This window comes from Rhinolophus ferrumequinum, chromosome 27 (assembly GCF_004115265.2).
Source record: "Rhinolophus ferrumequinum isolate MPI-CBG mRhiFer1 chromosome 27, mRhiFer1_v1.p, whole genome shotgun sequence".
Lineage (NCBI taxonomy): Eukaryota > Metazoa > Chordata > Mammalia > Chiroptera > Rhinolophidae > Rhinolophus > Rhinolophus ferrumequinum.
Window position 1 is genome coordinate 10,831,137 of NC_046310.1, and position 144,179 is coordinate 10,975,315.

Genomic DNA, 144,179 nt, shown 5'->3' on the forward strand with positions numbered 1-144,179 from the left:
CGGCCTGGAACCAAACTCACAGTATCTGTGAGGTATGGCTGTATAGTGTAGGAGAGTCAATATAGAATGGTGATTATGCGAACAGGCACTGAAAGCCAGCTGTCTAGATTTGAATTCCAGCTATGTTACTTAGTTGTGTGATCCTGGGAAAATTACTCTACACGCTTCAGTCTCCTTTCCTGTAAAATAGGAATATTCATACTACCTACCTCACCTCACACGGTCGTTTTGGCATGTTATGTCTTCACTTCATGGCGTTTGAAGATTAAACGAATTATTCCAGGTAAAGAGCTGGGGACAGTGCTTGGCGAAAGGCTGACATTGATGGAGTGCTTACTACTTGCCACTTGTCTTCTCACTTTGCGGTATCACTTTCCATGTAAAATTTCCTTTTCCTTTTCTTGAAAATCTGTCTTTTAATTTACGTGAGCCAAATCTTCTAGATGTTGTGTGTTATGAGTACGAAGACCGTTCCCAAGAGGTAAAACTTACAATGAAAAGGTAATAATGGTGAACTACGATCACCTGGACAACTAAATAGAGCAGAATAGGAGTGAAACGTAACAGTTAGAGGGAATCTGAAAAATAACTAGGTTGATTTCTAATACTGGTATGAACTTTGTGCTCGCTAAAACAGTGCCATTAGCCCCGTGTGGTTGTTGACTTGACAAGTTACTATTCCAAATCAAGGTGTGCTGTATATGTAAAATACACAACAAATTTCGAAGAGTTACTATAAAGAGCAAATGCAAAATATTTATAATTTTATAGTAATTACATGTTGAAATGATAATATCTTGGATATAGTGGGTTAAATAAAAATACACATTTTTTTTAAAAGGCGGGGCGCTCTGATGGAAATCGGAATCTCATCCTGCAGCAACAGCTGGCCACATCTTGCCCCGCCCCTCGGAGCCAGCCCCGCCCTGCGGCGGCTTCAGCAGTGACCCGGAGCTGGCAATACTGTCGCGGACTCGGGGAAAGCTGTGCTTCCCGCCCCTTCCGTGTCCCGCGCGCATGCGCACTCCTGCACGGCTTTCAGGGGTGTTTTTTGAGGTCCCTGTTACTGAGATCCCGGGCGGGAGCCGAGGATCCGGCTGTCACGGGGAGGCTGGGGTTGGCCCTCCATGCGTTGGGGGCTGTGTCCTCGCGGGCCGGGGCCAGCGGCCCTGGCTGTGGCCCGGAATTTGTGGGGGCCGCTCCGCCTCCCCTGTGGTCCGGGGTGGCGTGGGATGACGAGGGGGCTTTTGGTGCGCTCGATCACCGGGGCCAGTAACCAGCCGCAGAACTCGAGTAATGGCAGGTATCGGGACACAGTGCTGCTGCCCCAGACCAGCTTCCCCATGAAACTGCTGGGCCGCCAGCAGCCCGACATGGAGGTGGAGATCCAGCAGGTACGGGCCCCGCCTGTGCGCCGCGCGGGGACTCGGCGGAGAAACCGGCGCGCCCCGGAGTGGGGTGGGACTGGGCCACGGCCTCCAGGCTCCTTTGGACGGGGGATTTGTGACCTGATCAGTGGAAACCATCTGCTTCCCTCAAGTATTATTGACTAAAAGCTTAAACTTGTAAGTCCCTAAAGGGTAGCAGGTTCCAGAACAGAATATTAAAGGGGAAACAAGCGATGCTCAGATAGCAGCACGTATTAAATGTAAGTCCCATGTTTAGCTCAGACAAAAGAGGTCGAATGTGGAGGCTGTAAAAAGTAAAGTAACATGTACACATATAAATAAAAATTCGATTATGAGGACAAGTGCACGCTTACCTGTGTGGTATTGGTAGGTCTCTAGTTGGCATGATGACTTGTTTGCAGGATAAAGCAGCGGTCCTTCCTTTCTCTGAGTGCTCTTCCTAAACGATGCGTCTGTCTCCTGTATTAGACAACTTTCTAAGTGCAGAGATGCACTTGTTAGTTTCTTTAATTCTAGAGTCTTTAAAATCCCTGATATTAAGGATGTATCGGTTAAGCAACTATGTTAGCTTAAATGTTCAGATAGTCCTCAGAGTTCTACATTCAAACCTGTTTTGGCCATCTAATTTTTTAAAGTACCTTAAAATTTCTTTTTTTTTTATCCAGTACCTCTGTATGCCAGGAACTGACAGTTTCAAATGTTTACTCTTTCGTCTTCATACCAAATGGATGTTAACATTTTTTAAAAAAAATAAGGAAGCAGGCCCATTAGGGCAAAGTGACTTGGGCAAAGTCATAAAGCAGTTGAAGGAAGTGGGGTAGGATTGCGCTGAGTGTAGTTCCAGATTTAGAGGGTAGCCAGGGTTTAGATCAAAGGAAAGCAAGAATTAGACATGAGTGGCTGGGGGTTGGTTGTCTCTGGGTCCTTCTGCGTGGCAGGACTGAGGGGTTGGGGGTGGGGAGTGCTGAAGAGACTGCCCAAGAATTTAATGGTACCAAACCTTTGTAGGGTCACTGTTTTAAGGAGCTTAGACTTCAGTCTGAAGTCCATGGGTAAGCTGTTTATTGAAAGGCTTTGAAAGAAGAGTGGCATTTTGGATGGGCATTTTGGAAACCTCACCATTTGTATTTTAGAGTTGAATATGTTGGAATGAGATAAGAAATAAGTGCTGCCTGTTATTTATGGTAAGATTGAGCAGTATATATTTATATGATATTCAGACATTATTGTCCTTTTAAAACAGAAATGTGGATTTTCAGAACTTTATTCCTGGCAAAGAGAAAGAAAAGTTAAGACAGAATTTTGTCTTCATGATGGACCTCCGTATGCAAATGGTGACCCTCATGTTGGACATGCTTTAAATAAGGTAATTAATTATAATGAAGTTTATAAAACCTGAGGGGAAAAAAACCTTTATTTAAAATCACTTTATGAAAGTGTATTCTAATACTATGACAACTATATAAATTTGTATTAATACATAAAACTGGAATGTCTTCATAGAAAGCAGCAATAAACCATGTTAGTACTGCGTGAAAAATAGCGTCGCTGGTATTTTCTTTGAGCTTATTGTTATTTTACATTAGTAAATATTTTATTCAATAAATAATTACTGAGCACCTACTATGTATGTGCCAGGTGTTGTTCTAGACTCTGGTAATAGCAGCAAATGAAATAAGGTAAGCTTTGTCCTTTTGGAGCTTATGTTCTAGTCATGGAAGACGTCCATAAGATAAAATATATACTAGATACTTGCTATACCCTGAATATTTTTTTCTTCTCCCAAATTCAGATGTTGAAACCTAATCCTTAATGTGATGCTATTTGGAGGTGGGGTCTTTGGGAGGTGATTAGGTCATCAGTGGGATTAGTGCCCTTACCAAAGAGACCCCAGAAAGCTCCCTTGTGAGCTCCCTTATGCCACATGAGGTCCTAGCAAGAAGGTGATGGACTGTGAACCTGAAAGCGGGCCTCACCAGATGCCGAATTTGCTGGTGCCTTGATTTTGGACTCCACAGACTCCAGAACAGTGAGAAATGAATTTCTGTTGTTTAATCCACCCAGTTTATGCTGTTCTGTTACAGCAGCCCAAACTGACTAAGACAATAGTGGAGGAAAATAAAAACAGGGAAGAACAGTCGGGAGGGTCAGGTGGGCAATTTGTGATTTTATTAACTTGGTCTAGGATGTCTCCCTCACTGAAAAGCTGGCATTTGTGTCAAGTCCTCAAAGAAGCCAGGGATGGAGCTGCTGGGGCTCCCGGGGGGAAAGAATAGCCAAGTGCCAAGACCAGGAGGTGAGCGTTTTCCTGGTGTGTTTGAGGAAGCCAGTGTGACTGGTCTGAAAAGTAAAGGAAGGGGAGAGTCCCATCAACAGTGCACGAGGGTTCCCTTCTCCACATCCTCACCAACACTTGTTATTTCTTGTCTTTTTGATGATAGCCATTCTGACGGTGTGAGTTGATAGCTCGTTGTAGTTTTGATTTGCATTTCCCTAATTGTAGGTGATATTGAGCATCTTTGTATGTCTTTGTTGGCCATTTGTATGTCTTTGGGGAAAAATGTCTGTTCAAGGCCTTAGCCAATGTTTTAATTGGATTATTTGCTTTTTCTTTTTTGCTGTTGAGTTGTAGGAGTTCTTTATATTTTTTTCGATATTAACTCCTCATCAGATAGATGGTTTACAAATATTTTTTTCCCATTTGGTAGGTTGCCTTTTCATTTTGTTGTTTTCTTTTGCTGTGAAGAGGACAGATAGGATCTCTGATTTCAAAGAGTTTATATTTTATTGGTAAAGAACTAATAATAAATAATTTTCACATAGGATTAAGTGGGAAGGAGGTTATTTATAAATTGATTGAATTCAATGATATCCCTAATGTGAAGTGTACAGATCTTTTTTTTTCAAAGCTTTTTTTTTTTTTTTTTAAAGATTTTATTGGGGAAGGGGAACAGGACTCTATTGGGGAACAGTGTGTATTTCCGGGACTTTTCCCAGTCAAGTTGTTCTTTCAGTCTTATTTGTGGAGGGCGCAGCTCAGCTCCAGGTCCAGTCGCCGTTGTTAGTTGCAGGGAGCACAGCCGACCATCCCTTGCGGGAGTCAAACTGGCAACCTTGTGATTGAGAGGACGCGCTCCAACCAACTGAGCCATCCAGGAGCTCAGCGGCAGCTCATTGACTTCATTCTCCTTGCGGAGGGCACAGCTCGCTGGCCCAGGCAGGAATCGAACCGGGGACCTCGGTGTTAGGAGCCCGGTGCTCCAACCACCTGAGCCACTGGGTCGGCCCAAGTGTACAGATCTTAGACATATAACTAGATGAATTTTTATGTCATGCGAGTATCACCCAGCTCGCAAGGCTCCCTCCTGTCCTTTGGAAAGAAGTTTGAAAATTAGAGTTTTAAGTAGGGGAAGGGGTGGAAGGAATGTGTAATATCTTTTCTACTTTTGATAGATGTGGAAAGGAGGAAATAATTTTCTGGACTACTACAGTGTTTTCTTTTGGGAAGAAGGAAATTGAGCTTGGAATCAAACCTATCCTTTGCCTTTGGTCTTCCATTTTATAATGGTAATATGTTCTTAAATCAGGCTCTCCTCCCTTCTAGTACCTAAAATGAACTAAGAAAGGTAAATCAGTTATAGATACGTAGTATAGCTAGAAGAGGCCTACTGTTCTATAAGAGTTTTGGTAATGACAGAAAATAACTACGCTCTTCAGTAGTCTGAGTGCATTATAAATTCTGCATTGATTCTATAATATTTCTTAGCTAAATGTAAATAATATTGAATTACTTACATTAATGATTTTCATAAGAGTAAAGCAACTTTGTAATTGACTCTGGTTTTTAGAAGGTAAAAATTATTTCTTAAAGAGGTGGTATGAGCTGCTTATTTGCATATTCCAACTTTAGAAACAAAGTAGTAATTTGGGGCATAATGTTTTTCACTTTGAAGTCTTTTGTTCTTTGATTTATTTTGCGGGGGTTAATGGCATTTTAAAACTTCAAATATCTGTTATTCCTATAGTTATGTAGAACTTGAATTAAGAGACTTAGTAGGTTACTTTCTTTAAAATTGGGCTGTCCCAATTTTTAAAAATGATATGGAGAAGATAATATAAATTGCTGGATACATGCTTTATGTATGCATTTTCTTTGCAGATTTTGAAAGATATAGCCAATCGATACCATATGATGAGAGGTTCCAAAATACATTTTATGCCCGGCTGGGATTGTCATGGGTTACCCATTGAAATAAAAGTATTATCAGAACTCGGTGGAAAAGCTCAGAATCTTTCAGCTGTGGAAATTAGAGAGAAAGGTAAGTAATCTCTGTTTCTGTTTTAAAATGATATTTGTAAACACTGGTGCCTTGGAAAAGTCAGTGCTTTATTCAAGATACCTTCTGTGGTATTTTGTTGTTGTTATAATGTGATCTGTTGGAAGCCACGATATGTCACAAAAAATTCAGATTTTGTTTTGACCTTCGTGAGAACTTATGTTTAGAGATTGAAGGAAAGATTTGTAAGCATTTCCAAGTACATTTTTCAGTTATGTAGTCTTCATATTTTGTGGAATTATTATTTTTGTCAGTGTTTTTACTTTCCTGGCTAAGGCTGTTGACCTATTTCAGGTGATAAAAACAAAAGTACATTTTAAAATGCAAATATATTTTAAGTTAATCTATTTGATTCTTTAGTAGATTGTGTCAGGGAGGAATCTTCTATTCTTATATATTAAACTATTGTTTGGATATGATCATGAAGATTTTTTAACTTCTTTATGAAACATCTTATTATTGGCTTTGACTGGAGGTACTGATTAATTTTTTAGTGTATAATGAAATAATTACTCTATTCTTAAATTAAAAAATAATGAAGAATAATTTTTGTAGTTTATTTGTTCTAAGTGTAAGTTCATTGTATAAAGCCTGGAAAATACAGAAGATAGTAACAAATATATTAGCTTTTGAAATTCTAGTTAATTTTAGAATTTGAACACCTTTCAAAATAATTTTCCTGTTAAATAAATTTTATGGTCTAAATTGTGTACAATACCTGCATTTAGAGAGATACATGCTAATTCATGTTTGAGAATTTGAATTTATTGGTTTTCAAAAATATTCTTTCTTCATTTTTTTCCTTTTTTTTTCTTTTTTTAGCTAGATCATTTGCGAAAGCAGCAATTGAGAAACAAAGATCAGCTTTTATTCGTTGGGGAATAATGGCAGATTGGAATAATTGCTACTATACATTTGATGGAAAGTATGAGGCCCAACAGTTGAGAATTTTCTACCAAATGTATGATAAGGTAATGAAGTACTTTTTTCTTCAAGTGTATTAAATTGTAAGGCAGAAAATTCAAGCTTTCATCTAATCAATCTCTTTGTCTTTTTATAGGGCTTGATTTATCGATCTTACAAACCTGTGTTTTGGTCTCCGTCATCGAGGTATTTATGTGTTTTTGATAAAGGAGAAATTTTTTGTAAGCTTTCCAGATACTTATGTCTAATGTTTTTAAACCTTAGGACTGCATTGGCTGAAGCAGAACTTGAGTATAATCCTGAGCATGTCAGTCGCTCAATATATGTAAAATTCCCTCTCTTGAAATCTTCTCCTAAGTTGGCATCTCTTCTAGGTATAATTTATTCATTGCTTTGGTTTATTAAAGTTAGGGAATTGTAACACTTGCTAACATATTTAAAATTTTATTTTCACAGATGGTTCATCTCCTGTTAGTGTTTTAGTCTGGACCACACAGCCTTGGACAATTCCAGCCAATCAGGCTGTTTGTTATATGCCAGATGCAAAGTAAGTGTATTATTGCATTTTTTCATTTTATCGACAAATAGGATTAATTCCATTAGCATTATTTTGAATTTATTTCATGATTATCCTCTTAAAAGTTAGTGAGTTATAATTATGTTCATATAGATTTTATTAAGCTTTAGATGATTCCGTTTAAGACCTTGTTTCTACCTTTTTTGGAAAACAAAACAGAAATGTAAGGGATGCAGTCCTTGGAAAATAGCACTTTTTTGATTTTGAAGTTAGCATTGAAAATGTTTTACATCATTTTAGAAAAACTATCTGTGGCTTTTCTTTTTTCATTGCTAGTAATTTTCTCCTAAAATTCTATTTTAGATATGCTGTTGTGAAATGTTCCGAATCTGGAGACCTCTACATCCTGGCTGCAGATAAAGTAACGTCTGTTGCTTCTACATTGAAAACATCATTTGAGGTTATTTCAACATTTACAGGTGAAAATTTATAGATATTCTGACCTTCACAGTCATCAAAATATTGGGCTCATTTGAGTTCAGTAGTTTGCTGAACATTGCTCATTCTGAATCAGAACAGATGTGGCTTCTGCCTTTCTGGAACCTATTTTATGTTGATTGCAGTGAAGGAGATCATATATTAAACATGATAGGAGTATAGAAAAATATGAACATTGACAAAGGCACAAAAGATAAAAAAATCTTTCTGGCAAATATCCAATGTAAAATTGGACAAATGGCCTTTGTATAGTGTAGAATGTACAAATATACTTGAAAATATTTATTTATCCAAATAGCTGTTCTTAAAGGACTGCCGTATGAAAGGATTCTTAATTGTGGTTTTCTTTCCCCACAGGTGCAGATTTGGAAAATGGTACTTGTGCTCATCCTTTAATGCCTGATAAAATCTCTCCTCTTTTACCTGCAAATCACGTGACCATGACCAAAGGAACAGGACTGGTTCACACAGCCCCGGCTCATGGCATGGAAGACTACAGTGTAGCTTCGCAGCACAACCTGCCCACGGTACCCTTTCTCTTTCTAATCATTGCTTTTGTAGAATTCAAGTGATAAATCTAACATCTTTATGTTTTGATAATAAATTATTTTTGTCATAATTGTGAAATGCTTAGGTTCGTGCAATATACTAAAGCCTCGTTAATTCATACTAATTGAGAAAGATTTCCTAGAATTAACAAAATTATCAGCCCAAAGTTAACACTGAAGAATATTTGTTAAATGGGGGCAGTTTTTTTCTTTCAAGTATTAAATCACATAGACAATTGCTTTTAGTCCCTGAAGACTGGCAAGTGGATTTTACTAGTTTTACTCGTTGAAAAGTATAGTTATTTTTTTAAAAACCAAAACAGTCCTCTCTAAATTTATTTTAGACACATCAATGACTTAGCAAGTTTTTCCATTTAGTTACAGGTCTTAGTCACCACAATGTATGTATGTTGTCATAGATCTGTACCTTAAAAGACACCCAATTAAAGATGGTTTTAATATAGTTTACTTTTTGTTTTTAGACTTCAGGTACATGCTTTAATAAGACATTTTTGCCTTTGGTGATTTAAATGTATAAATTTACAAATTCCTTTTAACTGAAAAGATGTACCTACCCACATTTTCCGTGTCGTGGAAGACTAGTCTAAACGGAGATGTTTTATATATATATATTGTTTGGCCAGATATTGTCATAAGACAAAATGTCTTGATACTTTAATGGTTCAAAATGACACTTTGTAGGATTGTTTGGTGGATGAACATGGGGTTTTCACAGCGGTGGCGGGTCCTGACCTTCACAATAAGGCAGTCCTTGAAGAGGGAACAGATGTGGGTAAGTGTTGTCTATGTCGCTGCCATGAATATATTTTTTCTGAAAAGCAGTCAGCAGTAACCTTTACTAGCTATTCTCCCATCTTATACTTTCAACAGAAACAATAAGCTAAAATTATATTTTATTTTGCCACATGTTTGAAATAGAGTTTGGGACCCTTTCATCTTTTGCTTTGAAGTTGCTCCGTTTAAGCAGATCAGGGCATTCAGCTGGGAGTGATGTTGTTCAGAGCTAGAGATAATCATCACCAGTATAGGTTTGCTGGAGGCTAAACTCAGCCTGGGGCTAGAAGGTGACTGTGAATCAGACACTCCTGAGCCTTTTGTAACCCTTGTCAATCACGGACCCACATGACCTGGTTTACTATGACGATCTTCAGTCTTTAGTTGTCTTTCTGCCTTTCTGTGAATACGGATCCAGGGACCAGGTGCTGTGAAAACCTTTCTTTGCCCACACTGAAGACTAAGGCTAGTGGTGGATTAGTTTCCCAAGGCCACTAAAACAAATTACCGTGAATTTGTGGCTGGAAACAACAGTTCTGGAGGCTGGAAGTCTGGATTGGTGTGGGCAGGGCCATGCTCCCCCTGAGAGCTCTGGGAAGAATCTTTCCTGCCTCTTCCAAGCTTCGGGTGGTTCCTGGGAACCCTTGGTTTCTAAACCATTCCCTGGTTTACAGCTGTGCGGCTCCAGTCGCTGCCTCCATTGTCACAGGTCCTTCTTTGCTCGTGTGTCCCTGTGTCCTCTCCTCTTCTTAGAAGGACACCGGTCATTGGATTTAGGACCCACTGTAATCCAGTGTGACCTCATCTTAAATATATCTACAAAGACCCTATTTCCAAATAAGGTCACATTCTCATGTACTAGGGGTTAGGACTTGAACATACCTTATTTCTGAGACCAAATTCAACCCACTATATCTGGTTCCTTCTGGAATACCTGGAGACCATTTTAAGAGTGATGGTATGAAAGATTATGACTCGATTTCGAATGTAGAATTCTAACTATATCCTGTTCATCTCCGAAGTGAAGAGCCGTGGGAGTGGCATAATTTGGATTCCGACTAAGGTTTTACAGTCCCTGCATTTCTTGCCAGGAGATTCCCAGGTTAATGTCTTTGATACCTACTCGGTGGCTACTCTTACTGACTGCACCAGATGGAGTACACTCCCCGGGAGGTTAGAGAGTTCCTAGGATTTTCGTAGTACTTTTTAATTATGTCTAATGTAAATTGTTATGGATTTTTTTTTTAAAAAAGTTATAAAGATGCTTCAGGCCGCAAAGACTTTGTTGAAAGAGGAAAACGTGGTACACAGCTATCCCTATGACTGGAGGACTAAGAAACCAGTGGTGATTCGTGCCAGCAAGCAGTGGTTTATCAATATCACGGATCTTAAGTCTACAGCCAAGGTATAAAAGACATCCTACTACAAGCTTTGGGTTTTCATGTCCTCAGTGGGGAAGGGTTGCATATGAGCTTGAGGTGGGTTTAGGGAATAGAAAAGGTTGCTCGTAAAATAGTAGAATTTTAGATCTGGAAGGAACTTGGATTTCCATTCCTTCATTTATACACATGCGGAAAATGAGGCTTCCAGGGGTTCAGGGACTTGCCCAAATTTCCTGCCTAGTGTAGTGGGAGTACAGAATTAGGACAGGACCGAGTTTGGCAAGTTGTTTAACCCCCTCAGAATGTGTTGCCTCATCTGTGTAAGGGTGGTAATAATGCTTACCTCACGGAGTAAGTGAATGCAAGTTTCCAGAACAGTAGTCTGGCACATAAGCATTCAAACAACGCTTTTAAAACCCTTGGCTTCCTTAAGATTGACATTGCAATCCATTTGAAAATTGTTGCATTGTGTTAATGAACACTTTATAACTGGTGTTCTGAATATTAATATTTGAGCTCTTTCATTCAGTATGTGTGCGTATTAGTGTGTGTATCTCACAAACAACTTGATTCTGTTGAATGAAAGAGCTCAAATAAATATTTAGTAACCAGGCTGAATATACAGACATTTTGCTTTATAGCTTGCATCTAACATATTACCATATTTTGTAATATGTTCATTTGTTGCCCTGGCAGTGTGGGGCCCTTGCCAAAGCTATACGTAGCAATTTACCTTTTCTGTATTCCTGTGGAGTGGACAGCTGTGATACGGACTGGTGTTTGTGTTTTGCATTCCAGTGAAGCCTGTTTTACTTATTGGTAAATGTTAAAATTTGTAACTTCCAGCTCTGCAAAGATGGCTTCAGAATATCCAAGTCTGATGTAGTATGGTGAAGCCAAATATTTTTTTAATGTCTTTATATACTATTTTCAGTTGCTCTTTGCAGAAATAGAATAGTGATGTACTTCCATATTTCTATCACCCAACTTCAACAATAATCAATTTCTGGACAATTTTGGTTTTATCTACACCCCTCCTACCATTCTTTTTTTACTCCCTACCCATTTGATTATTTGGAAGCAAATTTCAGGCATTATTTCTCCCGTAAATACGTCAGTATATATTACTGAAAAATAAAGACTCTAAAACATAATTCCAATGCCATTATCACCACCTTAAAAACTAATCATTCTTCCTTAACAAAATCAAATACCCATCAGTATTCCCATTTTTTAGATTGCAGATGTTGCCATTCTGCCAGTAGGTGGTGCTACAAATGGTTTTGGGGGCCGGGTGGGTTCTGGTAGTTCAGGTAAGTGAGGAAACTAAACATGAAACTAAAAATATAAAAATGCTCTTACTAATGGACAGAAAGATTTAAAAAAAAAAATGAAGTTAGCATACTTTGGCCTTTTTTGAGATTTTTACCAAACATTTTTGCTATATATTGTATCTTTTGGTAACTGACAAATGAACTGAAATCAAATGCTAGTAGTTTACAGCTTGTGGGGTGGAGGGAGGGAGGGTTCTTGAGAGATGGTACATAAATAGCAGGTAACTTATTCTGAGAAAGTGTTTTTTATGTTTTAAACCATTCTATGTAAAATTGGGTTATACTGTAATCCTTATTTTTCAACCAATGACAGTAGCTTATTTTTTTAAGCATTTTTATAACAAATGTTGAAGTCAAGTTTGAATTGATTTTTAACTGTAGTTCAATGAAGTATAATATTTCTACCAACTTGTTATTACCAGTTTTGATCTAGGGTGCTTGGAAATTGGTATAAAATCTTTTGTCACATCCTCTAAAGGTGATGATGCCTGCTCTTGATGTTATTTCTTAGGTCCTTTGTGGCCGTTTTAACTTTGCTCTGGAATCTAGTTTTTTAAGATTTTTTTGTGTGGGGGAGGTGGTCGGGAGGATATGTGAATAAGAATAAACATCTGAAATAAAGAACTGTACTAGGGTACATAGTGACAGTTCTAGAAAATTTGTTCTGCTTTCTCTCACTGGACTTGATTTGTGAATCAATTGCAGGAATTGTTAAAAAAAGTGAAATTTATTCCTGGATCAGCCCTGAATGCCATGGTTGAAATGATGGACAGGCGGCCATATTGGTGTATATCAAGGCAAAGAGTTTGGGGTGTTCCAATTCCTGTGTTTCATCATAAGACAAAAGATGAATTCTTGATCAACAGGTAGAACTCTTTCTAAAATTTTTCAACATTTTAAAGCAAGTTGTATAGTCTTTAAAAATCGAAAAATAGTGGACTTTTGAGAACTGATATGTTACATAAAACATTCTAAAATGATCTTTTGCAGGAGGGAATAAAAATGTAAATTTCTAAAAGATCCTTTCATATGATTGAAATTTTGACAACTATGTTTTTTTGGTATTGATACTTAGAAGCAAAGGCTCTGACTTTTTTTTTTTTTAATGGGAATTCATTGTTCCTGTGTGCCTAGCATTTTGCCCGATAAGGTATCAGGAATCCAAAAATAAATAGTATTTAGTGGGGGAATCCCAGTGTGTAATTTTTCTTTAGGAATTAGAGTCACTCTCTTAACTCTGAGTCTACTATCTGTCCCTTTCAGTAGAAATGGCATTATGTCATTGTTTAGATGGTTTAGAATTTAAGAGACTATAATATATTTAAATGTATAAAGTTACATTTATTGCAGTGGTGATTACATTCCCAACTTTTTTTTCCTTTTTTTTTTTTTAATTTGCAAAGATAATACATGGACATAGTTAACAGTTCAGAGTAGAAAAGCTTATACTGTGAAAAGAAAATTTTTTTCCCAATGCAGACACGAGTTCCTTTGAAGCAGTGAACAAACTGATGTGGTCACCACTGTTCTTAATGAGGTGGTAGTCTAGCTTGTTTATCTTCTAGTAAATTCGGGAGGGTTTCGGTATTGTTGCTGTTACTAACAGATGTGGAAATGGAAATATTAATCACTCCTCTTCGGAATACATCCTAGGCTTTCATTTTGTTTCAGTAATTTTGTTTTAATTTGGTTAATGGAATTTTTACTAAATTATGCTTTAACCTGAGTAAAGAGTTTGAGCACATTTTGCTAAGTGTTTTCACATTTTATTAGTTGAGGATCCAGGAAGGGTTTTGAGGGCATGGAGACCATCTAGTCATGGGGACTTCAAGAAACTGAAGATGTAGAGTTGAATGTCCCTACCTCGGGTTTCTTATCTTTTTTTTTTTTAAAGTTTCTACTTTTTGTTGTCAACAGTATCAGTATTTCTTTAGGTGGTCCTTTTATGAGAACATGTATTTAGAATTTTTTTAAATGTTTGATTAAAATGGATAGTTTTGTTTTGTTTTGTTTTGTTTTAATCACTTATAGCCTCATATTAGGTAGTACTTAGTATCATTTGTGTGGAAGTTCCTTTTCAATTTGAAATACGGTTTGCATCACTATTGGGCTGTGTCACTACTTTTCTGGTGATCTGACCCTTTCTGGCAGCTTGGCTCAAAAGGAAAACAAGAAGCTATACCTTGGGCAAATACTGAACCATAAAACAGCTCATTTGCTTCATTCCCAGAGGATGTGGTATTTGAGTAGAGCCTTGCGATTAGGTAATTGGGGGCAGTACTGGGATCAGCAGGAGAGAAAACCTGGAGGGGGAAGCATAACGTGTATAGGAACATAATGAGCTGTAGGGCATATGAGCGGAATTTCAGAAAGATAAACATTAAGAAAGATTGTTTCGGGCAAACTGTAGTGAGACTTGAATACTGACTTAAGGAATTTACATTTTTAAGTTGGCATGAGGAATAAGAGTATGTTTTAGGAAAAGAAACTAGATTCTAGGGACCAGGAAGTCATTGTAAGGCTATTTCAATTTTATTACAATTTGGAGCCAAGACGCTTTGGCCTAAGTATTGGTGCTTTTTTTTTTTTCATTGAACACTTGATCAGATATAAACTGCTAATATCTTGATACCTGTATTAAGAATTAAAGTTGAGAGAAATACACAAGTATTGTTTAAAATTCCACACTGGAGAGTTTTCTTTAAAGCAATGTCTTTTGTAGGCCACTGTCACTGTTTCTCATTCTTTTCAGTATTAAGAGAACAAGTTTTTTAGGGAATTTCCTTGAATTGATTGAGGTAGACCATATGTGTATATATTAGTAAGTAGAGCAAACAGGTTCATTTGATCATTATTTAATCATGACAGCAAAGTGGTACATAGGTTGATTGATTTACTTAAGCTAGACGAAATAAATGTGAGCTTTATTAGAAAAACACAAGCAGATATTCATTAGGTATCATTTATGTTTTATTAGTAGTTAATACATAGTTGTGTTACAGATTCTTGTGTTGCTTGCATGGTGTTTGTTAGTTTCTGATTTTGAAGAAGCAGAGATATACAGAATATTGGCCTATAGAAATGACAGACACAGTTAGCCATATTGTCTGTCAATTCATAGGTCATTCTCCTGTACACCATTTGTTAGTTCCCAACTTGGCCCCATACGCAGAGGGTAGAGGACTCCAGTTTGGTAGGTGACAGTGTTAATAAGTAAGGGAACGTTACTTACAAGATTTGTCTGAGGCGGTCACCAGATGAGTAGATCTCTGCACCTGCCTGCCAGAATCTTAAAGTGTATAATAGAGGCCTTCAGTCACATGTACCATCCAGAGGGTCTCAACACCTTACTGTCTCAAGGCTGTGACATTGGGCCGTTTCTAGCAGAGGGAAAGCAAGCAGAACACACATTCCAAGGACAAGGCAGTGGGTGAAGAACTTTCAATTGCCTGGGTCCAGTTCAAGGGTCACATCCTATGACCTCCAACACCATTTCTTAATGTTGACTAATCTCCTTCCATTGTTGGGTATTTTATGTGACAAAACACTTGATTTAAGAAAATGGATGTTAATTCATCATTACGTGTCACACTTTTGAAGATAGCACGACAGGTTATCTTTTTTCCTTACTTACATGAGAATCAAGTGATCCTGTTTTTCCATCTTTGGATATGCTTTTCTGTTGCAGCGAGTTGGTGACCATCAAAAGTAACAACATCTCCACTGGAAATTGGTACACAGTCCACATGGAGTTGCTGTTACACTTGATAATTCCATTAAGTATGTTAAGAGTCCTTCAGCTTTTCTTGATGAAAGTCTATAGATCTCTTAAGTACACTTCATTCTTAGAAGAAATCTTCATTTATTTCATGTTCGAAATACTTTTAGAGACTGGCATATTTGAAACACTAATGTTTAATTTTGATTTGAATTAATGTTCTCATTGACACTTTATATTCATATTTGTATTTTTCTCAAGAAATAATTCCATTTCTGTCTTTAACATCATTGATCATTTTCGGAATCTGTAATCTAATGCCATTATAATTTAGGTGGAAATCTATTCCTGGTTAATAAAGACAAAATAAATACTTTTTAGCATAAAAAAGATAAAATATAGAACCACTTGCTGTCTAGGAAGGAAAAGAAGTTGTTAGGTAAACTTCTTTCATTTCAGATTACTGTAATTAATTTGACAATATTAATACAATAGTTAGCATGCACTTAGGGAACTTGGCTCCTGATTTCTGGGTATTATGAGAAGTTTACTAGAAACAGGCAAGAAATTTCCAGTTTAACTTGAGGGTACGCTATAGCTATCTCAGTTTTTTGCTCCGATTAATAACTAATGACCTTTTGGTGAAAAAAATTTATAGTGTTCATTAAATAAAGTTTCTTCAAAATCATTTCCTGTCGCCTTTAAAACATAAATATGGCATTAAATTAAAAATAGTAATTAAAAATAGTGTCCTCCTCAAATTTCATTCTGTTCTAGTATTAAATTTAGTAAATAAATTTAGTAAATAAATATGAAACATATAGCCTCTTACCTCCTTCTTATTCCAGTAACTTGCAGAAGAAAAGTTGTCTTACAATCCTGAATGTTTTTGCTTTTATAGAGACAAAACACAGAGCAGCAGTTTCTTCGTTACCTAGTAATCCCAATGCTGCTTAATTTCCAGTAGCCGCTAAATAAGCCTTCAGCCCAGCTGATGTCAAAGTCCAAAATGATTGGTTGGTGCTGTAGTTGCTCATATTACCTAGTGAATTTTCACTGATTGAAACATAGGGGCACGTAGTGCATGAGTTTAGATAAGGCTCTTGCGTAAAGTACAAAGTTTTACGATGGACTTATTGCTTTATGAAATACAGCATTAAAATGGAAGCATATAGATTATGTAGTGATAAGTGGTTTCACCCACTTAATCAACAGTAATTTACACTGATCTTTAGGTTATAAGTTAACTGTATTAAGTATAGGATATTATTAACAAAATAAAGGCAGAAAATTCTTAAAGTTCCCAAGATAGATGTTGACTTCTTTCTTTTAGTTTTTTCTGAAAAATATTTAATATCACTAAGAAATGCCTACAAAATTGCTTTGAAAAATTTTAAAGTGTGATCTCAGTTTTGTTATAAAAAATTGTACTTCTAAATATTTATCCTAGGGAAATAAAAGAACTAATGTCTCGTACAAAGGTATATATGGAAAGATATCTAATACAGTGTTTATAAAGGAAAAAGGATATGAAAGAGAAGAAATAATTTAAGTCAATTTTGAAAGAATGAATTGACAGCCATTAAAATGGTAGCTCAGTTCTTAATGGTTGCCTCGTTCCGGTGTATGAAAATCAAGTAAATGTAGCCCCATCCGATATTTGCCTGTTTCTAGGCAAATATTATAGCACTGCTGCAGTGCTATAATGAGTAACTTTTGAGTACTTGTGCAGCCTTTACTTGTATTTTTTTCCAACTGAGTACTTGTGCAGCCTTTACTTGTATTTTTTTCCAAATTATCTTTTCAGATTTTGAATATTAAATTTATCCTTATTTGGAATCCAGGAAACCTCAAGAGTTTGTAGGTCGTGTGTGTTTATTTTTATTGCAAGTTTTATTTTTAAAGCTCTGTTTTTAAATTTTTCATCTCAAAACTTAAGTAACATACTTGTCTAAGATCTCAAAATAGTACTGAGAAAATGTAGCCATTAAAAGTTGAATTTTGGTTTGTCAAGAAGAGGTGGTTGGCCAAACTTGGTGGGGAAGTTGCATTGGAATCTTTCTTTGTTGTTTGGTAGTTTTAGTTATAGACTCAGTAAGATACTTGAGTATAGTTCAGTAATACTTAAAATATAATACTAAACCTTCATAGAATTATCTACTACCATGTTTCCCCGAAAATAAGACCTAACCGGAAAATAAGCCCTAGCATGATTTTTCAGGATGACATCCCCTGAACATAAGCCCTAATGCATCTTTTGGAGCAAAAATTAATATAAGACCTGGTCTTATTTTCGGGGAAACACGGTATTTAGGGATATAAAAAGTAACTGTCATTAGAATTGAATTTGGCATTCTAAAATGGATTACATGTAAATACATCTAGTTGTAAGTTACTGACCAAAAAACATCAGCACTTTTTCTTTTTATAAGTATAAAATTTTTCTCGTAGACTTTTTCCTCACAGCTTTTCCGAGTGTTCCTAGAAACTGAAGCTCAGAAACATAATACGACATATTCCTGTCAGTATCCAACAGGGGCAGGTAGACTCCGGTTTTTGTACTTGGTGCTTGTTCTGTCAGCAGTAATCTGAGATTCCCTGGTGCCCGCCTTCATCTCGGGGTCACGGTTTCATTAAGCTTGGGCAATAAGTCTTTTTGCCTTTGCTTAGGAAATCCAAGAGACGAGGAGTACGAAGTTCCCGGTTAGAGAGGCTGAATGGAGAAGTAAAAACAGCTTTGAACCATGATTTAGGAGACACAATCTCAAGGCCTGCATTTAATTGTGTTACTTGCTTAAGCTCATGATTGTTAAGGAATCTGGAAGCACAAGACAGTTTGTCAAGAGCTTCTGTGAATCCAGTTAGAGTGCTTGTAAAGTACTTTGAAAAGTGTAAAGTGTGGTGTATACATAAATGCTTTCATTTTGAGTAATAGTAAAATTAGTCCTAATATTTCTACCTTATTTTCTAAATTAATATGAAATTTGAACCATTTGCGTTTACTTTTGTATTATTTTTTTATCTGATTATTTCTAACACATTTTAGACTGTTTTGCTATTTTATTTTACTGTCTACCTAAAATTGCAATCTAATGATAATATTGTAAAAATAAAAAGGCAAAATGGCACTCATTTTTAGAACCCTTCTTTTTGAGGAAAATTTCATACTTAATATGAATAGCCTGTCTACTGTAATTGTGTGTGTATAAATGTACTTTGCTAGTATTTTTCTCTTTTTTGGTCCTTTTAGTGTAATAGCATTAGGTCTAGGGTAGGAGGATTAGATTTATTCAGATTTTCTATTATAGTATATTCATATTTTCTTAACTGATAAAGTGTTCTGTGCAAACTGCATAAAATGGTAATAAGTAACGAAATAGTCATATAAATAGCTAGTTGTTGCACAAAGTTTTATGGTCTCATTACGAGTTTATCTTTACTGTTAAAGTCCATCTAAAATGTGTGATTGTATTAGAAATATGGACTTATGCCCATTTTAACATTCTTATTATTTATAATTTCTTCAAAATAGGTGCTGGTAGCATTATATTTTTCAATCTATACATCATAGTATACAAGTTTAGTGATATTTTGCTATGGTAAGGTATTTCAAATTTCAATGTGTAGAGCATATTTAATTTATAATACCCATGTGATTTTTGCTTCCCACAAGTTTTTTTAATAAACACTTCAGTTTATCTGTGAATTATCAGACCCAGAGAGGTTAAATGATTTGCCCTACACAGTCGTGATTAATAAGCAGATCCAGATTGAGAATTTAAAGCTTTTTCCTATGCATTACTCTTTCCATTTTCATCGACTCATGGACCTAAAGTTATTAATGGAGTGGTAGAAAGAAGGATAATACAAATTTGGTTTTAGTATCGTGTTTCCCCGAAAATAGGACCTACCCCGAAAATAAACCCCCGTTAAGATCGTCAGCCAGATGGATGCATTTAGTACGTTATGACGATGTTCCAGGAGAAGATGACATGATTGTATTTGAATAAATGTAGATTGTTGTACATGAAAAAATAAGACATCCCCTGAAAATACGCCCTAATGCATATTTTGGAGCAAAAATTAATATAAGACCTGGTCTTATTTTCGGGGAAATAACGGTATAAGACCCAGTCTTATTTTCGGGGAAACATGGTATTTTAACTAATTTAAATATTAACAAAAGTATGTGTTTTGGAAATTGGTTAACAAAATTAACTGTCAAAAATTTAGCTGACTTCAGAGAATGTTTGAATAATGCTTACATAAGTCTTAGTAATGGGTGCCAGACATTGTTCTAGGCATTATATATATAAGCTTGATTAACATCTGTAATAGCTCGCTTAATGATACGGTTATTTGCATTTTACAAACCCGGGTACGGAAATGTTAAGTGCTTTGCCCAGGGTCACACAGCTAGAAAGTGATAGAGCCAGGAATTAAACCAAATTAATTAAACCAAAGCCGTCTGGCTCTAGGGACCATGCGTTTGACCATTATATCAACTGACTCAATTGAGAACAACTAGAGGAAGTTGTAATGTCAATAAAGCTGTGGTAATAAATTAAAAGTACGCTGTTCCTGTGAGAAAATTGAGTATAAATTTCCCCGTGGGTGTAATTTTCAAATAATTTATAACTGTTATTTTCCCAATGATACGGTCAATTGATACACATTTATTGACTTTCTGTTGTGTTAGGCCATGAGCTAAGTTTTACATGAATCATCTCATTTAGTGTGCAGTCGTTCTAAGGGAAACATCTAGGATCACTAAAATGTAAGTTCCATTAGGGCAGGAATCTTGTCTCCAGGGCCGAGAAGAGTGTCCAAGACGTTGGAGGTGCTTAGTAAATATTTTTGAACAAATGAACTGGACAATAACCGAGACTTAGAGAAGAATGTAGAGCTTGTGCGTGGTCATGTATATATAAAAAGTGGCAGTCAGGCTGTAAGCCTGGGTATCTGTTGTCAAAGGCTGGGTCCCACTGTGGCTTTGCTCTTGGGCAGATGGATGTGGACTCAATCCTGTAAGCAGGGATGGGGACACTGGAAGATTTTGAGAGGGAATTGGTGTGATAAAAGCAGTTTTGGGAATGTACTTCTCTCAGACTTGTGTTTTCAAATTAAAGAGATGCGCGTTGGGGACAAGTCAAACCATTGGTGTCAGTCTGGGATGGAAACAGTGAAGTTGGACTAATAAGTGTTAGTGAGAACAAGAGCCAGTTTCGGAGGTGGTACTGTCAGATTGTGCTGGTTTAATTTGGGCAGAAATTGGAGGTGTGACGTAATTAGGAGGTTTTGAATATAGGTACCTGAATAGAAAATAGATTGCTAGAAATAGGGAAATCAGTAACTGAAACAGGGATGTCAGGAGAAGTCATTTTTCTTCTTTTAAGGGATACGTAAGATTTATTTCATTTTTGAGATATACTGATACTATTTATATTGAATCACAGACGATAGCAGCAGCCAAGTAAGCAAGTAATTGAAGATACCACTAAAGTTTGGGGGGGAAGATAGGGAAAAATATCCTGCAGAAAGGAAAAAATATTACTGTTTTTAAAATGTTTGGTGGTAATCACAATGCTTAATTGAACAATTCTGCTTGCCCTCCCCCCCCACACAAAATAGCCAAACCGTCGAGCATATTATTAAACTAGTGGAACAACATGGCAGTGATATCTGGTGGACTCTTCCCCCTGAGCAACTCCTTCCAAAAGAAGTCTTATCTCAGGTCAGTTTCTACTTGTATTTAACAGCCTTTGTGTGCATTGTATGACCTAATAATGACAGATGGGATTCTTGGGAGTTAAAGTAACTACATTATCATGTACAGCTAATGAGTTTTTTCACCATACATGAGCACCAGTGCACTTTGAGAGCAGACTCTTTTGTTTAGCTAGAGAAGCTTGGTAGTTAATGTAGCAGTGGAGTGTGAGGGTTATTTGTTCTCATTGAGGGACAAAATTTTAACTGACTTGGTTGACTAAGTAGGTACAGTTGTGACTCTGAGAGAACAGTGCATACTAACTAACATGGGTACGTCAGGACTTGGTGGTGGGATCTGAATTAGAGTTAACCGACCATATTATACACCAAAAAATCCACACTGGAAGATAATTTTAAGAAAATAAACAGTTTATGTTTACACTAAGAAATGTGTAATGAAACATAAAGTGGCCACAGTCATGTCTGCATGTAAATGAGTCCATCGTACTTAATTGTGAAATATTTTTACATGTTTTACAATTTACCTTAAAATGTGAATTTAATGGTTGTAAGTATTTCATTTCCTCAAGACTTTTTTGGGTATTTATTGTGTACATCTCACATAATTAAAATGCTTTTACATGGTCTTACTAGGTCGGTGGTCCTGACGCCTTGGAGTACGTGCCTGGTCAGGATATTTTGGATATCTGGTTTGATAGTGGAACTTCCTGGTCTCACATTCTTCCAGGTAATTTTAAATAATAGTTTATTTACCAGTTAAGCAGTTTTGGAAATACATGACGTTACTTAGAAAAAAACCTATACTCAAAAAAAAAAAAATTTTTTTTTTTTTTTTTTGCTTTATTTGGAAGACCTCCTGCTCTAATGTAAATGGACCTTTGCAGATCATTTAGTCCAATGATTTCTAAACTTTTGTTTTTCCAAATGAAATTTTATATAGAACCACAATACGTTAGATAAAAGTGGGACTGTTCTCCCTCCTCTTAACCTCCTTGGCCCCCCTGGCAACCTCAAGGCACCCAGTTCTGTAAAACAAAGTTTGGAATCACTGAACTAATTTGACCCCCAGCATTTTTCAGAAGAGGGAATGAGATTGAATTAAAATAGATGATGGCAAAATAGGTGATGGTCACATAATTTAGTGTCAGACCAGAACTCAGGTACCCTGATTTTCAGTTCTCCTTCTTCTACACTTCATTGCCTTTTCACAGCCCCTTCCCCGCCCGGTACAAGACAACTGACTAATATTATACTTACTCATCAGGTAAGTGTTTGCCTCATTGGCTAAGGGAAAGGAGAGATTCAGCAGGAACTAGAAGGGAGTAGTAGGAGAAGGCACATGCGAGGATGTGATTAGATGCTTGAGAAGAAGTGTCACTGAGGATACTAACTGAAAAGTCAGAAGTAAAATGAAGAGTGTGGCTGGTCCTCACCGAGGGTAGAGACAGGGATGAGGTGGCAGGGAAGTGAGGATGGATCAGACAGTTCCTTGCACTGCGACTGAGGGCCGACTTTGGCCCAACAGATCCCGTTTGCTCTCTGGAGCAAGAGAATGTGGGGAAAACAGATTGTCTCTGCATCTGGCCAGTGTTAAAGGGATTGAAAGGGCCTGTCCTCACGTTCCCTTGAGCTATACTTCTGGTTCTAGGCCTTACGATTGAGAGGACAGCAATATGGTTCCTAGTAGGTAAATATTCCTTTATTTGGGCTTTTTCAGCTTAGAAAATTTGAAAAGCAAAATGCGTGTAAATTCGTTTCCTTTGCATGACAGCTAAAAATGTACATAATGCATAATGCCCAAATATGTTACATATTAACAAAATTTTTACAATTTTTTATGTAATCATTTTTTGAAATACTTCATAAGTTTTGTATTTAAGAGAAAATGTTGAGTTTACTTTGTTTTCCTAAATTATATTGAAAATGTGGGCAAATAACACTACATAAGATACTGAAGGTAGTTTATGTAGTGTTATAAACAGGAAGAAGAGTTACCTACGACCACCTTTATGGGGCAGCATCCTGAATCTCAAGAGGATACCGTATGTGAAATAGTGCTTGTGCAGTATATTTCAGAGTTCAATCACTGCTCCGGCCTTGGTGAGAACTGCTGCTAGTAGCATTGTTGCTTTTTAAGTGCAGCAGTGCAAGTTATACTTGGAGCCATGGACTGGATTAAGCTGCACGGAAAGTGTCTATAAAACTGATCTGTGCCGCTGTCCATGGTACCGGTAGAGTTTAGTCTACTCACTCTATTTCTAGTTTGTGATATTCTTAACCAAATATTTGACTGTGATAGAAATAATTTATTAAATACAATTTGGTGGTAAAAATGTACCTGATTAGTAAATCATTTTTTCTTCCTGGTCATATTTAGGTAACTAATTCAAAGAAAGAAAATGTGTTTAATTTAAACATGTATGTTGCATACATAGGAGGCTGCCAGAACATAAACTACCGTTATTGGTAATACATAAACCCAATTTTAGACTGTAGTTTTGACTGTTTCATGCATACTCTTCATCAAACCGTTGTTTTCCTATTTTAATTAAATTTCTGTAATTTTTAATACTTTTTGAGGTACTGATCAAAGAGCAGACTTGTACTTGGAAGGAAAAGACCAGCTTGGCGGTTGGTTTCACTCATCGTTATTAACAAGTGTGGCAGCGAGGAAAAAAGCGCCTTTTAAGTAAGTATTACGTAACAAGTCAGCACACTTGGAGTACTTGGAGTACTTGTTGTACTTCTGCTGGGTACCAGTCAGTGTGTGAAGCCTTGTGCTGACTGGTATATACAGAGGGTGCCAAAAAAATGTATATACATTTTAAGAAAGGAAAAAACTATTAAAATTGTAATACTCAGTATATACTGATAACAAGATGAACACAAGTCATGTGTATACATGTTTTTGGCACGCCCCCATAAGGTAAAACACCACCTTCAATTAGCTTAGTCTCCAGTCTCATGAGAGAAATGAGTTTGAAGTAGAAAAAGGAGAAAATACAGACAAGTTTTGTCACTGATACAGATCACAACTCCTTGAAGGAGTAAAATCAGCATGACTGGAGGGGTGAGAGCCTGTGGAGAACCAGGTGGTGAAATGTGGTTAAGACTCGACACAGAGGGACCACAGAAGGAGGTTCTAGGTTGGCTGAAGGCAGCCTGAGCTCAGTTGTCCTCACTGGAATGTCCGTAGTGGTTAATGACTGAACATTCCTTCAGTGAATTTTATAAATTAGGGATTCTTATTTAGGTACAGAAATTGCTTTTCCTTGTATTTTTTAAAGGTTCTAGTGAGAAAGAGCCTTAAAGAGCTTAAGATTTTTGCAATCTTACAATGAAAACCCATTTCAGAACAATTTAAATGTTTGTCTCTTGTATAGCATGCTTTTATAAGCCAATAGAACAGCAGATACATTTTTCTCTTGACTTGTCTTTTCGAAGGTAACGTTGAGGTGATAATCTGCTCTTTTCAAGGCATACTTTTTCCTGGTTAGTTTTAATGATCAAAATCAGTGCATAATGCTCAGGAAATACTTGCTTAGTAAAGGTAAACATCAAAAATTTCCCTGTGCATAAGTACGTAGCTTACTATTTAATATGCATGATAAATTAGCTGCCGAGAATTAGACTTTGAAGAAAAGCTTTCATACGTAATCTGTCAAATATCCTATTTTTGTGTCAAAATAAGATACTCTTTTTAAGCTGTAAGTCATCTCCAAAAAAATCATTATGATTGTGTTTATTATTCTAATAGCCGATTTATCTTCTTAGGACAGTGGTGGTTCATGGATTTACCCTTGGAGAAAAGGGAGAAAAGATGTCCAAGTCTCTTGGGAACGTCATTGATCCTGACGTTGTCATCAACGGAGGACAAGTAGGTGGTTCTCTAATAAAATCTTTATTTCTGTTTTAAGGCTCTTAAGTTGGCAGCTAAAAATACGCTTCATGTAGTTCCTTTCATGTAAAACATCTTTGTACAAATAGCAGATGCATTACCATGTTTTAAAACTAGACTCTCAAATAATACATGACTTTAATGAAAAAGGGAAGGGCTGGATGGTGGCCCTTTTGACTCATTTCAGGTCTGAATCTTCAGTTGGGTCCTGAATCATTCTACCCCTTTTGTAACTGTCTGAGCTTTAAAAGTTTGGAAACTGTAATGTTCCAGTTAAAAGGAAATGGTATAAGAAAAAAATGAGATTGCAACTTCTAAATGCATGTTTCATTATTCTTGGAAATTACACACCACTATGAACATCAAATGTGGGGTTGCTGATCATTTGGTTTATTTTGCAGTTTTTAGAAAAGAAATCACTTGTCTCTTACTTTACTCCTTTGGCTTTTTACTGCCCTCCTAATGCCCAGCAACCATTTCTTTGTTTAGAGAGTTGCTAAGGAATACTGAAAGGGAAAAACAGCCCCTCCTATTCCGCTCCCCCATCACGGGGACGTCAGGGCGCTGCTGTGTCTGACCACCGGCTCTGATAGGTAGATGGACACTCATGTGACCAGGGAGGAGACTGGTGTTAGCATCTGCGCAGTGACCAGATTGGAGAGACCACTCTTCTTTTATTCCTAGCGTTGTTTTTTAGACACAGTTTGGTTTCTGAGATCATAGCCCTTCATTACAGTGCAGGTATTCAGTATTTATGCTCATATTGTGCACACACATTTCTCAGTAGGAAATTGGTTCACCTGCTGGAACTGAAAGCCATTTGTATGTTTATATTTTTTTTCCCTCAATGGAAAGGATCAAAGCACAGAGCCTCCTTACGGTGCCGATGTCCTTCGCTGGTGGGTGGCCGAGTCCAATGTTTTCACTGAAGTGACAATTAGTCCCTCTGTCCTTAGCGCTGCCAGAGATGATATCAGCAAGGTCAGAGCCATCGTTCTTCCTATTTCTCAATGAAAAGTTTATTATGTCATTGTTTCAGGCAAGGGCACATTTTGTTGGCAATGCAAAACTGAATGAAAATGAGTTCTACATATGTTGTGAGCATTTAAAAACATCCTCTATTACTTGTTTAAAAAATTAGTAATACTAATAATTTTATATACTGTCTTTTTATATTTTATTAAAATATATAGCCAATATATCTTTCGTTTTAGCTGTGAGGCTGGTGAACACATTTTAACCTTCCCATATGAAGAGATAAGGCCACTGAAAGGTGACTTGCCCTAGGTTATAAAGAAATAGAATGAAAATTCAGTCTTTATGTGTAAAGTCCAGTGATTGTTTCTATAACTGGACTGTTATAGAAACAGTCCAGAATGAGAGTTTGTTTTCTGTTTTTTTCTTTGCATTTGTAGTCTTACTTAGGAATGTTTAAAAAGTATTCCAAAAAGAAAAAAGTATTCCATTAAGAAAGTAACATGAGTTGGATAAAACTTACAGAGAAATACTTTTTCAGTAAGAACTGAAGGCACATCAATTTCTTTGACTGCATTTTTTCCCCCCCCAATAGCTTAGGAATACACTCCGCTTTCTTTTGGGAAACGTGGCTGGTTTCAACCCAGAGACAGATGCCATCCCTGTTAACAATATGTACGTCATAGACCAGTACATGCTACACCTACTGCACGACTTGGAAAACAAGGTCAGTGTGAATTAATGAGCTTTTGGAAAATGGAAATATCAGCACTGTTGTAGGTTGAAATTGGAGTTGCATGTAAATGGACCAAACCTTGCTAGAAATTGTAACTATAGCACTGAAAGAAGTTAGACTTGATAAATTCCACATATTCCTAGGTTGACTGACCTTAGGTATAAGTCTTAGGACTTCTTTCCTAGTTTCTCAGAAAACTAGAGAAGTACCTCGTGGGAACGATAGGCCCAGACTTCTCCTCAAACCATGTTTTTCTCTCAAGATCAGCTTTGTTTCTCCGACAGAATGGAATAAAGTAGAATTGTACTTGACCTGCAGATGTACCCCTGAAAGCATAGAAATAAGAGTATTCCTGTGTGTGTCCTAAGTTATTTTCTCATTTACATATGAACACAACTTTGTGTTTTCTCAAAAACTGGCAATGTGGTTGCTTCCACGTCCCCTGTCAGAGGCATGTGTACAGTTTTTCGCCCAAGTTTACTTTTCAGGCATAAATGAAGAAACATTGGTAACCTCTTCATTGTCTTGAAGTGCTGTGATTTCATCATTGAAAACCTGACCCTTTCCTTTGATGAGGGTTGTTTTCAAGTTTCCAGAGTTGAATGTACTTTTCTGAGGGTAGTCAAATTTGTGATCCAGGATGTTTGGGGACCCCCAAGAGCTCTTATCACCTGTTTTGTATTTGTCCACCTTTGAAACATACTTTCAAAAGGAACATACTTTGTTTACAATAACTTGGATTTCCATTTGCTTACCCAGCTTCCAACTGTTTTTGGCTTTGTTTCCTAGATTACCGATTCATATAAACAGTACGATTTTGGAAAAGTTGTTCGGCTATTACGAGCCTTTTACACCAGAGAACTTTCTAACTTTTATTTCAGCATAATCAAAGATAGGTATGTATGACTGAATACTGAAATACTTAACAAGTATTTCTTGTGTGTCTTCTCTGCTTGGCAAGTGGTGAGCAAGCTGGGCAGCATGGCGCAGTTAAGAAGATTCTAGAGCCAGGCCTGATTATGAATTTTCGTTCTGCCACTTACTGTTTATCTGTAAAGTGGTGATGTTAATTTAACATCATCTCATAATGTGGTTACGAGAATGAAGAGCAATAAGTAATGTGCGTAATGCTGCGTTTTATAAAGTAAGTGCTCAAGAAGTAATAGCTAATGTGAGTTAATGCACACAGTACTTCTTTTCAGGAGTTTGGAAGTCTTAAGGGGCACAGAGACAGCCTTGTAGGGGTGGGAAGTCACATTGTAAATACCACCAACCAACTTATCAGTTGTCTTTAATGCACTAGTCTAGACTCTGGCTATTTTCTGAAAAACGGAATTGGACATTACTACGTAGCTGAGAGTTTTTTGAGGGCTATCTGGAAGGAGTAAAGTATAATAGAGGATGTTATTAAAAATTGTGGTAGAATATCTTATTCTTTAATTAGATTAGATCCACAGACTAGCCACTGTAAGAATACGCTCAGCGTTGAAACAGCGCCTGTCTTGGCAGTCAGAGTATACAAAGTGTTGTCAACTGCTGAATTTGTTCTTGTTCAGGCTTTATTGTGAAAATGCACATGATCCTAAGCGACGCTCTTGTCAGACTGCGTTGGCTGAAATTTTGGATGTAATAGTTCGTTCTTTTGCTCCCATTCTTCCTCACTTGGCTGAAGAGGTATTCCAGCACATACCTTATATTAAAGGTAAGGAACACTTGATTTGTTCTCTGCATGAGAAAGGCCCCTGTTGAGCGTGCAACTTCTAGTTGTATCTGTTAGGGGCACTTACTCATCCACAATGATTTACGGCATGATGTGTCTTAGTCACGTCGTAATTTCTGCACATACTTGTACAAGAGTAGGATGAACTGCCGAATGGCTTTCAAGCCACCTTGAAATGTTTTCTGAAATGTATTAGCAGCTTGACTATATTGAGCAATCACTTTTTCTTAAATATTTTTGTAAAGTCAGAAATACATTGTTTTATTAAAACAAAGTATCATGTCTTTTAGTAATTACTTTTATAATAGTCCCCCCCCGCCCCGCCCAATTGTATTGAGCTTATAGAAAATCAGAAACTGTAGAAAAGTCACTTACCTCACTACCCAAAGACAGCTGTTAATATTGGGACATTTCTGTTTTATTTTCTTCATCTTTTTTTTCTTTGAGCTCTTACTGTATATTTTATCCTTTCTTTAAATAACAAAATTATTTCCACATGTTCACGTAAATGTCTGGTACGTATTTAGATGGCTTCACATTTCATCCCACGATTACCTTAACTAGTAATTCTCATTTCCCATGAATAGTAACTATTTAATGGTTAGAGGTTTAGAACCTCTGTCAATTCGTGTTTGTTTTTTAAGAACCCAAGAGTGTCTTTCGTACTGGGTGGATTAATACAAGTTCGATCTGGAAGAAGCCTGGGCTGGAGGAAGCCGTGGAGAGCGCCTGCACCATGAGAGATGCGTTCCTGGGGAGCATCCCTGGCAAAAACGCAGCCGAGTACCAAGTTACCATTGTCATCGAGCCTGGGCTGCTCTTTGAGATAATAGAGGTAGGCCTTTGTTTGGACCTTTTGCAATCGTGTTAATATCCTAGTTTCACCTGAAATTGTTTTTTTTCAAAAATCTTTGTATAAATAAGATTTTTTTTTTATTAAAGAATTAGGAATTAGGATTTATATCTTCTAATCCTGATACATCTCTGATTCATTGCTTCCTTTTCCTTCTCTTACAAGACATTTACTCTGTTGCTACGTTACAAGCTGAGACAGGGTAGGTAGAATAGTTTTATTTGAAATGTACGGCAGTTTAGAATATACAAAAATGGGCAGTCTCGTGTTAAGGGTCTGGTTGGCTCAGCATTTCGTCTACCTGGACTAGATCCAAACAAGTCAAAGAAAGATCTGGAAAAAATTCATTTGCTCCAGCAGATATGCTCATATCTCAAAGCAGTCATCTATTTTTATTTCCCAAGGGTTGTCAGAAGTTTCTTCTTGGGATTCTTAGGAGTTGATTGGCCCGACTGGCTTAGAGCTTAATGTATTGACTCAAGATTTTTCTCTAGTTGTAATGCTTCAGAGAACTGGCAATGAATATATTTGACAGTTTTACTGATACCGTAGTTTTCTAAAAAATGGCCATCTCCTTTGGTTGGTAAGCTCAATTAAAATTTTTAATATTGTTACTGATCAAGATTTGAGGCTTGAAATAGCAAGTATATTTGAATTGTTAATCTGGTAACAGAATTTCGATGATACATTCACATTTTAAAATGTATGGCTGGGAAGTTCTGACTCCATTTTATGAGGAAACGAGCATCGAAGCTGTGACCTGGCTCAAGCCCCACAGCCAGTGCTGTACATGTCATGTTTCCTTTGACTTCATTAGCTCTGAGTAATAAGCTGAAAAGAATACAGCTCATTTAGATCATTTATACTGGGAAAAAACTTTGAATGTGAATACATTTTCTTAGGAATTACAGAGGTAGCTGTCAGATGGAGTCCTGGTTCTGTCAACTACTAATTGCATTTGTTAAAACGAAATTAATCTCTTGGAATCTCCTGTTTTCTCAGGAGCTTTTTGAAAAAAGGAATGTCTGTATTACATAGTTCACAAACTCATTTTGAAAATTACAGTGAAAAATGTCAAAGTGCTTATCGAACAGCTGCTTCAGTGTCTTCTGGAGTTCTGAGCGGTTTTCAGATAGCCGTCATTGGTCTACGTGGCCAAAAGCAGGTCCTTGTGTCGTGGGCATCTCAACCCTCCAATGTAGGAAGCATGATACTAGGAGCAAGTGAGGGCTTTGACAGGCCTGGGCTGCAGCTGCAGCTCCACACTTACTGGATGAGAAAGTTGGGCAAGTTGCCCTCTCTGAGCCCGTTTCCTCACTTGTAAATGGGAATAATTACCACCTTGTAGGTGTTTTGTGAGGATTGGAAATAATGAGCGTTTGGCATCTAGCAAAGTGAAGTGCCAGCATAGAGTGTATTCTCCATCAAGTTTTCAGTTAAAAACCTTTCATACTATTAAGAACTGATGTATTTTCGTAGTATTAGCATCAGGAGGTCATAGTACCAAGGGGTTTCTCACTAAACACAAGAATTTACTGTCAGTAACCTCAGTTTATGGTAAAAATGTAACTTAGTAACTTGCACATGCTTCCTCTCAGATGCTACAGACGGAGGAGACGTCCAGCACCTCTCAGTTGAATGAATTAATGATGGCTTCCCAGACAACCTTACTATCGCAGGAACCGCTCGAGATGGCTGCAGATGTGACTGAGCTGAAAGGGACATTCCTAATCAATTTAGAAGGTCAGGAGAGGAACAAGTGGCAGCTGGAGAACTGAATGATGACTGTAGGTCATCTCCAACTTCCCCGGGGACCACATGTATTCTAAAGGCCGATACACACTTGGAATAAATACACCTTTCCGTGGAAACGAAGTAAACAGTGGCCAAGTTTAAAAAGTGTCCTACCCGCTGGTGTGGGGAACAGAGGGCTGGGGTAGAAGAGGGAGTTTTCCTTCCTGTCCCGTGAATAAGTAGTAAAGATTCTGGCTTACCTGGCTTTTCAAATGTTAATGTACATTCTTTGGGCAACAAATAGACAGTAATTTACTTTCTTTACTATGTGTTATCAGTCTGAGCTCTGAAAGGATCAACAGGGCAGAAAGTTGTTTCCTTTTGTCCAGACCAAAAAGTCTTAAGTGCAATTGTCACTATAATTTGGCTCTTTTTAAAATTCTTAAGTATGTAGCTGGAAAGAGTGTACTTTATCAGAACTATACCTGGATGAAGCGCTAGAAGGTCTGCTCTGCCCGAGCTAGGTACAAAACTGAGTGACTTGGGGGGAAATCAGCTAACCTCTCAGGGCCTCAGGTTCCTCAGCTTTTCCTCCCTTGTCAAGTTGTGTGATTCCGTTGTCTTGGCTACTCACGCAATGTGACAAGCTTTACCAAGGCAGGAAGGAGAAAGCTTGAAAAAGGAGCACCTGCAAAACCAATGAAGATACAGTGATATGATTGATACTCCTCGTGTGTTTTTCTTGCACAGGTGGTGATATTCGTGAAGAGTCTTCTTATAAAGTACTGGTCATGCCAACTACCAAAGAAAAATGCCCTCGTTGTTGGAAGTACACGGCTGAGTCCTCAGACACACTCTGCCCCCGATGCACGGAAGTTGTTGATGGAAAATAGGACCTGTCTGCTGTTGACAGCTGTCCGAGCGAGACGCCCGACAGTACTGATGAGCTTAGATGGATGGTTTACAATGTTGGAAAGAAATCCACGGTTTAGGTAATGAGTGGAAGAGGAAATGCTGCAGGATGAGAGTCAGAGTGAGAATTCTAAGATTTTCCTGTAACTAGCTACAGAATAATGTGCACATGTACATGCCCATATGCAGAGGGGTTGATACATCCGTGACGGAGGCATTCAGAACAGACACTGAATGTGCTTGCCTTCCAATGTGGCTGAGCAGAAAATGTTTTATATTTTATACATCTGTTTGACTCAGTATTTAAGTTCTGTAACGTCTAAAAATAAAGGCATTCTAGAAAATGATTGAGTGATGTTGGTGTAGAAGTTAAGAATATCAAGTGAAAAAAATGGTTTTGATTGGGAATGGCAGGGGTGTGTTTCCTTTGAGAGATTAAAAGAGTAATTTCGTTCTGCCTTACTAGCAAACACCAACCTTTTTGGAATAGCTAGTTTGGCTGCATTACAAAGAAAAACATCACCAAATCTGTTATTCTCATATGATAGGGGGAAAAAATCTTAATAGTATGTACTTAATAATTTAGGAATGTTAAGGAAACAACATGAAAGCTGAAAATTTATTTCACTATTATACATCAGTTCACAACAATGAACAGACACAGAAATCAGCAGTATATACAGAATTTCACTACTTACAGTACATTACACAAGATAAATAGAGCATTTTACAAACAACTCAGTGTTGTGTTAAAATCATTCTAAAGATGACTGATTCAATTCAGCGGAAAACTGTCAGGGTGAGAGAGGGCTTTCCCTGTTGCCATCGAGTACTTCAAAAATACTTTTCTCTTAAGAATTAAATGAATTGCAGCCACTTCTAAGTGAACATTATATTCCCTGTACACTTAGTATTATTAAATCTGGGTTTTCTGTGATTTTAAATTGCAGTTAATCGTGTTTTTTGTTTTTTGTTTTTTTTAAGAAACCAATTTAAATATAACAATGTTTACTTTGACCTTAGATGAATTTCTGCTGGTGGAGGGTCTTGCCTTCCATCTGTGAAAAACTCACCACCTGAAGTGCAGTCAGTGAAGCACAATACAACGTCTGCCTTCCTGAACACAGCTATGTATTCTCTTCTATCAGATTTATTTTAAAAGCCCTGGATGAAACAGTAAAATACTTAACTGCTTTTCTTAATCATACAACTCAGAATCCAATTTTAAAATTCTGAATGGTAAATTTTAGGATTACAAAGCTAACTAGAGACGCAATGATTTATTAGGGGGATCTATGTGCCATTATTTCAGCTTATTAATATACTCAGCAATGCCCACATTTGATTGTGTTCTACCAGAATAAGTTTAACCAGTTTTATTATCTCAAATGCTAAGTAGGTACCCCTCCCTCCAAAGTGATAATGGAATCAAAGTGAAGGTTTAATCTTTAGAAATGCTGTAATTCCAAGTTTTCTTTGACCAGCCTCCAAAATTCATAACTATCTTCCAAATATTTAGAAAAACCACAGGAAGAACTAATCCTTCATAATACATATAGCCAGTACCTATAAAGCTAGAGCTATTTATGAGAACTCATGGATGTGTCTGGATGGGGCAGTGGAGATCCAAGCAGAGGCCGAGAGGCTGGACTGGCTAAGGTCCTTTCACACTGTACACAGCGTGGGTCTCCATCAGGCTTACAGGCCCCTCATGGCAAACACTCAAGACAGCCTAACAACTTCTTTCTCAAGATTTAATTTAGATTAAACAGGAAGTTCTTATTAGAATGTGATCTTTTAGTTAGAAAGAATCGACATTGGGATACCCTCACACATCAGACATTTTTTTCTTTATGTCCCTAAAGGCCATATTCAACTTTGTACAGTTGCTAGAGTTGGCTTCTTTCAAGGAAGGAAACGAACTTCTGTATCACAATGAGTTACTATGAATAACAACTGTGATCCATGACTGATATCAGTAATTGCACTGTATGGCTACATTCCAAAGATATACCACGGTAAATACTTGGTATTTGTAGAGCTCAAAGCACTTGTTAGAGTTTTGGTTAATTTGGTTTTAATCAAAGGATTATTCAGCACTTGGACTGCTCTAGGCACTGTCGGGTACCCAGCTGTGAGGTAGGTTTGCTAAAGCTGTCATATCACTGAGCATTTTCTGTCCTGTTCCTAAGAACAGATAACATTCCCGAGTCCCAGACGCAGGCATTTCTGAACACTTATAGGAAAAATAAAGTTGGACTTAATCTTTTAGCATCTTTGCCCTTTTTAAACATAAGTTTTACAAGATAATACATTTTTACAATGACCTGATGTGGACAGGACTTTGAATCTTGGCAAAAGGCAGATCTTACCTTGTATTGTAATTAATTTTGTTGCGTTGCTCGCATCTGATTCTCAATTTTGGCAAGTACAGCAGATACTTTGGTACTTGACACGGGTTCTCTCTAATGTCCCTTCTGATGACTATGACGATCTCGAACCCTTATTCCTGCAAGGTCACGTCCTCTGGTGGCAGCAGCACAACCTCTGGTAAAGGAACCTGTCCTCATCCGGAAGTCCAGGTGACAGTCCAGCGTGGATTAAGCATGAGAACAAAAGCATGTCCTAACGTTGATTACAGGACAGTGGGCTGTTTCTCTATGTTATGGATGGGGGCTGTCCACGGACACGTGGAGATGTGCTTACAACAATCACATTTTGAGTATGAAATATAGAATCTTATAATAACATGATCTGTAAGTTATAACCAATTTTAAATAGCAAAATTGAACAATAAACTACTTAAGTGCTTGAGTTAGAAATAAACAGTGAAACATCTGTATTAGTAATTAATAGTATAATTGATATTTCTTTATATTTTACCTTCAGTTTTACCCAAAGGAGTGGAATTTAGCCCGCATTGTACTTTTTTAAAGTAATAATATATTTTTATTTATTTTATAAAAGAAAAAAAGACAAACTCCCTCCATAAAATTCCAGCTCTTACTATGTAAAATAGCCATGCACTAATTCATGTTATAGTCACACAAATTTAGACTGTTTTCAGTGGATAAGGGTCATAAAGAAGGAAGAGATATGGCTTCCACAGCTTCGATGAGGTGTAAGGCTAAACTATACTGCCCGTGGTTTTCTGGTAAAAGCTCAATTACTTTATTTACTAGGTTAGCTGTTGTGGCAATTGGCACTTCTGTGTTTTGAAGATCCTGGGGGTCCTGCAAATGGGACACAAAAATAACCCATCAGTTATACATACAACTAAACTGTTACTAATTTAAGAGTTGTCAGAGTAGTTACTTCCCAATAAAAATGTTTTTCTTCAGAACTAAGTCAATTAAACGTATAATTACAGTTTTCTCCTCAACTATTATTAAATACACACTTAAGACCACACCCCATGACCTGATTTATCTCACTCGACTGGACTCACCATCGCTTTCAGCCAAGTGCAGAGTGTGGGTGGAAGTCTGGCAAGCAGCTCCATTCCTTCTTTCGTCTGGGTGTGGAAGAGTGCGTGAGCCAGCCTCTGCCCCGTGAGCACCAGCAGCTGGCTGGCAAGGACCTCTTTGTCATGGACCTGGAGCAGGGCCTGAGGAGGTGAACACGGACCTGACCTAAGAGCCTGACCTGCCCTAGGCCAGGCGCTGCCAGGGACGAGTCCGTCCAGTTCCTGCGCATCTGTGGCCATGGCTACAGCTGACCCTTGAACTACAGCTGACCCTTGAACAATACGGATTTGAACTGCGTGGTTCCTCTTACACGGGGATTTTTTTCCAAAAAGACTGTTAGTGTCTTTGCTCTTATGGTTTTCTTTTCCCCAGATTACTGTACTATACGAATACAGTATAAAACACATAGAGCATCAAATGTGTTAACTGCTTGTCGCTGTTAGTGGTAAGACTTCCAGCCAACAGTGGCTATTACGAGTTAAGTTTTGGGGGAGTCAGGTTATATGTGGGCTTTCAACTGCATGGGGGTCAGCTCCTCCCGCCCCCGTGTTGTTCAAGGGTCAACTGTACAACCAAAATATAGTCCAAATCAAACTCCCCATTTAAAACCCAAATTTCTGCCATCACCTCATTTTCCAATTCAGTATGTCTACGAGTCATTTTCAAGCTTTTGGAAAAGAAAAGGAATTATATGAAATCACTGTACAACTGCTTAAAACCCTCTGATGGCTTCAGATTACGCTGTGAGTAACCACGGGCTACGAGACCTACGATCTCCTCACCTCCTACTTCTTCACTCCTCGCTCACTGTGTATCGTCTTTTCCTGGACCTCGCCAAGCTAGTCCCCGCCTTTGGTTCCCCCCGCTTTCTGAGTGGCTGGTTGCTGCTTATCCTTGGGGGCCTGGTTCAAATGTCACGTCAGACCAACCCACTGTAGTCGTTCTTGTTTATTTACACATTCCCATTTATTTTCTTCACAACATTTGACTCAATACAAAATGTAGCTTGCTTTTCGGCTCCTACCAGTAGATTGTTAATTCCCTGCGGGAAGGAGGGAAGGAGGGAAGGAAGGAGGGAAGGAGAGAGGGAAGGAGGGTGGGAGGCAGAGAAGGAGCCTTGTCTGTTTTCACTGGTACACGCCTCTGCACAGAACAGGCCTGGCACATGGTAGGACTTCACCAAACATTAACCAGAAACGGAATTTGATTAGTTTTATATTGTAATATTCTGTTCTATTTTTGCGCGTAGATGTTCTAACAAAAGGAAAAGCAAAAGCTTTATTGGAGACTTGGCTGATTCTTTACTCCCACCATTCGTTCTATAACTCGAGCCCAAGTTACCTTCCTAAGGCGATTATTACCTCCTCTCCTAAGTGGTCGACGCCATAGTTGTAGAGTTCCGCCACGTAATGCCTTCTGACAGTATCTTCACTAACTTGAAGGTGATGGGCCAAGTCCACGGCTAGAACTGGCCAATCCTGGTCTTTCCCAAAAGGAGTGGTCGGTGCCTTTTCTGAGGAATCCTTGTCTTTTGCGACTGGATGTTGGGCCTGGACGGCTGCACTAACAACTTTCAGTAAGAACTGGAGAAAGAAATACAGCAACATCTTATTCATTTGTTTCCTTAAAAAAATCGAAATCAAAGTAATTGTTGGCTTTTCTGTCCATTACAGTGGCTTTTCCATTAAAATTGCTGAATTATCAAAAAAGAACACACGATTTAAGGGAACCTAGTAGCTCTCAAGAATACTTTTAAAGTGGTCATCCTTTAAAGGCCAGCGAGATTTTTTCCTTTACTATCTTTTCCGAGAAACAAAAACAAAATCCAAAAACTAAATTACCTGTTGTCGTATAGAAATAAAGTTTGGATCCATTTCCCCACTAGGTAGTAACTGAATTGAAGTTAGGTCTTTGAAAAAGGCATTTTTCCCCTAAAGAGAAAGAAGAGAACAAGAAAACTGATGAGTGGATTATTATAAAGAGGGAGAATGTAAAAATGAAGTCATTTAATTAACTCATGGTTGATTTGTTTCTCCTTGAACAATAACATCTTAGAATTTTATTCAATTAATTTTTGTAACCACTACCTACTATGCGGTAGGCGGCCTTTCAGCTGGTCCCCACTAATCCCCTCCCCTGGAGTGGGGGCTAGTGACTCACTGCTGGCAAAGAGAAGTAGGCAGAGGTGATTGCATGTCACTTGCAAAATCAGGTTACAAACGCACTGTGGCTACTCGCTCGCTCTGAGGGAAGCCAGCTGCCACGCAGTGAGCTGCCATGTGGAAATGAAACCCTGTTCCGTCAGCTTGGAAGTGGGTCCCCGATCCCCAGCCCCGCTGAGCCCTGAGATGAGACTGCAGTCCTGGCTGCAGACTCAACAGAGACTCTGAGCCAGATATACCCAGATAAGGGGGACCCAGATTTTTGACCCACAAAAATGATAATAAATGTCTGTTGTTTTCAGCCACTCAGTTTTGGGATAATTTGTTATGCAATAGTAGTAACTAATATATAAGCGTGTACTCTGAATCCTGTTAAAAACACTTGTTTGAGAATAGATGTGTGTTTGAAGAGCCAAAATCCAGTATCTGAAAACAGGGTTTAAGTTCCTTGGAAGGAAATGTAAAACAGAGCAGAAGCACGGGTCTCTGCGTTAGAAGCCGCAGGCTCCTGGCCACACTTCCCACCAGGAACGGCAGCAGAGAACCCCACAGTGAAAACCTATCTATACAAGTCACAAATGCACTGAACAGCCTCTACTGATCTGCGTCCTGCCCAGCCCTCAGCTCCACGACGGCTCTGACATCCTCTGAGGCACTTACCTTACTGTCAAACAGGGACAGTGGCTTCACAGCCTTGAGAGAAAACCGCATAACTGCGTACAGGATGGAGCACAGCACGGAGTGGTGCTCTACCAGCGGGTAGTGGATGTGTCTCTGTTCAAGGGCCAGTTCCGCTATGGAGACTGGCCCCTCGACAGTGAGCCACGCATCCTCGGTGTCCAGGACGGGCGCCTGCATCTCATCCCTGCTGACGTCTGCCTGAGTGTTTGAGAATGGAGACATCACAGCTTGCAAATATCTTCATCAGCGGCAAGCAGCCAAGTGCAAACCCGTCTTTCTCCCAAATTATAAAAAAAAACCCCGAAGAGCTGGTTCTAGTAAGAAACATCACTACTTTTAGGCTTGTGTTAAAACTTTAAAATGAACACATGAAAATTTTTCTTTAGTCTTTAAAAGTCCAACGATTTTCGAAATATTAAATATCTCAGACAGTTTTGAATGAAAATACACCTCTTTTACCTCCATTAAAGTCTGAAGGAGATCCAAGCAGGAGCCAAGGAAAGAGGTCATGGCCGTGTCGCTCATCCCCACATCCTGTTTTTAAAAAGGAACATAATTAGCTCCTGCAGCCAAACTGCTCTAGTTACTATCAGAAAAATAAACAGTACACAACACTCTATTCAACTGACTTTCCACATGGGACCGGCAAGAATTAGAAAGCCAAGGCATTAGTGCATTTTAATTCCTTTATAGATTTAACTAATTTTAAGCTTGGGCTATAAAGAAAAATGGCACTACTATCAACTTTTTAAAATGAGCATTTTGGGTGTATTGTAAAGACACGGTGTCATTAGTCACCATAGATGGTGGCAGTCATGCTCACTGTCCAAGAATTCAGACAGGCATCTGATGGCCAAATAATCATGGTATCTGGTAAGATACACGCGAGAGGCCATGTGAGAAGTTGTAAGAAAACAGCCTGGTCTGGTTTTGGAGCATCTTTTAGAGACACAGCTGAATTCTGTGAACCAAACGTGAACCCCCAAGCCTGTGAACTAAATACCAGACACACCGTGGGCAACAGAGCATTCCTGCTGACTCCCTTCAAGGGCCTGCCCAGGGGCCACTGATTCATACACAATCTCTTTTAAACCAACAACCAACGAATTCCTCCTCACATCCCTAAGTAATTCAGAGAGTGTGTGTGTGGACACACACACATATATGAACTGTAGTCACGGAGACACTCAAGCACATACCAGAATTCAACAAGGGGGATTTTTCGAGACTAAGGCCTGTAACAGCTAGATTTGTATGTCCCAGTATTTCTTAAGATATTTGTAATAAGAATATTCCTAAGTTTTGAGCAAAATATAGCACTATTAATCCCTGGCTTCACATATAAGTACCCGTGTCTGGGGACTGGAATGTTATTTAAGACTATTTGTACAACGGTTATTACACAAAGGTAGATCAGATTGACTGCTCCTGAATCCACTTCAATTTCATGTCGGACGTATTTCTAATTGGAAGTAGTGAAAATAAGCAGCGGTGGCAGCAGGTTACCCTCCTGTCCACAGTCCAAAGTTGAAGACATCTTGCGAAAATCTAGTGTAAATATGCTGACAATCTGGGAAGGTCAATAAAATTGGCGGAGTTCATGAGCGGTTCCTGAAGACAGCATTCTCCTTCCATTTTTCTTATCTCCTGATATGTCATCACAACAGTAAAAGTCAAAGTTCACCCCTACGGATAATGAGATCCTATTGAAAATGCAGGATTAACAATTACATATCTAATCACAGGCGACTAACTTACCCTTCGGCATAACCTATCCTTTGGCGATTTTCCAACCTAAGACAAAAAGGACACAAAATGCTGTATTTATTTAATTAAATAAAAAGGCATTGCTATGGTATAGGAAGCAAAAAGTTACCAAATTTTAAAAATATAAATGCAGCTATCAATAAATGTGGCAACTTTTTATCAATTAAATGTTGGTTCCACTCATGCATGTAACATAATGCAATTAATTTTGTGGTGGAACATAAAAAAAGTATTATGAAAAATGTATCACACCGGGCTCACATATAATCCTTTTCAAAAATAAGTATTTTTGAACTAAGTAAGAAAACACTCTAAAAATCTGGTTCTTACTTTGTATGATCAAATAACTGTTGCCTTAAGACCCAGAACCAAGGCTATGAACAAAAAGCAGGTAAGAATTTTGCTTGTTGATAAAGACACACAGAACAATCTAAAGCAGACTGAAGTTCTGTTTCTAGTTCAGAAAATCAGTTGATTTCCTTGATTCTCTGGTACTTAGTAAGATGGTACTCTATACGTGACACAGGGCAGTAAGTGGCAGACAGAAGTTCTGCCCTTCAGGAACTTTATAAGAATTCACAGGAGACAGTGACAATGGAAGAGGGAACCCCAGTACCAAGGACCCACTGCCTCATTACCTCTTGTTGAGATGACAGCCATGGCCTTGGAACAAGCAAGCTCAGCCCCCACCAATTCCAACATATTTCACCCAGTTGCCAGAATCTTCTAAGATGCAAATCTGAATGCATCATTTTACTGCTTAAGGCTGCCCCAATGTCTTCGCGATAACAGCTCCATTTACTGAGCCCTTACCCCACGTGCCAGGCGCCATGCTAAGCAGCTGACACACATTACTGGAAAACCCCAAACCCACAGCCTACATAGGATGCTCTTCACGCTCCGCTTCCCGCTCCTCCCTCCAGCCTGTGCTCCACCCGTGAAGCTACTGCAGCTCTGAGTCCGACACACTGTCTCCAGGACACTGCTGGAAGACGTGTTCTCTCACCCACTTCTCGCTGGTTCATACCTGCTCCTCCTCCAAAATTCAGCTCAGAGGCGTCCTGTGTCATGACTTACTTCCTCTTCTGAGTCCCCAAAGCGCCCTATCATCTACCCACCCATTCTTTAGACTGTGGTCTTTATCCCTGCAGCCACAGAACCGAGCACAGTCCTTGGCCAAGAAGAGACACTTACTGAATATTCATCGAGTGAATGATCAGGACTCTGCTTCCTAGTTCAGGACAGTTTAAACCCAAGTTATGAGCTTGATGTACACTGTACACAGTAACTCCACACAGAAAAGGCTTTGCATTATTATTGCCTCAAAACAGGGTCGTCGGAGGGGAAGTAAAACAGAACAGTATCATCAAGGCCAACGGACTGAGTTTTAAGAGAGCAGCACATACATGGGCAAGAAAGACGAGCACAAAGGACAGGACAGATTTAACTGGAAAAAATATGCCAATAATGCCCAAAAAAGCATTTTCAGAGGAGCTGTGGCCTAAAGTGGGTCTGAATTCCAGTGCTGTTCGTGGCTTAGGAATGTCTGTCACTACATTTAAAAGAACATGTTGTCATTGCAGTGCTGATTCTTCTGCCATCCACTTCACTGAAGCCAGATTAAGTCACATTCCCGACTGGCCTGTGAAGCATACTGAGCGGCCTGGCCGCTCAAAGCCACGGACTACTGTCCAGTGCACTGGCAGCCTCCACTCCCATCAGCTGTTACGTGCTTACATGTTATGTTTGTTCCCAGATCTACTTATGCTGGTTGTACATATGGAAAGTATGCAATTTAATTCAGTAACTGATGAAATGTGAATGAGGAAAAAGAAGGAGTCATTCATATGAATACTACATCAGTGCTTTAACAAGATTTATGGAGGGGAGTAGCTACCTCCTAGGGCTACTGGATTAGATGTAGGAAACAACTATAAAAATTAGGGGTATAGTTATAAAAATCTGAAGATTTTACACTCGGAATGCATCACGACTTTAAAGATACAGGATCTAGAATTCAGACAATGCATTATGGGTGAGGTTTAGGCAGGAAAACCTAAGTAAAACTTCAACTGACTCCTTCCAAAGAAAACACCTCGGCCTTACATGCAAAGACGGGTGAGTAAGTGTACACTGGCACGTTGTAATTTAAACCCAAGTGCTTGAATCAACCCCAGACCTCGCCTCTTGGGTTAGGAGGCTTTTGCTATGGTTCCCTTTTGGGGGTTTGGGGCTCTGGTTCCAGTCATCGAAATGCCAGCGCTGGGAAGTACAGTTCACTGAGCAAGACTGAAAGGCAGCACCAAATAAAAGTCAATCTAATGAGGCCCCGTGTGAATAATCTTTCTAGGACCCACCAAGGGGACCAAATACACAAGAAGTCAGGACATGGAGTTGAATTCTCTTACCTTATCCATCAAGTATGTAGCGGCAGAAAACCTCTTCACCAAGAACGTATTCCACATCATCAGTGCGATGCCTAGAGAGCAAATAGAAGGACGTGGAAAACAGGCTTCCATGTTTTTCCTTCCGTCAGACACAAATGACCGTCTTCATGAAGCTTATAAAGCTACATGGGCTACTGATTTAGATATCATTTCTTACAGCTTAGGTAGTATTTGTTATTAAAAATAATAAAAACGTTTATTGTTTAAGAAAAATTAGCACTGGGCTGCCTAAGAGGACACCCACATGGCCAATATGGGTAAGGCATCATTAGTTACGAGAGAAAAACAAAAATCACAAAGTGGTAACATTACACAACCCACATCAAGGCTAAAAAGTTTTTTAATGACGACACCAAGTGTTGGTGAGGATGTGGAAACAATTGGAAGGCTCATACATGCCTGGTGGGACGATACATTGGTAAAACCACTTGGAAAACTGGCAGTGTATCAACTGAAGCTCAGTATGTGTCTCCCACGTGACCCAGCCATTCTACTGCAGAAATGAACACAAAGCTTCACTCACAACGGCCAAACACTGGAAACAAACCCAATGGCCAGCCATTCATAGGTAACCACCAAATAAAGTGATACATAAAAAATCATCGAACAAAATAGAAAAATATTTTTTTTTTTAAAAAAAACCACCAAACAAAAAACTTGATCTTCATACTTTCATGTTCAATAAACTGCGGCACTGACATGGACATTTCTGAAACAGTTGTCAGGGAGGCAGCGTACACAGGACACTTCACATGCAGTTATTATCACGTAGCTGCTTCTGTATCTAGGGGTGAGGTCCTGCAAAGGCTATCAAGGGGCCAGGAAGCTGACTCTGTACAAACGGGGTAAAGCTCTAACTTGAAGAAATACTAGCCTGAAGTCAGTAGGTAACTTAATTTTATCAGAAAGGATAGAATACTGTAGAGACCGTATTTCCCAAACGAGTCATTTAAATCATTTTTTCTTGAAAGAAAGTAAGATCTAAGAGATGGATAAATAATTTTCAAGTTCTCTTCACGTAAAATGAGACATTTTAGAATTTCTGCAATTTGACTTCGTATCACCTGCAGGAAGGTGGTTCAGAAGTACCTTCGCTAGAATTGATCGTGTTAACATAAAGGTGACACCCCCTCTTACCCAGCCCCAAGCCTACTCTCAAAACTCAGTAAGATGACTCACTAGCCAATGGCTGAGCTCCTCAACTAATTCTTATAGGGAAACTCATCTATCTATAGATGGAACCAGCAACCTGTTTACAGTTTTCCTACGACTGTAACAATTTTTTTCCAGGAGACACCAGCAGTCCCCATGGTACACCAGCCAGCGGGGAACATTTCCATTTATTAAAGAAGCACACAGTGGCTTCTAGGGTACAGTATTATGAGGCTTTGGCTGCGTAACTTTTTAATCAGGAATTAGTGCTTACCTGCCTGTGAACTAAAGAGCAAATCAGTAATTCATGCATAATATTCTCTTTGCTTATTTACGTCTAGGGATAGTAGTCAGCTTGGACAATAATGGTTGGGGACAGATGTGACAGTTATTGTCCACACCCGTCACTCTTCTGGACAGATTTTCCCAAGCAGTTAAGACAGCCAGTACTTTGTATATGGCAATCAATACACGTCAATGTATTGGGTGATAAGACCATGAAATAAATATTTAACAGGATGCAAATTTAAAGATTCTTGCCTCTTTTGAATCAGACGGTTATATTTTTAACACCCGTTTACTTACCATTCTGCACATGTGCGTTAAGAATGTGCTTCAAGTGCTCTATTGACCTAACAAAAAAACGTGCTTCCTTACATAAAGGGAGAAAAAAAGAGAAAAAAAAAATCATTTAATAGGTGTTTCGAATAAACAGAAATTTTACATAAATTTCTGCATAAAGCTACATGAGAGTGTTGCAATAATGGAAGTATTAGGTAAGGAGTAATTTTTCGTAAGACAATGTCACGGTTTCTCTTACATTCACGTTATCTGTATAATGACTGATCCCTAGAACCCCCCCCCCCCGGTCATATATATTGACATCTGGATTCAAAATTTACTGTGGTTTGTACATCATAACAGTTTTCTCTCCAATAAATACTTGAATATCACACAGTGAAAACTGGGTTTACTTCTTTGCAAATATCACTGATTCATTCATTATTCAACAAATATTTATTGAGCAACTACCCTGCACCAGGCTGTGTGAGGCAACAGGATACTGTACTGAGTAAGACAGACCCAAATCCTGGCCCTCAGGAGGTGACATTCTAGTGAGGGAGCTAGATAATACATGTAAGCGAATTACACAGTATGTTAGGGACAAATGCCAAGGAGAAAACATTAAGGCAGTGAGGGAAATATGAATTATCAGGGATGACGTCTGAAATTCAACTCTTTCTAATATAATACATAAAACTTTACCCAGGAATTATACAGATTTTTGCTAAATAATTTTATAGTCTGTGCAATAATTAAACACATCACCTCTGATAATTCCAAATGTTTTGAGCCTAATAACGCTGTGTGTATCAAATGGTGGACCTGGGATAGGGGCTGGATGGAGCAAGGAGATAAATATTCAACAGGAAAAAAAAAAAACAAATAAGAAAAATGGCCACTTATTTCAAATGTAAACAATTCTAATAACAGACAATGATAACACCAGTGAAAACGTCAGGCATTATACTCCGCATGCATTTTCTCTACAAACTGCTACAACTTTCAAGGCAGCAACTGGTACAGTCCTCATGTACTTGAAGGAGAAAGTTGAGCATAAAGGGTTCAGAGGCATTCGCAAAGGTCACGAAGCTATTAACTAGTAGTGATGAGGCTTAAACGCAGCTATGTGTCCACTTCGCAAACTGCCTTTGGTTTTATAGCTGAATGGGGTAAAACAGAGCGCTTCTCTTAGATACCACGTTCTTAGGCTGGACTCTGGAATGGATTCATTCAGATTTTAGATATTATGTCCTCGTTCTAGTCCTAAACACTCTTTTTTCATGCAGGAAAACATCCCCTTTAAGTAGAGAGCCTAAATACAATTACGATTCAGGCTACAGAGGCATCAACGAAAGAAGGTGATTCGAGGGGGATCGAGAAGGTCCTCTGTCCCCAAATTACTTTTTGGTCCAAGTCTAAGTGATCAGACCACTAACTGTTTTCCTTTAATAAGTAGGTGATTACATATTAAAGACTTTTTTGTTACTATTAATATATTAGCATGATTAGTTCATCAGTGAGATTTTTCTTCAGGAGTGGAACCTGATACGAGGATGATGAAGGGAAGAATTCTGATTTGAGAAGGAGAGTACCGGAGCACTGACTGGGGGGCTCGTGAAGGGCTGTGCTGACCAAGGTGAACAAGCATGTGTGTTTTTATATCTCGCTTTCTCTTGGTGCCAATCCTAAAGGACTGGCACCATCATTAGAAAAGGACAGAGGGAGAAAACAAGGCTGAGATTCAGTGACTGGTCCAAACCCAGACCCTGGTGAGAAATACATTAAATCCAGGTGAGAAATGCATTAAATCCAGGTCTGCTGCCTCCAGCCTGGGGCGGCCTCCAGACTAAATGTCCTGGGAGAGAGGCTGGTCCCCAGAAGTGGGAGTGAATGGGGCATAAGCAGAGCTGAGAGCCTGAACCAGTCAGCCTTGCACACAATATGGCCTTCTTGATTTTTCTCCTGACACCAATAGAAGTGATGAACAAATACAGTCATACCTGAACAATCAGACACTAGGCTGGCCTCAGGCTCGTTACTCTGCCTTTCACCACAAAGACTAGAATACCGAGAACATTCTATCAGGTGGGTGTGACCTCATGCAGGATTCAAAAGGAAATACAAAACATGTGCATCACAGGCTAACCAGGCGTGCAGGTAAAACACCTCACTGGCCTTAGAGAAATCTAGGCTGAAATCCTGGCACTAACGTAGCGGTGTGTCCTTAGGCAAGAACTTCACTTCCCTGAGCCCCAGCTGTCTCCTCTAGGATGACAGCAGCACCTGTACCCCACAGATTTACTGTGAGGATTATCCAAGAGAATGGATGAAAAAGGCCTAGCATGGCTCCTGGTACAGAGATACCCCAAAGGGAGGAAATCCAGTGTTTATAGTAAGTCATCCAGTTAAACAGCCCCACACAAGTAGAGCGTAAGCACGAACACGGAATGAACACAGACGCGGTAACGTGAGTCTTACCTCTGGGTCTTTGTTCCACTGAACGACATACTCCCAGCAGCAGTGTGCGTGCAGCACGTCCAGCTCCAGGCTGCAAGGAAACTGCTGGTAGGCCAAGCACAGCAAGTCTGCAAGTCAGACGACACGGAGACCTTATCCCTGCCCTCCTGCAACCTCAGCCACATCTCCACTCTGGATTTCACCTTTCTCCATCTTTATTACCTGGTATGACGCCTAAGTCCATCTCTACCTCCGACACCTCAGTTAAACCTCGGGGAATACCTTCTTTGGGCTCGTCTGGGTTTTCTGCATCTCTTTCCTTATTAGCCAGGCGTAACACTTCAGGGCTGAGGTCCTGTTTAAATATCCATTTGGCCACACTGTCTGCAATGCCACCTGTAGTTTGGAGACAAGAAAGAAAAGGAAAATTGGCAGTGTTTACCAAAGGGGACCCATACCAGGCATGATCTACACTTCCTATGAAGAGATCTAAGTGTTGTTCCATTCCGTGTAGAACCTGAAAGTGACCCCTAGAGCCATGAGATCACAGCAGTGTTCCTACCTACCACTTGGCTTGTGTGTGAGGGCAAGTGGGTTGGTTCCTTGGTATCTAAGGGCACATTTATACTCTCGTAAAATATGAGATATAAGTGCATGTGTGTATGTATGTTTGTGTACCACATACCTTCTATGTTCACAAATTCACAATAATCTTTACCAGCCAAATAGACAAAGGGATGAATACATCTTCACGACGCTTTCATATAAATATAAGTGAAAACTGACTGATCAGCATGACCCTTGCCTAGGCTTCTTAGGGCAATACATTACTTTTAAGAGTCAACTAACTTGCCTGTATGGAATAGTTCTGGGCAAAATTTAGCCACATTTAATCAACAACATGATGCTATGCCATGCTGCCGTCATCAATACAGTCCAACAAATTATAAATGCAAACCGGAAATCATTCAAGGTGAAGAGTCCTGTTTATGATATAGTTGCAACAAAGTTATACATTCTTCCGTAATGTGCCAAAACTCCTTCTCTCCGTCTTTCCTCCTATTTTGATTCAAATAGAAACCTTTCCACAAAAAAAATGCCTCCCAGTAAAAATCACAATTATCAGTGAGAATAAACAAGAGCGGTGTGCTGGGGGATCTAATGTCTCATGCTTGCCCTTCAGATCATTTGATAATTCTCTTTCCAGAATCAAGCCCGATTATAGTGTGTTAGTTAATATTAAAACGGTATTCCCACACTTTCACCAGGTGGCACCAATGAGTTTACAATGAAAAACTTTCACAGGACTTACAAAGAACGAGAGAACAAGTTAACTAAATTTAAAAATCTATAAATACCCAGGTATTTATAAACCCAGAAATACAGCATTCCAGTATCAAAGCCTGACAGAGCTGCTGGTGAGAGGGAGCGTGGCAAGATAATTCCAAAAGGAAGATGCTTATGGTCCTGCAAGACATAAGCACCGGAACCCAATGACTCCAGGACAGTAGAAAGTGACGCATCAGAAAAGAGGTGTAATGCTCCGTGGAAATGAGGAGGAGGAAGAGAAAATGTGCAGTTGGTGACTCATGGGAGATTTCTGGGAGAAGGTACATTTGAGCTGGGCCTTGAGCGATGAGTAAGATTCAGAATCCATGAGTGGGAGAGGCAGGGTGAGGGATCAGCAAAGGCTCAGACCCAGAGACGGTGAATCCCTCAGATGCTTCATCTGAACTAGTGACAAGCAAGCGACAAGCAAGCAAAAGATAGAAAAATCGGTTGGGTTCAAAGTCAAAAGTTCTTAGAGAGCAAGCTTCAGAATTCACACTTTGCTCCAGCAGTTTTTGAACTACCTATTCTCAGTCTTAGTCCCTTAAACTCTTAAAAATGGACAACCGCAAAGAATTTTAGCTTGTGGGTTACGTTTATGAATAGTTATGGTATTAGAAATTTAAAAATATTTGTATTAGTTCATTTTCAAAGAAAAACAATAAACCCATTACACATCCTATGAAAATAACTGTATTTCCGAAAGCAAAACCAGATATTTAGTGAGAAGCACAGCACCACACTTTCCAAGTCCCTCTCAGGTCTGGCTTGTATCTGGAGTCTCCGACCGCTTCTGCGTTCCACCCACTGTGGTCGGTCGGCTGTGTTGGGTGAAGTGCACGGGGAAGAGCTGGCCTCACACAGACATGAACTTGGCAAAGGGAGGGCTCGTGAGGTCCTCCGAGCATTCTCTGGGAAGGTCTGCTTGTGTTGTAAGGCCGGCTGGGGGGGGGGGGGGCCGGGACACCTGGGGGACCCTGAGCCGTGAACTGACAGGTTCAGACGTTGAGAAGATGAACTGAGAACGAGTATGTGGTGGGTTATTTATGTATTTTTAACATTGGAATGTACTTCTCTTTCCTGATTCTTTCAGTCATTGCTCTAAACAACAAAACCCAACGCCCAAAAAGCCCGTTATCATGAAACATACAGATACAGAGACACAAATGCTCGAACAGACTTCAGGGTACCTTTTCCTCCTTCTAGCAGCTTTCTCACAGAAAGCCTCGGGAGCGGCTCCGACTGCAGTGACGACACGGGGGAGGGCCGAGCGTTCGCCCTGCTGTGAAGCAGGGTCTGAAGTAGGAGGCAGTCCTCCAGCTGCTTCAGCAGGAGCTTCCAGTATTCCGTGTCCAGAGAAAGGGCCTCCCAGGAATCAGTGAGCGCCTCCGAGTCAGCACCCACAACTGTTTGGGAAACCTAAAAGGAAAAGCGCGGGTGACACTCCAGCCAAGATTCCGAAGCACCAGCGACTGGAATGAGCCTGGAACCTGAAGGCTGCTGGGTGGTCAGCGTACACGACACAGCGACACACGGATGCTGCTGACAGATATCACTGCTTGACTGGAGGAAACATGAGGGCCAGGTGTGGACTTGGAGACTTGGGGCAATGGTGATGGATTCTGGACATTCACAGAGACCTGCAGTGACGCTCCCCCCACCCCACCCCCTGATTCAACCAATGACACCTCACAAAGTTCTCAGGCCACCGCTCTTTCTATCCATGTCAGGGTACTGATCTCTCTTTAGCACACACTCGCCAACATAAAAAAAAAAAAGGGGGGTCTCAATTTCTCTCTCCGTTATAAACATCTTAAGCCGGCAATAGTACATTTAGCCTATAAACTATGAGACTGACGATGCTAAGTGACTCTCCACAGACCTATGGTAAGTGTCTCGTCCAGTTTAATGCAACGTCCCCCTAGGAAAAATTATTCGATCGGCCACGAGATATTAGGTGATGCAAAAGTAATTGTGGTTTTTGCAATTATTTTTCACCTTTTAAAGCGCAATAACTTTTGCACCAACCTAATAATATTATTAAGGGATGACAGTGTTCTTTTGCTTTTGTTTTTTAAATAAAAGTGAGTCTCCAAGAGATGAGGAAATACCACAAAGCACAGGGTCCACAGGAAACTTTCACGAGTCATCCATCATTCAATGTTACAGGGCCCAAACAGCCTATGTTTATAAAAAGGGGCTCTGAATGCAATCGTTGAACTCAGGAGTTAGAACAAATGTGAGAAATAATACAATCTAACCCTGACCTCTTTTAGATGAGGAAACTGAAGCCAGGAGACTCCTTTTTTAAGGGACTCAGCACCAAGCACCAGCCATTGGCGGGGAGCCAGGTCTCAACTTCAGTCCTTTCCCCCTGTGCCACGCAGCGAGTGCTAAGTTCAAGGATGCATGTTGTCCGCGTAAAACAAATGAAGGGCAGCACCCCTGAGCCCCCTCCTTATCCTAAAAAAGACCTAAGAACCCACTGGACACACATTTCAGAGTCTCCATGTTCCACAACACCGAAGAAAGACAATGTGGCCCCAGAAAGGGCAGGGCGGCCCCTCGGCAGGCTGGACAGGTGACGGCCGACCCCACCTCTGCCATTACCTTCTCGGTCACGCTGCTCGAGATCTGCGCGGCGACAGAGTGTCCCACGTGTGCACACAACAAAGCAGCCCCATTGTTCTCAGACTGAATGCAGGCCGTGCGCATCTGCTGCCACCAAGGGGACACAGACTGGGAGTCCCAGGTGTCATCGATGGCCACTGCAGGCAAAGTCCAAAAAGAAACTTTTAGTTTCTCGGTTTTTTTTCCTGGGGGGGGGGGGTGTCCAAAATTTCACATTAAACACTGTGTTAAAACTAAATTCCCCAGCGAAGAGCCTGTTATCTTCCTGAACGAACCAGAAAAATTAACCTACAGTCCTTTATTCAGCGCACGTATGTTCCATCTGCTCATGCTGTTAGCCATCTGCCTCTGAACAGCATTTGTATTTTCATCATTGCTGAAAAGTACTAGTGAATGTTTTAATAGGTTATTGTTTTAATCACACCGAAAATAGTTACGGAAACTATGAACTCCACCAAAGACCACTTGACCCAATTACTTCACTGAATTAGGAAAATACATTGTTCATACCACATTATTTTGGTGATTACACAAAACAAATTTAATTTTCATAAAGCACACTTCAAATGCATCAAGAGCTTTCTCTTTATACACTAAAGAATCTCTATAGTGAAATATGGTGTGTAAGTACTGCAGTCTCCTTTTATCTTTTCTCTCTGTTTCTGGGGCACTTCAAGCACTACACTCTGCCTCCGAGGGCATCGGCCTCGTTTCCAACCAGGCAGGCTGAACCCCAGTGTCCCCGCTTTTACCTTTCATCCTGCTCAGGAGGGACAGCATCGTATGAAGACAGCAGACAGTCCGTGGTTTATCCAGAATATCCTTTTCCTTAGAAAGCCAAACACTCAGGAGTAGAGACTGTAATCAAATTTAAATCTTTTTTCAGTCTAAAAAAAATATGTAACATCAATAAAATCTTACACTTTTCTAGATAGTACATGTGTGTGTGAGTGATTCGGTGTTTTGGGCTGGGAAAGAAACAGTTGGTTGTGACAGCTTGTGACATGAGGGGCAGCAAAGGTCTCTTGTCTCCCTAAGAAATTCTTTATCATCTGTCAGAGATCTAAACTCCAGCATCTCCATCTCTTTGGTTTAAGCACTGCCTTCCACTTGGAGCCTCCATGAAGGAGCATATTACGGTAAGTCCTCACTTAACACCATCAAGACATTTTGTGATTTTAAGCAAAATGACACGTAACAAAACCAATTTTACAACAGACTAACCTATAAACAAGAGTTAGATTCCTATAGCGTCTCATCAACGTTATAACGAAATGACATTGAACAAATGGACGGTACTCGAGGACCTGCTATATCCCAAGGGACACTACTCAGCTACAGGTTTCAGTTGGAGGGGCAGAGGTGTGGAGCTGGCTGGCGCTGGTCTTGGCCATACAAAGGCAGTGGACTTGGCAGTGGGGAGCAAGCAGGTAAAACTATCCAACTCCAAATTTAAATCGCTAACCAGTCACGAGAAACAGATTTTAAACAAAAACACTTCAATCAACATAAGTGACTTTTAAGATGCGTAGGAGCCAGTCTATCTACTTACATTGGAAACATTTTTAGATTTATAAAATTTGTACACGGATAATTCGGGAATAATGAAAAGTTGAATGGCACAGTGTCACATCACATCACAAAGTGCTCATAAAGACTGGCCACCTCAAGGGTTATTTTAGACTAAATTATATTTAGACAAATCAAATGCCATGCCTTAGATCTCTGTTCATACTATGAACTCTTCTTTTTTCTCCAGCTAGCCCCTCCCCCAATCAACCACCACCTTGAGCAAATGCTGAAACAAACCAAAACACCTGTCCTCTGCTTAACTTCCCTCGTCTGTTCCTAGGTCAGTCCTTCTCTATCTCGCGCCCAACCAGATGATCTTTGCCTATAGCCTAGTGTGTGCTTTTCTTGTTGTTTTTCTTTCCTTAAACTTTAAAAATTCCAATCAGTTAAGCTTTTGTTTGTATGCGGAAGGTCAGTGTGAAACAGAGGATGTCACAAGGGCCAGGAGAACACAATTTGGATACAATTTTGGAATCACTGCACGGACAAATAGAAAGATTTTTTTAAACTTCAGGGAAAATTAAGGTGAGAGAAGAAAAATAATCAAAGAAGAGAATACAGAGATAAATTAAGCTACCACATGGAAACATAATGGACATACACAACAGGAAAAGACGGTATATACATTTAGAAGGTCACTATTTCCATAACTAGTACATATAGAATAAGATATCCTTTCAAAACCTCACAGCAAGGAATGTCACATTACATTATTCCTGTGAATTTTCGTATTATAGATTCATATATCATAAATGTGAATATGTTATTTCACATATAGGTGTCACACATTGACATATTACCAGATGATATTTGAATAACAGACTTTGAAAAATAGAAACCTTGAGCGGAAATTGAGTTAATTCCTCTGTTCTCAGTCAAGCAGTACCCACTACTTGTTAAAACCTGTTCGTAAGAATGAAAGAGAAAATCCTATGGGTCCCTGGTACATGCTTCTAATACCTAATGACTCTTCCTTCTGCAAAGTATCCTCCTACGATATTGAAACCCCCAATGCTTTAAAAATCCTTCACTCAGTGGACATGCTGGCAGATAAGAACATGGGGCAGGCGTCCGTTAGCCTTGCTTATCTCTACTAAAAAGAAACCTGTTTTGTCAGTATTTTGGATGAGCCTTATTTTTCTAGTCTTTCCTGAAAACTAGTTTGTTTTACAGAATCTAAAACTTGATGAAATCTCACTGAGGATAATTCTAAAGTTTTAAACGTTGTGAAAAACGTTGTGAGCTGTCATCTGTATTACACTAATGTAGCAAAACAGTGACTAAATCAAATGTAACTTTGAAAGAAAAATCCCTGGATATAGTACTTTCAAAAATTTTGTAAATTTAAAAACTTATACAACCTAGACTATAAGTACCAAGTTTCTTCATGAACATAATTCTGATAAAATTACCATTGATAATTTTCAGATTATAATCAGGAAACAATACCAAGAGTACCATTTCAAATAGATTGTCTTCATAACACTAACAATGTATTGTGCTGAAATACATCACTTTTTACTCATCGTTTTTATATGTGGAAGTCTGATACTTTATCTACTGTCTCTAAAAACAATTTGAAATTGAAGAATTCATAAAAACGTCGCCGGTCTCTATTGTGGCACTGGCACGAACTGCTTTGGGAACGAGCAAGACATAAGCAGGATGTGTATCTCTGCACAGGACACAAAATCCCTGCGCTTTATCTTCCCGAGGCCACATGGCTTAGCAAGGACCTGACACTGGCTGCCATCTCCTCTGATCAACGTGACCACAGTGACCAAGCAGGCTTTCTTAAAGGCTTATCTTACTGTACATTCAATTAGTTACTTTAATTCTTGGGCTTTGTCATTTTTCTTTTTTTTTTAGAGAAGTTCCCTCTCCCCTTCCCATTTATAACTATTAATTGTGTGAAAGAGTACTTATGTGTGTGTGTACATGTGGGGCGTGGTAAGGGGAGAACTGCTGATGGGTACTTCCCTCAGCCTTTGCAGGAAGGGCAAAACTGTAGTGCTGTGATTTTTCCATGGGGTTTGTTTTACCTGCATTTCTTATAGCACAGAGATTAAATCCTAACATATATGTATTCCAAGCTTGGGAATGTTTGATAATTCCGTATTGCTTTAAGGGAAGTTAATTTTGTTCTCTAAGATCTTTTATCGTTCTAATATGATCATTTTTACTGGTGATCACAGTCCACTGTAAATGCATGCATGCATGTCAGAGTCTAAATTTATTTTAGGCCAACCATGGAATATACTTGTCATCATTTACAGGGAATGAGAAAAATAAAATAATATTCTTCATTGAAATATGATGATTATAAATTTCTTTGATCATTTTAGAAGGTTTTCATGTACGTCTCATAATATGCTTTAGACAATGGTTAAAAAAAAAAAAAAAAAAAAAAGGCAGACACTTCTGGATAATGTTCAAGGAAGAACAGCATCCAGCAATAAGAAACCTTACCAATAATAGCTGAGGGCTAAGTCCAGCTGACTCCAAAGTATGACACATGTCCTCAGTGGAGCTTTCTCCATGCAAACACTTCCAAAAAAAGAAACTGCCTAGTGAAACAAAAACAAAATGCATTAACCAATGACTACTTACCATATGGACTAACAATCTTCCTAAATTGCAATCTAGACCCCCAGAGGAACAAAAGAATATGAAAGGAGAGAAATTAATGGTTCAATTTGCTTGATTTATGAAAGAAGAAGACACATCATTACGTGTCTAACACCATCTTTGAAGTATCCTCGTTGACACAACTTTTATGACATAGTACATACATATCCACGGTATCTTTCGTTGATGGAAAAATATACATTAGTTCTTTGCTTGATTTAATTTCAATACAAACCTACAGTACCTTTGGGATGCGGTGTGTGCCTCCCAGGCTTTCTTCTAGAAGAGGAAGGATTTCAAGAGCACTTTAGTATTCTACCTACCTAAAGCCACGTATTCGTCTTCCCTTATCTTCTTCATGTTGATCGCATCTTTCTCACATTCTAAATGTTCCAGGAATGTTTTTACAGGCAACACCCCATCCTTATCATCAGAAAATCGGACAGCAGTCCTGGTGTTCTCTTGTTTGTACTTCTCTAATAATGCCTGGAGCTTAAGCAGTTCTTTCTCATCAAGCCTTAATAACACAGCCAAGTCCTTCAAAACAGGGGGAGAAAGTTCTGAATAGACTGTATTTCTATGAGTCTGCCGTATGTGTCAACCCCATTATCTGAAATGAAATGCAAGACGCTAAGCAAAAGATGACTTTTTAATTAATGTGATAGCTATAATGTACTCTGCTTAAAACCTTACTCTCAAATTACTCTACTTAAAACTTGACTGTTACATTCATCATTAGGAGGTTATTTAAATAAGCTAATCTAGAAACACTGCGTATTACTAAAAGTACCATTTTTAGAAAGTTTCTTGATATCATACACTTATAAAATGTATGAATTTTAATAAATGTGTGTTAGTGTGTAGTTAGAAAAAAACTGAACGGTGTCAAATGCTACTCTTGTGATCCTAAGGAAATTAAAGAACTATTCAATAAGAAATTGAATCCTTACTTATTAAGCAGCATAAACACTATAAAAGAAAACACTGGAAAAACAAGCCTCACTATATATATCTCCATATAAATCCTCTATGTGGCTTTTAGGGCTACAGAGATTGAAAAGTCACAGATACAACCTGCCAGCCTTTGAAACTATTTTTACATACTGTATGTGCAGAAACATCTGCTGATACTACTATTAGTTTTCTATAATAAATCAGGGACAAGTACACGTACGTACACACACACACACACACACACACACACTCTTAAAAAACCCTAAGTTTGCCATAGCACTCAAAACTTCCTTTCCCCACGCTATATAATTAGAGCTGCATTTTTAAACAAGAGTTTGGTTTATTTCCTTAAGACTGCTGTTTTTAAAAAGTAGTAAACTGCGAAATGCTACTGAACACGTACCAGTAGTTCAATCCTATACTGAATTTACACAGAAGCTTATATGAACCGTGTCCCAGAGACAGCAAAAATGGATTACTTCATATTTGAATTGCATTTTTGTGTGTACAAAATTAGCCATTCAGCCTAGAAGCTTTTTGAAGGATCTAAACAAGTCGACACCAAAATATGGTTTTAATTCTTAAAAAGTGCTTTTAAGATAAAAAATAACAAAATAAAAAAACCTGACAAGTGATTTTTAAAATTTTGTAATTCTTTTATCCTTTGCACACTATATTAGGGCTATCAAGTAAAAGTAATTCTCTATGGCATTATTAATGCCATACATTTAACTTTCTTTGATGGGTTGAGAGACAGTTGGGACCTTATGGAAAAAGTAGGCATTGAAGAATCTATGAAATGTGTAGGCAATCCTGTCGACATAACTTAATCAACTTGAAACTTCCTGTTGCTTGATATAATTTTACACTCTTGGTGAAATAGACAGAAAAACGAAAGATCCTGAAAAAACAGCACTGTCATTTATAATGTCAATCACAGAATATTACTGTGAACAGATTATTGTTAAAATGCTTTATAAAATCCATCTATAATCCCAAATATAAAAAAAAGATGTTAGATGCTAGAATGTGTGGCTTGTTTCCTTCCATTACAGAGAGAAAACGATCTCCAATTTTTGTTTAAAATTTTTAAATTAATGTATGATATTTAAAACAAAAGGCTTTCACTAACTTTCAGATACACGAGATTATTTTCAGATACACTTGACAGACCACTAAAATCACTTTGATAATAACTCTCCTTTAGGTAAATAAAAGACTTGAGGCTTTGATGCCAGACAAACAACCAAGGTCACACAGAATAGAGAGAAATATCTTCTCTCTATTCCCTATTAAAGAAACTTAATTTCTCTATATGGAAAGTAAAAAATTTTATATACAGTGCTCAGAAATGAACAATATTGCACTGTAATAAAGATTACAAGCTGCTGTCACTTTTTGATGTTTTATAGAACCAAAGCATAGTACATTTACTATAATTATTTCAAACACTCTGCTATAAGGCAGAATATTTTTAAAAAGTATTTCATTAAGTAGTATACAAAGAGCAAGCTGCATGAGTTTGCTAACAACACAGAAAGTCTCTTCTGCTTAGCAGAATCATTTTTGTTTTCCTTAAAAAAAAAAATTAAAGTTTTACAATTTCAGTAAACTGAATATATTTTAATTGCCAAACCTTGTCCAGAAGTGTATTGTAAGAAGTAACCTCAAAAAACAAACTGAGCAAAACCAAATGCTTCGAGGGTGGTCTCAGTGGATTAACATGAAATTTAATATTCCAGCATAAATAATATAAATTTAGCTGCAAGGCAGAGAGAGCCAACAGGAGATCTTGTAAAGAAAATACACCTTCGCAGTTCATAAAAATTCTTGACTTTCTACTCTTTACCACCAATTTAAAAAATTAAACATAAACAGAGCAATTATTTTGTATAAAAGGATGACTCACATTATCAGAGAAAGGTGTGTCTAACTGAAAATCAACGGAATTTAACTGACTGGCAGATTCATAAAGATGGAGTAATTTCAATTTATTGGCACAAAACTGTAGCAGTCCTTCGTCAACAGACTCAAGTTCTAAAAGGCAGAAGGAAAAAGCACATTAAAGAGATACATTTAACAGACTCATAGAAAGACTTTTCTTTCATTAAACCTCTTAATATTACATAATTCCCAGATGCTCTATTTTATTGAATTTTGGGATGCTTACGCTACAGCAGATAAATAAGGCAAAGGATTTTTCTATCATGGCAAAATATCTAACTTGTTAAATGAAATAAGCTGCTTTAAGAATAGGGATCAAACAAAAAAAAAAAGAAAAAAATGAAGAAGAAAAAAGAAAGGACAAATATCTTAGTCTAATACTCAAATGTAAATAAATGATCTGGAAACAGCTTTGAAAACATTCTCCCTCACCCCATAATTCATATGCCGCCTGTCAGGCTCACACACTGAAGACAAAATATAAAGAAAGCTCCCTGGCTCTTCTTATTAGAACGGTGCTCAGATATTATAATTCAACCCAAAACAGTGGATTGTGACAGATGGATCCTCAAAAAAGGGTAGAAAAGAGACCAAAAGTAGAATTCCACTTAATATCCTATCAATCAGGTTTTTTCAAGATAAATGCTGGAAAAATACTCTCTATGTGATACATGGCTGTATGATAATTTAAATATTTATATCTAATATAAAACAAATACTTATTCTTTTAAAAGGCAGACACGGAAAACTCCTAAGAACTCTTATTTAGGATACAGTAACCTGGAATATTGTCTAAGTTGTTATACCCATAATAAAGCTTAGCATACTAAACACTGGACATTTTTAGGACTCTCATTTATGAGTAGAACTTGTAACTAGTGATGATTTTACAGAACTCCAACAGTGGTGTTTGGTTTACTCCCAGCCCAGTGCAAGATAATTTTTGACTTAATAAATGTTGATATTTTGTTAAAGCTTTGTAGGATGTGTGTGTGTGGGAGGGGGCTTTATATGTGTACCATACTTTTTATTTTCTTGATTTGTCTTTGTCGGTTTTTATTTGGGGGTTGGCTGAGCCAAAGGATCAAAAATCTGCCTTTTGCTCCCACCACTCGTACTTTTTAAAAGGGGTATTTCTCACAAGTTCTCTGCACTAAAGGAGTTCACTGTTTATCAAAAGTCAGCTTTACATGTGTTGAAAAAAGACTCTCAAAATTAGGATGCTGAAAGTCTTGAAAGGGCATCCCGTGATTTGTTAATTAAGCCATTGTAAGTTGGCTTAAATATAATTAGTATACAGCTGGCTTTATATAAGTAACATGACAAGCAAAAAAAGGAAGTCGGTACCCTATACACTACAATTTAACTAATGTTAGGAAGTCAGAATAAATGGAATTTTGCTAGCTCAGCTGGACAGAGTATGGAGTTACAACCCCACAATTACAGATGTAATTCTTTTCAGATGAATAAATTCTGAACAGTAAAAAACAACCAGAAAATTCAGAACCAATAATGTAATCGCAGTCTGTGATTCTGGAAGTCCTAACTCTGCTTATGAGGGAATGGGTGAGAAGACGTGGACTCCATACATAAACATTAATCAAGTCACAAATCAGAAATCACAGTTTCTGATTATCAATATTTTTATAATGATCTTGGTCAAAACATCGTTACTTACAGAATGCCGCATCTACAAAAATCTCTCCTCCCATGAATAAAACGCAACACAGCAAGAAAACCTGGTTGTTTCTGCATACCACCAACTAACTTCCCCTAATGCCAATGGCTTTCAAATGTTCTCCAACTGCGTCAGAATAATCACTTCTCACCATTCTATCTGTACCGGTAGCTTTCCTCACAGTACAGGGATTCAAAAGAAAAATATTGACAGTAAGAAATATTACATATTCAGAGAAAGCTCAGATAAAGATCAACTGTATACAATGAACAGGGAGTAAAAAAACCCCCAAATACTAAAGGTATGAAATGAGTTCCCTTTTACCTTGTACACATTATTTTCACATTAAAGTAGCATGATGTATCATACGCAGTGAATAGCTTTCTACAATCAGGAGTTATAAAATCTGAAGTGAGAGCACAGCCCTCTCAGCACAAACCTATTACCTTGATTTTTTAAAGTGTCCATTAGAGTCTGAGTGATGTTTCTAAGGCAGGAAAATGGTAATCGTTCACTTGCCAAAATGCTTTCCAAAGCCTAGAAGAAAGATATTGATTAAGCAATTCTAGTAATTAGAAGGCAATGATTTTGTTTTTGAAATTTGACATTAATGCCTACACTTTCACTACCCTACATTTCAAAGGGAAGCTCCATTTCAAGATGTGTTCGTATGCGTACCTGAGAATTACACTTGCATGACAAGTAAATGTAATCCATTCCATTTCATGCCAAATATGGTGTTAATGACAAAACGTCCAGACAGGATGAAACCACCAGAAGGCAAGGGTAGTTATCCACATGTGTTCATCTTATATAATACTATTCTTTAATCTGAATATATGTTACGGATGGATGTGTGTGTATAAACACATGCACTTGGGTCTATGGTGACAGTATCTTATTTTTAAAAAAGAAAGGAAAAAACCAACAACAGGAACTTCTACATGGGAATATAAAAAAGCATGAACATGAATAAAAACATGAAAAGAAGAAATGAGCCTGTCATGTTTGCAGGGAAATGAGAAAAATACAGATTTTTCTTAAGAGAGAGATGTAATAGCTACTCAGCAGGAAAGTTCATGTATTATATACACTTACTTGTTTTTTGGTTGCAGGGTACTTAATATCGAGAATTAATTCCTTTATTTCTGTTTCAACCAAATCTAGAAAGAGAAAATGAACCAAAGCAAATTTTTCACTTTTATTAGAGCAAAACTTTATTCTGAAGGAAAAATGCATATTTTTGTACTACCGGTTTAAAAGATTTCTGGGTTCTCTCACGTTATTGTAACAACTGTTAATACCTCTAGGTGGCACGCTTCAATGCGACAGAGCAATTCCATTTAGAAGTACACGTGATTATTTGCACCTCACCTCATTCTGGAAAGGAGCTGCCATAGCTCATACATGCACTGAAGTATTTTGACTGCGCCATTTGGAATAGTCTATTAATTTGAAAATGACATAGCAATAGGCTTTGTTATTTTTATTAAAGGATACCTACCCACATTGGGAGATTTTGTTTTCAGTAAGGCTGCTAATTTCTTCACTAAGTGCAGGTCTTTGGCTCGCTCACTCTTCTTATCACTAAAACAATAAACACAACATGTTCTTACAGAGGGTGAAATTGGTTTCCTTCTAATTCTGACACTCCAACTTCTATTTTGTCCTTTTTATTCTTCCTATTTAAATTTAAAGGTATCAGTCTAATGAGGGGAAAAAAAAACAATAACTAGAAAACAAAGCAAAACAAATAGCAAACTAAGGGACTTGGAGAAGTTAGCAGAACGACCTCCGTGAGCAGACACTCGGTAAATCTTACCTCAGTGCTAAATGGAAAGGAACGATCACTGTTTTCACACTTCCAGACACGGGATCGACAAGACAGATCTGGTGAGTCTGTGGCTGCCAGCTCTGACTGGTGACGTTATTTAAGCCCATTATTTTATAGCCGGGATACAGCAGCCTGAGGAAACCACATACCAATACGGTACAGACATTAGAGAAAGGAGACACGCCAAAAGGGTGCTTTTATGATAGCTAGGGACCCCCACATTACTATCTATTCAGGAGCATTAATTAGGCAAATAAATACGAACTGACACCAGAAACAGAGGGAAAGCAGGACTCATCTGGTAGTTACCCTGTTAAAATGTGCCAGAAAATGGAATGAGCACAGGCCCATCCTGAATGGGATAGGGAACAAGGCGTTCTCCTCACTGACCATCAGCAGGGGAACTGGAAGGCATCTTCCCTTTGGAGCCTCCACAGTGTAAGTAAGGGGTGGGGACAAATGGCAGCACCAAAGCTAACTTTAATTCGGTAGCATATCATGGCCTTTTCGATGTGATGTTACGAAATAATCACACACCAGGCACTCGCAGGAAAAACCACAATAAAGAGCATTTCAAGTCTCAAACAACTTGCCCACGAATAAGCAGATGGAATAAAAGCTTTACTTGAACAAAGCCTGCCTTTCCGTAACCAGGGAGTGCCCGGGCCCGCGGCTTACCTGCAGTGCTTCCCCACGTTGAAAGCGCCCACTCGAGGCCCTTGCTGTGTGCTCCACACTTCCAAAATGCCCCTCCGTGGTGCATAGATCACAAGGAACTGAGCTACTCGACTGGGACCCTGAGTGTTTCCAAAGGGGGAAAGATCCACCTTTTCTGGGACTCTTTCGTGGAGGTCCTCCACAATTTGGATCCAACCAATCTGTGCGTCCCGATACCCTTGGGAACAGACAAAAAGGGAAGCTAATTAGTTAATTAATCTAAGTTCAATAATAGCCTTCTGAAGCACTCTGGGATATTCTTCTGGGAGATGGAGGGATTTAAGAAAAACTATAAAACTATGTTCTTTTTAAATTATGAAATATCTTAAACTGAAAATAATAATTATAATGAATATGGACTCAATCATGAAGTCTCGTATCTTTACATTTTGCTCCATTTGCTTTAGATCACTTTTTTCCTTTAAAAAGAAAATCGGTATCATTGAAGAAGCCTCCTGAGTACCCTTCCCTGATGCCGTTTGCCTCCCTCCCTTTTTAAAAAACTCTCTCCCTTTAGATTTAAAATAAAAGTCAATTAAAATATAAGAAAAAGACCACTTGGTTCCGTGCGATTGGTGGTAGGCAGGCAGAGGGAAAGCAGGGGCAGTGATGGGAGGAAGCGCCTGCATGTGAGAGGATGAGGCTGGCACTGTCTTCGAGGGTGGCCCGTTACAGGTAACTGATGCCTGTCTTCCCAGCACAGGGAGAAAAACTGACTGTACCAGCTGCCGAAAGATAGGCAACAATGCCAGTAAGATCACCTCAGTGGATTTGGACCGGTTGGTACACCTATGTCTTCTAGGTTCTGGAAAAGTCTTGCTGAGAACACACCCTTGACACTATTTCAGAAAGTAAACATCAAGGAGAAATAATGTATCTGTAGGATAAACACCTATTTCTACAGACCCTTAACCATGTGGCAGGTAAGCACTGAAAGAATCTTTGGCAAGAAGGGAGAGTGGACTCAGTCTGGGCCAGAGGAATGTAGTATCCTCAAAACCATGACTTCTCACACTGCTAAGTGCAGACCAGACTGCCCCATCCTTGTGGTTTCCAACCAGCAGTCTGTGCTAACATGTACTATCCCAGACAACTCCAAACGATACATTCTCCACTTCTTCCTTAGTCAAGGAGATTTTATTTTGTTCAGCGTGACACTTTGCCTACATGTTTTCAAGTCTTCCTTGTAATTAGGTACAACCATGTGACTAAGTCCCTGGATCATGTTTTATAGCAAAAGGTTGGAGGGACTTCAGGAAATATCTTCAAAGTAGACTGACTCAGTTGGCAGTTCTTCCTTTCCCCTTCTTCCTTCCTGGAATGCAGGGAAGAAGGCTGGAGCTCCAGCAGCCATTTGCACCACGAGATACCCTTGAGTGGGGAAGCTACATGGAAGGAGACTGGGTTCTGGGAGTATCATGGTGATTTCGTATCAGTCCTGTACTTGGCTCTGATATTAGCAGCTAACTGCAACTGCCAATTGACACAGTTCCCAAGAAGCTAAGCAAACTGGCCCAAGCATGTGGATATGGAGGGCAAGTCAGCAAAGGCGGATTTTGCTGGGTTTTCCTCTTAAACCTGAAAGACCTGGCATTCTAGATTTGGGGAGATCATCTGACTCATGCGTGGCCTTCTGAAATGGAATGAATGTAGCAGGGGCAAGAAACTGAGTTCAGGAAATGACAATGACAGTGAGAATTGAAAGTACATAAAGAGAGATGAAAAAAGTCCCGATGAGTTCATGAAACTTAGAGGAAACTTAAATCAACTGGACTACTGGCTCTAGTGTTGCTGACCCGAGTTCATGCGAAAACAAGAAACCATAAACATGAAGGACTAACTAGCGTTATCGACCAGAAGCGAAGGGATGACAAAGTTGGTCAACGACTGGATTAACTGTACTTGGGGGTTGTTGTAAGGAAGCACCTTTCCACATGCGTACTGCAATCCCTCTAGCTACATCCAATAAAAGAACTCGGCCAAAATCATCTGTCACTGCGGCCAGTGTGTTACACGGAGACAGACATATGCTTTCACCGTGGCGTCGAGAGTCGGGAAGTCCAAATCTGATATTTAAAAGAAAACAAGAAACTCAAGTCACATTCCAATCCAGAAACAGGTAACAGAATAATGAAATGCATAAACGAAATAGGCTGAATCTGTTTTCATACAAAGAAATGTGAACCTTGCATGGACTAATAGGTAATTTATTAACTATTCACATCTGACATTCTGCACTACAAAATACATACAGAAGTTTCTCCCATTATAAAATCAAAACACCTGTGTTTTATTTCATGGGTTTTTGATACAGATATCCACAACTTTATATTTTTAAGAGACTATCAAGTACATTGTAACTATCTTTCCTTGATTAAGTGGTATGTCAGAAAACAATACCCTCACAGCCAACTAATTTTAGAATACTTTGCTCCTACACAGGCATGTTTGTCTATTTTAAGTCCTTACTCCTAGGCTGTTGCCTTTTTTGCTAGATTGCATATCTTGCTGACACCACTGTTACCAGCCCGAAGCAAGAAATGTTCTTCTTCTAAAGTTCTCTCTAAACTGCTCTGGGTCAGTCATCAATCTTCTCAGGACTGAGAGAGTAAAAGAAAAGCAGGAGGTACTGACAAAGGACCAGGAGAGCTCGCTGCGACAGAAGTCCCTGAGACAAAGTGCTTCAACTTGGTTATATCTGTTCGGGATGCCCAGGGGCCATCTGGCTTATTTCTAGATTCTTGGGCGAAATTAGAAAATGTGACATGCTATAATATTTTTAAATTAAGATGAAAAAACCTTAGAAGATAAACTTCCATAAATTCTAATCACAGATAATGAATTACATCTCTTTAGGTAAATACAATCTAAAAGCGGGGGAAGGTTTCTATTTCCCTTGAAGACACATGTGATCAGCTAACCCCCCTGGAAGACCATATATTTAACAGTACTTTTCGAAACATCCTCCAGTTTGAGAACAGCACGACCAACTTGCCTTACAGCTAATGGTGTGGCTGGTTCAACCTTCGGCTTCTGCTTCTGGACAGCTTCTTCTTCATGCTTACTTTTCCAACCAAGCCAACCGCTGAAAAGGAAGAACGTTAGAATAAAACCAGGGCTTCCCGAGTCCCCAAGGGCAGGCTATCAAATTGTAAGCTAAAACCAAGCTCGATACAAATTAGATGTTTTTTTTTTTTTTAATGTTAGGTGATTACCTGGCAGCATTAAATAAAACAGAAGTGAGTTTACTGGCAACTGCTAGTGCAACGTGTGATAATAATGGTTGTGTGCTTCCCTGAAAAACAGAATATTTGAGAGAGAAAACTTAGTTTGTCCGACAAAGGAACAAAACACATTTTCTGAACAAGGCTTACTCTTAAAAGTTTCACACGTGGTAAAGCCTGGACTAGCAAGGAATATGCAGCTTCTTTCTGAGGGTACAGTAAAAACTTGATTTTAGGAGGTAGCAATATCACCAAAAAGCATTAACTATAGTTTAAATGTAAAAATCACTAGTAGTCCATTTTAGCTTTAGGACTTCCCTCTTTAAATTGTAATTTAATTAAAAAAAATTTAAACTAGGACATTAAGATGGCATTGCTGAAACAGGGCTATAAACTTCCCACCTGTACACAAGTGACTCTTCCCCTCCTCGCTCTTTGATGTATTTTAACACATAAAGGAAAAAAGATAGTTTGGACAATTCTGAGAGGGCAGCTTTTTAAGGGAGAAATAAGAGCTGACGAATCTAACACCTAACTTCTCCCTATTCTAAGAAACAATTTTCACCACTTCTGTCAACTTTGGCAGCTTGTTCTGCCTTCACAATTCCTCACTGACGCAAACTGCTGGTGGCTGACGTCATCGACAACTCACTTTTGCACCAATAGTTAAAGGCAACTCAACTGTCCAAGAGCTCGTGCATCAGAAACAAAGAAGTCTGTTTGTTTTACACTGACTCTAGTACCTTTGCAGTTAATCTAAAGAATTCAGAAGAAAGTGAGCTGAGAGATCCATTTGAGCTTAAACTGAAACGTAGAAATGGAAACCGCTTCATCTTTCTAAGGCTAAGTTACCCCAGCCCTTCTGTAGACAAGGTGAAAAATCCACTTGTGCCCTCTATGATCAAGGATAAAATTCTTACCTCTAAAGCATAGAAGAAACCAGTAAATGGATTGGACCCTACAGTGATATATTGAGACATGGCGGGTGGACTGTTTTTAATTGTTGCATTAAATCCACCTATATTGGAGGCAGTCTTCATTTGATCAAATGGGGACAACGTCATAATACCTGATGATAAAACAATATACGACTCAAATGCACTGAAATGACATTGTCATTGAAGGTCATTAAATGTTTACTTTAATTCCATTCTGAGATACTGCTTAATTTTGTTTCACAGACAAAAGTCATTTTTTAAAGCTACACAATCAATGTCATAACATATTCATAAGATTAAAATTGCCCGCTATAATTCGTCTACGCTATAAAACATTACATCTATTTCTGGGCTTCCTTTGCAAGGTCGCTCTCCTACATGCATGTCTTCTTATCCTTCCTGTCTCGGTCTGAATGTCACCACCCTGGAGAGGCCTTTTCTCACCAGTCTACCTATTGTGCCCTTTTCATTCACTCTCTATTATAACTGCTGATTTTTTTCACAATACTCACTAGTATTTTGGTATTACTGTATTTATTCATTTGGTTTAATTGTTTACTGTAAGCTTCCTCAGGGCAGGGGTCCTGTCTGCCTTGTGTTTCTAGCTCCTGGGACATAATAGGTACTCGCTCATTTATTTGTTGAATGAACGAACTAATTAGACCTTTACATAAAGTTCATTGCACTTTATTTTGTAGGCTGGGAGATAAATGAATAAAGTAGTATTTTCTATCCAATTCTTTTTCCTAGCCTGTTTCAATGCTCCAAAGTTTGATGAACAGAACAGGGAGGTGACCCTGAACTGAACTCAACACTTTGGAATTTTGCAGCGTTTTTATGTCAGCAAAAAAGTCAAGATGAACTGAACGTCGACCAGTAAGGTGCTTAGTACAGAGCACTCCAGTCAGTACTGTGCAACAGTAAACACAGATGTGACACCTGCCTCTTCTCCCTGTGCCCTCCCGCAGCCAGTGTGTGTAGATTATGCAGACTTCCAGTTGGGTCAGACATGGGAAGCCCCATCGGGAGAGCAAAGAGAGAAAGCAGAATGAAGTCAGGATATCTACTGCCCTGTGACCACTGAACAAAAGTCCATCCCTCAGCAAGTGCAAACTGTCTCGAACCTTCTCCCTCTCCAGCTCCACCGCCTCCACCCTACACCAGGCTGCTCTGATGGTGCTGGTTCTGCTCAGTAGCCCCAGCCGGAACTGCTCCGGCCCTCAGCCCTTTCAGGCATCAGCATGGCTAACAGCTGGACTGTTACCAAGCCCTGAGACACAGCACCAACCTGGTGGTTCTCCTGTCCCACATGTTTATAAACACTCTCTCTCAAATAAAGCTCTTTTCAATGATCCTATTTCCAGGGTGCCATCTGTCTTCCATTAGGACTCTGATAAACTGTATATTTAGCAAAACTGATGTGAAAGTCTCTTCAAAATATGTTGATTAGAAAGGGGCTATAACAGTTGGTATGATATAGTCCTATTTATGAAAACCTCTCTACATAACCATACATATCACACACTCAAGTCTGTACGGATGTTTACTGAAATCAATGGTGAGTATCTCTAGATGGCAGAGTTTAAGGGACATAGTTTTCCTTTTCTCTGTACATATTTATGTACTATTTGAATCTTTTAATTATACTGATAAACAGAAAAATATATGTATTTTAAAATAGCATTTCCTTCTTACCCCCATTACCACTACCTTAATTCAAAAGCCCATCCCTTCCTACCAAGACTATTATTTCTAATCTTTACCCCAACATCGCACCTCTAAATTTCCACCAAAGTGATTTTTCTAACAAGCCAAGAGGTAATATTCTTTTGCTCAGAACTCTTCAATGGCTCTCACTGTGTTTAGGAGAAAGATCTCGATTCCTATGCGTAGTATACTAGGCCCTTCAAAAATCTGACTCCAATTTACATACTTGGCCTTGCTCTTGCCAGTTCTCCTTGGCATCCGCTGTTTTCCCAGCACACAATGCACTCCCACCCTCAGGCCTAGTGGCTAGAATGCCTCCCCGGAGCTTGCTCACTTAGTCAAGTCCTGCTCCTCCTTTCACTCTGATTACAGCCAACCTCCCTCATCTTCCCTGACTGGCTCAAAGCTGGGGGCTTCTCTGCTCCCACTCCCCTGGCCCACTTGTCTGCAACAACGATCCTTACGCTGAATACTGTGTGTCACAGGTTTCTTCTAACCAGACTCACGCTTCCTGACAGCAGAGACCATGTCTCTTCATCTCTGTATTCCCGATGCCTAACACAGGAAGCCTTCAAACACCGGTTATAAGGATAAATCTGCTTCTATCTGTCTCCTGCTGGTTTAAAGGTTACATTTTTAACTGGCTAACCCGTACGGTAATTATGTGGATTAAACCTGTGTGCAGAAAAATTAGGTCCAAGAGTGAGTGACCTAAAAGTACACAGTACTGCTACAGAGAGCATAATTATTACAATGGTTACCATGTCTTAAAGCCATAAACCCATGATAATCTGTAAGTATGAACGACTTCCAAGTGTTTCACCAAAGGCAATGCATTTTCTTTTCCCATAAGAATAAACCTACATTCCTAATCAATGAGATACTTCAATCAAAAGTGTAAGGCGTAAATGCCGAAAGAAATGAACTAGTGATGCTTACCAATACTAACATGATCAATAATAGTGTCAATATCTTGTAGACCCCATTTCTTATAAGCTAACGGTGGTGGTTGTATGTTCTCATTGCCGGACGCTGCAGCTGTCAAAGATAAAAATGAGACAAACCAAACTTAACTATAATGGATAAAACGAAGTTTTAGAAAATATCACAAAAAATGTAATAATTTGATTTATTTTTCTAAAATTTCAACTAATAGCAATGAAACAAAGTAATGTAAACAAGGTATAAAGTGAGATTTAATCAGGCCAAGACAATGCACATAAAATGCAAACATTAAAAAAGGTGGGTGCCACAAGAGACTTTGGAACACTCCAGTAGTTAGAGAAGATAATTAAAAAGTCTAGACTATTACTAAAAATCAAGGTGAATTCAAACTGCAATTGAAGCCAAGTAAGCGATTTCTCCCCCTTGAGAAAGACAGTGGATAAGATCCTGGGGACAACAAGCTGTGCCTTCCTCAGTGAAAAACTAAAAACCGGATGATACGCTGGCAGCAGCACACACACAGCAAGGTCTCTAAAGCAAACCAAGGCCAGGCTTGATAGACCGACAGTCTATTAGCAGCAGTAGCATTGCCAGAAAAATAAAATCAATGAACCGCCGATCATGACCCTCAGTATTTCCACCTAGTGAGTGAGGAACGAAAGGAGAAACAAGTTACACCTCTTGCTATCGGTTCATGCTCAAGGTCTATTTATCAATAAATCTCATGCTATATATTAGAATACAGTGGATTCTGGCAGTTTATTCTGGAAAGTGAAGAAAAGAACTTTTAAAAAGGAAAAATACAATCCTCTAAGCACTTCTGGTTTTATAGTAAGGCCAAGAGGAGAGAATTTTCCTATCTTGTGAAAAAAAAGTCACAATAATTTTTGGCTAAGTAATTAGAATTCTTTTTAGAGCAATTTACAAGAAGAGGGCACTAAATGGTTTACGTACTTACTTCCCAGGAGACAAAATGGCTTTATGGTCTTATACATAATAAAATAAACAGGAATTCAAAAATAGTAAAAATTACATGGTTGACTACACCAATTATAACATAGTTGTCTATTTCTAGTTTATTTTACTGACAGAATCCTTCCTTACCTACAAAAAATTGCCAGTCTCTTTGGGTATATATATATTAATGGTGACTATTTTAAATGTCCCCAAGATAATGAAGTTTATAATGGGCTAAAGTGAAATAACTTTAAAAATTATGAAAATAGGTAGAAAAAAATCAAATTCTGACTTAATAGAAAAATATGTTCTATTAGAGAACCACATAAGCAAGACTTCAGAATTTTACCAATCACATCAATCTGCTAAAAAGATGGTGAAAAATATTCTATTGCAATAGAAGATGCTGCATTTTTCCAAGAGAAGAAATAGTTTGTATTGCGTCTCAGTTTAGTTCTGGTTTTATGAACAACCTTAAATCAGCAACATCCTAATTAACCTCTATCTTCGGGGAGCTCTCTAAATCATTTAAGAGTTAAACTTTGTTTTAGGGCCTCTGAGGCCCCTCTACCCCCCCAAAAAAGGAGGAAGTCAGCACTAGTAATGGTATTTTCACTGATTTTAAGGCTTTTTTCCCCTCTATTTTAACATCTTTAAGACTGGAATCTTAAAATCCATGGCGTGTCTTCCACAGGCAGCATTTCTGCTTCCTAATGGTACATAAACTAACAGTGAATCTTGTACCAATGGCCTCTTAAATCTGATGACACACACAATACCCGCTTCCAAAAATATAATGGCATCAGAAGGGAAACTAAAGGTGCAAAAAATCAGAATTCTTGATTCTATTTGCATCCTTTCCACCCCCAAATCTGGAAACAATGCAGTTGCCTGCATGTCCATTACCTTTAGGCCTCTCACTTGTCTCCATTCACAAGTGTCCCAAGGTAGCAGAAAGAAGCTGACGTGGACTCCTCACTGCACCCTGCCCACCTTGGGGGAAACTCCCCCTGCACATGACAGTATCTTTACCCTCAGTGAGAATGGAAGCAATGTGGAATCACAAGATCTCAGCAGACTGGCCCAAAAGCTGCTGATCTAGTGAGAAATCTGGTTGTTCAGCCAGATGCAACTAAACTCCTTGCCCCAAAGTTGATTCTCAATACAGCTGCAAATCTCTCTCTTCACTGGCCAAGACACTGCTGAATTCGTGGATAAATCTATTATTTCTGTGATGGTCACAGTCTGCAGCCTGTAAAGGGCATTGCACTTTCAGTCCTGGTCTTTCTTTACTGAGCAGCGTACCCAACAATGCCCTCCCGCTTCTACAGCCACGAGCTTTCCCCCTTACGTCTAGTTTGGAAGGCCTTTTTAATTTAGAAGACATATTTAATTCTCTAAGTAGGTTAAATTTAATAAGACAAACATCATCAGAAGTTAGATATTTCTTGCCAAATAATTACCTTTGGCTACCTGATTTCGACAAGCACGAAGAGACTGAAAAAGGCTAAATCCATCAATAGTCACAATGGCAGCTGGATATAAGATACTCAACTCTTCATTCTATCAAAGAAATAAGAAAGAAGAAAATAACGAATTTTCATCACTGCCAAATAAGTGTATCTATTTTTCTACTACAGCTGAATGTCATGATTAACATAAAATAACAAATGCTATGAATAAACATGTCAACCACCAACACACACAAGAGTATCAGGCAGGGAAATGGTTAAAAAAAATAGGAAATTGACTTCAGAACACCCTTGGCCAAGGACTTACAATTCATCTTAAATATCAGCTTTTCTACATGGTGAGTAATGCTTTCAGCATAAATGGTGACATTAACAACAACAACAAAATAGGTACAAGTTTCATAAAAAGGAAATACAGTCAGTCATTGTGCAGATATAAACAATATACAAAAGTAGAAAGAAGGAAAAAAGGAAACTCACGTGAAGACCCTGGCAGGTATCAATACACATCCTCACATGTAATCATACACTTTTGTATGGTACTGTACCATGTATAGTGTTCCAGAAAATGGTTTAGTCAACAGTGGCACTATTTCTCCATTTTAATAAGTGAACAAATCATTTTTCGTCATGTCTCTACGTGTAGCATTAAATGTACTAAAACTCAGTTAACGAGTCCTTATTCACGGACACTCAGTTTGGCCTCCTGCGTCCACTCTTGCTCTCTACAGCCCACGCTCCACGCAGCCGGTGGATCTTCTGAGACAGAGCAGATCAAACCACTTTCCTGCCTAAACCCTCCAGTGGCTTCCTTCTGCATTTAGAATAAAACCTGAACTCCTCAACCTGCGAGGTCTGGCACATCTCTCCACCGTCACCTCCCCCCCACCAGCTCCTGCAACAGGAAGGTCGTGAGTCACTATCAAATTCTACACAGAGAAAACGTTTTTTTGGCTTCTGACTAAAGCGTTTTATTGTGGAACAGAACATGCAATATTTCATTAAAGAAGTAAAAGCAAGACTGGTATTCTTTATCAGTTAAAAATCGGTTAAATCTCTCTAGAATATGACAGCACAGCTAACTGTGCCACAAAACAAAGGAATCTTTACATTCCCCTCAAAGAAAGAGGGAAGAAACTGTGAAGGCACTGTTACTTTGAACACAACCTCTTTCATTACCTGTTCGGTCACGCCAGGATGTCGTGGGATTTCATAGGTCCTGCACTTAAGCTGTAGCACTGTGTCCTCATTCAAAAGCTGTGCAAGCAAGAGCACCCCACTCTAGGAGGAAACACAGACGAGCCCTGCTGTTTTGTCACCAATACACCTGAATAGGTATGGCCAGCTAGAAACTATCATTTCCCCACCACATTTTCCATGGACACCAAGTACTCTTTTTTTCAGAGGAATACAGCTTCCCTTCTCTATAGTTTCCACCAGAACTTTCTGCCACCACCCCTCCCCCATCCCAGCTTCCACCCTCATACAGTGTCAACTACACATTCCCAAGCGGCAGGTGGTGAGTCACAAATGAATAAAATGGGGCTGCATAAGGAGGTGTTGCAGTCAGCTGGTCTTTTCTAACTGCTGACACCCAGCTCACCTCCGTGTAGAAGCGTACGTAGCCTGAAGTGAAGCCGACCACAATGCAGGTCCAGTCGGGACGTCCGGTGGAACTCCTGTCACAGACAAAATTCACGATCTGAAGAGCTCACAAATCAAAGCAAAGAACACAAGTGACTCTTATTTATCCTTACCTCTTCTGGCTTGCTAGCGGGATGCACAGAGCGCTGGTTACATATTCCCTAAAAACAAAAAACAAAATCATGTGCTTAGCTCATGCCTTTACCAATCACTGTTATTTCGCTATAATGTAATGTTCAGGGAGCTCTGTGGACCAGTTTTATTTACTGCCTAAGTAAAAATACAGTAAAACCCTCCCCTAAGTAGGATCATAAAATCCATTCACATAAAAGGTAACGTCACAGTCACTTGAGGTTAATAAAAAAGCAGTATTTTCCATTTTGTTTTGTCATGAAAAGCATGAAAGCAAGCAAAACTTGACTGTACACAACTGACTGCATACAGAACCGAGAGAGTATCAACTGATCACCAGGCCATCACTTCCCAGCATCCCCCTCTCCTCCACATCAACTGAGTGGGGGAAGAACTGTCATCAACATTAGAGGCAAACTGCATTTCTGCAGAGTACACTGTTCTAGGGACTCACTGCACTTCAACTGGTAGGCTTCTTCTTTTGTATTTTGCAGAAACAGCCCCTCCTAACCTTTTTCTAAGCACATGGTAGGCTGGATGCTCCCTAAGAGATTATTTTTTCTGCCATGTAGACTTGAAACATTTGTCAGGAGCTCAGAGACCAAGCCTCAAAATTAAAATAACTCCTTGACTATTATTTAACCAGTCAAACATCAGCACCGTCCCAGCTTATTCAAGAAACGTAGACACACTCCTGCTCCATACAATCACTGAACAAAATCAATCTTTTTGTTTGTTTGTTGTCTGTAAAGTCATTTAACTATTACGTTTGCTTTGCATTTCTGACAGAAATTAAATGGCTTCAAAATGCTTTAGACTAAATGATTTAACGAGAAATATTTTCATTTTTTGATAAGAGTAGAAAACACTGAGCACCTACAACCTGTCAGGCATGGACTATGGACTTCCACTTGGTTGTCTTTTATCTGAATTCAAAGTTGAAGAAACGTATTCATTCTGATCAGAGATTTCTCAGTCATTCAAAAGAGCTTGTATTTTTTTTGGCTCCAGGTTCCAGGCTAGCAGCTCCATCACGTAACCGCACTAGAGATCTGGATTCAAAACTCTTACGGGATCAGTAGGAAACGTGAATTGACTAACTTGGGTTTCTGAAGTAGTTACGAGTTTTAAGAACTAATGTAGTGCTATCCTCTAAGCACAAGCCCAGAGGTAGCAAAGCAGAGAAGACAATGATTGCCCTTGACTTTCTGGTCAAACAAAATTAGTGATGAAGAACAGAGAAGACAAAATGTAGAAAAGATGTTACGGGATTCTCTCTGAACTCTTCTTTAAATCCTCCCCGAACAGGAGTTCTTTTTAACAAGTAATCACGTGATGAGTAAAATAAAAATTTGCTGACCAAATCATGCTCTCCAACCTCCAAAGCTGGGATGAATATACACTTACTAAACATGCCAAATGACGAAACTTCTTAATAGATTCACTTTCAAGTCCAACAATATCACACATACATTTAATGCACAGAAAGATAAAAACGTTAACTGGTACCTACCCTTCTTCAACACTTAGAGAACCACTCCAACCAACAGCAAACTGCATTTCTTCCTTTCCTTTATCACTGTGTTTCCATTTTGCTGAAAAAGTTAGGTTACCACATAAAATAACTCGATGGTAGACTAAAACAGTAATTTATAAATTTCACCCTTTACAATGATGGAGCGCAAAATTTAATAGTTCTGTATTAATTTTTTATAAGCTTTTTATAAAATTCTACCTTTAGTCTGTCCTTCCTCCCATTAAATCTTTATAATAAGTTATTAGTTCTTATTTACCATGGCACCTATTTTACTTATAAAACTACTTTTATCTTCAGATGGCAAAGAAAACTTTCTATTAGGTTGATGCTATTGGAGGGTGAATCTTCTTTACAGGACCATTCCATCGCCATTTCATGTATGAACACATTTTGATCAGTGAAGTTTTTCATATCCTTCTGTATACATAAACCTTAATTTTAATCTTCAACAAAAATTATGGGCTGAAAACTTATGCCCAAAATAGCAAACTACTGTACTGTGAGTTTTCAAATTGTAGTTGAAATCACCTCACTCACATTATTACTAAGAAGGGAGCAGTGGCCTTTTTAGCTCTGACTGCCCTTTGCAAGACCTGGGCAATGCCCAGTACTGTCTCTGCAGTACCAGAGAGATAGCTCACGTACCTGCAGCCAAGAAAGCAAAGCAAGCGGAAATAAACACAACAGAAAAGAAAGGGGAAAAAAGATAGAGAGGAATACAAAAAGGAAAGGAAATTAAGTGTTATATCATACATAAAATAGACTATAGAATGCCTCCATATAATGCATACACTAGAAATAACATTGTTTCTTTCTACTTATTCCATTTGCTGCTTTATTCTATGCATTACAATAAAGACCTCTGAAAAATAATAGATACTTACGCACTAGAAACACAGCTTTCTGCTCCCGAGCTATAACCATAAGGTCGCTGGTTGGCGATAAAGATAAAACACAATCTTGGAGCCAGCTAGTTTTTTGTGATTTGCATGTATTTCCTTCTTCTTCCTGTGGATAAAATTACAATTACTTTACATGCAAAAATACTGAGTCATTCAACTCTGCTTGTCCGCCATGAAGGGCAAGGGGGAAGAAAAAATGGGAAAGAAATCTTCCCAATTCTTTTTTTATAAAGTCTCAACTAATATTCCGTATCAAGACACATCAAAGATGACCAACAAATATCCAGTACAAACAAATCTGTTTTGAATATTAATGCAAAAATTTTTAATGCAAACAAATATAAACTAGCAAGATATTAAAAAAAAAAATCTCGCATAGGGATCACTCCAGGAATGATTCAGTATTAGGAAATTTAGTAAATAATCCTATTCCCAAGAGATAGCTAAAGTGTCTGCAGCTAGAGAGCAAAGAAAGAATTGTCTGATGATGATGCTTGCCGGATATAGAAACTATTTGATAACTTTGACTTCTTTCTTTTTATTTGACCTGAAAGGTGTTTTCTTTTTTCCATTGAAAAATGTATTCTTTATATAGGTAAATTCCCGTGGTTAACAATTAAACAGATCTAAAAAGGTCTTCTTTGGAAAGTCTCCTGACACTGCTGTACTCTAGCCACCCAGGTGTTCAATCTGCAAACCACCAATGTAATCGGTTCCAGCATGTGCTTCCAGGGACACTTTCTGCAAATACATTTAGTACTTTTTCCAACACAAATGGTAGCACACTATATATTAATACAAACTTCGATACTTTACTCTTTTCCTCTTAACATATACCTTAGAATTCATTCCACATGAAGTGTCTTTACTTTTTAATGGCTGCATAGTACTCCACTGTACAGACACACCAGAGTTTATTTATCCCGCCTCCTATTGATGGACATCAGTGATGTGTACACAATCTTGCTGCTACAAACGATGTGACAGCGAATAACTTTATGCATGTGTCAGTTTGTGTGGGAGTGAGTATATCAGTAGGACAAATTCCTAGAAGTGAAACTGCTGGGTTAAAGGGAATGTTTATTAGTAAATTTGCTAGATATTCCAAAATTGTGCTCCAGAGAAGTTGTGTCAATTTATACTCCGACCAGCGGTTTTGAAAGTGCTTGCTTTTCTAGACTATTCAAAAGATGCTTTAACTCTGGATCTTTGTCAATCTAAGAGACGAAAAGCGGTATATCTCAGTATGTTGCATTCTTACAGATGAAAACAGGCATTAACCAAACTCACTTATAAATTTGAAAATACAAATTAAAAGACTGAAATGGCATTTTCACTTCTGATTTTGCAAAGATTAAAGTTTGATAACATATAAGGGATCAATAGTTTCAAAAAACCCATGAGAAAAGCAGACCTCTGTAAGAAAACACATTCATTTCGCATAGCTTTTTGTTTCTCAATATTGATAAAAATATGGGTATAGAGGAATACTTCATTCTTTATAAACAGTGCGTGGTCAATAGTAAAATGCATTTTCATTTCTGTGATTCATTTCATTTCTGAATCACAGATAGCAGAGCAAGGTACTCTCCCTACTGCCGTCTGGAATACAATCTGGGGCAGCCTTGTGGGAGCACCATCCAACAATTTCTATTAAAATTTAAAATATGTATAACCTTTTACCTTAGCAATTCTAGGAATTTGTCCTAAAGGAAAAATAAGAATACAGGATCGTTAAGAGGATTAAGTGAGATGTGCTTAGAATAGTACCTGGAACATAATAAGTGCTCACTAGATGTCTGTCATTCTTATTTTTGACATGAGGCTGACAGAGTTATTAGTCCTACTTTCAGAACGAGATGACTGAACTCAGAGAAATTAAGTAACTTGCCCAAGGTGTCTCAGTCACTTAATGGCAGGGCTGGGATAGAAATTCAGGCAGTCTGACTCCCAATCATAACACTGTGTGTATATCCGTAACCAAAGATGCATGGATGTAAAGATGACTACACCACGGCTTGTGATGGAAAAAAGAAAGCAAAAGAACGAACAAGAACTAGATATCGCTCAACAGGGGCATGGTTAAATAAATCACTGTGTACCTATGCAATGAGATAGTATTTGGTATTCATTGAAAAGAGTTAGATGCTTTACATTTGCAGATGTGGAACCACCTCCAAATTACATCAGACGGAAAAAGCGAGAGAGAGAACAGTGCAAAAATCAGGTCTATGTGGACTTTCAGGTAAAGAGGGAAATTAAACACATGAATTTTGTACTCTCTGTACCTAAAACTCTCAACTCCTCTAGGAACAACAGCAAAAGAACTTGTTTAAAGGCAAAAACCGGTAAGGGCACAAAGAACAAAAGGAGAAGAGCCCCAACATTCTTAGAGCTAGAAAGCAGATGGATAGGAAGCACATAATTGCTTTTACAGTCCCCAGGAAACTAACCCCTAATCTGGTGGCGAGGAACGCCGAGAAGCAACCACAGTTGCACTGCAAAACTGCCAACAGGCTGAGGAAGTGGTGCCAGGTCCCTCAGGAAGTGAGGGCAAAGATGCGGCTAAAATCATGAGGATTGTTTCAAAGTGTGTTTAGGTCCCCCATGGCTTCTCCCACTCCCCCTGGTCAGCTCACTGTCCCTCTCTCCCGGGCAGAAGACCAGCGCCCATCACCGAGCCAAAGCCAACCAACAGAAGCTCTCCCGCAGGAATGAACGCCTGAATGCAGATGTGGACTGAACGGTAAACAAGAGAAATGAAAAATGGTGGCTGACTCTCGGAGAGACTCTCTTAAACATTTAGGCAATAGATGATGCCACCAAGACCAAGCCTGGAAGACTTCTTGGTCGGTGGCCAAAGGTCAGGAACAACCTACATCCACCTTTGTGTGTGGGCAAACCATCCTTTAACTGCACTTCCCACACTAGCAGATCACTTCACCAGAATCGACTAAAACCAAATAATGTCCTTACAGATCAAAAGTTTTGAAGCCCCCAAAAAGAGGCCAAGAAATTTTAGAGAACAAAGGGGAAAGGCAGGAAGAAAAGACGAGGAGACTTACATTAGAAGTCACAGGCTAGACCAAGATCTCAGAACTTCTGCACAACTGACGTTTCGGGCTGGATAATTCTTTGTTTTGGGGGCTGTCCTGTGCACTGTCGGATGCTTTGCAGCATCTCTCTATCCACTAGATGCACCGAAGTTGTGACAAACAAAAATGTCTCCAGATATTGAGAAATGTCCCCTAAGGGGACAAAATTGCCCCTGGTTGAGAATCACTAGTCTAGATCCAGCTTGTATTAATGTGGAGAGGAAGGTTACTGGCAAAATGAGTGTTTCCAGCCGTCAAAGGTCTACAGCCCCAATGAGAGCCCGCCTTCGGAAGGAGGCCCACCCCAGCGACTGTGCCCTCGCACAAAACCAAGGCCATACCCTCGGTATAATGTAAGTGCTCTCCTCTGCCTTTGGCCAGTCTGGTGCTTATGTCTCTTGTGTGGTAGATGGCACCAAAGTCTAATGACACTGAAATAAGTTATTTTCCGGTAGTGTCCCAGATCATTAATGCTCTAAGAATCTCTAAGCAGGCCATGCTACCCCCTATTTCTCGGCCTGTAAACACAACTTTCTCTGACCTCTACCTGGCCAGCATGCTTTCATCACCCCGTTAGTCTGCTCAGTCCAACTGCCTCTGTAAATGGTGTTAGGCCACAAATGGAGCATATTCCAAAGTGTCTTTGCATGCACGCTTTCCATGCTGCCAACCTTAACTGAGGACCTTAACCCAAATCTCCTGTGCTTCCTGTTCCAGAAACCACTGCCAAGCAAATCCTTCCTTCTATGCTTCCTACCCTTGGGTCTTAATATACCCATGAAGGAAAGCTCACGAAATCTGCCTTGCCAGTTAAAAATGAAATTAAACCTTGTCAGACCTCTTCCCAAACTGCCTCGATTCCCATTAAGCATAAAGCTGATCAAGTATTACCCTCTAATGACTTCTTTCCCAAAGCAAAAATATTATAATCCAAACTAAAACCCCTTGTAACACTGTGAAAAATACAGCAAAGCTATTTACTATTTGTTACAGATTCACTGATCAGAAGATGTGTTGTACAACTATCTTCTTTCCCAATTTCCCCAAGCCAGACACAATCTGTCATGATGCCCACGTGAAGTTAAGTTAGTACAGAGGAAGTGTACCTCTCCTTCCATCTTGAAAGCCTGCTCTGTTTGCCTTTTTAATCCTTTAGTGTATTTACTTATGGACAAGCAGGAGTTCCTTAACCTACTCCTTGCACTTATATACACAAGTTATTATGCCTGACATGGATCCATTATTTGAGGCACTGCTGTGGTCTGACCTGTGCCCCCACCCTCAATTCACATGAAGCCCGACCGTCCACACCACACCCCAGGTCAAAGAAGATAATTCCTGATTTTTTCTTTTCCCCCGTCATCTCTCACAGTCAATTCACAGGAAGGTCTTATCATTAGCTCTAAAATGTATCCTGAATTCATTAATTTCTCCTTTTCACTAATATCACCTTAATGCAAACCACCACCATTTCTCAACTAAACTACTCCAAAAGCCTCCTGATCGGTCCCCTCCTTCCACTTTTGCTCCCCACTTCAAACTATTCCAAACGGCAGTCAAGAAGAACTTTTAAAAATGAGGAGTGAAGTAAGTGCAGTTTCCTATCACACTGACAATCAACTCCCAATCCAAAGCCTTACACATCAGGCCTGCTTCCTTCTCGGAGCCCATTTTGCAGCCAAGCCACACTGGCCGTCTTTGTGTTCCTTCAAACTCCAAGCCCGTCCCCGCCTCGGGCCTCTCCACCAGTTCTCCTCCTCGCTGACTCCCTGCTCTTTCAGACCTCAGCTTACATGTCCTCTGAAAAGCCGGCCTGGACCACCAACCTCCCCAGGCCTGCATCACCGCTCTCACATCACCATCTGAATTCTCTGTGTAACTACGACCACCATTTGATACTTTTCATCTACCTTTTAAAAAAAATCTCTCTCTACCTTAAGAGTGTAAACTGCTGGGAACTGGGATGCTAAGAAGACCTATCTGATATGTATGTTTATTTTGCTTTGTGCATAAAAATCCTGATTTTGCGTGGGTATCAACTCCTCCCCTATGCAGCTATGGGTCTCAGAACTTAGCCCCTTTATCCACCAAGCCCAGCGAATGGTATGACTGACCAATGAAAACCTCACATCCCTTGCCAGTGACTAGCTCAGAAATGAGTATCTGGACCAATTCTGACCAAGAAGATGCAAGGCAACGTTTCTAGAGACTTCTGAGAAAGGTGTTTCCCACTCCCTAAAAGAGTCATGGAAGAGCCCAGTCTTTCTTCCTGGGGTCAGGAATGAAGAAACATGTTGCCACTCCACATCTGCGAGAGAAACAAGCTTTAGGATGAAGTCAACAGGGTCTCTGCAGAGCAGACAGAATGAATGCACCTGAGTCCTTGATGACATAGCTGAACCGTCTGATCCACCAACCTTGGTTGGAGTCCATACTATCTCTGACTTCCATCTAATCAATGTCCTTGTTAATGAAGCCAGTTTGGGTTGGATTTTCTATCGCTCACAGGTGAAAATACACGAATATACAGGGACTTTGCTACCTTGCTCGCTGCTGTATTCCCAGCACCCAGAAAAATGCCTAGAACATGGTGGGCACTTCACAAATATGAGTTGAAAGAATAAGTGAAAGAGTCTAAAAGAATGACTAATGAAGGAGAAAGAATCCATAAACTAGTGTTCTCCATTTAGCCCACTAAGCTAGACAGTCATTAAATCTTTAAGAACGGGTGTCTACTTCAGTATTACTAAGTGAGCACAAAAATGCTCTTGATGAAGATTGTAAGATGTCAACCTAACATTGAAATATGTCACTATCAAACAGCATGCATATGTTTACAAAGACTTACTGGTTCTTGGGGTTCTGTTTCTTCCCATGCGCCCCAACTATCATCTTCCCAGTGTGTTGATTTACCTATTTTTAAAAAGATAAAAATACTAACATGAAATAGAGAGTTTAAAATATTTTAAAACACTTTTTCTAAACATAATAAAATCAACCCCTGATATAAAATAAACATTATATAAATATTATATAAATATAATCCTGATGTTAACGAAGAAAACAATGGTAAACTATGTCAGAATATTGCTATATGTAACAATAGTCAAGAAACATTTGACCTGAAATTCCAATTCTATGCCATAGTAAAACTGTGCAAGTTATTTGGATCTTAAGATATTGGACATCAAATTTATCCACATTTAAATCAAACGGCAAAGGGAACTTTAAAAAAATCTTAAAATGACAAATATTTGTTACTTCAGACATCAGACAAATTAAACATGCACAGTGACAAAAACACACCTAAAATTCACAGAAGTCTTAAAAAGTAAGTTGTTCTTTAATAAGACAAGGTATCCATGAAAAAGAAAACTGAATATTGAAACAAAACAGGTCTATTCCCCACCTTTTAATTTAGCTATTAAAATACTATAAAATATTGTATTTAAACCAATCTGCTTTAAAAGTCTGGGGGGAAGGATCAATTTAAAAGGTAGGACTGAACCTGATTATCTAGGAAGCAAATAGAACTTTCACTTATATACAGAAGGTTTTACAAGTTGCTAGAATCAATTATACATAGATGATAAAAAATGTTACAGTCTGGTACTTGGAATCACTGCTCAATTAGCTTTGCGGTAATACTCTCATCTTGGGTGCTTACATACCACATAACTGCTTCCTAAAATGCCAGGCACGTTGTTAGGCATATATTAAGTCCTAAAAGAGTACTATCATTTGATTAACACTGCCCAACTTAAAGATTCCCCTATACACGTCAATTAAACAATTTAACAAATGTTCTGTTCCATACCATGCGTCAAACCCTGTAGTAGGAACAGAGAAAAACATAAATATAGTCCTCCTCCTTAGAGAATCTGTGGTCCTAGTGTAGGAGACAGACAAATGTAACTACACCACATGGACAATGTTGTTATCAGCTACTAGGGAGCTCGGACCAGTCAGTGAGAGACGGGAAAACTCACTGATGAGTCATCTTAAACTAAGCCTCTAAAAAGTAAAAGAAAATTTTTAAAAATTGAGGGATTACAATGTAGAAAACAAAATATAAACACAAAAACTTCACTGATATTGTACCAAAATAAAACTGATGTTATAAACATGTTTACAGACAAATTTTCAATAACCGCCTCCATAATGCTGGGACTTAAGTACAAATTAAATGAGAAAGAGTAAAGGTAATAACTACCTAAAAAACAAAACAAAGCAAAAAAAAAAAACGTGTAACTGTGTGGTGATGGGTGTTAACTCAACTTATTGTGGTGATCATTTAGCAATATATACAGAATTTGAATCATTACGTTTGTACACCTGAAACTAATATATTATATGTCAGTTAGATCTCAATAAAAAAAGACATGGTTTAAAAAAAAAAGTGGCTAGAAACTTGCAGAGCTACTTGAGAAAAAGGTCACCATGATAAAGGCAAAGAGGCAAAAAGCTGCAATGTACATATAGGGCTTATCCCTTACGGAAGGGCACCGCCTAACACGGATTCAGCATTTCTAAACGCCTAAGTGCTGTGTAGACATCCACTCACTTAAGGGTGACAAGGATCCTTTACCATCTCCTTTTTACAATGAGAAAAACAGATTACTGAGTTTATGCAGCTTGACCAAGATCAGAGGATTAAGTGGCGGAGTGGGGTTTGAATTCTGAGTTCCAAAGCCCAGGCTCCCTAGTATTCCGGTACACGTTTGCCTCCTGTGGTTTATGGAGAAAGACGCGATTAGGGAACAATGGGGTGTACAGCGGAGGTCAAAAGTAAGAGAATTCTTATTATTTTAAAATAGAAACATTTCCTTGATATTGAGATTTGGAAATTTTTTTTGTAACTTGGAAAATTACAGTTTGTTCTTTGGCCATCTAATTCAGTTAGGCAGTCTCTTTATTCTGCTAATGTTTCCACTGCACCAAAAACAATTGCCTTATTGTGGGCTGATGGCAAGTAGGCCATCCCATTTACAGTTTTCGAAAATGTACTATGTCTTGTATAAGAAAAGCTTGTCACACTAAAGTCCACGATTCAATTTTAAAACCGCTGTAAGAATAATGTATTTATCAAATGACCACAATCTCAGAAAGATCATGCAAATTTACAGCACTTCATGAGGTAAGCTAGTCATTCATTCATTCAAGAAACAGAATCTTTTATGTCTTGAGCATTGTGCTAAGTGCTAGAGATAAAAAGCAAATAAGCCTTCAAAGAGCTTAGTTTGTGCACATAACCTCTGTTGAATGCTGTACAAAACACAGCCATGAAAAATGTATCATTTCTCCTCTGTATTGGTATAAAAAGTACCTGACTCAACTCACAAATGACTCATACAACCAAACAGAAGACAGCAGCAATGTGAAATTCCGGCCCCTGCAGAGACCCAATATCTCTTTATGCCACAATTCAAAACATCCAGGAAGAGAAAGACCTTGAGAAATACTTTCTTTATACAAGATATTTATGTTTATGAATGTTTAGCCATTTCTCCATGTCCCCGACTGGGGAGTTTTCCATTAAGAAGAGGGGAAGAATTTAATCAGGCATCTCCTATTATCCCAAGAATACATTTTCCAAAAAAGCCAAGGTACAAACAGAGGTTAAAGGAAGGTGAAACAAAACTATTAGGCAGGTTAAAGATGCTTTTGAAGGTTGGTCTAGAATAACCTATTCATAACACTATTCATAACACTAAAAGGAAATGCATTCTAAATCCTAGTCATCTTAAAAATGGAAGATATTCAAAAAAGACAGAAAGCCATCTGCAAACTGTGCACTACCCTTGTGGTTATTTCTATGCAGTGCCAGTGATATAATTTCTGCAGCCTCCTGACTTCTGTTGAAAATCATTTGACACTGTTTTTGCAGGCTGCTATTTGACAGCAATTGTCGGCTGTTAAAAAGTGCTGGAACCTCAGCACTTCACCAAGGTTATTTCTTATGCCTTCAAATTATGCGAGCAGGCCAAGCACATTCTTTAAAAAAATAAAAAAAAATTTAAAGAAAGATGGTTTATATTAAAAAATAGCTGATGAATGTCTAATAAAGTTGCCATTCATGTAAAGCATTTTATTCAGGCAGTCTTTCCTTCTGGTAACTTTTCTACGAAGGGTGGTGTTCTTCAATCGATATGACTATGGGTGTTTTTTAATTGGCCAGTGATCAAGGCTGTGGGTCACCAAAGCAATGAGTTTAAAATATATTTGAGAACTGTGCACTGCTTAACGTCAATATGGAACGTTACTGTAAGACCTTACGGGCTATAAATTCTGTGTACTCATGAAAAAATAAGACTAATTTACCTTTCATTATCAATTACTATAAAGAAAAGCTAAAAATAGTTCACTATGATTGCCTCGTAAATAGACCAAAATCTCCTACAGACCAGGGTAATTTGAAAGTCTGAAGCTCTGGTATAATTGACGAGGTAAGTTAGTTTCACAAAGTATATGACAGAACAAGGACACCAGGACAGATAACTTCTTGAGGGTGGTCAAGGCCCAGTGGAAAAAATTCCAAACACCCCACAAATCACAAAGCCATTGGCCTTTACTCAGTTTACCCAGAGAGGTGCGTGGCATTCATTTTGGTCAAAAACTAGACTATAAATTATAGCATAACGTTAAGTGTTCTTTTCTCATTTATTAAATAAGTAGCCAACAAACCAATCTCCAAAAAGCAATTCTTTAAATGACACTGTCATCAACTGCCTGCGTCCTTTATTTTGCTGAAGTCCAAGTCACCAAAATTGATCGGAAAATTAAGAAAACGGCATATACATTCATTGTCTTTACAAAACCAGATACAGTCCCTCTGCAGATTCCCCCTTCTAGGTAGTCTTAAAATCTCTGCGAGGATGAGACGAAAATAATGAATTAAGAATGACTGAAGTTCTGGGGTTGGCCCCACCCCACAAATCTGAGGCAGATGGTCCATGGATCATGCCGTGAGGGACAGCAGCTTCAAGGATCAACTTCAATGACAACCTAATCTGCCGCTAAATGTCCTTTTCCCGTTAGCCTGCCATCATCACCTTCTTTCTGTCACTCCAGTTAGAGTTTTCTCTCATGATGGGCAGTCAAATTCTTATCAATTCAATATGTAATCAATGTTAACTGACTCATGAGACTATTTTATGTTGTTTTGTTTCCTACTAAGTCTTTAAAATCCAACATGTACTTTCCACTCAGAGCACATCTTGGCTTGGGACAGCCACACTTCCAGTGCTTGGGAGCACGTGTGACCGATGGCTACAGCATGAGACAGCGCAGGTCCAGAACACTGTAAGTCTCTGGGTGCCCGAGTGGGACGCCCACTTTTACCCCTACAGAGTTACGTGACCTTGGGCGACCTATTGAATCTCTTACACCACCTCAGCTTCCTCTTTAGCAAAATGGAGTTCATCACTAAATCTACATCATGTTGTTGTGAGAGTTAATATATGCAAAGCACTGGCAACAGTGAAACCCTTAATGGTCGTTAAAATGATCATTCTCCAAATACAACATACTCATTCCTCATTCTTTTCTCTGCCTTTGTCTATCCCACATTCGCCAACTAAAATACATTCCCATTTGTCTCTCCCTCTCCAAATTCAACTTCTCCTCCAGGACTCACATTAATCCTTTATGAATTTTACTTGCATCCACCAACAATCTTACTCTCTTGTGATATGCCATCATTTGCTTGTATTTTGGGGTCAGAACTTAATTATAAACTGCTTTGGGTCACCTGTTGCATTGTTAACTTGTCTGACTTATCATAAATGTACACATTGTCTATACAACTAACTACTAAGCCTCAGAGGGCAGAGAATGTGTAGACCATGTGTATACAAACACACACACATACACATACACACATGAGTATGTTCAAGATCATAAGTACTTAATAAATATTTACTGAATGAATATAAAGCCTTTGAAAATGACCTTCCCCAGTATATCCCAAACATTTCCCCATATATCCCCATATAAGCAAGATTTAAATTAGTAATTTTTAATATAATGAACAAATCAGTTGTTGATTCTAAACCCTTTGCATTTCCACAGAAACATAAAACAATAAAATTTTTTCATAAACTTTATATACATACTTTACATCTCAGATCAAAACCATCTTTGTCAAGTAACGTTTCTATGTAAAATTACACTGATAATTCTATTCCATTCCATTTTAATTACTGAGACAAAATAATTTAAAAGCACCAATTCCTAGCTTTAGTGTTAAGAAATAATAGGAAAAATATTTTTGTTCTAATTCAAGTCTAAGTGGCAGAATTTGATTAGGTAAGATCCTCTAGAAATATAGTTCAAAGTGGATGGTCTAATATGGGTTAATGGATCTTTATATTTCACACATACACACACACACTATATATATACACACACACACTATATATATATATATATATACACACACACACACACACACACACGCACCATATATATATACATATATATATACATATATATAGTGCGTGTGTGTATATGTATATTTCAACATTTCAAAACAATACTTGTATTATTGAAAGATCCTGTATCATAGTGGGAAACCAACATGCTCATTCAATTAAGTGTGCCTTTCAACAACCTTGTATTTTGGTAGGCTAGAAAAAAATACTTACAAGAGACACTGAGTTCCCAAAAAAACACCATACTATTTTGAAGGAAAAAAATATCCACATCCTTCTTAAACTCTATTATGCAAATATTCTTTTTGCCAGTAGTGAATAAAACAAGTTACACTAAAAACAGTTTTAAAATAGCAAATATTGCCTTTTGGAGAAATCTAAAACTAGATGATGACAATGCTTCTCTAGTCTTGTTTCTTCTACACTATGATTCACGTGCCAGATGTTGCTCCTAAACGTCATTTTACAACTGTATTACATTAGGATAGCATCCGGCTATAAGCAAAATATTTCAAAGGCTCATGTTTTAATTGGGCTTTCCCACCTCATTTCCTATTCAACCTACTGAAAAAATGACATTTCCAAGTACGTGAAACACTTTTCTGCTGAGTCTTTGGATTTGAGGTGGCGGGAGCTGGGGGGCAACAAACCTTTCTGGAGGGTGAGCTTCTTTTCAAATTTATTCTTTTCACATTCTTAGACATTTTTCCTTAAAACCCACAGAAAATCAAGGATTCCATTTGAGGATTCAATCTGAGTCATTCAGGAAGTCTGCCCACTTAAAATAATCTGTTAGCCCATCTCATTTGCTGAAATTACCCTTCACTCTTGTGTCACACCACATCTTAAATCATACTTGCTCTCTATATAAAATTTGTAAGCTGATTTGTAACCAACTTAATAAAAAACAACTACCTCCTCATTGATTAGTAACTTGACTTTTCAATCCTTAACTTCTTTTCTACCCATCACTGAAGAAAACTAGTTTGAATTGTCTAGAATTGGTAACATAAGCATAAACCCTTGTTCTTACCTTTATCTAGATGTTTTCCCTGAATGAATAAAACAATGACTTCAAAATATAAAATGTAACTACAACTCCCTCTGCAATTTTTTCACTGAAGAGACATTAGATTATACTAGTATAAAAAACTGTTTCGTATCTCACTTGATAAATGATATGGTCATTGAAGCCTTCCAACCATTGAGAAAACACATTTTAATTCAACCATCAAAAAATTACAGATGTCTTTTTTAGGAGTATTTCCAATGAATGTATTATTCTACCAACAAAAGCTTAACTAAGACATTCAGCTTCTGCTTTCCATAGATCTATTTCATTCCAAAAATACATTATTTTGATTTGTTTCTGAACAGTCTGTCCTCATAAACTGAGTATATGTTTTTCATTTAACAAGAACCTGAAGCTGGAAAGGAAATTGAATTCTGGAAGTGGGCAATTAATTTGACAGTATTTGCTTTTTCCAATATGAGTATGTCAAGATCAAAAACTAAATGAGAAACTGAAATCATTTAATGTTAGGAAAGGGAAAACTTAATTTAATCTCTATGGTCTAATAAAAGATCTTATTAGCACAGAAGCAAATTCATTTCCGTTCTTTCGAGATAAGAAAAAAGAAGAGATAATATACTTGTTTCTATAAAAAGGAAGAACCTCTGGAAGCTATGACTTGTAAATAATTCAGGAGTCTCAAAAAAATGTAGTTGGGTCTTCTTGGCCCAGACAAGGAAAACATCACTACAAATTAAAAAAAAAGACTAAGTAATAGAGAAGCTGCTCCTTAATTTCTTATGCCTCAGAATTTTTAATCTTTTTCTATTTCTGGGAAAACGGAAATAAGAAAATAAAGTTCAGATTAGCACACTCATTTCAGCACATTAAAAAAATGTAGCAGTCTAACATGAGGAAGCCATCCCATTTTCAACAAGCAGGGGTTTAGTTCTTTCGAATCACCATGATTAAATCAAACTAGATATTTAAGGTCCCTTTCAGTTCTAGAATTCTAACGATTCCTGATTTCAAACAAGTGACCTTGTATATCACATACGAAAATATGTTCTGGTAATCAATTCACAAAATGACAACACTGAAAACAGCTTTAGGGGGTGGTTGGTTAGCTCAGTTGGTTAGAGCGTGGTACTAATAACACCAAGGTTGCTGGTTCGATCCCCACACAGGCCACTGTGAGCTGTGCCCTCCTTGAAAAAAAAAAAGAAAGAAAACAACTTTAAGCAGAAAAAGAATGTGTCCTCCTGCTCTAAAACATTTACTAAAGTAAACACGCTCCCTTTGCCCAAAAACCTGAGAAAACTTTAAACCCACCTTTATGAAAACAAAAAAAATCTATAGACTTGAAGAAGTTTAATATGCCTTATTCCTTATTCTCCTTTCTATTCATTCTATTTTTCACAGGAAGTCACTAAGGGCAATAATACAATATGTATATTGGAAAGAACTTATACATCTTTTGTAACTATTTCCTACAACTTCATACTTATGTTAGGATTTATTACATCCAAAACAGCAGAAAAAGACAAGCATAGCTAATAAGGTGACGGGAGGATGTACCGCTATGAAGTGTGGGTGAAGGTATGTAAATACTGCTAGGTGAAGTTAATTTCTACATATTCTAAAGAAGCCAATTCTACATCTTCCTTTCTTAACCCCTTCTAATATTCAACTACTGTCCCTGTGAGAAAATTTTCCTTAAATTTTTCCAATACCAGCTTAATCTTGCTATTACTTGCTGCTTTAAAAAATACAAAAAAACCCAAAACAAAACAAATACAGATAATGTATGATAATATCACATGAGAACCACTTTTCATTTATCAGAAGAGCAAAAGTCAAAGAAACTGCTAACGTAGAATGATGACGAGTATGTATACAAATAGGCACTTCTGTTTACCATGGATAGGAATAAACCTGACCAATTCTTAGAGTAATTTGACAACTGTTTGTCTGTCTTCATGTCAGCACCACACAATTTTGATTACTGTAGCTTTGTAGTAAGATTTGAAATTGGAAAGTATGAGTCCTCCAACTTTTTTCTTCTTTTTCAAAATTGTTTTCACTATTCAGTGTCCATGTCTTATTAATTATGAATATTATACCAAAAAAAAAGTTGGGAATGACTGAGCCCTATAGGAGAATGTTTTTAAACTTTTTGCTTGCACATACCCTAAAGAGTTTTTCAACAGTATGTATCCCTTAATCAAAAGATGTAATTTCTGATCTACTGTAAACACGGACATTTTAATAAAAATTTATATCATACTTTTAAATTTATTCAGTGGATTCTAAATACTATAAGGAAATGATACCCACCAACATCTGTTAAAAATATGATCTTCTCTAAGAGCAATTTTATAAGTCCTTGTTTCTCCTTGAGTTCTTATTTCCATTACATTTTCTCCACAGACTTGTATTCTAACATAATATAGATTTAATTATCAGTTCAAAAATTTCTGGGCAAAAGGGATATGAATTGAGAAAAAATAGTTTTCCTATAATCGTAAGGCTCTAAGCATTAAAATTTGTCTTCTTATTTGACTTATTGCAATTATTGTTAGAAGCAGATAACTGAGGAAAAACATACACATTCACAAATTTTGATAAATAATTATTAAACATAAATAGCAAAAATTATTTGGAAATCTCGATATGATGGATGAGGAAGTTTACAGCGCCTGAATTAAAGGGAAAGTGTTTTAACACCTTCGAGCAACTTACTAGAATAATAATATTCAAAATGTGTGCAAAGTGAACCTTTCCTTAGTAAAGTGGGAGGCGAAGACAGGGAGAAAAGTAGGCACTTTCGTAGGCATACCTAAAACTGACTTAAAACTAACTCTTCCCAAGTAATTCTTTGCAAATTTCCATGTAATTCCCAAGGGACTCTTACTGCCATCTGAAGACACTGCGACTGCATAAAATCTAAACTCCTCTAAAAGCTCTTCAGCTTCACCCCGTAGCATCATCCCTCTCCCACCACAACTGACACGTGCAGTTTTCTGAATCCCACGCTGTTTTACATCCCTTGCCTGACCATTTCCTCTCTACCTGATGGACATCTATTAAACCACTAAGACGTGGTGAAAATGACAGTTCCTCTATGACAGGTTTCCTGAGCCCCCTACATAGAACAAACCAACACTCCTTCATTCTCTGACTAGCACGAGCCAGATCACAGCGTGACACCTCGAACATTCCTTTTCCATACTTACCTCCTGTATTGGCTCCATGCTCCTGGAAGATAGCGACCTATTTTATAAACCTTTAAGACTACTTCATTCTTAGTACATAGTAGGTGCTCAAAAAATATTAGCGGAATGAAGGAAATTAGTCTCCATTTCCTCAATTTCAATTTCCTCACTGATAAAATTTTACCTGTAAGATCCTTTTCCAGTCTTAAATAACCACTAATGAAATACTCTACACATTTTCTGAAATCCCTGTAAATGTTCTTCTTTCAGATTACTTCTCTCTCCTCAGCATGATCTCAAACAAGAGAAAGCCCTTTCACTAAGTATTAAAAAATGGGTATTTTACACCCTTTGTAATATACCTAACAAGGCAAAGTGAGTCCATGATTTTCGGTTATCCTAAAAGGCACACTTTTCTCAGTTATTGTATAAAAACATGACTTTAATTGACGACTTCAAGGTAATTCCCTTTGTGCTGTATCTTCTATCTTTCGGGTAAAAGAGGCAAGAAGGAAAGCTGTATTACCTTTTAGTATGTCAACAAAAAATTATTTTACTATTAGGTAAATTAAGAGATCCAAAATACTATAACATTCAAATTATTTCCAAATATTCTAATTCTCCTTCTCTGTTCCTGTATTTCTTCTTTTCTTGCACAACTCCATTATAATTATCAGGAAGCTCTGCTCTAGAAACCCAGCCTCACTGGGCATTATGCCACGGTAGCTTAAGTGGGAACCCACACTACTAGCCATCTCTGAAATTTCAAATCATGCGACAAAATCTTATGCCCGAAATAGACAGCATTTGACTGAGTAGAAACAATTATGATTAGTTATCACTGAACACTGGGGAACAGCAGGTTTCAAGATCTCTCTTAACAGAAAACAGTCTCATTTTAGAGTTGAAAATAAAAACTAACATAAAGTCATACTATAATATTCTCTGAAAATTCAAATATAGAGGAGAGTAATATGACTTCCGGGTGCCCAGGTACCAGGTATCTCTATATCTATGGCAGCTGCCCATATTAAAATAAAAGAAATATTAAACCAACTGACAAGCCTTAAAAATGATCACTTACCTAGGACAAATAATTCCTAACAAGTAATTGAGGTTTCTTTCTTTTTTTCTTTTTTTTGGTTTTCCCTACCCCCTAGACGTGAGCTTAAGAAATTAAAACTATGTAAGCTAGGAAAATAAAATGATCTCATGATTTCTGCTTTCTAATAAATCATTTATAACACTAATAAAGAAAGTGAAGAAAAGCACAATGAAACACCACCAAGCAGTTTAAGGCAGGTCCTACTTACCTGCTCTGTTAACTTCATTTTTCCTTTATAAATTCCACACTCACAAAAGTTTAGGTTCAGGTTTTTTTTTAAGGAAGAGCTCTTTACAAAACCCGATGTTTTGTAAAACGAGGTCCAGAGCGATTACTGAAATCCATGGACCTAATCATTCCAAGAATCCAAGTAAACTACCTACAGTAGGACAAGCAATTTTTCTGATTTTTATTGGTAAATTAAAGCACCATTTTAACTGGAAAATATAGGTTTGGTAAAAGGGCTCACTGGTTAAGAAGATTTTTTTCCCCTCCATTTATTTTCTACTTAAGTTGATGGTAGCCACAATAATACCAACATACATAAACCTAAGAATTTGATTTAAAAGGGTAATAAATGAAATACACGCAAACCCATTGGCATATTGCAAATTATCTAGATGTCTGGGTATGATTATATCTCCAAATGCCTGGACTGAGTTCACATCCTAAGGCTACCCTTCACTCTGTAACCTTGGACAAATATTAAATCTATCTATGCCTGAACTGTATCACCTAGAACTGTGCCATACAATGTGGTGGCCACCATACAATGTGGTGGTCACATCTGGCTATTTAAATTTAAATTAATAAAAATTAATTAATTTAAATTAAGTAGAATGAAAATTTCAGTTGCTCGGTAGCACCTGCCACATTGCGAGGACTCAAAAGCCAGACGTGGCTAGAGACTCCCAAGTATTGGACAGACATAGTGATGAAAAGAAACAAGATGATATGATTGAGAGGAACAAATGAGACCAAGGGGCGGGGCAGGAGTGACTGTTGTAGGTGAGATGGTCAGAAAAAGCCTCCCTGAGACGTTGACGTGAATGACAAGATGCAAGTGGCATACAAAGATCTGCTTAGAGCATCCAAGGCGGAGACCAGAGCAAGGGCAAAGGCCTCGGCACAAATGAACGTGGCTGATTTAACAACAAAATGTGTGTTTGAAGCATAAGAAATAAGGGGAGAAGAGTATGAGGTGCAAAAAGGGGCAGGAGGCAGGGCCTTCGGGGTCTCGTAAGGCACATAAGAACCATTAAGCGCCACTGAAAGACAGAGGGTTGTAAGACGGCAATGTCATGATCTAAACTGTCTTTAAAAGTTCACCGACTGCTTTTGGGAGAGAGTTACAGGAAACGCAGACTGGAAGCAGGAAGACCTATTAGAAGACTGACGCCACCGCCCAGTTTGAGAAGATGGTCCCGGGCTAGGGGACTGGCAGTAGGCTAGAGAAATTGTGTGCTTTTTCTCTACACCCCTTGTCCCCAGTCCTGTATCTATATCCTTCACGACCTGGCTCCTTGATATATATACTCAGCTTCATTTTTTAACCCCTTAATATACTGTAAATGTGCTTTCTGCACCCACTATTCCACCAAAACTGTCCTCAGGTCCCAGTAACCTCCACCTTCCCCAAACCAATGAGCACTTTTGCGTCCTGACGTCAGCTGACCTCTGCTGCATTTGCAACTACTGACCACTCTTCCCCTTCATCAAATTCTCTCCTCCCTCAGCTCCCAGAACTTTACTCTCACCTGGTTTTCCTCTCTATCTGTTCCTCTTACTCAATATTCCAAATAATAGCTATTGGGCTCTTAAACTTCAGTACTCAGTTCATTTCACTATACGGTCACGCACCGCAGGATGACATTTGAATCAACGAAGGACTGCATGTACGATGGTGGTCCTATAAGATTACAACAAAGCTGACAAATTAAATTCCTATTGCCTAGTGACGTCGTGGCTGTCTTAATGTCACGGCACATCACATTACTCACATGTCTGTGGTGATGCTGGTGTAAACAAACCTACTGTGCGGCCAGCCGTATAAAAGTATAGCACATATAATTACAGTAGCAGGCTATACCCTTTAGGTTTGTTTAAGTACATTCTATGATGTTCGCACACAATGCAGTCCTCTAGCCACACATTTCTCTGTTGGTACGCGGCACGTGACTGTACTTCATCCTTGAAACTGATCTGACATTTTTTGCTGATAACCCTGATATTAACATCTCTGGCCCATCTCCTTATTTATCGTGTTCCCCGGAAAAGAAGACCTAGCCGGACCATCAGCTCTAATGCGTCTTTTGGAGCAAAAATTAATAGAAGACCCACCGGTCTTACATTATATTATATAAGGCCCGGTCTTCTAGTAAAATATAAGACCGGGTCTTCTATTAATTTTTGCTCCAAAAGACGCATTAGAGCTGATGGTCCGGCTAGGGCTTCTTTTCGGGGAAACACGGTAGTTTGCGATCTCTGTATCTAGTGTGCAACTGGACCCCCTCACTTGGCCATACCACAAACATTTAGAAGGTCCAAAACCTATCTCCTTCATGCTCTCTCATGATACACACTTGCTCAAGTCAAAAGCCCAAAGGCATCCTCAACGCCCTCTCCCTCATCAGCCATAAGCCACATCGCCAGGTCTCCACGAGGTCCTGTTGATTCTACCGCCTTAACAGCTCTCTAATCTCGTCCTTCCTCTCCAGTCCTGCTGAGGCTCTTTTAGTTCGAGCTCACATCATTTCTTGCAGGAATTATTGGAATCGTCTCAACCAATGTCCCTGCTTCCGATCTCCCCGGCACAGAGCTGCCAAAGCACGTAATAGCCATTCAGAAACTTTGTTGACTACACTGAGTTCAAATCTGCCCACGTCAGTTCTCTGCTTGAGGCCTTTCAGAGGCATCCCCCTCCTTTCACAAGGCTTCTCCTGATCCAGCTCCTTACCACCTTTACAGACGCCTCCTCTCCTCTTTCCCTCACCTTCTCCTCTGGCCATTCAGCTTTTCTTTGTTCTCTAAATATCATGCCATTTCAGCCTCCCTTCCTCCACGTTATTACCTCTCCCTTATTCACCTAACAGGACTTCACAGGTAGACTTTAAGTTATTACCACTTCAAGGAAGTGTCTTAGCGCCTCATGGAAAGACATATCTATATGTGTGTACATCTCTCAAACACACTGAATACTGATAGTAGCTTTCCCTCCCCCCGGTAAGTTATGATCTCCTAGAGGGTAGAGACCACCAACCTTATGTGATTTATAGCACCCGAGTAAATATTCACAGACAGTTTTGAAATCTTCTGAATTTAAAAAACAGGGGGAAGCTTATTTCCTGGGACTTGTATCACCATAGCCCAAAGTGGCAGCACTGTACTACAAAGCAAAACGTGCTGCACGTTGGAAATACGAAAACAAACACCAAACACACACACTTTGAAAAGGAGAAATGTAGGAAATTCTGAGGCGCTATGAAGTATCTAATAAACCAGACTTAGGATTTTATACTACGTGGGCAAGGGCTTAACAGTCTTTGATGATAATAGTAGGTGGAAGGCTTCTCCTCTCAATGAAGCAAATTAACTTTTCAGGGCCGTGTTACTGTAATTTACATGTAAATCACACGTTATTAACGTAACGTGTAATTTCACACGCACATGTAATTCTAGTTCCTGATGAAGACTCTTCCTCCCTTCCTGACAGGTTATTTCCCTTATTTAGGACACGCTTCCCCACGACCTTAGGAGTCACTTGTCAATCAGTCCTTTAGTCCCTAAATGTGAACGGGAGAAAGGAGATGGAAGAAGGGAGAGAGTGTGGGCGGCGATAAACACTTGCAGAAAGGTAGGTAGCGAGCAGAAGGCCCCAGTCCCAGGGATGGAGGGCGGAGGGGTTAAGGCAACGCCGGGGTGGAGCGCCTACGGCTGGCAAGGAATGGGGAGGCCATCTGGAAGAGGGAACACCCGGTTGGAAGGAGGAAGGGGAGGCAGGAGACTCGGAGAGAAAGCGAGGGAGGGGGTGGGGACGCGGGATAGGCAGACGGGAAACAGGACGCAGTTTTTGGCCAGAGGTGTTAAGAGTTTGGGAGAAAGCTGGGGCGAGAAGACAACACGGGCGCTGCAGGGCGGAGGGGCTTGCTGATGAGGATGGCAGGGGGTCGTCGCAGGGAGAAGAGGGACGGCGCGGGGGGGGGGCCGAGGAGCCCCCAGGACAGGCGGCGAGCAGAGGCCGCGGGAGCAGCAGCAGGGGAAGGGGCCAGCGGGAGCGCGGGGCACTTACTGGGGTCCCTCCGCAGGGCGCCGCTGGGGGTCTCCTCCCGCAGGTGAGGGAAGAGGAAGTCCCGGGAGGCCTGGAGGTCCTGGAAGGAGCAGAACTGGACAATGGAGCAGGCCATGGCTCCTAGGCACCCGGCTCGGGCACTCGGCTCACCTGACCACGCCCTGGCCCCTGCCACCCCACGGCGGCCACCGCCGAGACCCGACAGCTTCACCCAGGCAGGGGCGGGGAAAGCAAACCGGAAGCTGTCAGCGCACGCGGCTCCCCCGCCCCGAAGCCGTGCGCGTGCGCAGGACGGCCCCGGCGCCCGGGCCGCCGAGGTCCCAGTCACGTGACCACCGGCTGGCCTGGGGTCCAACGTCAACGTGGAGCTTTGGCGCCGGTATTAGTCCGGTTTCTGCGCCTCCACCGCGGGGGGGGGACCGTTTTATTCCTTCTGGCTTTTAGCCAGAGACGACCCAGTTGGCTGTTGTCCGCGCCGGCCTTTGTGTCATTTAACTAATCTTATTGATGTCCTGCTGTTGCCACGCAACTGATATTTCACAGAGAATAATCCCTGTTAAACTAGTTGCAGGCCCCTGGGAGACAGCATCTTGCAAGTGTCGGAGTTTGAAAAGATGAATTGCTTTTCCGGAAATCACCTCCGTCAAGGCTAAGCTTTAAATGCTCCCTCTATAAATTCCCATAGTGCTGTGCAGGCCTAATATAGTAGGAGCGATGTATGCCGTGTGACGCTCTGACGTTGTCGACATCCACTTGCTTTTTCATTCATTAATTCATCCACCCATTCAACAAATATTTGTTGCTCCTCTTTTCTATTCCGGACACGTTAGGCGTGGAGGATAACGCAAAGAAAACGATTAAATTTTAGCTCTCAATCCAGTAGCTGGCACAGGTAGTAAGCAATTAGTTCTTATGTAATTAACTGTGTAACTGAAATTGTGATAATGCTAAGGAAGGAAAAGAAATACAAAGTGCTGTGACAGAACATAACAGGGAACTCTACCTAGTTTTTTGTTTGTTTTGTTATATTGGGGTGGGATGGACGATTGTCAGGATCAGGTACAGCCTTTGTTATAAACTGGAAGGTGGGATCTCATCTGACACCACTTTATATCCACAGTATCTAGCGTACGACCTGGCACATCGTGCTTCATAAATATTTGCTGAAGGAATAAATAGAATGGAATGTGTACATAAAGTATATGGAATAACCCATTTCTTTTGCAAAGTACTTCATATTCTTTTAAGTACTTTTCTATACATTGTCCAATTGGATAGTCACAATGTCTAAGAAGTGTCTCATCTCAATGTTTTAATGAAAAAATTTATCTAAGTGTCTCTGAAAAGAGTCTTGAAGTTCATTTACACTATCTAAAAAATAAAAACAAAAAAAGGAACTATTTTAATGTTAGCACAAAGTACTATAGACACTCACATACTTCCCAAAGAAACCTCAAGTGGCTGTCCACTTTGTATGACAGAAAATGGAATAGAAATAAATTGAAGGCAATAGATGAAGTCCAGAGCATTCATTTCTGTCAGGGCTATGCACACACTTAGTCCTGATCATATAACAACTATAACAGTGCCATGGTTCCTACTCCACTAATTCCTGTTTCTAGAGTAGAATGAATTTCACAAAATAGGATAGATAGTTCCGATGTTACAAGGGATCAGTTCTTACGTTAACAGGAATCGGTTCTTAACCTATATAATCGTGGTTGGATTAAATATGCTAGAAGTTTCCTTACCTACCAGAGACCTGTAATTCTACAATCAAAGCTTGCGGAAAAGGCAAGCTTTTGGTGCTCCCATTTTCCATCTGAAAAAAATGCATTGCTCCCTCAGATCATCCAGTCCTGATAATTAAACCCGAAAATATACCAAACCAGAATACAATTTAAATTTAGATTCTTAGCTTTACAGGATGAATAAAGAACACAGAACACTTTTTGGAAGGATACAGTGTCATTCCTTGAAAGCCATTCAAGGTCCTTTTCAGGTGGAAGTAACTGTTCCTGGCTGATTCGGCTGGCCTTTGTTCTGCCCTGAGGCATTCATATATCTCTTGTGTGGCAGCCATTGAATTGCAGTACTGCTCAGTTTCAAGAATGAAGTTTCTGACTTTCTTCCAAGTGGTATGGAAAAGGCTCAGTCGTGAATGTTTTTAAGGACTTTCGATACCCTTCACAGAAATTACAGCACATTCATGAACTGAACTCTTCCCTCACGAAGATGTAAAGCTGTTGGAGGCGGGGGATGCCTCTGGAGTTCTGCTGCCATGGTTCCTATGGAGCGTGGGAGGATTGTGTTAGACAGTGAATATCACACAGTCAAGAAAGCACATTGCAGAAAAGGTACAGGCTTTACATATTCCAGCATAGTCTCTCTCTCTCTCTCTCTCTCTCTCTCTCTCTCTCTCTCTCTCTCTCTCTCTCTCATGAATTCAGGAGCTAGGAAAAACCATGAGACCAGTATAATCACAGGAGGGTACTAATGTGAACTCTGTCCAGTATCCATTTCAGGGAGTTACCGCACTGATAACTGCTGAGAGAGAGAGATGCTTACTGAGCCTCCTCAGCAGGCCGTCCTTGCCCTTCTTTAACAGCAGCCTGAGGCTGAAGGTGTTGAGATGCAGGATGCGCAGCGAAGTGTGAAAGAAAGAACAATGGACTTGGAGTCAGGAGACCCAAGGTCTGTGTCAGCTAGGTCTCCAATAAGTCACATGAACTATGGCAATTTGTGTCACCTTCCTGGGCCTCAGTTTCTTGATCTACAAAAATGAAGAGACTGGACTCTGAAGTCCATCTCAGGGATGTGTAGGTTTTGGTAAGAAACTGAGAAGGAAAAGGTCTGGGGGTTGAGGTTGCTCCAAAGGAGTAGTCTATGTAGTCTATTTTCTGGGTGCTCATTAGGGACCAGGAATGGCTGAAAACCCTATGAACATACATATAAATAAGACCCACCACTGGAAGAGGTGATGAGTCACCAAGACACAAACAGGCAAGAATTTCACAAGGGCACAAAGCAGAGACAAATACCAGTCTTGGGATTCAGAAAAGGTTTTTTGGAGATAATATCTGAGCTGAGTCCTGAAAGCACCATAGATTTTAGTGGGCAGATGATGGTAAAAGGGGGAGGGGAGAAAGTGACCCAGGAAAAAGAAACATCACATAATGCTTGAGTGTGGCAATATCTCGTGTGTACAGAGAAACACAAGCAGCTACTTCAAGAATGTAAAGTGTGACACAGTGGTCGGGGGTGAGTCCAGAGATATGGCCTGAGTGATTTGAAACTTCCTTATATTCCATTTCCTCCAGAAATTAAGGACCCATCAACGTTTCTTAGTTTGCATAAAGGTGAGAAAGATCTCCTTTTCTGTTCATTTTCTTCATTCATACCATTCTCCATAGCTTGCTTGCAGTCTAGAGGGCTGCAGGGACGGGGCAAGGTTTGGGGGGAGGCAGGTTAATCTGGCACAGCTCAACATGGCATGCGTGACCATTTCCACGCAAGGCTACATTTCTGTTGAATCTTGGCTTTCTGTTCCTGCTCCATAAAACTGTCACAGACGAATAGATTCCATAGCTGTGGGACTTCCCTTTATGTGTTTAGAGGAGCATTCCCTCTTACTGGCCCTCTAATTTCTGCTCCTTACATTGGATCAAGTGTTTCACGCGTCTCAATGTGGTTTCTTTCCAGTAGGTAGTAGTCAATGATAATCCTGACTTAATTTATATTTGACACTTGCATTTTTGAATCATTTTACAAATACATTTCTTCTCACTGTCTTAATTGGAATCCTTCGGTTGTGGCCACACTCTACTCTTTTCCTTCTTGCACCGATAGGTACCTGGAAGGTTCAGGACTCTAGATTGGCACAGAAGCATGCTGGAATATTCTAAAGTAGTTAATTACTGAGTTATATGCCTCTTCTTTATCCAAGAAGCCTTTGAAATCCTTCAAAACTCAGCCCAAATATAACCTCTTTGATGAAGGACCTGACTCCCCCAGGCAAAATTAGGCACTTTGGATTACACAACTTCTTACTATGTATATATTTTAAAACTTAGCACCTGCTGTCATGGGTTATGTTTGCATATCTGTCTCCCCACTAGGTGGTGATGTCCTCAAGGGCAGAGAGTGTGACCTGGTTACCTTAGTGGCATTCATTCTTTCATTCATTCATCCATTCATTCGATACATTTTTTAAAAAACCAACTAGGTGCCAGGAGCTAAACGTATCCATGGCTCATACCCAATGCACAAAAGAAACATGTGTATGAATAGATAAATGACACACACAGATAAATAGGCAATAATAACTCCATTTTGAAAGTGCGGTGTTGGGAACAGTATAGGCGCACATACTAAGCAGGGCACCTTACTTTGGGGATCTGGGAGGGCTTCCTGGAGGAAGTATCACTAGAAGCTGAGATCAGAAGGATTGAGTAGATGTTAGTCAAATATAACCCAGATAGAGGGTAGAATGGCAGCAGGAAGGGCAAAGCATTCTCAGACATAGAGAAAACAGCTCAAAACCTTGGACATGAGAGGACATAGTGTATTTAGAGAGTTGAATATCCTTCGGCCTGTCTAGAGCTAAAAGAAAAGTGTTAAGATGAGGCTGAAGAAGAAAGGAGAAGCAATGTCATAAAAGGACTCAAGGGCAGGGAACAGGGCTTGTTCACCCTTGTTTCTTTCCCCAGTGCCTAGCAAAGTACTTGACAAACAGGTAGCTGGCTAACAAGTGTTTCTGGAAGGGAGGAAAGAAGAAAAGAGGGATGTATATAAACGACATGACATGCCGGTCCTGCCTGCCCTCAGGGCCATTGGACAGACAAGACATTGCTGTCAAAATAGGTAAATCCAAACAGGTCCCACTGGATTCAATACCAAAAGCAAGTGGTACAGGCAAACGTGTCGAGGTCTGGAGAGATTGCTGCGACCAGGAGGTGTCAGGGAAGCCATTATCAAGGAGGTGGGACTTGAACAGTGTGTACAGGGTGAGTACTGTTTAACTAGGAGGAAAAGAAAAAGAGCATTTTGAGTTTTACCGCACATGGAGTTTTACCACACATGGAGGTGAGAACATGGAGAGGCAAGGTGAAGGAGAAAGCAAATCCCTTCTAAACTTCCCATGGTTCCTTTTCTAATCAACTTGTGTTTAATTAAGAATTGTTTTGAGGACATCAAAGTTTTGGCGGAAAGTCAAGGGATTCTGTCTAGGAAGATCTATTCATAGAATCAGAGCCCAAGAGACACAGGTTCATATACAAAAGCAACCAACACCGTACAACACCCCACAGGTACCTAAACACTACAAATTAGGATATAGCTTTCCCACCTTCCCCAAACCAGTTATTAAATATTTACTAGCACCCCACTGATTGTGATCAAGGTAATTTTTTAAAAATAGATTTTTAACTTATTGTGTTATCTTAATTCTCGAATCGGATTTCATGAGCATCTGACATTTACTTTTATATGCAACGGATCCTGTTCTGTACATTTCTTAATTCCTCGTCAAATGTTTGCTGGACAGTGCAGTCTGGCTAGAGTAAGTTAAGGCCTTCCTCTAAAGTCAGCACCTTAAGCTTGAGTTCTAGCATCGCTGTTTTAATAATCGGCCAAGTTATTCTCATCTCTCTAAACTCAATTTCATCACCTGTAACATGGGCATATTATCCTTCGCTGATGAGTGTAAATCACTTAGCATAGATTCAACCTGACATGTACTCTATTTCACGGAATCTTAGATGTTATTGCTTAACAGATGCACCATTATTTAACATACCACAAAGAAATAAGAAACATTATCACTTTCTCAGCTACACCATAACATAGCTTTTCTTGATCAAATGTGTCTCTATTTCAGAGGTATTAAAATATAGGGAAACATATCTTAGAATCAATGATATATGACAGTGAACTCTCAAGTATTTTTTACAATTGGAACACTTGATGTAGTTTGGGGGATTCTGTATTGAACCAATACAAAAGAGATCCTGCTGGAATTATTTTCTTACATTCCTATCTAACTATTGATATGATTTTCGGTTGTCTTTGTTGCTAACGTTTGGAAACAATGTACATATTTTCTATTCTAAAATAATGCAGACAGACCATACTTTTCTGTGACATCTGGATAAGTATTTTAAATGAATTCGTTTATTGATAATTAATTAGTACCTGAATCTATACTGTACTCTGACCTACTAGTCAGTTTATATAAAACCACTGTGGTGATTATTACTGATAACTTTTTAATACTCCTACCCTCCCTCTTCCCTCGAGGGTTTTCTGAACTTAAAAGCTTAAGGAAAATAAAAAATTCAAAAATTTCTGACAGTAATGATAAATTCCTTTTGCTAACAGAAAAACAGCAGCACAGAACTAAATATTTGGTTCTTTCTTGCCAATTAGGTCATTTATATCTTACTGGGTAAAATAGCCATTTTGGTGATATGCCTACCTGCTATTTAAAAGACAACAATTTAATTGCTCCACTTAAGCTCAATCATCAAGGATTATATAACCGCACATGCACTAAACTCTAAATACAAATGGTCAACAGATAATTTATGGTAACTTAAGGACTTAGCTATACAAAGATTCAAGCAATTAAGCCAAATGTATATGGCAATCAAGCAAGGAGGCAGTAAACATAGCTTTTTAAGAGATCAACATCAAAGCCAACTGAAGCAGAGAATCCATTTGGAAAGCCATTTATTCTGAATAAACCTTGTGCTGGGAAATATAAAAGGCTGGATAATCATTTGTAAACAAGACAATCAAACATTGCAGAATTTGAAAAACCAACACTATGACTTTTAAATTGTCCAGTAATTTCCTTTATATCTACTAATCTTTTAATGTAGCTATGAAACAGTTTTGCTATTGTCACCAAATGCGTGAAGAGTGATTTACATAGAAAAGGCATGAAAACAAGAAATGTTTATTATTAACTTTGTGCTGTAGGTAACTCTAGGAATTTCACACACCAAATGCCCCTTAATCTTTGAGATACAGAAAGGATTTGCCAGCCCTCATTTAATCAGAAAATAGACTCTGACTGTGCGATAGGTATAGTGACTGTCAATTTTCATTTTTAAATTTTATTTTTCTCATTAGCAATGCTTGATTGATTAGCATTAAAAAGCAATAATTTTCCATTTTTAAAATTACTATCCTTAATGATGATCCGAAATCAATATCGGTTTTACATGTGAAAATGAGCTACCCACATTGTATTTATGTGAAATATGTGCGATCTCGTCTTACATTTTATTAACCAATGAAGCCACACACTATTAATCCTGTGGCACCCATTTGTATTCTATGTTCATTTATCTATTCTGTTCCTCCTCCTCCCTTTCTCCATCACCCCTTTATCTCCGCACACTAATTGTATACTCTCTGTATGCATGGCACTGGGCTATAGCAGACTTGGTAAACCTCAGCCACTCTAGCTAAATCAGATTCCCTAAAATATCGTACCCTGTTGAAGAACACTATTTTTTTGGGAAGGTTATGACATTAAGCCCTGTAAACCTGGCAAAATCCACTTTGAGGTGGTTTTTTCCTGAAGAAATTAAAGTGCTAACGTGCTGAGATGTTAAGCATTGAATAAAACAAGGGAATAAATAATTCACTAACGTATTAATAAATATTTCAGGGCTGAATGGAGTCCTGGTTAATGCACGTTAATATCTTAGTAAGTGAAACGCTGAATGTTTTATACGTTACAACTTCAACTATTTAGTATTACTGACCATGGATCTATAGACTAAAGATTTAACCAAAGTCAGGAATGAATATGAAAAGAGCACTTTGAGGATGTTTCAATAAATGAACTCATTAATAGTGCAAGACATTCCAAGGCAAAGATATGTATTTATCGTAACCCTAAATCTGATTTCATTGTTCTTATCCGGACTCTTCTCACTTAAAACGGATTGTCAAGGTGAATTCTGAACACAACCAGTAAGAGAATCATTGCCATTTTACTAAACCCATAGCCTCTCTTTACCCTGCACGTATGTCCCTGAAATGTGGCATTCAGATGGACTTTTCAATTCAAATTTTATTTTTATTCAGCCATTAGCAGTCTATATTTAAAACTGACATTTTCATGTAGGATGAAGACTTTATTTGTACTGTTGACTGTAAAACTGTCCCTCTGGTCACTGCATGTTAGCGATCCTGCATAGATGCTTACATTCAATGAGTAAGTTAAGTCTCACTAACCTTTACGTGCACAGCAAAACACAATTTTGGGAAATGTTTTACAGAAGTCACTTTGACGTTTTGGGTTCCATGAGTCTTTACTCTCAGGGCTGTCCTATCCCATCCACTGTATGATGTTTACAGTATCCTGGTCTTTACACTCTAGAGGCCAGTAACCACCCCTGCCCCCCAGTTATGACAACCGAAAATATCTCCTCACATTGCCAAATGTCCCCAGGGGGACAAAATCACCCCTCAGTCAAGAACCACTTGTTTTACAGTAACATGTTTTCCAGAAGGAACTTAGACTTAGGAGTCATAACGTAGGAATCCTTTATCTTAAACAACAGAAAATGTTTGGTAATCTATAATGATAATTCTTGTAAAATCAACTTTATTGAAATGCAACTTGCATACATTGAATTGCATAGATTCTAGGTGTCCAGTTGGATGAGTTTTAACAAACGTACACACCCATGTACCTTCGACCCCAGTCAAGAACATTTCCATCACCTTAGAAAGTTCCTTCCCACTGCTTTGGTGTCATCAATCCTGGCCTACACGACCCCAACCCTGGCCCCAGGAAAGCACTGACTTCTATCATAAAAGGGTAGTTTGGCTGTTCTAGAACTTCATATAAATGGAATGAGAAAGTATGTACTGTCTTGTGGCTGACTTCTTTACTCAACCGAATTTCTGTGAGACTCATCCGTATTGTTGTGTATATCAGAGCTTTGTTCATTTTTTATTTCTCAGTAGTGTCCATTTGTTTGATTATACCACAATTTTTCACCTGTTGATGGACTTCGGGTTGTTTCCAATTTGGGGCTATTACGAACAAAATGATTTACACTCTCGTCAACATCACCTGAGTTCTAGTTGTTCCACATCCTCACCAACACTTGTATTGTCAGTCATTTTAAAGGTATTTTCATGGTTCTCCAGTGATTTCTCATTGTGGTTTTAATTTGCTTTTTCCTGATAACTAAGGATGTTGTTTTTCCTGTGCTGATCGGCCATTCATGTATCTTCTTTTGTGAAGAGTCTTCTTAGGGCTTTTGCCCATTTTCTCCTTGGGTTATTTTGTAGTTGTTGAGTTGTAAGAATTCTTTATATACTCTGGATACAAGTCATTTGTCATATGTGCATATGTATATGTATACCTATACACACAAACATTATATGTATGTTTGTATATGTACATATATATGGTGACTATTTCATCCAGGTCTTATAGATACTTTTTGTGACAGAACCATTATGAAGATTGCATTAGAACACCTCATTATTTTAAATAAATCCTTATGAGATTATTTTTATAGAACAACCACTTAACTACAAGTTTGTTCTATTTTCATATGGTTGGTTTGCCCATCAGAAGGTTGCATAATCCTAAAATATAGTAGCTAAACATAAAAAGCACTCATTCTCCTGCACAACTACTAGCAACTCTATAAGTGTAAGTTGTCAAAAATTTTTAAAGCAACAGTCACTTTATCAAATGTTCTGAGGTTTTTCTCCTGAAAAGGTGTATACTTGTATGTATATGGCTTAATGTAAACTAACTCAATAAACTGATATTAAAGCGGCGGAGAGGAGTGATGTTAAAAAATATAGTGTAAATCTTTGTACTATTTTTCACACAACATATAGAATTTGAATATAGTTCCTTTGGCTAGAGAAAACATAACAAAAGGTAATTAAGTAATTAGGCCTGCCATTAGAATCACAGAAATTTAGAGCTGGAAAGAAATCTGGAGACCATTTTGTCCAACATGTTCCTCTCACAGTTGAATGAATGGGGACAAAATAATGGGACCATTTTAGAACTACAGTTACATGGAGATATGCATGGTTAGTATATGATACACACACACACACACACACACACACACACTATGCTATGTATACATTATACTGTTTTATTTGTTATTTATTTATTTTATTAGATTATCCTAATATCAGATGTTTTTGATGTCTATTTCTGACTCCCATTCAGGGTGCATAGTTTTCTCATGTGTTCTACACTTTGGGGCCGTGATCGCATCTTAGGTGTGGGATCCCTGTGCAGCCGGGTTGAAGACATGAACCTCTGAAGCAGGTTTTGGGTTGGTCCGGTCAGATATCATTGGGGTGTCAGGAACTTGGAACCCTTTTTTTGGGTTAGTTCTTTCACTTGGAGGTGGTATCACGTTCTCAGGGAGAATTTTTCCCACAGAGAGCCAGGGCAACTCAGACAAGCTCTTCTGTTCACTCCCTATGCGGGAAAGCAGACTGTTTTCTGAACCATCCCTTCACTTGGGGGGCAGCTCTTTGGAATCCTACTTCTAAGAAGGACACTTTCAGTTCCAAACCCTGTTTTGAACAAGCCCAAGGCATAAGCGTCGCTTCCCATATGGGCAGCGAAGCTAGTTAGCAAGGCTGGTCTTTCACCTTGCTCCTGCGTTGTCTGCAAGCTTATTTTCCTTTCGGTTTTCTTTGAATTTCTAGCACCTGCAATTTTCCCTGTTTGCAGGCCTCTCGCTATGATTTAAAAGCATATTTATTATGCTTTATCCAGCATTTCGAGGTGCTTATAGCTGAAAGACTGTCATATATTTTTAGTCCTCCTCATACTTGGAACCAGAACTCTCTCAAGTTCTTTCTAAGACCTTTAAATTTGGCTTTTATTCAAAACAAAGCTTTGAGGCATTGTTTTCTACTGTGAAGAAAAAATATAAGGAAAAAGCAAAGCAGGGAAATCTGAACGAAAATGAAACCAGCATATGTATTTAAAAGGCATAGACTCCTTGGCCTGCTTTTTGCATTAAGTAGTTGGCTCTTCTAAGTGCTAAGGGAGGCACATAATGCAATTGAAGAAAATGGATTTTTGCCTTCTGCATTTGAGTCTTTGCCCTTGCCTCTTATTCTCAATTTAACCCTGGATGTGTAATTTCTCTTCTGAGAGCCTTCATTTTGACCTTTAAGATAGAAACAATGCTACTTGTTTAACTCTCTTGTAGGGTAACTTTGAGGTTCAATTGAAATAATGTACAATAAGCGACAGGGTTTATCAACTGCAAAGCAATGTAAATTGTAGTTACGCCTATGCACTTGTAAGTGGCCATGAGACCAGTAAATTGCACTGGCTTTTATTCCCCTATATTGAATGTTTCTGAGAATTGTGGGTCTGTCCCATTCATCCGCTTATATTTTAATGCTTATATTTTTTAAAACTTTTCTTTTTTTAAATAGAGAAAGGCTGGATTAAACTCTTCACCAAATATGATCTGTAATTAAGTATGTGGAAAATTGTATTACCCATATCCTAGATTGAAATAGGGGTATTTGGGGGTCTCTATAACTGGCTGCCTAAGTTAACCCTAAGCAAGGCACTGGGTCAGTAGAACGAGCGTCAACCCTGCAACTGGAGGGCTGACGGCTGCAAGGGGCCGTCCTACGGTGGGATTTCAGACTTCCTTCCTGACTGATGATCCTGAACTGGTTCTGCGACCCTGCTTGTGAGTCTGATGACACGCCTATCATTTTAATGAATTCCTGTTTTTCTTAAAGCAGTTGGAGGTTTGTGTGTGTGTGTGTGTGTGTGTGTGTGTGTGTGTGTTTTAATTTACAAATAAGGATCCTTACTGACATAGGATGATGACTTCCTAAACGGGTTTTTTTTTTTTTTTAAAGAACTGAAGTGTGTTTTCTACCACAAATGTCAGCCTGAAATGTCAACTGCATTTTAAGAAGTCCACACACAGAGAGTTACAAAACCTTAATTTTGAAAAAGGAATCATTACGCGTCTTCAATGTTTACAATGATTTCATTTCCAACATACTCTCCTTCTGCGTCTTTGATAAACGTGCCGACTCTATGAAATCAAGTCTAAGGGTGAAGGAAAGAGTGACTGTGATGCCTGTTCTGTCGTGGGACCTTGTGAGGTCATCCTTGGACCAGCTCTCACTGAGCTGGGGGCTGGATTTCTTCCTCTTTTGAACAATGTGAGAACATACTCATCACCAGGTCTCCACTGTCGGTCATAGGAGGCAGGAAGCCTGGGGTGCCAAGGAGTAAGGACGGCCAAAAATAAATACATAAGTAAATTTACAGAAAGGGAGAAGAACGGAGGTGACCGTGCCTCACATTAAAGATCTCTTTCAAGTCCTATCATACTGTCAGCATCTCACTTCAGGCCTTTGACAAACAGGAAGCCCTTCCTTATCGCCTAATGGTTGAAGACACCTGCAGTCTGAGCTGTGTGCTCACTCATTCGATTCAACCAGCCACACCTTCATCAAGCGCCTATGAAGAACCAGCTCTGTGCCAGGCATTGATTTGGCACAGGCTTCTTCCCTGCCTCTTGTCTCCATACCCATGTGTACGGAGGGCTGGGCTGAAGAGTCTGAGGGCAGCGACTCGGTTCACTTATTCATCACCTGCTAAGGGCAATGTGTGCCATGGTGGGGACGTGGCACTTGATACGCAGCACGCACGTTGTCTGGGACACAAGCTGTCACTTCCTTGCTCTCGCAGGAGGCACACTATCTAATGCATGTCCAGAAAAGTCCCTAAAGTATGGCGGTTAGTAAGACATTTTTTGCCTTTCTGTTGACACCATAATTATCCTCAATTTGCAACCACAGACCTCTGGGAATCCAGCTACTAGTGGCTCCAAGCCCTGTCCTCTGTCATCCATAGATTGTTGTCTGTGAAGGCAAGAATACTGTATTTTATTCATCTTTGCACCCTCGGAGCATACCACGTGGTCACCGTTTAAATAACGTCTAAAATTTTTAAAAGTTATTTCTCACAAAAAACGTTTCATACTCTTGGCTGTTTACTACCTACCCCCTATAGTTGACCTGGTAGCTGCTATAACCCTCAAAATTCAGCTTAACAATCGCTTCTTTAGGGAGAACTTCTCTGCTACCAAAGGCAAGGACTAGGTCCCCTGTTACGAGCTCCGAAACACCCTGGATTTCCACTTCATGGCACTTCCTGTGTCCAGGTAATGCTTGTGTCCTCTGTGAGAATATAAGCTCCGGGAGGGCGGCACCTGTCAGTTCTCTTATCCTCAATGCGATAAATCACAATCAGGGCCTACAGTAGATGCTTCATAAACATTTCTGGAATAAATGGGTTTTGTTCAATAGTATTTGTAAGACTAATCTTTCCTCTCCATCTCATCTTCTACCATCTACAGAGCTATTTACACTCTTCCACAAGTGTTTCTTTTTTTCCTGCTGTCAGATTCCTATTTCTACCACCTACTGGTTGGACACATGGTATCTTGATGAATTGGTATCGGGTTGCTACAATATTTCCATGCTGGAGAGAGGTCTCTATTTTTGCACTTCTCCAGGGCCTGGATGGACAGAGCATCCCTCCTCCCCCTGGAACTTTGCCTTTTAACCTTGTTCCATGGGGAGTGGCCTAGAGAATTGTTCTTCTCTTTATTGAGAATTTGAGCTACTCTGAGTTCTTTTCCAACTTTAAATTAACCACTAGAGGGCGCAGGGACACGCTTTGTTGCGGCACCTGAATTGCTAATCTAGGATATTAGGGGTAGACCGGTCTTAGTAGTCTCCTGGGTCAACTTCTCCCATTTTATAATCAAACAGAGAGATGAAGGGACTTGCTTAAGATTCCAGACTAGCTCGGTGACAAACCCAACACCTCTTGCTTTCTCTTCCAGAGCTCTTCACTGCAGTACCCCGTTTCCTGCCCCCAGTCCTTGGAGGATCCTTGCAGGGTCCGCTCGTACGGATCAATTCTGATAAGGCTGATTCACGTGCCAAGAATATCTTGGACTGCCAATGTCATCATCCAAGTTTATTTATGGATGGTCCATATCTGTGCATGTGGGCTGGAGGGAGGAGTAGCAGGAGGTTATGGCAGTTGTGCTGAATTCCAGCACTTACAGAGAACAACGTGTAGTGGACGTTGCCTGGGCTAGCTATTGTGTTTGTGTCAAGCAAGCAAGCTTTCCTACTACCCCTTATTTTTGTAACTGTCCTCCCTCCCTCTCCCTGCCCCCCTCACAGAAGCATGGGCTGGTAACATCAATCTGGCTAACCCTAGCTTCCTGTTCCTTCCAGACGAGGTGATGGTTCAGGAGAGGGTATGAAATCAGCTGGGTCATTAGAGTCCTGCCCTGCCTGGGACTTTGAGTTTGAAATGGGAGGTGATGATGCCAGAGGATATGAAGTTATGACTGTGGTCACCTTTCTGACCAGAGATGACTTGCTACCGGAAGAAATGAGTAAGGTAAGCACAGAATGAGAGAGAGAAAAGCCAGGTAGAGGGTTGAGTCGCAATTCTAGTCCTTCAGCCTCGGCTCCGACAGCTTCTCTTTGGGTTCCCCTCGTTATTATTCCCAGCTACGGGAGCCTCTCCATCCTGCTTCCTTTTTTAAAAATTTGTTTAAAGGTAGTTTCAGTTAGAGTTTTGTCACAACGAAGAATGTTGAGTAGTCCAGAGACAGTTAAAACTTGGTGTCGGGTACTATGTCACCTTTCCTTTGACCCTAAACTAAGGGTCAAGCCAAGAGTCCATCTTTCCACACCAGACTCATGGGTGCACAGCAATTCGGTTTTTTTTTTTTATTTAAATTTATTGGGGTGACAATTGTTATTAAAATTACATAGATTTCAGGTGTACAATTCTATATCACATCATCTATAAATTACATTGTGTGTTCACCACCCAGAGTCAGTTCTCCTTCCATCACCGTATATTTGATCCCCCTTACCCTCATCTCCCACCCCCAACCCCTTTACCCTCTGGTAACCGCTAAATTACATTCCCCAGATTAATTTTCAAACCCCGTGGCCATCCTGTGGTCACCGACTGCCCAGCAATTCGTGTTTTGTTTTTGTTTTTTGTTTTTGTTTTTTTCATTTTGTTTTGTTTTCTGTATTGCGTCACTATTATCTGTCCGGGTTAGCTCAACCAGGAAGAACATGTTGCTAGTGAGACCAAGAGTATAGGTCACGTGGTTCAGTGAGTTCTGCTCGGTCTCTAACACAAGACTTACCCCCAAACCCATCTGGCTGTTTTGCAATACGTGACCTTGACTGTGATGTGCACCCGTATGTCTCACTGCACATCGACACTGATTCTGGAAGGAAGTACGGGGAATGGGAGGAGCACCACACCGAGCCTGGGGCCAGCATCATGTTCTAGTCCCAACTCCATCCTTTCCTTATAGGGAGATGCCTCCCTCCCAAGTGAGTAATTTAACTTCTTTGAGCCTCAGTTTACCAGGTTACAAAGAATATGATACTCGAGTGACACGATCCTAAGATGTCGTCTGGCTCTAAAAGGACATTATTCTCTCAGAACAAACTGAAGTATATCCTCGATGAACGGCAAGTCAGTCTAACCGTTCTTGTACCAAAAACGTATCACATTTAACCCTACTGTTTTTTTCATCAGCCTTTAGGGCAAGGGTGCCAAAACTGTGGCCCACAATCCATTGTTAATTGGCCTGCAGCAAATTCCAAAAATATATTTAGTTTACTTAAATAAACCAGGTGAGGCAATACGTACTTCACCTCGAGTGAGTGGCCTGGCTATTGGTGTATTTTACCGCATATGGCCCTTGGTAAAAAACGTTAAAAAATGTTTGGACACCCCTGCTTTAGGGCACGCTGGGTAGGGGATAAGTAAGCAAGCATCTTTCAAATAGAAGCGTCTGCTTCTGGCCCAAAAGCGTGGCCCAGCTTTTTGGCAAATGATGTGTTACCCTTAGGGCTGAGTCCTAAACATACCAGGGCAAGCAAATCCCTTCTTCTGTAATATGAACGATTGTGAAGCAGCAATTCTTTACTTCGGGGGCTTGGAGCAAAGAGCTTCCCTCACGTTCTCACCTCTGCCACTCAGGTTCCCTTTGACACCTCCACCTCCCGTTGCTAGGAGACGGGGCTGAGGTAGCAGACAGTGATCAGTGGACCTCAGCTCACCGGGGATGCTAGGCGGGTGAACACAGCTCTACAGTCAAATAGAGAAGCAAATACTTCCCGAACTCCTGGTCTAGTTTTAAAAATGGAGTTCAAGTACAAATGGGTGTGGGCTGGGGAAAGGAAAGGAGGCAACGTACAGATAGGAGGCAGAGAATCCAAGATGAGACGTTACACGAGGTGAGTGCTACCTGAGGCTGTGGAGATGGCAAAGAAATGGAAAGCTTATTGCTCGGAGGTGGTAAAGGCAGAAGAAGTCATTCTGATTGAACAAAGCTCCTGGTGAATGGAGTGGGACTAATAGTTCCCTGCTTTCCTCAGTCTCCACACGGTAGCCGAATGCCTGCAGGACAGCTAAGATCCACATGACCGAGGCCGTCACCCTTCGTCCTGAGCTTGTCTGTGGGAAGCACTCAAGCTGATCCAAGTGCAGATATATTTGAGTTACTCCAGATGGGAGAGGCTGATCCAATAGAGCTCAGCATTACTGAGTGGGGGCAATGGTTTCCTGGACCCTGATGGGCACCCCTAGGACACAAGGTGAAGATCACTGTAAGGCAAAGGGTGGTCTGCTTAGCTGGTCATGCTGTTCGCAAGGCCAGGAGATTTCTTGACACACGGTGACTGTACCTGGCTTATTGTGTAAAAGCTCAATAAATGATCATTATTTCTATTGTTCTAGTTCCTATTACTCTTACAGATGGTACCGACTGTTCACCTCCAGATTCTGCCTCTGTAATTATTCTGGGGTGATTATGGATTACGAATGCCTTTAAAGTCAGCCCTGACTTCGTTCAACGTCCCCCTAAGGTTTCATGTCCCATTCCTGCCCATATGTGAGCTACACACTCACAGTCAGTTCCCTTCAGCCAATCAACAGTGATGATTCACTCTCACATCTGCCCACATTACCCAAACTTGACAGGCCAGAAGACCGGGCTCAACAAAACACAAACCACATGCTACCACAGCTTGCCAGGAAAAAGCCACCTGCCTTACATTTCTGGTCTTCCACTGTGGAATGATTTATTCAGGTCAAGTGTGTTGTACGGCCTGCCCCAGAAGTCACTGCAGTTTGGTGGGGGCAGTACAACCCTCAGGTGAGTCTGCTGTCTACCTCGCCTGACTGCTGACCTGTACAAAGCCGCCTCTGCCTGAGGTCACGGCTTGTTGCTCAGAGCAGCGGCAGCAGCAGCAACAGAAGCAGCAATGAAAGCACAGGGACAGCATGCTCAGCTTTAGAAGGAATCACATCCTGGAATGATGTAATGCTTGCCAGTGCGTGCTGGTTGGATCACAGGAGGTCTGACATCATCTGGAGGTGGGAGCTTCCGGGAATGCTGCCACTTGCAGCTTTGCCCGGCAGACACTGGAGACAGAAAAGCAAACCAAGCAAAGCGAAACAAAAGCTATGTGCCAGCTTCAAAAATCTCAGTAGTCAAATCACCAGGGAGGAGAAAGAGAGTTGTAATACTCCGGAGACCCTAAACGCTCATCCCTCAGCATTCAGACCCATTTATAATCAAAAGGACCTTGGGAGGCTTATCTGGTGCAACCATCTGCCTGTAAGGAGATGATATCTAAACTTCAAAGCAGGTAGAACTCTCCAGGGGAATAATGGTGAACAACCTGCTTTGCTGAGTGGCTCCAATGTCACTACCTTTAGAGCAGTGGCTCTCAGCTGGATGAGCTCCATGTCCAAGAGGAGTGGTGAGGGGGGAACAGAGATTCTTAGGCATCCTAAGAGGGCAGAGGGACAAACTTTCAGGGAGAGGAACGTGGGGTCAGTAATGAAGCTTCTACAAACTCCCTGGATGGACTGAATGTTTAAAAAATACAAAACTTCATCTTTATTAATCATGATGATATTTTTAGCCGTGACAGTTCAAGTATATAGAAAAATTATAGACTACTAAAAGAAATATTCATATATATCCTTCACCTAGGTTCACCAGTTAATAACAGTTTTACATATCTGTTTCTCTCTCTCTCTCTCTCTCTCACACACACACACACACACACACAAACCTAAAGAGAAAAACAAAGCAATCTCTATCATCCATCTTTTTATCTATCTATCTAGTATATCTAATTTTTGAACAATTGTGATAAATTGTCCAAATTTTTCAAACCAAATGTTACTGCTTCTTCCCCTTCTTGATCCCTGTCTTAGGTACAAAACCTCTTCTTTAGAATCAAGGAGCTTCTTTTTGTGTTTGGTTCTCTCAAATTGAAAGATAAACTATATACTTTCGCCCCCTCGGTATAAAAAGAAGCTGCTACTGTGTTTCCCCGAAAATAAGACCTAGCCGGACAATCACCTCTAATGAGTCTTTTGGAGCAAAAATTAATATAAAACCCAGTCTTATTTCACTATAATATAAGATCGGGTCTTATATAAGACCCGGTCTTATTTTACTATAGTATACCCAGTCTTAATTATAGTAAAATAAGACTGGGTCTTATATAATATAATGTAATGTAATGTAATGTAATATAATAATACCCGGTCTTATATTAGTTTTTGTTCCAAAAGATGCATTAGAGCTGATTGTCTGGCTAGGTCCCATTTTGGGGGAAACACGGTATCACTGCCTTAAACACACTGTCTGCCTCTTGATTTTCACCAGAGAGGAAAAGGGAATACTGAGCACGTAAAATTACTTATCCAGTCCTGGCCACACTGGACTGTGGCCAGGATTTAAACACGTTCAGTTTCCACGTTTTTGTGCCAACCAGGTGAGCAGATGTTGCTCTGGGATACCAAGCTTTCTATTCTGTGTCTTATTCAGCAAAGGTTATATAAGGAACTCGACAGGCCGAGTGCCTGGTGCTCAGCTTGGACTCCTCCATCTGACTCCAGTTGTGGAGTTTTTAATATCAAAAGATACGCTGTAAAAACATCTTGCCGCTGGACCCCATCTGAAGCTCCCACCCAGTCTTTCCACTTCTCAACACTGTGTCCTCAAACACCAACATGCTCCAAATAGACTCGGGAAGTCCTTACTCACGGTCACTGATAGGTTCTGGGACTTTAAGCGAAACAACATAAAAAGCAACCAGTTTTACTATAGGCTCGTTAACATAAACAGGAGTTAAGTTCCTACGGCATCTTATAATGAAACGGTATTGAACAAGGCGATGCCACTCGAGGACCAGCTATAGGAGCCCCAGGTGTGTCTCGCCACTAATGTTAACAAATCAAGTCAACAACGGTGTATTGAGCATCCTGCTGGGGATGAGTGAGTGTTGGGTCCTGGAGATTCCTGACATGCTCCCTGCCCTCACGGAGTTTCTAATCTACCAGACGACACAGATATTAAACAAATAATCTCCTTTGTGATACATGCTATACTAAGAGAAGCACAGGTGTTTCGGGCACCCCACTGCGGGGGAAGTTGAACCTAGCTTAGGTCAGGGAAGGGCTCCCTGGGGAAGAGATGTTTAGGCTGAGATCTGAAAAAACAGTAAGTTGGGATGGGAGTTGGAGGAAGCATTTGAGAAGGAAGAAAATTCCTGTCAGAGGAAACACCGTGTTTGCCTGTAAGTGGCGCTGGGGGCAAGAGAGGGCGAGGCACAGCTCAGGGCTAGGACTAGGTGGGGCTGTCTATGGGCCACACTCACAGGGCGCTTGTAGTTCGCCACTCACCCCAGGCATGCCCCGCAGCAGGTGTACGTGCAGGAGATCACTTCCTCTCTCCCCCTTCCGAGAGGAAGGAGTCTTTAACAGATCCCTCTCGTTGGCCCAGGCACTTTCCCTAGAAAGTTGGCATCAGTGCCCATAGCTTAGCAGGACGGGGGAGACGACGTCTCATAAAGCAGTGTTTCTGTTGTATTACAGGTGAATAACTGAGGCTCAGAGAGCGCAAGTTCCCAAAGGCCACAGAACTTGTCAGAGGCAGCTGGAACCTGAACGCTAGTTAGTTTGAACTCAGAGGTCATGCCCCTATCCTGTGAGACTGTCAAGTGCTAGATTCTCAATACCTGAGAAAGACAGAATCTGTAGGAGGAGGAGGGGTAAATTGACAGCCTTTCAGATCAGAGAAGTACAGACCCAGGAGGCTCTTTCTGCAGCTGTGAGAAAACAGGCCCAGTGGTTGGTTCTAGGCACAGCACGCATTAGAGTTTGAATAAACTGCCTTTTATCTTAAACGTTGTTTTTCATTATTTGTTGAAGCTTTCTGGGTCCAACAAATTGTTTCACTTAGCTAAATGTTGGAATTATAATAGAAAATATTCACCCCTGTGTGTATCTGTGACAGTTGAATGACATCTCTAAAATGCTGAAAGAAAAAATAAACGATCAGCCTAGAATTCTATATCAAGGGAAAATATTTTTGACAACTGAAGGTAAAACAAAGATATTTTCAAAACAACAAAAGCTAGAGAATTCAGTACCGAAAACCCTTTCCTATAAGACATGTTATTACAAGTTCTTCAGGATGGAAGGAAATGATGTTAGAAACGTAAATCTATATGAAAATGAAGTGTGCTGGAAATCATAACTATGTGGGTAAATATTTCTAAAACTTTTTTTTTGGTTTTTAATTTTTTGAAAGACAATAGATTGTTTAAAGCAAGTATAATAACAATGTATTATGAGGTTTATAACATATGTAGAACCGAAATGTTTGACAACAGCTGCACAAAGGACAGGAAGTAGGTAAAGGATTTTGTTGTTAGGTTCTTACATTGTATGTGAAGTATACCATACTAATTAAAAGTAGAACGGAAAATAAAAAGGTGTAACTAAAAAGGCAATAGAGATATAATTAAATACCAAAAGTACTCAATTAAAGAATACATAGGACAAATAAGAAACAAATAGGAAGACAATCCCAAGCATATCAATAATTACATTAAATATAAATGGATTAAACCCATTAAAAGGCAAAAATTGTCAGACTGGATAAAAAGCAAGCTCCTACTGTATTTGTTTACAAGACATATACTTTGAATAGAAAGACACAGATTAAAAGTAAAATGATGGAAAAAGATATGTCATGTAAACATATTATAAGAAAGAATAAACAGTAAAAGCAATGGTTAATGAGAGAAAACAGAAACAAGAAAATAAAATGAGCAATCCAAGAAGTGTAATATGTAATTAGTAATCGTTCCAGAAAAAGAGAACAGAGAATATGGAGAGAAGGAAATGATCAAAGAAATAATATGAGAACTTTTCCTAGACTTGAAGGACATACGAGTATGTCTCCAGATTAAAAGAGCCCACAAGTGCCCAACACAATAATAAACACAGAACCATGCCAACTTTTAGAACAACAGTAGTAGAGCATGCCAAAAATTCCCAGAGAGAAAAATAGAACACATACACCAGTTCTGGCACAAGAATGACTTCAGACTTCTGAATTACATCATTGGAAAGTGGATGACATCGAAGTAACACCTTCAAAAGCCAAAAATATACATTTGTAAATATTTATATGAATATATATAAATAGTATACTGCATATATAATATTATACATATACAATATATATCACACATATATATGTATATGTATAATATTTATATGTATAATAAATATGTATAAATATGTATATTTATGTTATTGTTGATCTAGAATTCTACTCAGCTAAGTTATAATTTAAGTGTGACACTAGATAAAAGATATTTTCATGCATGTAAGGTCTCAAACATTTACTTCTCCTTCTCAAAAAACTACTGAAGGATGTGCATCATCAAACAAAGGAGTAAACCAAGAACTAAGCATTCAAGAAACAGAGGATCTAACACAGGGACAAGAAGAAGAAAATTCCCAGAATGGTGGAAATGGAAATGCTATGACAGCTATTGTTTTCTGGCTCAGCATCAAGCCTAGAGCGTTCCCAGCTCAGATTGGAGGAGCGCAACAGAACACACCAGGAGGAGTGTCTCCAAGGGTGAAAATGGGGCTGGTAGAATAGCTGATACATTGGCACAGGATAAACCTGTCATGAGGACGACTTCCCAGGCTTCCTTTGCAATTAGGAATGAACATGTCACAGAATGCTGGCCAGTGAGATGCAAGCTGCATTCTACTGGGTAAAAATGCTATGAAGCTATTGTTTTCCAGGGGAAAATCAAAACTAGCTGGTACACTGACTCTGTTGTCATTACCCCTTCCTCCTACCTGGAATGAGGATGTAGTATCCAGAGGACATAGAAAAGCTACCATGTGGCCATGAGGAAAAAAAGCCACACACTAAGGGTTTTGTAGCATAAGAACCAAGGATTGTGGAACATGGATGATATAATGGTAGAAGCAGCGTTTCTCAAAGTGTGGTGGGGAATGGGATCATTTTAAGTGGAACTGTATTCAGATAAACATTAAATAGCGTTGAATCATGCACACCAAAATTCACTCATTGTTACTATCCATTTTTCTTCTCTGCTGAAATGACCAGTTTGCTTAATGCACAAAAAGCCCAAGCTAATTATCGCCTTGACCTTCAAAGTAAGGGCAATGTAAAGGTCAAATTTTTCATGGATCAAAACAAAAGAATATAACATAGTTTGATAATACAGAACACTATATAGTAGATAACTAAGAAAAGTGAAAATTACTGCTTAACAAACTAGTCACAGCACAAGGAAAGATGGAAAGAGATGGGGTAGGATAAAAAATAAATTTCCATATGGCCCTATTAGATTCATTATAATGTCCTTTTACCGTAAGGGAGAAACACAAAAGATGTAGCAGCTACTACAGTTCCAAGATAACTATTTCATCAAAAATAATCCTACTTCCCAGTATTAAATTATACAAATGAGAACCCTTTGCCTCATAAACCTGGTTACTCTTTCAAAGTTCCTCCCATCCACCTCTTTTCCTGACTCAATAAGCTTTTGAAAATAAATGAGCGGAGACATATTATTCATCTCTCCTGGTCTCTGTGACTTTCATATCTAATGCTTAACCCCAGACCCTGGGGAATCACGTGTTCCTCCCCAATCAGATTTGATGAAACAGCAAGAGGATTTCAGGGAAACACTGAAAAATCAAATTGCTGGCAGCAGGAACAAGGATGCAACTTTGAGTTTTCCATTTGTGGGTGAATTGTGTCTACACAGATACCATTTAAAATTTAATTTTAAATCCTTTGAGTTCTTCAAAAGGAGATACTTAATGAACTGTGGGAGCAGAGGACAATCTTTAATTACTCACAGTATCCTTCTCTTAGTAAAATGATCCATGCTTCAAAAGGGGGAAGGGAAAATACCAACAATTTGTCAGGCGCTGTACCTCCTGTAATTCTTACATAATCAACTTCAGGAATGGTATTATTGGTGGTGATTAAGCTGAAACTCACAGAAGTCGACACTTGGTCACATTTACTTAGCTATTGAGCGGTGAAATTGAGATCAGATGTACTTGATCCTAATTGTTTTTTGTTTTTGTTATTCTTCTCCACCGGGAATGCGGGCATCTCCATTGCTGTGGAGTCTCATCTAGTGAGCTGCCAGTCCTTTTGTTAACAGACGGACCGTAGGGCCTTTTTAGAAGTGACCGTTGAACTGATAGTATGAGCTGCTGCTTCTTAGATGTACTGGTTGACTGACTGCCTCTGTGTGCAAAAAGCCCTGTGCTATAAGGAAGAAACGAAAAGTAATAGCAGACACCCCAATAAATTTAATAAAGATTTTTTTAAAAAGCAATAGCAGATAGAGTCTTGAGTATCAAGGTAGTGTAAATGGGGTGTCATGCGGGGCGGCACGCAGGGTCTCAGCTCCTGCTCCCCACATAAGAACGCAGGATGTGGCTAGGCCAAAAAGGAACACCCACGGAGCCATAGGTAGGGGAGTCAGACCACTATAGTCTCATTGGAGGCTGGATTCACACGACATGCGACCTGCTGTCCACTTTTCTGCCTGCCAACTGACCGACTCCACTCGACTCAACTCTCGACTACTCTTGCTAGCTGCAATCCGCCGTGCTAACTGCAATCCGCCCTTGCTAGCTCAGCCACCATCTACTTGCTAGCCCCCATTTTCTGCTAGCCTAGCCACGGCAGTTATATTAGTGGACAATGGCTCGCTGGTTACAGCTGACGGCCAACTAGCCACAGCTGATGGCCATCCGATCACAGTTGATGGCCATTTACTACCTGAGCCAGCACCTTTCCATGTGAGGCCACTCCTGGCTCTGTCCCCACATGGGGGAAGAGAATATGTAAATAAATGCTATGTATTTAATTTGTCACCAGACACAAATTTGTAAGCCAGAGACAGCCTGGTTTCTCATCTAATTTTTGTCTCATTCTAAAGATAATAACTACACATTATAGGAAAATCTCCTCTAATCCCATTATTTGATATATTTGCTTTAACTCTTGTTTAATGCACAAATATATATGTATATATGTAAATGTTTAATTGAATGATATCTATGTATACACTTGTGTGTACTATTTTTTTATACAATATTGTATCGTGAGCATTTTACCATAACATTGAAATTCTTTCAAAACACGATTGTTAACGGTGGTGTAATACTCATAACATTATGATTTATTTATTACCTATCCATAACTAGACATTTAGACTATTTCGAATATTTTTATTTTTTATAAATAACATTACATCGAACATCCTAGACCACAAATCTTTACCTATGTTTCCACTTATTGACTTAGGATACTTTCATTCATGAGGAATTGAGAATAAATGATTGGAAGCCCTTGACACATGCGGGGAAGGTGTAAAATGGAAATTCCTAAGCAGAATTCGAGTGCATCACTTTGGCACCCAACCCTAGGGGATAAAGTACCACATTTATGTCCCTATTTCATTCACCAATTTGATGTGCATTCTTTGTTTCTTTGATTTCCCTCAATAGAGCTTTCTATCCATTTGAAGATACTCATTCTGATGGTGCCATTTTGCATTACATTTTATTTATCAAGTTTCATAGTCACGTTTTGTGATTGAAGTGTGATTTGGCAGAGCTGGAGCTCTTTGCTTTCTCCACGTTTTCTAGGATGGACATAATCTCACTGCCGCTGAGACATCCGGCTGCCTTGAATCTGGAAGCAGTCCTTCACGTTCTGACTGACTGAGGTCTTTTCTAGCATTCTGAACACCTCAGTCTCACCTGGGTGCGACTCCTGAGCACAAAGCCCTCCAAACTGGGAGGGAATGTCTACATTTACAGGCTGACTTCTGTCATCAGAACTGATATCCTGATCGAATAAATTGTGAGCTGTTATGATGATGGAAGACAAATGGCCCTGGGGGGAATTATGGATGGTGTAATTTGAAGATGGGTTCGATACACTTAAATTTTTGTGAAAAATTATTCTGATAATTATTGTGATTTAAAGCAAATCCCTATGAGTGTTGGGAATCCCTATGAGTCCTGATGGTGGTGATGGTAGTGAGATACAACCATGATCTATAGAAGGGAGAGACCAGCAGGAAACCTCATTACCGTTCTCATATAATAAAGCACCCTAGAACCTCAAAGCCCTGCATGTGCTTTTGCCAAGGCGTCCTTGTCGTGGAGATCAGACCATATATTCTCAATGTTATTCCAACTATTGCAACAACAAACCCTGGGGATTCGGCACCCCACAATAATTATCTCATTTAATTCAGACAACAGCGCTGAAAGTAGTATGATTCCAATTTTCCATATGAGGAATTTGAAATAAGCGAAGGCAAATAACTTGCCAAAAGCTCCATAGTTAATAAGTGACCAGGGCAGGATTTGAACCCAGCTCCAGCAAGCCTTAAAGCCCCTGAGCTCAGGCCTCCTTCCCCAGCCTCACACCATCTCACTAGATCCTCTCTTCTTTCCCTGTTTCTATTCTACCGTGTTTCCCCGAAAATAAGACTGGGTCATATATTAAGGTTTGCTCCCAAAGACGTACTAGTGCTTATGTTCAGGGGATGTCACCTTGAGAAATCATGCTAGGGTTTATTTTCCGGTTAGGTCTTATTTTCGGGGAAACACGGTACTCCCCAGGGACTCCCTCCTGGGCTATTCCCAGAAAGTCAAAATCCTCATTTCTTCACTAAGAAAAGCAGTAGACCCATGAAGAAGCTCAAGGTCTCCGTTCCTTAGAAAACACTTGTGGCAGTTTATACTGATGCCTCTTCTCATCTCCCTCACCGACGTATTATCTCAATATTCAGAACAGCTCTGTGGGACAGGTATTAGGATTCCCTTTTGTAGGAGAGAAAGCTGGGTCACAGTGAAATAACTTGTCCAAGACGGCATAGTTTTTAAGTAGGGGAGATGTAATTTTTAATCACATTCATTTGACTCCAACATTACTCTTCTTCTTTGTTATTCTCTTATGCTTTACCTCAAGATGTGCCAGAAATTCCAACATCTGTATTTCCAAACTATGGCTCTCCCAACTGACTCACGCCCCTGGGAGCAGTACAAAAATCCATTTTCAGACCACATGTCCTGAGTTTGGGTTAGGAAAACAAGGTCAAAGATAAGAAGCCTTGGAAATGCGGACTGTCCCAGGAATGAGCCTGATAACCCTTCCTGTCCTTCTTCATCAGTGAATTTCTCCCTCTGGGAGGTGCCACAGCAGGAATGATGGCTGGTGGCCTGGAGTTGCCTCTGCTCTTCCAAGAGCCGGGCTAATTGCAGCTCTCAGGGAGTGTGGCTCTTTCTGAGTGAGCAGAGATAAAAGCCATAGAGGCAAACAGCAGCTGCTACTTTTAATTTTCTTTTTTTTTTTTTAGCCATCTGGAGGCTTTACTGGGAGGGCAGGACTCAGGAGAGAGACTACATCACGGGTATTAATGAGACCTCGGAGTTGCCTCCAGCCTCTGGGTTTTCTCTCACGTGTGATTTAGCTTCTGCTGTCGGGCTCTCCCCACAGCCCAGAAGCCACGACTCAGCAAGGATCGCTGGTGAGCACAGACCTCTAACACCCTTGCTGAGGGTGACTTCAGCTATGAGGAGGTGTGCCTTATGTCCTGTGACTCCTGCGAATGCTGCTGGACAGACCTGAAATCGGCTTTTCCAACAGGCCCGGTCAAGAGGAGCTTGGGCAGAGAAATGGCTTCGGCACATCAAATGCCGTGTCCAGCCCCGCAGAGCACACCAGCCCCTTCCCTGGTCCCTTCCCTCCTCACCTCTCTTCAGATCCAGAGGAGCTGGAGAACCAGTCAGCCAAAGAGATGGCCCCCTGCGTCATGCAATTCCTCTATTCCTGATATTCCCAGGAAGGCTTCCAGAGACATGTGGCCACAATACACTGGTAATCATACTTGTATCATGATATGGCTCCTAATTATTCAGTAAGATCGGGTCACACAGTCATCTTCTACCCTGCTATCCTATAAAATATAGGCAGCTTTCATAGGTATCAAAAACTCTGCGTACACTGGATCACTTCCTTTATTTATTTATTTTATTTACTTATTTTTTTTATTGGGGAAGGGGAATAGGACTTTATTGGGAAACAGTGTATGCTTCTAGGACTTTTTTCCAAGTCAAGTTGTTGTCCTTTCAATCTTAGTTGTGGAGGGCACAGCTCAGCACAGGTCCAGTTGCTATTTCTAGTTGCAGGGGGCGCAGCCCACCATCCCTTGTGGGAGTCGAACCGGCAACCTTATGGTGGAGAGGACACATTCCAACCAACTGAGCCATCCAGGAGCTCAGCGGTAGCTCAGCTCAAGGTGCCGTGTTCAATCTTAGTTGCAGGGGGCGGAGCCCACCATCCCTTGTGGGACTCGAGGAATCGAACTGACAACCTTGTGGTTGAGAGCCCACTGGCCCAAGTGGGAATCGAACCAGCAGCCTTCAGAGTCAGGAGCACGGAGCTCCACCTGCCTGAGGCACCGGGCCGGCCCTGCTTCCTTTATAATGTTGGTGAAGTAAGCAGAAAGCGTCCCCTGAAGTGCTAACGCCAGGGAAGACGAGCTCAGCCACAGGATCTGTCTTAGAGTCCAGTTGGGGGCTCTTAAGAAGAAAGATTCCCATTTAGACTGGAACATGAGCGTGTGGCAACTTCTCAAAGGTAACATCTTGGGAAAAAACAATGGCCTCCTGGGAGGCGAGTGAAATGTGCCCTGTGAGCCCATGTCTGCAGCCTGAATGCGGGAGGGAGGGGAAGTAGCTGTGGGGGTCGGCGCTTGAGGGTCAGTGGCCAGAGGGAGAGAAGACACGGGCACAGTGGTCACTCATTCTGGGCTCCTAGAACAGCCCCCACTTGGTCAGTCGTGATTCTTTTCCAGAAAAGTTGTTCACAAAATAGGAAAGTGAGGTTTAATTTGCCTTCATAAGAAGTCTTAAACAGAGGAAAACAAGTCAAAAGGATTTTCTTCTTAGACCACTTGGATGTATTTTGGGTTTAGGAAGACCCAAAGCGGGCAGGTGGAGGGACAGTTGCTGAATGGACGAGGGTGATTTGGGTTGCCTAGAGCCGTGCCAGAACTCTCTTTGAATGAGGCAGGCCCAGACAGGCAGGTTTAAGTCGCATTAGCATGACATTGTGGCAAGCAGGACAGGAGGTCAGGCTTAGCGAAGGGAAAACGTGAACCTCTCCCCAGAACAACTGCGACCTGGCACTGCTGACCCTGGCATTTACAGCCACCACTACAAGCTACCTCTGCCCTATGTGTACTTGGTCATTTATACCTAAGCCCCTTTGAAAACCGTATGGCTTTGGCCACTTACTAAAATATATGCATGCAGGAAGAGATGAAGGGAGCAAACAACAGCCAGCCTCCCCTCTTTCACACCAGTTTTAGGGGCTGCTTTCCATCTAAATACATCCCAATATCCTCCTGACCCTCCATCCTTTCCAGGAACACACAAGGGAGGGAACCCCTTATCAAGTAAACGACCTTAAAGGGCTGACACCAATATTGAAGAGTAATTCAAGCACGAGTTTTTGAAAAGAGGAGAAGTGATAGGAAGTAAAGTCAAACCTTTGAAAAGAGATTCAAGTATATATTTTGAAAACCAGGGTGGTGGTCACGGTTAACAAAGTAAAATAAACATCGACAAAGAAATTGAGATGTTTGAAAAACAGGGGAATCCCAATATTTGGTCTGAGAGGCAAAGGGGAGGTGACCTGAGAGAGTAAAACGACCTGGAGAGTATTTTAAAGTTCTGTTGCTTGACTGCTGGGGGCGAAGGGTTGATGCTTTCGTTCATCATTCTGACCACTTTGGATGTGTAAACCCACATGTTTACACCTGTTGATTTATTAAGTTATAACTACATCTTTCCAAGGATTGTAAATGTGACCATTCTGGTATGAGAAATGTGAGGGTTGTTAAATGAGGAGAGGCATGGAAAGGAGACTGCCGGGAAGGGGCTTTTTAGAGCAGTGTTACGTTCATAGCCAAATCGAGCCGCAAGCGCAAAGAGGTCCCATACACCCCCTGCCCTCGTCTATGCACAGCCTTTCCCACCATCAACTTCCCGCACCAGAGTGGGACATTGGTTACGATCGGCGGGCATACATTGACACATCATCACCCAGAGTCCATAGCTGGCCTTAGGGTTCACTCTGACCTCCTTATTTTTCACGTGAGGTCTAATGTACAAGTTCCATACCACTATCCACACCAGGTGGACCCAGAAGTGATGGAGCCTCCAGGGCTTTCCCACTTGTCTTTCAAAGCCTTTATGTTCCCTGCCCGTCCCTTCCGTACTTAAGGCAATGCTGCGATTCCCAGTTTTATGGCCTGTACTGCCAGGGTTAAGTCCAATGCCTGGGCTTTTCCCAGCTCGCTTCCTCCATCAGAACTTGTAATTATGTCTCATTTCCCTGGGAAGAAGTTCAGTGCTTTTCAAGGTCATATCTAGCTATTTATACAGAAATGTGGGCTAAGGTGCTAATGAGTGGTTTTGGAGGCAAGAGAACGCTATAGGAGGCAATACTTACCCAAAGGAAGGATGCCCAAATCCTGTGAATTTCAAGGAGCAGGTTCCGGCAAGCCAGAGGGGTAGCTATTTCTGGGCTGTGAAACTTTGGTGTCCCTTTCAAATCATCCTAGACAGGAGGCCACCTGCTCTACCAACGCAAAGAGACAGCCCTGCGTTTGTCCTATCCTTTCCTTCACTACTTTAGATTTGAAATGCAAGGAGTAGGATTCTAGAATGACCCTTCTTCTCCTTCTCTCCCTTCCTCCTTTCTTTTTCCCCTCCATTCCTCATTCTTTCTTTCTTTCATTTTACAGTTGAGAAAATGAACAAATGACTCACTTCAGGCAGTGGTGTGCTAGTAAAGTTTAACTGACTCTCTGGGGAAAAAAAGCAACTTTATGAGTTCATCATGAATTTTACCCACAGAAAGGGAATGTGGAATACAATTGACAAATAATAATAATAAGATATGCAACCCACTTTATTGGAATTTCCACATAGTAATTGACCCTCACAGAATTCTTTTGCTAATTTTTGCTGAATTCAGAGAGCCAACCTATAGTTGCAATTCAGCCATGATATGACAAAGAGAGTTGCATTCCAATCTGCTAAATGTTTTCCCAATAAATTTATCGTTATTACATCTGTTATGTAACCTGCAGTTTATTGACTATTTGTCACCTTCCTACAAATTAGAGTTGACCCTTGAACAACGTAGTGTTTAGGGGTGCCCACCCCTGCACAGTCAAAAATCCATGTGTAACTTTTGACTCCCCCAAAACTTAACTACTAATAGTCTACTGTTGACCGAAAGCCTTACGCATAAGTCAATGAACACCTATTTTGTGTGCTATACCTATGATATACTATATTCTTCATAAAACAATCTAGAGAAAAGACGATGTTATTAAGATAATTATAAGAGAAAATACATTTACAGTCTGTATTAAAAAAATTTGCATGTAAGTGACCCACACAGTTCAAACCCATGTTGTTCAAGGGTCAACTGGATAACCATTAAACTAAGATCTCTTTCAGCTCTAGTAATATTTGTCATATAATTTTTTAAACTAATGGTTTTTAAGAACTGGTTTGTAAAGTTCCTGAAAATTTAACTGGCTCTTGTGAGCCAAGCTGGCTCCCGCACAACTGGGCCTCAGGGGCTGGTGGCCACCTGGCTTAATCGTCTTCACATCTTTTTCAAAGCAGGGCTAGGATATAAGACTCAATCATCAAAAACCCCAAGTGGTGTTTGCTTTCTGTTGTGCTGGACCAGGAAGCGTCTGCTGACATATTGCTCACTTTATACTCTGAGAAGTCAGCAAACCATCCAGCAGAGCAGACTGGGGCCTCTGGTGAAGGATCTGATCCTCTTTATGATGTGGCACACCCTCCTATGAACCATGCCCTTACCTCCTGTCTCAGGCAGAGATGCTAAACCCTGTCACTGCAGAGACGGCATGGCTAAGGTGGGAAGGAAGGGCAAGAATTTAAAGCAAGTGGTTTTCGGGTCATTTTCTTCAAGCCTCATGGCTTTCTACCCACCTGCTTGGCACAGCATCGATGACAGGGGACGGGTGGCTTTCCAGGAATCAGCATGACGATCGCAATCCAATGCCAGCTCCTCTTCTGCCCTGTAGTTACTCTGTTCTTCACTGTCGAAGTCTGGTTTGCCATAAAAGCTGGTTCTGAAAGTAAAAAGATTTTAAAAGTGATCAAACCTATAAACTGCAACATGCTTTGTGGGGAGATAAGTAGAAGGGACCAAGATATGTTTTTTTTACTTTCTTTATTAATCTCCCATCCAGGAACCTATAGTTCTATGTCTGCTCCAAGTGGAAGCAGGGTCTCCCCTGAGACTAAAAAATCACATGATTTCCCCTTTCAGATTTTCTATTGATTTGGCAGACAGTTGACTGCCCTAAAGTTAATTTTTGCGTTTTTGCCAGTCTCGTCGCCGTGCGTTGCATTTAATTTTTACCGTTAGTAAGGCTACCATTACTAATACCATAACTTCAGGAAAAATGAGTAGCAGACAGAACAGGAATATGTGGGGCAAGAAAGGCAACAGATAATACTGTTACTTTTTAAAAAATCAGAACAGTTTTAAATTCATTTCAGTGTCATCGTTTTAACCATCTTAAAGGGTATAATGCAGTGGCACTTGTACATTCACAGTGTTGTGCAATCATCATCATAATCTAGTTCCAGAACATTTTCCTGTACTCATTAAGTGGCAGGCACTCTCCTTCTCCCCTGCCACGCATCCCCTGGCAACCACTAATCTGCTTTGTGTCTCTATGGATTTGCCTATTCTGGACATTTCATATAAATGGAATTATGCAATATGTGGCCTCTGTGTCTTCTTTTACTTAGCTTAATGCTTTCAAGCTTCATCCATGTTGTATGTAGCATGTATCATAAATTACGTTTGAATTACAAAAAGGGGAGAAAAGTCACAGACCCACTTCACCTGGCGGGACATCTCCTTTCACCCAATTTCACTTGGTGGTCCAGGAGAGAAAGAACTGCCATGACAAACCTCTGCTTTGGTGACTTATCCAGCTCCCGAGGAAATGGGAAAAGAGGATTAAAAGAAATAAAGTCTACATATCCCATGTGAGCAGTTCTTCCTTCAGGCATTCCAGGTCAAATGGGTTTTCAAAAGTCTGGTCAAATTTTGGTTTGTTGTTATATGTACTTAAAGAGCATCATGTTAGCAAATTTTTGGTTCAGGGAGAACTGTCTCTTTGTTTTATTTTCCAATAGCCATGGGGAAGTAAAAGATAAAACCATGGCAATGCATAAATCAAGGTTATAAACAAAAACCTATGAGCTGATCAGAGAGAAAAATGGATAGCATTTCATTGTCTTCACCACTGTAAAACAAGCTCTTGACTCTTGGCAATTCTCACAAGGGAATGATACTATTTGAATCCTTGCTTAAACATTTCCTGGTGGCTCTGTGCCTCATCACTAATGTCTACAGTAGGAAGACAAAGTCACTTACGAGGTTCCTGCTTATCCTTCTATTGTCACTTTTCCTCTAAGCTTCTTAGTAGATTGCAAATTCTGATTCATGTTTCTGTAACCTGAATTTCTGATGGTTCAGAGGTCCTTGGTCTGTATAATAATAGGACTGTAGACATCACTTTGTGTTGTTATGTTAGTCAGAGTAATTACTGTTAGCTGCACTAGCAAAACAACCTTAATATCTCAGTGGTTTAACACAATGAAAGTTTGTTCTTTGCTCACATCACTACTCAAAACAGGTCTGACAGCTCTCCTCCAAGTGATGACTCAGGGATTCAGGCTGCTTCTGTCTTTCTGGTTTGCTGTCCTCTATGGCACTCTTGGAGTCCTCTGCATATCATCTGAGCAGAGCTGACCAGCAAGAAAGGAGAGATCAAGCAGAGGAGGGTGTCATGGAGGTTTTAGAGTCTAGGCCTGAAAGGGGCCTTTATCACTTCCAGTCACGTTCCTTTGGCCATTGCAAGGGGTCTGGGAGATGAGTTTTTCTGTGTGCTGAGGACATGGAGAGGATACTGCTGATCACCTAGCCATCCTCTGCCCGAATTCTTCCTTCTCCTCTAGCATGCTTCGGAAGAGGTGGGTGGTGGAAGGTTACTTCATGTTTGTTCTCAGGTCAGCCATGCCACACCTGTGTCTCTGCTTTACACAATTCCAGACTGGTGAACGCTACTCTACCATGGACCACCATTCCCTTTCCTGCTGACCACTTTCTGCAGCTCTAGAACCTTCTATCTCCCTTTGATGGATACTGCTATCATGAAGCTGACCTCAGGATGAGGAAAGTCTGTTCCCCCCGTTACCAAAGGCACTTCCACTGCTTGACAGCCCAGCAACACCTGTGCCAAGGCTGCTGACATTGGGTCGAGGCAGTGATGTCTCAGCCGACTCCTGTGATGGCTCACGTCACCAAAGTTGCTGAAGGACTTATTGGTACCAGTCGGTTTGCCAGCTCAGCGTCTCTCAGAGCTTATGGATAAGGAGCTCTAGTGGTTTCGACTGGCTCTTTTCCTGCAGCCCCCACCCCAGGCATAAAATTCAGGCTGGGTCAGTGAGGACCCAGCAGGAGGATACCTCCAGGGGACAGACACAGCTTCCTGCAGGCCAGTCATGGGGATGATTCCAAACGAGGTCATTCACACCATCTCAGAGAGATGCCCCAGAACTGAGAGAAGACAGTATTCACCATATAGCCGTTCCCTTGTGTTCCTACACTGGATCACCTCGCCTGCACTGAATTATGAATCAGTAATGCTTATAACTCTTTTCATTATCTTGTAAATAGCACCATTATTTGCAATGTGTTGTTATTTTTGGTGTTAAAACATTAATATGCAAAATGTAAATTTGCAAAATGTGTCTGTTTCTTTAACCCAGTTTTGGTATTTCTCACTGTTGTAATATTTCAGGAGTCTTAAAAACAGAAGTAGTTTGGGGCTCCCAGAGGCCTGCCACATCATCCCTTTTACCCTTTTATGCCTCCCATTCTGGACCTCTGTCCTTTATCAAACGTGTTGGCCTTAGAAGTCTTTTTCCTGAAGAGGAGCTCTTTTCCACAAGGTTCCTCTGTCCCTTACGTAACTAAATTCCTGTTGAACACTTCCCCCACCAACCCCCCCCACACACATCCATTCTTCAACGTGCCTTGACGTGCCTGAGTCCTAGAGTGAACCCAGCTTAGGCTCATGCTGGGTTCCCTGCATGAGTAAGGAATGAATCAGGAGGGGCTTACGTACATTAATCCAAGAGCTTAATTAAAGGAATAAGAGCAACCTTCACAGGGCGGATATAAAGAGGACCCTGTTTCTTGGATTTGTGTCCATTCTTCTTCCAACTACACTTGTATTCAATATTTAGCCCCGACTAAATCAGTATATTTCAATAGTCAGACCTAGAAATCTCACGAGTATGATCATAATTTAAGGAATTTTTAGAACAAAATTCTGTGGGGGATATGAATGAACAAAGCTTCTTTAGGAGTTCTAGATCTTCCCGTGTATTGTTTTTGTCACAAGAAGAGTCTCACGTCTGTTTACATTTAGACACAAATATATTAATGATTTATTTGTGTTTCTCTGAATTCCCTGGTGAAGGTGCTTATTGAAATAACTGAGGGGCTGCTGGCAGGAAGGAGGAAATAGATAAAACTTCCATGCTTGATTTAAAAAACTATACAAGTGGTCGGATGGCTCAGTTGGTTAGAGAGCGAGCTCTGAACAACAGGGTTGCCGGTTCGATTCCCCCATTGGCCAGTGAGCTGCGCCCTCCACAACTAGGTTGAAGACAACGAGCTGCCGCTGAGCTTCCGGAGGGGCAGCCGGCTCTAAACAACAAGGTTGCTGGTTCAATTACTGCATGGGCTGCGCCCTCCACAACTAGATTGAAGAACGACTTGGAGCTGATGGGCCCTAGAAAAACACACTGTTCCCCAATATTCCCCAATAAAATTTATAAAAATGCCAACAACAAAAAAAGCAACTATAAAAAGTCATGATTGTGTTGGTATAACACACGTGATCATTTTGGCTGGCTATCCTGCTGCTGACCAACTAATCTAACCAGCTCCTCTTGCACACACAGCACCATCCCTCAATTTTGGGTGCAGTCCATAATTTATGAGAATCTGGGGTTAGTTATTGGCACTGCTGATTCATTGGCTATTTTAGCTGAAGCCACCACCAGCGCATACCTGTCTCGAGCACAGGCGGAAAGCTAGGTGGCCTGATGTTATCTTAGGTAATTGGAGCATTGCTTCCGGAAGTGAGAAGCTGCCTTTAAATTATTCATGAATCTTCCTCCAGTTCACAGGCCTTTCATGACAGTAGGGAAAGCAGCAGCAAAGTGCCATGATGGTCTTGACGCAGCAGGATTTAATAATGGGAAGGAAAAAAATAGGGGAGGAGGAGTCATCCGGTGGAAGATGCCAAGGAGGGCATAGAATGTTGGAAAGCAAGACAGCTCACCTCTTTTCCAGGTGGGAGTGTTGGAAGTGGGAAGGTGCAATGGTTCTCAGTCAGGGTTACTGCCACTCTTGGGGACATTGGTTAATGTGTGTACTGTTTCCTGCTAAACTATCTGCACCTCGAGGGCAGGGGTCTTATTTCATTTCAATGTGACATACTCAGCTCTGGCACTTAGCAGGCTCTTGATAAATGTATGATAAATGAAATGTCTTCTCCTTTTTTTGAACTTCTCCTTTTAGCTCTATTTGTATGCTCAAAATAAAATAAAATAAATCACAAAATAAGTCTTTCCCTTCACTACTTAGCGCACATTCCTTCGTATATTTGAAATTGGCTTTCTTTTCTCTAAGTTTAATGGCCATGTCAGGTACTTACTAGTTTCAAAGCGATTCGTGGCTTGGAGGATAAATCTTTAAGTATTTTTAAGACAACAGAGATTAAAGCATTCCCAAGTTTGACTGGCCACCATGTCAAGTGGTTCTGGACCTGATACATGTGCTACAGACATTTTATCATTTTTCTCCATAGGGCAGATTTTTTTAAATTAGTTGTGCTTCAATTAAATGATCAACACACTTTAGAAGCAACAATGCTCATATCTATGGGTCCATAGCAACCCCAGTGTTGCTGGAGTCCTATGTATCTATGTCCTAGAGTAAGTTCATTGACTCTGTTTTATGATAGGCAGACGATAGGCCAGACTCCACTCCACATATCCCAGCATGCAGGATGGTATGAAGAGAAAAGAGAGCATGGCAAGTCAGGGGTGTGGAGAGCTCCATATGGCTGGAGTGTTGAATATAATGTGAGCTTAGGAAGAGCTAATGGTCAAAGCTGGATATAATGGTTATTTGCTGCTTTTTTTTGGAATCCATTCCTTCTCCATTTCATTCTTTGTGGTCTAGATGGGCCTCCCACTTTGGGGTGGTAACTGGATGGAGGCCTAAGCCAACTGATGCACCATATTCTCTTGGCAAAAGGGTGGCAAGACTGGTCTAATCAGTGTGACTCTCTGGACTTTTTTTTTTTTTCCTGGAGAATTCTGAGTCAAAGACATCCATTGTTTTCTACCAGATTTGAACCTTAGAAGGAAGTTGTTCTCAGGGTTAGTGGCAGTCATTTTGGGGTCATAAGGAGAGTGCCTATCTGAGAATGGAATCAACATACAGGAAATTGAGTCATGGCACAGAAAAAAAAAAAAGATTTCTGGAGATATTATTGGAGCCCTTTTACCAGGGCGTGCTTTAGCTTCTGAAATTTCCAGTACTGTAGCCAATGCATTCATTCCCTATTTGGTTCAGGCCAGTGTGGGTTGAATACTCTTGTTAATTATAACTGCAAAAATCCCGAAGTATACACTGGGTTAGCCAAGTTCCTTTGTCAAGTCCATAGGGTGAGTATAGGGTGAAGGTTGAGAGAAAAAAAATCAAACATTGTGAGAGGAATTCCTGGGTTTGGGGAAGTCTATGGAATAAGCAAGAGTTCCCATGAGGTCAGAGGATCAATGATGACACTCCTACACGGGGACACACAAGTGGCTGGGTGGGCAGCTGAAAACCTTCTTATCTTACGATGCTTTTTCTTTTTTCTTAAGTTCAACGTTTGGATAAGTCCCAAATATTCTTCTTTAAAACACAGCTTTAGTAATCTAAATATGGGATGCAGAGCTTCCCAAGGCCAACTGACCTTCTGAGACACAGCTGAACCATAAAAACCAAAAATAAACTGAGTCCTTTTCTAAAAGTGTCAACCATCTGAAAATCAAAAAGGGACATAGATTTCTATAGTTTTCAATTTACTCCAAGTCTTGGTTACCAACAGCGACGGATAGTTATTTTGTGCACAGTTCTCTGACACTGCTCTCTTTCTCCATATTCTTCTTGATAAATGGGTAAAAAATCTGTAGTAACGTCTCCCAGTGAGAACCTGAGATTATTTCAGATAGTCACAAACACAAGATAAATTACCCATCAACCCCTAACAAAGGCTCGGCTTCTGATGGCCTCAATTCCATTATTATTTTCCATCCCTACCGATCAGAACCCAAGCGCAGTCATACCCCGTCATGGAGAGAACCATTTTTGCTTTTTCATTGACCTCCTTTCATGTGACTTTGGCCCTACTTCTTATGAAATGGTAGCTCTGGTTCATTCGCTGCATTTTGATCACAGCGGCCCTCACTGTAACTACATGAACTCCTTCTTTCTTTCCCTGGTTAGAAGGCCCTGGTTATTTTCATAAGTTGCATATCATCAGCTTTATTATTAATAAAAATATCTCCAAGACTTTTGCAATAGCATGATTGTGAGTCCTAGTCTTAGGTGGTGATGTGAGATTATGTCTTTTTAAATAATTATTAGTCATCTTAGAGGTGTTTGAAAGATGTGTTGGGGCTATCACTGAGGTGTCATTGTAAACCAAATTGATAGATTCTATTTCTAGATAGTTAACTCTTATTCTTCATGTGTAGCATTAGAACAAAATGAAATCAAGAACGTTTTCCAGCTGGCACTTTAACTCAACCCCAGTTGGGTGGATGTTTACAATGACAATTCTGAAGTATATTTTATATAATCAAAGGGTCAAATTTTATTCAGCAGAATTTTTGTATACATTTCATTCTCTTCCTATTATTTGGAAATTGAATCCCAATATAAAAGAAATGACATTTTTGCTGTTGACAGGTTCCAATACACTTACTGTATTTTATTTTAATAATAGTTACGGTAAGCATAAGGAATAATTTTATCTATCAAGTTACTTTATAAATTAATTACAATGAACATGGAACTTAGATGGTGTCTTGATAATTTCATGAAGAAACACATTTTGCTTGGTAAAGGAAGTGAGAGGGCTAGTTTCTTCATGTTTGTAGGAATCCACTAATTTAGATACATTTTCATTAAGGACACTAATGGTGTCTATTGCTCCCGTTCAAGACAGAGACCAGAGATATACAGCAGAAATCTTGCCCAAATACCCAATGTCACGTGATCTAATTTTACAAAATTTTCACGGCTTTCTCTGGCCCAAGTTTTGACCCCTGATGATCTGAAAGTAAAATGAATCTTACTTTCTCCTTTTGGAAAGACTTAGGAGATCTAGATTTAGTTCACTTGCTGAAGTATGTTTGAAGGCAAAGATGGAGTCCCAGAAGCAATGGTCCAAATCCATAAGACATCAAGAGGCTTTGGGTCAGAAGCTCTTCTATCTTAAACCTACCTCATGGAGTGAAATATAAATTGGAACTGAGACACACAGCACAGCATTGCAGTTGTTCTTGGAATGGTAACATTGCAAAACATGATCCAAAACATGACCCTGCCACTCCTCAGACATATCACAACAACTAAGCTCGGGCCACCCGACGTTTGTGGTGGCTCTGTCACTTGTCTGGAGTGTTTGTTAGACAGGCCATCATTTCATCTGCTCACAACTAAAGAGCAGGTAAGGTGTGAGGTGGGCAGGGTTAGGGGACGGGAAGAAAACGGGTGGCTTAGACTTCTTTTGCCTTGGAGTTCACAGGAAGGTGGGCATGTGGAGTTGGGGACATGAACGTCACAAACCAGCGTTCTCTAAATGTGGGCTTAAATCCAACACAGGGAAAACCGGAAGTTTTGCTGTAAACATCGGTCATTAAACAACACACATTTTCCAATTATTTCATACGGAAGACCAAAAGCAAACAATAGAAAAACATGCCTTTTTTTCCTTAGGTAAAATGATCTTCTTAAGGATGCAGAGTGGTACCCGAGGCCTGTAGGTAATTAGGTAACACCTGTTAGCAGGGCTGCCCCCAACACACGACCATGTTCAGGCCAGCACTTGTGGAGATGCAGGAGGGCCTCATGAAAGGGAGACTCATCACTGAGAGGCAGCCGGGCATTTATATCCATGACACTCCTTCCCACTAGCCCTCGGCTCCCTGGTTCTGCTCTACTCAACTCCAGTGTAGTCCAGACTCCCAGTCACTGTCTTTCCCTCACCTTTCCTGACTCTGATCTTTGCTCTGAACTTAACTCCATGATGCAACCCTAACCACTCTTTCTGTTGCTAATCTCGTTGCCTCTTCATTGCTCTATATTCTCCCAGCTCTTCCTTTCCCTGGCAACCAGACCCTTCACTGTCCTTCATGGTCTGGTCTAGACACTCCTGACCTTGGGGAGTCCTCAGATTTTCAATTAGTCAGAGTCCTCCCAACAGAGCTTTAGCTTTTTTCTTTGGCAAAGAGTTCAGTTTATCTGAGGCTGAGCGAAGAGCCTCTATAGCAGTGGTTGTTTTTGTTGACTCAACACAACTGAAGGGTATAAGCAATATCATCAGTAACAGTGTCTCCTCAATATGGTGACTCAACAGGCATGGACGGAGGAGAATGTCGACTAAGCCCCCGTGAGGGTAGTCAAATTCTCCTAGCGTGGGAGGAAAGTCTTACAGTAAAAAAATCCCCCTCCTTTGCTAGATGCTTCTGATATACCTGCAGGGCAGTAAGCCTTTTTTCCGATACCTGTTTCTCTTTTAGGCATCACTGCTATGAAAGAGCTAAAGGAAACACATCTTTCAATGGAAGTGGCCAGCATCTCACATTTCCCCCAGAGAGGCCAGAAAGGAAAGGAACCAAGGGACTACAGTCTGGGGCTTAACTGGAGTGTCCTTCCCCTCAGCCCAAGACATGTAGAGTGTGTGTGTCTTGGTCCAGTTGTTTGTTTTTTCTCCGCCCACAATGAATAGACATGCTGCTTCGATTGTGGTGAATGTATTTTCCCTTCATTCTCCGAGCAAAGTGAACAATCTGGAAAGAAAATAGTAGGTGAGAGAATCTGGTTGTAAGGGTGGCAGAGTGAGTTAGGAGAGAGGTGAGTGCAGGGAGGAGAGAGCTTTCTTTTTCCACTCCTGCCCCGAATTGCCATGTGCCTCTGGGCACTTCTCTTACTATTTCTGACCTTTCTTCTCTAAATGAAATTTGCATCATGTGGTCAGCAGCACAATGAGATCCTTGAGTAGGGATTGGGGTTACTGTTTCCTACTTGTACATCCTTTATACTTCATGTATTAAAAAATGCTGGTATTTTATTAAGGTTGCCATCAGCTCTGAGGATTTGGGGGAAAGTTATTATTATGTGTCAATAGCCCCTCTTCTCAGAGGGAGCATGGGCATCTGAAAGCAGTGCCACTTTTCAGAGTCAAAACAGTCTTGTGATAGAGTATACACTCCCAGACAAATGGTAAACTCCCAGGCCTTTATGCTCTATGGATCAGAACACTAATGAATCAAGAGGAAACCCCTAATGCTGCCTTCAGTGTTTCATTTCAGCAAAGTACAGCTAACACTCCATTTTGGAGTTTCTAAAGCTAATACATAGCCATAGGCATTTGGAGAAAACCAAACCACCAATAAACGGCAGGCTACCTGCGGCATATCGGACAGGAGGACACCTGGCTAAGGCAGCCTACTGAAAAGCCTTGTTGCTTATCTGGCCTTGCATTCTAAACCCAGAATCTTGTCTGCAGTTGTCAGGAGAAGTCTGCTTGCTATAGATATGTGTATCAACACACATATTTAAAGGGACTGTGAAACTTTAGATTTTTATAAACACAGCAGACATTAATTCTTAATGACTAAACTTACATATGAATTAGCTATGTTTGCCTTATAATAAACTTAATACAGCATAATATCTACAACAAACTATATATACTATCTATCATAGTTCAAATAATTAACCTCAAATTTCTTCATAGTAGGAACTATTGGAACCTCATCCGGGAGTGTCTTGGCTTTGTTCTGATAAAATTTGCTCATTCTGTGCCAGATTTCACAGATGTTCTTGTTTATGGCTCATACTGCTTTTATACCAAGGACCTTACACAGTCAACAGAGAATTTTCATTCTCTGTTGTGATAGAGTATAAACTCCCAGACAATAGAAGAAAAAAACGGTAAGGCCTTAATGCTCTATGGATCAGAACACTAACGCATCTAGGAGGAAATTTCATCCTCTATCATCTGCTGTGGCTCGAAGTATAGATTTTAAATACTGACAATTTATCAATTACAGTTTAGAGAAGCAGCTATCTTCCAATACTATTTGAAAAGTGCCTGTTACTAGTTACCTATTATTCAAAAGGGGCTTCTCTCCATATTTTTATCATTTGCCAGTATTTTGTTTCTCGCTAAATGCTTTTTAATTGCTGTCTGCAAGTGTTGTCCACAGGCTGCCAAGTGGAAGGAAGGGAAGGCAGAGTGATGGGAGTTACGGCGACTTGTCTTATAGCCTCTGGATTTTCAGTGGGAAGCAGTATGGATCTTCAACCATTTCACACACAATCTTGGGCAGGCTACAGAATCATCTTTCAAAACAAGAGAAAGTAGGCCTGAATTCTGGCTCTTCAAAGAGTCAGCAAACACCTGCTGGTGTTCCCTATCTCTCCAAAAACAACTACTTGTGCTTAAGTCTTTGACTTCATAGAAACTGAAACTAAGCAATCACCATGCATCAAATAGCCATTGTGTTACGAAATGTGTCCAATTAGTTTCCATCTAAGTATTATTTCATTAAAGTAGTAAACCAGATATAACAAAGTAAAAAAAAAAAAAAAAAAGGAGTTAGCAAACAGAATTTGAAGGGTTAGTTTAAAAACTTAAAAGGATTAGTGTTTAAAAGAAGAAAGTGTTATTCACGATTGCCAAATTTCAGGATGATCAAATTCTTTTATCTGCTCATTAATTGTCTACAGTGAAGCTTATCTATGCAACTCTTCGGTCAACCAGCCTGGTTTACATACCATGAGCTATTCTTTTTGCAACCCTGTCGACTCCTTCCCCCTTCTCCCGGTTTCTCCCCATATTTCCAAAATCATAATTCAAATGCCTGACTAGGTTTTGCCTAAGATATCCCAAATTAGGTTCTAAACCCTGTTCCATAAGCACTGTTAATAAATGTGCTCTGAAGACAGTATGCTGTACTGTAAACAATATGGACAATACAGGATTAAACTAAGGGGAACAGTTCATCTACTCCAGGACTTCTTCGGATCTTTCATAGGTTAACTGCAAAGGGAGACACAGTACAGGAATTCCCCCTTATCCAAGACCCCCAATGGATGTCTGAAACCATGGCTAGTACCGAACCCTACATATATTGCTTTTTCCCTATACATATGTATCTGTGATAGTTTACTTTATAAATTAGGCACAGTAAGAGATTAACAACAATAAGGAATAATAAAATAAAACCATTATGTCAATATACTGTAATAAAAGTTATGGGACTATGCATTCTCTCTCTCTCTCAATATCGTGAGTGCACTGCACTCACCCTTCTTTCTGATGATGAGAGATGACAAGATGTCTTGTTAAGTTAGGAATTTTCACCTTTTCACTTGTGGGAAGCACTTTATGGCTTCTCTTTGGCATCCGAATTCCCAGCGTCACTGCTCTTGCACTTGGGAGCCGTTGGTAAGTAAATTAAGGGTGACTCAAACACAAGTACTGCGATACCTCAAGAGTCGATCTGACGGTTACTGTGCCTAGTCGGCAGGAAGGGTCTACGGCGTGGAGCCAATGGCCAGGAATGATTCCCATCCTCAGTGGGACCAAGCCGGACTCGCGAGGTCTCATTGCTCTACTCACGACAACGCGAGATTTCCTCAGGCCCCTCAGAACAGCGCGGGATCTCATCACGCCACTGGGAACCAGCGTGAGATTTCATTACGCTGCTCAACGCGGTGTGCAATTTAACCCGTAAGTTGTTTTTTTGTTTTTTATTATTTTTTATTTATTTTTTTTTTATTGGGGAATATTGGGGAACAGTGTGCTTCTCCAGGGCCCATCAGCTCCAAGTCATTGTCCTTCAATCTAGTTGTGGAGGGCGCAGCCCACTACCCCATGTGGGAATTGAACCATCAATCTTGTTGTTGAGAGCTCTGTGCTCTTAACCAACTGAGCCATCTGGCAGCCCCTAAACCGTAAGTTGTTTACTTCTGGCATTTTCTATGTAATCTGTTGGGACCGCAGTTGACCGCAGGTAAGTGAAATGGTGGAAAGCAAAAACGGTGGATAAGGGTGGACTCCTGTGCCAGCGTTTCCCAAATTTGTGTGATCGCAGTGGACTAGTTTGTGGTATGTTTGTGTTAACTTTATATGATGAGGTGATCACAGAGTTTTAACCATAAAAGACTTAACCATAAAATATGTTAGGATAGATTGTGTGTGTGTGTGTGTGTGTGTGTGTGTGTGGAGAAATAGAGTAGAAATATGAATTCAAATAGAAAAAGGAAAGATGTTAAACTCCAAATGTTAAAAAAAAGGCCTTCCTCATACTTTTAAAGTAAATGATGGTGGATATCAAATGGCTATGATGTTGTATTTCAAGGGGTAACAGTTTTATTTTAAAATGTCATTGTTTGCAATATCCCAAAAATTACGTTCTGGTATATATAATTTTTATGTGTCAATGTAAACATGTACAATGAGGTACATAGTTTTCATAATTCTTGGATTTGCAACCAGAAAGCACGGAAGACCCCTGTTCTACACGTAAGCACACGGTGGAAAGTTCGCAAACTTAATTGTCTAACCTCATATATAACATGTTCATGTTTTGTAACACGACTCTGGTTATTAATTACAGAAGGATTTTGTTAAATATTGCTCAAGATAAAGTTTTTGATTACTAAGACTTTCATGCTTGTTTTTGCGAAGAGCTTTCTTTTCTCTCAAATACACTGCCTGACGCTGTAGTTAAAAAGACAGGTTGCAAGATCTTCTAGCGCTCTCTCTAAATCCGGCCTCTTCATCTGTGCTCCAGGGCTGCATGCATTCTCAGCTGGAGTGATGGGAAGGAGATTTTAAATCCTGAGGCGGCAAGAGTTACACTGCTTCCGGGATATGAAAGGTCTGGGTTTTGGCCATGGGTGTGGGATTTTGGGGGGGTAGGAGGGGAGTACAAAATCCATATAGTAGCCAAAAAAAAGGGGAGCTGACAGCAACACTGATTTAGCGCCAAAAGAATGAGCATAGATTTCCTCTTTTACTCCAATTCAGTTTCTTTGAGGGCTGTAGAAGCCCTGCTGAGGTCTCTGAGAGCTTAATGTTCTTTTTTTTTTTTTTTCAACTTTCTGTTGTTGCCAAGTAAAGAGAGTCAGGGTATTAAGCTACCTTAATTTTTTTAGGTATAAGAACTATTTTCAATTCTGGAATCAATGCTCTGATTTGCAGTTAACGAGCCTTGACATGCCACACTCCTGGTAGAAAAATCTCAATGTATTAAAATTCCAATCACGTAGATTCCAGGGCTCTGTCTTGCCATCAAGATGCTACGTTCCCAGAGTTCAGGCCAGTCCCCCCCAACCCCCCAGCTCCATTTCCCCAAATGTTTCAGCTAGTGCATTGCGTGACATCAATGATGACTCACTAAGCTGCTGTTTGAGGCAAATCTGCCATTAACTTAGTAATCCTTTCAGGTGGAGATCAGACATCTGTTAGTGAAATCATTTTTATGAGGCACAGGCAAACATTTCCAGCACCCAGCTGGTTAATGCAAGCAGATTTTCCTGGGGACTTAATTGCTTAGAGCTCAGATTATTGCTTTCTTCCCCTAATACTGAGGCTTATGTGCTGTGTGCTGACGGAAGGCCCTGGAGCTCCGTCCTCACCAAGGACAGGGCCAAACTCAAGCAATGCTTCTCAGTGATGTTTTGAAAAACCTGGTAGCTCCCTGCAAAGCATTCTCACTTACTCACTGTGTTGTCTGCTAATGCATAGCAATACAAAGGCTTCTGTGGTGCTTTCCTTCCTGGAATTTCGATTAGTAAACCAGAAGCACATTGAACATGCTTTTAAAAACCAGATACTGTCTCCCCTCTTGAGATTTTAATACAGTCTCCTCCCTTGAAAGAATTACTGGCTTGCTGCTGTGTGTGTGTGTGTGTGCGCGCGCGCTCACGCATGTCAGGGTGACAGGTGACACCATCCCACTCTGACATAGGTCCAGCGACTTTGGGCCACCACAGGGCAGGTCAGAGCCAAGTAACTGATGTCCCTCCAGACCTGGCACACACACCGCAGGCCCTGAACAGGCAAGGACGGACGTACACTTGGCACCATCAGTTACCGAGGAACTGCAGGTGCAAGGACGATGGGGAAGGTTGTGAAGTGCAGTTCTTTGCTCAGCGGTGTTTTGTGTCTCTTCCATCTTTATATTTAAATTCAGTTGGGTTTAGTAAACTCCCTTCTGCTGACCTGTTTCTATATAGTCAGGTTGACTGTTCCGTTTGTTTCATTATCCTTCCTTGCATGTGTCGTGAGATGCAGTGTTTTTCTCAGAGTAATCCACCTACACAAATTCTTTAATGGAGTGTGGTTTTAAATGGCATCTTTGAAAAACAAGCTCACTGTAGCAAATAGAAGTCTTTGCTATTTCCTATATTGATGGAAGGGTTGTGACTTAAAGCTCTTGGAGTTCAACTTCCTTACCTTCACCCTTGATTCTCCAATACTCATTTTTACCCTGGCCATTTCCCCAGGATCAGCTTGCTCCAGTGTCACCACCTGCTTCCATGGGAGTCCTCCCTCATTTTCCACAGACAGTGTTGAGATGGACATTTGTTTGGTCCCTTGAAGCTCTTTTGGTCGTGTTTCCCCAAGTGGTCTGTACCTTCTATGGAGGCACATTTCCAGGTTCGTTAGTGGGAGACAAGGAAAAACTGAGAATCATAACTGGAAATAAGCCCCAGGAGCAGACGTGGACCAGGAAACAGGTGTGAGCCTCGGTGAAGGATGGAAGTCAGAGCTTAGAGCCAGTGGGGCATGTTCAAAGTTATAGGTTAACAGTGAGTCCTGGTGGTCAGGATTATGGGGAACAAATCTGGAAGGGCTGGACGATCATCCTGAGCAACGAGGGCATGTCTCCTAATTCTGCACATTTCGGAGGATTTGAGCATCCCAGAAGGATTCCAGCAGAGGCACTGGAGGCAATGCCTATGGGTCCACATGTCCCCGGCTGTTGGTCAGAGTCATAAGCTACTGCCACAAAGTTAGGAGCACCCCTGGAGTTGTTCCCCTCTGAAGGGGAAGGCTGACCTCCAGCTCCTCCCTATTGATCTTTCATCGTCTCCCTTTCACGCTTAGAGGATCTCCCATTGCTCAGTGACTGAGTACCTACTATGTGCACTGCTTACGCACTGAGAATACATTGGTGAACAAGACAAAAACTTCCATTCTGTGCGGTTGTCCCAATGGGATAATAATAAGATTGATGAAAAGACACCAAAAGCCACAGGCAAAGAATCTGGGTTCTCTTCTTCATGTGAGAGATGCAACTCACCCCACTGGGGAGCAGGGTGGAACTCAAGTCGTGGGGAAGTTTTCCTGGGCTTCAGGCCCTGGGAAGATCCCCTCCTGCAGGTGACGATTCCCATATGAGCTGATTGGATTGGAAGGTGCTAGGAGCGGGTCCCTTTGCCCCTCGAGGGAGGGTTTTACACCTTCCTGGACCTGCCCAACTGTGCTGGAGGCTGTAACTGACACCGGTCTGTCAACCGAAAACCGGTGACCAG

The 144,179-nt window shown here is 39.9% G+C and overlaps 2 protein-coding genes and 1 non-coding gene across 3 annotated transcripts; 1 reads left to right on the forward strand and 2 right to left on the reverse strand.

Moving 5' to 3' along the window:
- Positions 1–1,014: 1,014 nt before the first annotated feature.
- On the forward strand, positions 1,015–32,367 carry IARS2 (isoleucyl-tRNA synthetase 2, mitochondrial). The gene is made up of 23 exons (XM_033099344.1): positions 1,015–1,394; positions 2,653–2,775; positions 5,569–5,728; positions 6,569–6,717; positions 6,807–6,856; positions 6,935–7,044; positions 7,127–7,217; positions 7,551–7,666; positions 8,043–8,212; positions 8,936–9,026; positions 10,282–10,433; positions 12,450–12,610; positions 21,094–21,196; positions 21,826–21,919; positions 23,773–23,881; positions 24,967–25,069; positions 25,946–26,071; positions 26,661–26,792; positions 27,591–27,697; positions 28,358–28,503; positions 29,166–29,356; positions 30,973–31,117; positions 31,859–32,367. Exons 1-23 carry the CDS (start codon positions 1,128–1,130, stop codon positions 31,999–32,001), a joined length of 3,039 nt encoding a protein of 1,012 aa, XP_032955235.1. The 5' UTR covers positions 1,015–1,127; the 3' UTR covers positions 32,002–32,367.
- A 258-nt stretch (positions 32,368–32,625) lies between these two features.
- RAB3GAP2 (RAB3 GTPase activating non-catalytic protein subunit 2) lies at positions 32,626–97,692 on the reverse strand. Its single transcript, XM_033099343.1, has 35 exons — positions 96,610–97,692; positions 81,406–81,470; positions 75,445–75,568; positions 74,537–74,618; positions 73,005–73,052; positions 72,851–72,926; positions 72,427–72,528; positions 71,239–71,338; positions 68,813–68,911; positions 66,149–66,297; positions 65,220–65,299; positions 65,000–65,089; positions 63,931–64,070; positions 61,966–62,182; positions 61,276–61,419; positions 60,958–61,040; positions 60,552–60,616; positions 59,900–59,990; positions 57,741–57,868; positions 55,201–55,414; positions 54,719–54,816; positions 51,430–51,535; positions 50,657–50,814; positions 49,237–49,465; positions 46,940–47,113; positions 46,739–46,845; positions 44,282–44,348; positions 42,506–42,576; positions 40,089–40,124; positions 38,790–38,864; positions 38,310–38,528; positions 37,329–37,418; positions 36,849–37,070; positions 35,469–35,627; positions 32,626–35,253 (listed from the first exon to the last, which is right to left on the reverse strand). The coding sequence occupies exons 1-35, from the start codon at positions 96,722–96,724 to the stop codon at positions 35,098–35,100; spliced, it is 4,179 nt and encodes a 1,392-aa protein (XP_032955234.1). The 5' UTR covers positions 96,725–97,692; the 3' UTR covers positions 32,626–35,097.
- Positions 66,857–66,988, reverse strand: LOC117018722 (small nucleolar RNA SNORA36 family). Its single transcript, XR_004422298.1, has one exon. It is a non-coding gene; the product is annotated as a small nucleolar RNA SNORA36 family (small nucleolar RNA).
- Positions 97,693–144,179: the final 46,487 nt, after the last annotated feature.

Excerpts from the sequence above, each read along its gene's own strand:
- IARS2 (XM_033099344.1), top strand. The coding sequence starts at position 1,128 with ATGCGTTGGGGGCTGTGTCCTCGCGGGCCGGGGCCAGCGGCCCTGGCT. Across the intron at positions 27,698-28,357 it reads TTCAGCATAATCAAAGATAG|GCTTTATTGTGAAAATGCAC; the intron begins GTATGTATGACT and ends GTTCTTGTTCAG. Across the intron at positions 31,118-31,858 it reads ATTCCTAATCAATTTAGAAG|GTGGTGATATTCGTGAAGAG; the intron begins GTCAGGAGAGGA and ends TTTCTTGCACAG.
- RAB3GAP2 (XM_033099343.1), bottom strand. The coding sequence starts at position 96,724 with ATGGCCTGCTCCATTGTCCAGTTCTGCTCCTTCCAGGACCTCCAGGCC. Across the intron at positions 46,846-46,939 it reads GGACTTAGGCGTCATACCAG|ACTTGCTGTGCTTGGCCTAC; the intron begins GTAATAAAGATG and ends TCTGACTTGCAG. Across the intron at positions 37,071-37,328 it reads TTATTTCTATACGACAACAG|TTCTTACTGAAAGTTGTTAG; the intron begins GTAATTTAGTTT and ends TTCTTTCTCCAG.